General features: G+C 41.0%; 5 protein-coding genes across 10 annotated transcripts; 3 read left to right on the top strand and 2 right to left on the bottom strand.

The window, feature by feature from the left end:
• Positions 1-24,050: 24,050 nt before the first annotated feature.
• Positions 24,051-60,482, top strand: boc (BOC cell adhesion associated, oncogene regulated). Its single transcript, XM_047349758.1, has 18 exons — positions 24,051-24,274; positions 41,889-42,017; positions 43,614-43,886; positions 47,880-48,026; positions 50,917-51,060; positions 51,446-51,739; positions 52,791-53,063; positions 53,171-53,442; positions 53,526-53,691; positions 55,031-55,099; positions 55,339-55,548; positions 55,819-55,994; positions 56,462-56,684; positions 56,780-56,965; positions 57,048-57,244; positions 58,379-58,461; positions 58,634-58,776; positions 59,141-60,482. Exons 2-18 carry the CDS (start codon positions 41,906-41,908, stop codon positions 59,308-59,310), a joined length of 3,138 nt encoding a protein of 1,045 aa, XP_047205714.1. The 5' UTR covers positions 24,051-24,274; positions 41,889-41,905; the 3' UTR covers positions 59,311-60,482.
• A 995-nt stretch (positions 60,483-61,477) lies between these two features.
• Positions 61,478-74,402, bottom strand: LOC124858297 (basic helix-loop-helix domain-containing protein USF3). The gene is made up of 7 exons (XM_047350286.1): positions 74,260-74,402; positions 73,734-73,860; positions 72,370-72,401; positions 72,176-72,258; positions 71,979-72,075; positions 64,550-69,252; positions 61,478-63,782 (listed from the first exon to the last, which is right to left on the bottom strand). Exons 2-7 carry the CDS (start codon positions 73,775-73,777, stop codon positions 61,977-61,979), a joined length of 6,765 nt encoding a protein of 2,254 aa, XP_047206242.1. The 5' UTR covers positions 73,778-73,860; positions 74,260-74,402; the 3' UTR covers positions 61,478-61,976.
• A 1,141-nt stretch (positions 74,403-75,543) lies between these two features.
• Positions 75,544-81,493, bottom strand: naa50 (N-alpha-acetyltransferase 50, NatE catalytic subunit). Of its 2 annotated transcripts, none has more exons than XM_047348966.1 (5): positions 81,313-81,493; positions 80,013-80,146; positions 78,439-78,558; positions 78,288-78,354; positions 75,544-76,948 (listed from the first exon to the last, which is right to left on the bottom strand). In XM_047348966.1, exons 1-5 carry the CDS (start codon positions 81,318-81,320, stop codon positions 76,771-76,773), a joined length of 507 nt encoding a protein of 168 aa, XP_047204922.1. In that variant the 5' UTR covers positions 81,321-81,493; the 3' UTR covers positions 75,544-76,770. The 2 variants fall into 2 exon arrangements, with proteins under 2 accessions (XP_047204922.1, XP_047204921.1); XM_047348965.1 differs by having other exon boundaries at positions 80,013-80,149; positions 81,313-81,492.
• Positions 81,494-83,482: 1,989 nt separating this feature from the next.
• atp6v1ab (ATPase H+ transporting V1 subunit Ab) lies at positions 83,483-93,712 on the top strand. Of its 2 annotated transcripts, none has more exons than XM_047350396.1 (15): positions 83,483-83,638; positions 86,141-86,239; positions 87,100-87,228; positions 87,376-87,590; positions 87,662-87,799; positions 87,890-88,041; positions 88,124-88,286; positions 88,375-88,483; positions 89,702-89,824; positions 90,335-90,449; positions 92,039-92,102; positions 92,200-92,403; positions 92,496-92,590; positions 92,730-92,901; positions 93,064-93,712. In XM_047350396.1, the coding sequence occupies exons 2-15, from the start codon at positions 86,158-86,160 to the stop codon at positions 93,154-93,156; spliced, it is 1,854 nt and encodes a 617-aa protein (XP_047206352.1). In that variant the 5' UTR covers positions 83,483-83,638; positions 86,141-86,157; the 3' UTR covers positions 93,157-93,712. The 2 variants fall into 2 exon arrangements, with proteins under 2 accessions (XP_047206352.1, XP_047206353.1); XM_047350397.1 differs by lacking the exon at positions 83,483-83,638 and adding an exon at positions 85,691-85,720.
• Positions 93,713-94,129: 417 nt separating this feature from the next.
• gramd1c (GRAM domain containing 1c) lies at positions 94,130-131,971 on the top strand. 4 transcript variants are annotated; one of them, XM_047349020.1, is made up of 18 exons: positions 94,132-94,284; positions 102,529-102,640; positions 102,944-103,067; positions 103,229-103,329; positions 104,612-104,707; positions 104,818-104,898; positions 106,696-106,814; positions 108,344-108,521; positions 108,603-108,759; positions 108,848-108,988; positions 109,079-109,197; positions 109,283-109,425; positions 109,509-109,612; positions 115,670-115,837; positions 116,212-116,278; positions 121,546-121,665; positions 121,892-121,997; positions 130,967-131,971. In XM_047349020.1, exons 1-18 carry the CDS (start codon positions 94,163-94,165, stop codon positions 131,033-131,035), a joined length of 2,127 nt encoding a protein of 708 aa, XP_047204976.1. In that variant the 5' UTR covers positions 94,132-94,162; the 3' UTR covers positions 131,036-131,971. The 4 variants fall into 4 exon arrangements, with proteins under 4 accessions (XP_047204978.1, XP_047204976.1, XP_047204975.1 ...); XM_047349019.1 differs by having other exon boundaries at positions 94,133-94,284; positions 108,845-108,988; XM_047349021.1 differs by having other exon boundaries at positions 94,138-94,284; positions 102,532-102,640; positions 108,845-108,988.
• The last annotated feature ends 488 nt before the right edge of the window (positions 131,972-132,459 follow it).

Raw genomic sequence — 132,459 nt, 5'->3', positions numbered from 1 at the left:
GGTCTGAAGCGTGACTATATATACATTTAATAAGGGCCTGTGTGGTTAAGTAATAGGCGGTTGGGCTGAGTTACGGTGGAGAGAGGAAATGTCCGCAAGAGATAGAGAGCTATGAGCGCAAAGAGAAAACAAATCGATTCTTTAAAACTGCCACCTTGTTTGTTGTGATAGAGATTTATGGGAAAACAGTTGTCTTTAAGCTACACAGGTTCATTTTTTACCTTTTCTGTTTGCATTTTTACCACCATGTGAGACAGCCTGGGCAATTTCTGTTCTCCTTTGCACTCAGTTGTCCAAACTGACTACAGCTTCAAGACTAATATGAAGATATACCAGGGTTTTGGGGTCGTGCGTGGTGTAGATGTAGAGCATGCCCCATATCCGGAGGATATTAGTCCTCGACGAAGATGTCCAGGGTTCGATTCCCAACCATGGGGCCTTTGCTACATGCCTTTCCCCCAACTCTCTCTGCCCCTTTCCTGTCTGAATTATGCAAATAAAAGCTACTAGTGCTACAAAAACTAGAAAAAGAGTTAACAGGATTTTAAAGCATTCTGATTTAAAAATATTTTACATCATACCATTCATAATCTTTAAAGTCCTTTTAATGAGATGCCAGAGAAAGTTTTCTCTGCGCTATGTATTGCTGCACACTGCTGGTAAACTGGCTTAAAAATGGCTACGAGAATTTTAACTCACTTACAAAGACAGATGTAGCAGTTGGGAAATGTTTGTAGTTAAAAAGAACAGAGGCAACCATAGAGTGCAAACTACTCATTCTTTTTATTAAGGCCTCATTGTTTTAAAGCCGCATTTGTAAAACTCTGAGCTGCACTTCTGTTTGGCAGTCGACTGCTGGCTGGCTACGAGAGCAGATAGCCCAGCTACCTAAGGACCTAATATCAGTTTGATATTCTTTCAAGGAACTTTCAGACTGACTACGGCACCAGAAGTACTTCGCACTGAAACACATTCATGTGTGTCGCACGCCCCTCACAACAATAATTTGTTGTGAGGGGCGTGAAGTTTGTAGAAGTTGTAGTTTGCCGAATTTTGACCACATTGAACACTTATTAATGCAGCCAATGTACCCAGGATATTAAATTGCTGCGGACTGAGCTGAAAGCAGCCTGACAATGTGCCTTACTCTGTTCTCTTGATCACGGCGTTCATCATAATTTTCTCTCTTGTTTTTTTCTCTTCCACTCTGTTTCACCACAACAGATTTAAATGTAATGTTGGTTTTATCACAAGACAAAGGTTCTGCATCATAGCATTAGACAATTTTAAACATTATTTACTGATTTCGAAAACTGACTCTTTTGTGTCGAAATGATACGCAAAAAGAAATTCATTAACAAATTTTAATCTGAGACTTTAAAATTAATTAAAAAAAGTTAACATAACTGCTTTGAATACTCAAGATTATCGTATCATGAGAATACTGGCCCATGCATAGTAAAGTAATGGATAATATATTTAACGCAAATCCTTCACTGTGTTCCCCTGCCTATATTAATCATGACTGAAATAAAGTCCTAGAAATCAGAAGAATGACTTGCACACAAGATTAATTTTCATTTAAAGCCCAGAACATTTTTATCATGTGTTTCCCCCATTTGTATTTTACATGTCCTGTAATATCTGTTAGTGTTAATCACCACTCATATTGCATAATATTAGCTAGCTTTTATTTGTATCTTTCATATTTTACTGAAATTAGATAGGATTAACCAAACCTCATGTCAAGTAAATGGCCTGAAGTGTCTTGCTTTAGGACACAACGACTGAGAAAGACGGAGCGGGGGGATTTAAGCCCACAACCCACCGGTTAAAGTTACTCTCTAAAATGCATAATAACAAAAACTATTTTAATCAGGGCCCATGCATACTACAGGATAATATAGTTAATTCAAACCCTCTGGCTGTGTTTTGTTGCCTATATTAATAATGAGGGAAAGATTAGGTGAACTAAGGGGGGAATGGCACAAGAGGAAAAGGGAAATGGAACTGCGGCACGACTCCTCCTATTTCACATTTTCTGAAATTAAGTTTTAAAAATCTGAGGATTTCTTTTTCAAATTATTACGATGCCGAGGGGAGGTGCTCGGTGCTGTAAGGGGAATCAGAGCAGAGCTGCGGTAGGTATAGAGGGTCTAACCCAGGCCCGCCAGTGGAAAGCTCTCTCATTTTCCTCTGCCAGAATCTTTTTGGTTTTGTTATTCTGTTTTTTTTTAAACTCCTGCCAAGGGGGGGGTTAGTTATTAACAAGGTCCATCGTTTTTCTAATTAGTGCTATGGGGAATATTTTCTTAAGGATTGTTGACCCTCCCTGTGGAGTTTTTGCTGGAGGAAAGTGTCCTCTTATCTAAGTGTTTGCACATATGTGTGTAGTACATGCAAATGTGTGTTTTTTTAACATTTTTAAGTTTTGTGCACAAACTGATCCTGTTTTCACAGTGGAGTCATGTCATTAATACAATCACACACCCCTTTGTCTCATCCTGAAGGTGAGAATGGAAATAGGAACACTATCACACACTCTCTGTAGTCCAGATTCATTAAATCAAGATTCTTCAGATCCTTTTCCTGTATTCCCAGAACTCAAGACCATAAGAAATGTTTTCTCTTTTCTTCCTTCTCAAAACTTTCTTCTCTCTTTTCTTCACTCCTCTGCTGTTTCTTTTCAACGAGTCCACCACTCTCGTCCTTGCTTTGATCCCCCTCCTCCCTTTGCCCTCCTTCTTCTCCTATCCACCCTTCCTCCCCGCTCTCAGGGCCTCCAGCCAGCTCGCTGGAGTGGTTTCCTGAATCTGCCCAGATTAATGAGTGCAACTCGATGTGTATGTATGTGTGAGAAAGGAGAAGGGAGAAAGAATGCCTGAGTGTACCACAAATTGTGAGTGTGTGAGTTTGCATACTGTACATGTGTGTTTGTGTGTGCGTTTGATCTGTGGTCTCCAAACCAAACTTTATTTTGTGGAATTTTTTTTTCTTAGCATAGAATCATCAAAGTAAGTGATTCCGCAGAAGACTGGCTTGCTCCGAGCATCTGGACTGTTTTAAAGAAATCCCCGATCACAAAGCAAATGGTATAAGATTGCAATCAAGTGGCAGGGGCCTGAAGAGCCATCCAAAGTGGGCTTGAGTTTTACCAGCTTTGCTTTTGTAACTATGTTTGTGGGGGTGGGGGATTTTAAGACTTGTATATTACAATATACAAGTCTTAAAATCATCAAAACATTTGTTGGAAGAATGAACTCTGTACCTAACAGTTTAGTCAGTTCTTTATTACAAATGTATACATCTATACTGTATTTCTCAAATTAGGGTTATTCATCAGCAGTAATTGTTTAAACTTTGAGTCGGTGATTATACAAATAAATAAACACAGAGAATTGATAATGTGATCAAGAATTTTATTTTATTATTGATGAAACTAATGTCCTGTTTACACGAAAACAGTTTCACTAGAAAACATTATTGTGTAAATAAGGCCTAAAATCAATTGTCTAATTGATTATTTAATTAAAAAAGCAAAACAAAAGCAAACAAATACTACTTCTATTATGGGGAACAAGGGGAACTTTTCAATTGGCATCAAAACTGATCCCTCAGCTTGTCAAACCAGAACCACGACGATAGACTAGGAAAAGAAAGAACTTGCATTTCAGCTCCGGTTCTGTTGTTACAACCAGATTCTGTGACTGTTGCCTTTTGGGTCTTCAGAGGGCGTGGTGATAAGGCTAGATTGAAATACAATGGTTATATATTTTGATAGCTTTTACAAGAAAATGCAACTCTAATATAACTTAAAACATGTTAATAATCCAATTAAACTGTCCCATATGAGTTTCAAAAAAACATTAATGAACGGCTAAGTAGGGAGCTGGATTAAAATACAGATCAGTCTCATATTACGATAGTGGGGTCATATTTATAACTATTGAAATTTAATCAAAATAACGAATCATATTAGTACTGTCACATTTTTAAATACAACCACAAGAACATATGGCGACCAGTGTTTAGTCCTACATCAAATGTCAATGATATGTTTTTTTTTAATATAGTTCAGGCTATTTACTATTTACCATTTACTATTTACCATAACAGCTAACAAACTAACGGCTGGTCTATTGTGTGTATCAGAGCTGGTATTTTTCCAGGGAATGGAGTCGTCATGACAGTCTCATCAGCCAATCAGAAGTGGACTCTAGAAAATGTAAGGCCACTTTGGGCCAGACAGCTAATAAGATAAATGGATTCTACTATTTGTCCTGCCACATTATTTAGACTTAGGGAGAGACCAATAATGTAAATAAGTGGACCTTGCAGATAAAACAATCTCCAGGCTGAAGATGTTTAACATTTAAAGTTTCAAACATGTAATCATTCTACTGAATAAAAAGACAAACTTACATTGACCTCCTTGTATTGTCATAAATTAACTTCAAAACACTTCCACACATAATGCATTGCATGTGCCTGTTGATGCATATTTGATGCATACCAAGGATTATAATGACACATATGTTGTACTTCCTTTTCAAAGCGCCGTTTCAGCAGTAACAGTAATAATAAATAAAAATATTATAAATACCTGAGGCTGTCTAATTTGTTTAGTTACCATCATGCTTAATAATGCCTAATGTCACAGATTTGCACCATACCTAAATTTGTAGCAATTATATGTGCTATATTAAATTTTGCAGTCTCTACCTAATTTAGCATCTGCTTGATAGCAAAAATTAAAAAAAAGTTTAACTTGTAAATAAATTCAGTCATTAAGAGTTTAAATATTTACCATAAACAGTATTTAAAGCTAATTAATTGTGTATTATTTTAATGGTTTCTGAAAGTTATTACTTAGAAATAAGATAACTCATAAGAGATGCTTTGACTGATTTTCTCATACAGTCAGACTTTTTTTGAACACTTCAACATTTATATATTTTTTTAATATTCAGGATGCCATCTATTTGAGGTAAGAGGTTGCTGTAGCCAAATCTGAAAGCTCCATCAAGAGAATATTTTAAAGGGACTTTAAAGTTAACTGAGTTAAAAGTTCAGAACTCTGTGTTTGTACTCATTACATTATGGAGCAACAAGCCTCAGTGTACTAGTTTAAATAATCCCAATTACAAATTATTCCGATTTCTCCACGTGCACTAAAAATAGTCCTCTGATGGAAGCCATGTGCTGAATTTTGGGGTGGTGGGGCTGCGATTGTGTCTTTCTGTGAGTGTTTGTCTGAATGTGTGTGTGTGTGTGTGTGTGTGTGTGCTGTGGTGGGTCGCAGAGAGAAGAGGGAGGCAGCAGAGGGTGGTATGAATCAAACCAGAGTGAAAAAACTGTTTGTCTTTTCTCTGAGCTCTGATAATAACGCCACGTGAGTTCCCGCTGAACAGCGTTTATTTACTCTCACAACTCTCTCTGTGTACACACTTTCACTCTCACACATACACACTCATTGGCTTGTACATAAACCCTGTTGTCAGCACCACACTCATGAGCACAGTCACTTTGCTACGCACTTACAAATATGGATATAAACATGTAATCACAACCATGCGCTGTCCAGTGCAGCTCGCTGTTTCTCACATCTTCTCTCAGACAGACAGGCTGGAGGAGGCATGATGGAGAAGAAAATGTTGAGTAATAATAGCCAGGTGGTTTCAGTTAGGAGGACGTGCTGCACCTGAAAATGTACGCAAGGAGAGAGGAAGACAGTGAATTAGCCTTTTTGGCCCTTTAAGTTTCCAAGAAATTCAACTTGGGTGGTTCACAGGAGTTACTCCTAGAGATATTGTACTGTACTAACATAAAAATGCTTTTCAATCCCTTAAAAGGTTACACAGGCTATTTATTATTGTATGTACATGAATCTTAATGGCTTAAAAGGGAGAGATCTGAAAAAGAAAGGTCAAGGCTAAGGCAGCTAAAATGCAGAAAATGCAGAAAATCCATAAACCTAAAACACATTAAGTTTTTGTAAATGTATAGTCTTTACTTTAAGCTTTTAGTCAGTCTTAAAGGGACAGTACAGATTTTCTGAAGTGAGGTTCTGAGAAGATACTCTGTAACTCAGAACAAATTCACAAAACCTTAACAGGTATTATATCACAATGGGTTTGCGGAAAAGGTAAAGAAATGTGTTTAAATCCATAAGATGAAACACTATAATAGTGGATATTAAATGTCTGCACTTTCACCAGGGACAACATCTGTGTTAAAGTTGTGTTGGCAGAGGCTGAACTCTGTATCAATCTGGCTGATGAACTCATCAGTTCGCTGTAGATCCACCAAGAGTGGGGTAAACATTTGGAGGGGGATGGGGGGGTTATGAGGAAGTGGACACTTGTTCTTTACAGTGATTTGGCCCCTTGAATCAATGCAAGGACGCAAAGACCCGTCCTTCTTTCCTACAAAGAAAAACCCCGCCCCAAGAGGTGAGGAAGAGGGCCAAATAATACCTGCAGACAGTGACTCATTAATATAATTCTTCATGGATTTCTGTTCAGGTCGGGAGATGTTATAGAGTCTGCTTGAAGGTAGAAGAGCACCCAGAAGTAGGTCAATGGCGCAGTCATAGGGTCTGTGAGGTGGTAGAGATAGGGCTTTATTTTTACTAAAAACCCCTCTTAAATCGTGGTACTCAGTGGGAACGTGAGACAATCTGAGATCAGTACTCAAACTCCAGACCCCGACAGCTATTTTTTATTTTTTGTTGCTGCAGAAGTGTTACAGAATCAAAAACAACTTACAACTTAAGGACAAAATACAAATAAAATATCTAACAATATTTACAATTCTGCACTATTTCAAAATGGCAAGAGCATAACTTTACATTTTAACACAGTTGAGAAATCAGAGGCAAACTCGATAATGGACTCCTGCCAAGATGTAGACGTTTTATGTTGTATTCCAAAGATATAGATATTTCCCATTTGATTTGTTTTAAATCACTAAAATTTGTTCAAATAAATAGCACCCATCCAAACCAATTATTTTAAGAGTTTTTAATATCTTCACATGTTTTCTCCTTTGTCAAATACTGGCTTTTCAGGATACATCTGGTTTCAACATCTATGTATACAAAAGCCTTACAATAAATGGCTGTCATGGAGACCTGGTGACCTCAAGATCCCACTTTTTCCGCTGTTTAATTACTGCTCTGACTCCAGGCATGTTTAGACGACCGCTTATCTTGGAACCATTACCTAACTTATGAGGATCAACACACATGTGCTGAGCTTGATTGTTGTGTTCTACTGTCTTTCCCATTTTGGTGAGTTACCAAAACAAATGGGCCTCTGTCAAACTTGATATTTATGCCCGAGAAAAACAGGAAGTCATAGACTGCTAATTAAAAGTTGCTAGACACACTAATTAATTAAAAAAACCAAAAGTATGAATTAAAGAGACACAAAAAAACACATTTATTTTATAGAACCTGTTAGGTGCACCAGTGATTTTGTTAAAAAATATTTCTGAGCATAGGATGTTTTATCCACACTGAATAAAGGTACTCAAATAAAAGGTTGTGTTTTTCAAAATTTGTTTTGTTTAAGACCATGCTGCTCCAGCAAAGGATGAATTTATTTTAAGGTTCTTTGCTCATATTTACCACTTGTGCCAATAATTTGTGGAGGCCAAAGTCAAGCTCACAGCATCTGAGACAAAATGCTCTGCTGCCAAATTGATTCCTTGGTTGTGATTTTTGTTTTGAGTTTTTGAGAGGATATGCAGGCCATCTGTGTGTAAATTGGGTTTTTTATGCCCTATGAAACTCACCCAAACCTATAGAGCAATCACAGTCACCATGCCTGACAGTTTGTGTGAGGGGTTCATTTGACTTTCTCTCCACCATAAACAAACAGAGACTTCGCTGTATGATGGCCTGCAAGAAAAGAGGGTGGGATATCCGCCAGGAGCGCGTGGTTGGACAGCAGGCTCAGAGGCAGCGTCTGCTTATTTGATAAGAAGTCGTCCGTCAGGAAGGAAAATAAACAGCCGAGCGTGCTGCTACTGCAGAGCGAGAGGAAGAGCTGTTACTGGAGCACAACACAATATTTACACTGCCTGGGTGCACACATGATCCCACAGACTCTAACTCTGGCCAGTGCTCCTACCTGCTCAGATTAGGGTCTGAACAAACACTGGGACGTGTGTACATACAATGCAGGTGTCTGGATAGTGATTGTCCTAGTTGGAGTTGTTTGCCTTTATAAGCATACAAGGGATTGGTTTTATTTGCTCCACGCATTATCTAGTATAACTAAATGTTCTGCTAATGTGAAGCCCATTCACACTGCAAATGGTTTATGGTTCACTTAAACTAATTGCAAATTGTTTATTTCTGGTTATAAATATTGATTTATAGTCTTCATGTTTATTAAAGACTTTAATGCGAGGTAAATTAAACTCATTTTATACATAGTTTGTCATCTATAGAATCACATGTTATGCTAAGTTATTTTGTTAATAATCAGTCTTCCCTCCTTTCAACTCTTAAATGCATCTGGTGATATCACAAAAGGCACCAGAAAAGTGATCAGGATTCTTTTGAGTATTCTTTTGGTTGTTGTTGGTTGTCTTTTTTCATTCTTCTTGACATATTTTTGATCAAATTCCTTCTTCAGAGAAGTCTACTTGTTTTTATGTGGCTGCTGCAAGTCATTGGAGACGCATGTGAGAACACTTACTGGATTTCAGGAATATTTAGCTACAATAAAATACATCTAAACAATTCGTAAAGTCGACCAGGCCAAACTGGAATTGCTAGATTTCCTTCCTTATTTCAAAATAAGTTTTAAATGTAGATATAGGAGGGTGTTAGGCTTCTCCTTCATATAGAGGACCCACACAACTTAGATTTACTTCATAAGGCAAAGTTACAAGCTTACACCAACTGGATAGGACTTTACATTACAGACTTCCCTTTGCCAAGATATTCTTACATCTCTAAATCCAAGCTTTAATCTGAACAGTTGTTGGAAATGATTGGAAATAATTTCCGTAGGCAAACAAGTTCAGAAATTTGACCACTGTGGCTTTCGAGGTTTCAAGAGTTAACCAATCAGAAGAAAGAAAGCTTGTTTGATCTTAAACATGTGCGTGAAAATAAATGTAAGTATTAGATTTTATAAAATTAACAAGTTGTTTTTCTTCAAACTAGTTTTAGGTATTGTTAGACAGAATAAAACAGACGCAAAAATGTGTATAGCCGTTGGAGGTTTTCTTCAAAGGCTTTCACTGTTTATCTGGGGTGAAGTTCATAGATTTAATCTGCATTTCCTGAGATGTAAAATTTGAAAATGCTTGAGTCCACGAGTGGCTCTTTATCGATTAAACATTTAACATAAAAAATGTTCTCATATAAAATATAAAATTACTAAATTCATCACACCTACAAGACAAACTGTTTTGTATCCATGTTTGTTTGGATGACCTTTATTAAAAACATTTAATTTTAAAGGGGCTTGTCTACAGCTATTTTGGTGGAAATTCAAGTCAATAACACATTGCTGCAATTATTAAAGAATTTGTTGACTCTGATTTGCTTGTTTTAGCCTGCACGGTGCCATTTTTGTTGTTGTGTCCAAACCCTGCAGTCCCATAATCCATTACTGAGTGAAAGCATCTTGTTTGCTTGGATAAGGAAGCAGGGGGTAGAACCAAGGGACCACTGATAGTCCTGACCTCTTGGATCCAAGAACCGCCTTTCTGGCTCTGACTGACAGATAGCATCAGTGCGGACTCCTTATCAGTTCCCTGCCCTCTGAACTGGGATCTGCCTCCAGCGCTGGCGGAGGGTGGAGAGAGGCGGGAATGGGGATAGCATGCCAAAACAAGAGAGCACTGAAGCACATGCCATCATCTAAATATCTGATCCGGGTAGGATTGTGTAAAGACACACAAAAAACACTGGTTGAACACAGATTTGATCTACAACTTTCTCCTGTTCCTCATCAGAATTAGTCTGAGAAGGTGCCAGCAGATGGCTTGTGTAAATGTGTGTGAGGGTGTGTGTTATTGCTCTTGGATAGTAGACCAGTCCATGTTTGCAGCCTGTGTTTAGGAGTCTCTGTAAGTCATTTTGGTGTGTTTTTTGGAGGGGGTGAGATCATGTTTATACTGAACATAAAGGCGCTTTGAGTGGGACCATATAGGCCGAGCCGGGAGGTGCACTGGGAACAGTTCCCCTCTCTCTCTCACAGGGCAGCAAGTGGAGAGAGGGCTCCCAAGGGCCAAGGGGACTATCGTTTTCCTAGTTAATTATGACAGTCTGGCAGGCTGGAAAGCAGGAAGTCGAAGATGGAGAAATAGAAGGAAAGAGGGAGGGATGGGAGATAGATGATAGGAGGCAGAGGAAAGTACGGGAAGGGGTGAGGGAGGGAGGAAGGAGGGAGGGAATGAAAATAAGGGAGGAAAAGCGAAAGCCAAGATTGATGATGGGAGCAAGAAGAGACATCTGAGTGGTGATGGGGGAGTGATAGAGAAGCAGGTCCAAATAAAACCATATGCAGGGAGGATCTGGATGATGAAACCAGGTGTTTGATAAAAGCCGGAATGTTGGACTGTGGCATGACAGTTCTTTGGATGTTCTCTCCTCAATCCCCAAGTCCAGATACAACATGCATTCCCCGACCTCTGCTTTCATTTGACCTTTTGACCCTGTCAGCAACACCAACTTGAGTTCATAACTTAACTTTACTACTCATCTTTTTTAGGCCCTTCATCTACTCCTGATGGGTCATTCTTTACAGCAGTGCGCTGGATAGCATTTAAAACCAGAATAGGTGGAGTGACTTACAAAAGTATTTACACCCCTTGAACCTTTCCAAACTTTGTTGCATTATAAGCATATATTTTAATGTTATTATTGGCGTTTGATGTGAGAGACCAAAATAAACGGAACATTTTTAAACATTTTATTAAAATGAGGACAATGATGGAAGAATAAAATCAGGCCTATATAGGAGAGAGGTAAGAAGAAAGCAACTGTTCAATGAAAACCATAAAAAAATCCGTTTTGAATTTTGCCAAAACCATGTAGGCGACATAACAAAAATGTGGAAAAAAGGGGATCTGGTCAGATGTGACCAAAATTGAACTTTATGGTCTACAGGGAAATGTTGTGTGGTGAAAAACCAGCACTGACCTTGCAATAAACACGCCATCCCCATGGTCAACATAGTGGTGGGAGCATCATGCTGTGGGGATGTTTTTATTTAGCAAAGAGAAGAAAGCTAGTTAGAGTCATTGGAAAGATGGATGCAAATGCCTTAAGCTGGAAAACACCTTCAACATGCAGGGAGAGCTACAAAGAACTGGTTCTGATCAAAGTACGTTCATGTGCTAGAATCACCCAATTAAAGTTCAGACCTAACTCCCATTCAGAATTTGTGGTAAGACTTGGAAACTGATGTTCACAGATGCTCTTGATCTAATCTGATGGAACTATTTTACAAAAAAAAACAAAAAACAATGAGCATAAATGTTGGGATCCAGATGTGCTGGGCTTTTAGAGACTTACCCCAACAGACTGGCTGTAATTACAGCTAAAAGAGGTTCTACAGTCTTGACTCAAGCGGTCTGACCACAAACGCCCAACACACTTTTCTGATTTTTATTTCTTTTTATTTTATGTATTTAAAAAAATTCAAAACCATATATCATAATGATTCCAGTTCACAATTATTGTCGCGATCCCCTGGACTTAGTGTTTACTTTTATTTGAGTTCTATATTTTGGATTATTTCTGCACTGTATTTAAACTCTCTGGTTGTCATTGTTCATTACTGGTTTTGTTGGTCTTGTCATCGTAGATGCCATTTCCCGTGTTTCCTTCATCTTTTCTGTTAGTTGCTGATTATTAAATCCTTTGCTCCTTAACATGGCAATTATGTGCTACTTTGTATAGGTCTATCTAATAAAATTGCAACAAAATACATTGAGGTTTGTGGTTTTAATGTGACAAAAAGTAAAAAATGTTGGATGTGCATGAATGCCGTTCCAAGGCACTGTAATTTTGTGTGTAGTTTGGATAAAAGAAGCTCTGTAAGAGCAGTTTAGGCCAACCCAGAGGCTAAGCAGTTACACGAGCTAAGCAGAACGGGTCCAGGATTTAACTGGCTCCAGATCCAATTAGGACTGTCCACTGCATCTGGACACGGTTAGGAGCTTGAGTCAAAACTCACACTTCACTCCAGCGGGGACATAAAGTCACAGCTTTTAGACTGCCAGCCATTTAAGCTTTAGTACCACAAAGAGCATGGCGATATTTACTGCCTAACATGGCTACGGGGATAAAATCTGAAAGAGGAGAAGCCAGTGAGAGTGGGGGTGGTGGGCTGCTGTCAGATTGTCCCAGTAAGAGCATTTTTTCCATGTTGCAACACACCATTTCAAGGGTTTGCAGTCACTGGAAAAACAATGGGTTAAAGATCTTTGTTAGCCGGTTTTAGTTTCTTTTTTGGGTCTAATAAATGAGGCTGTTGGATGGATGCTGTTGAACTGTGCATCTACTTACTGCTTTCACCTCTTGCATTTTTGCTTTTACAGGTTTGTTTTACTCTGTAAAATTAAACTCCTTTGCACCGAAAATAAAAGTCACAGATGTAAAGTTTTTTTTTAAATGTTGCTTTGTAGATTTCTGTTCTGTGGAAACAATTAAACGTTTTTAAAATCTCTTGAGAAACCTTCTTCACTTATCATTGTTCACTGCTATTGCAGTACAGTGAGAAATTAATCACAGGACAAAATAATTACTGTCCTTTGTTATTTTTGGAGCCCTTCTGAGAGAAAAAAACAGCATCTAATCAGAGCAGTCGCGGAGCACATTCCTGAACATGACATGCACAGTTATTCAGCCTGAGGTCCGACCCCACCTGAGCCTAATGTCTGTCTCAACAGCACAATCCCGCTGGAATGAGAACCAATAACAGTCTATTACACCCCAGCCTCCCAACACACACACAGCCAGTAAGCTTTACATCACTAAGATAAGACAAGTACAATAAAATCTCCGGATATGAAGAGCTCCCGAGGCGACGATGCACAGCTAAAGCAAAGTATTCTCCCTTTCTGTATGCGTGTGTTCACATGTACATGGTGGGCACTTCTGAACAGGACATCTTAAAAGAAAAAAGAAGCCATAAATCTCTTTAGCTCTATTTGTTCTGAGAAAGTTTTCGGGGAGGTGGATGTGGGGGTAAAGCATAAGGCAGAGTTTAGCCTCATCATAACAGATATAATACATATAGTGTATGAAAAACAATTCCAAGCTAACATAGTGCCATTCAAACCTGTATCTGATGGATAAATACAAGGGAGCCCATAATTGTCGAGAAAAAAAAATAAAATCGGAACAGTGTAGCGTGCAAATGCATTAAACTCTTTGTAGAAACATCTTTCTCTGCAGTTACAGCTGTCTTTTTTTGTTTGTCTTGACCAGCATTGCTGTCTACATCTGTGGACATCATTTTTTAAAGTCTTGCCCCCTAATTCTATATTTATTGGGCTTTCACTAGGCCATTTAAAAAAAATGAATATATTTTGATCTAAACCATTCCTTTGTAACGACATAGCTACAATATTTAGGGTAGTCCTGTTGGAAAGTGAACCTCCACGGCAGTCCAGGTCTTTTCCAACTTCACGGTTTTCTTCTAATGTTGCCCTGTATTAAACTTCCTCCATGTTAGGATGGTGCATTCACTGATCATAAAAAGTTAGGCAACTTGGATTTAAATAAACAGTATTGTTTAAACTCCCAACATCTTTAAGAAAAATATGGAAATCTAGTTATTAAAGGATTTTTAATTATTTCTTGCTTTAAAGTGAGCTAAATTGAAGCAGTTTACTTATAGCTACAGAACAAACAACAATATTATACAGGTACATCACAAGAAATTACAATATTGCATAAATGTGCAATTTTTTTTGCCAGTCACTTCAGAAAGTGAAACTTATATATTATATAGAGTCATCATACATAGAGTGATACATTCCAAGTCTTTGTTTCTTGTAATTTTGATGATTATGGCTTACAGGTAAAGAAAATCCAAAATTCAGTGTCTCAGAACATTTCAATACTGTGAAAAAGATAAATATAGAAAACTCATGGTGTCACACCCTATTAAGCTAATTAACTCAAAACACCTGCAAAGGTTTCCTGAGCCTTTAAACAGTTTCGTACTCTGGGTCATAGGCTACACAATCATGAGAAGACTGCTGACTGGACAGATTTTGTGAAAGCAAGAACTGTGGTAAGAAAAGTGCACCAGCCTTGATTGAAGATTGTCAAGAGAAATCCATTCAAGAATCTGGGGGAGCTTCATAAGGCATGGATCGATGCTGGAGTCGGTGCATCAAGAGCCACCACACACAGACGTATAATAGCAGGACTTGTTACCTGCCCATACTGTCAAAGGTACCAAAAGCTGCTTCAATGACCAAGGTGTTCCTGTTTTCCTGCTTTTGACTGGCCTGATCTGAACCCCATAGCGAATCTATGGGCTGTTGTCAAGAGGAAGATGAGAGACACCAGACCCAACAAGGCCAATGATCCAAAGGCAGCTATCAAAGCAATCTGGGCTTCCAGTAGTACACCTACGCAGTGCCAGATGCTGGTCGCCTCTATGCCACGCCGAAATGATGCAGTAATTCAGGCAAGAAGAGGCCCGACCAAGTATTGAGTGCATAGAAATGGACGTACTTTTCAGAAGCCTGACATTTGTGCTTAAAACACCTTTTTTTAATATAATATTCTAATTTTCTGAGACACTGAATTTTGGGTTTTCTTAAGACACAATCATCAAAATTACCTGTACCTGTAATACTATGTATAAAGAGCTCTATAATCAATTGAAATTGAAGCCACATAGATTAAACCCAACCCAACCACTATATAGTTATATATGCTAACAACATTGCAATAATGTCCTGGAAACTACAGGTTATAATGTATAACTATGTTCAGTAAGAAAAATGAACACTCCATTTAAAGTTGCTCAAGATGCTCTGAAATCATCAATGATAGTTGTGCCTGCAAAATATATTGTACTTTTAATGCCTTGTATAAATTACTTTTTAGGGTTTTGTTTGTATTTTTACTTTCTCCTATAATTTGTTCTCCTTATTTTACAAAAAAGTTGCAGTCCAAATACCATCAGTTAATGTTTTTCCAACAGCTTCTACTGGATTATTTTATATTGATTGATTGATTTAAGAAAATCAGAGAAAGATGGAAAAACTGTCGAGGATCTGACATGACCTCTGTTAAGAAAACACCTCTAGTTCGCCTATTGTTAAAACATGAACCATGACAGACTTTGCAGTGACATCTGTGTTTACAACATCTGAAGCTTTTCTTATTTTTAGGAGGTTGTTATCTTGCCTGAAAGAAATATTTTTTTTCTTTTTAAAAACTTCAACTTTGATTTTTTTTGTCGTTGAAAACTTTGTTCGTACACATCTCTCATGATCAAATAATAAAATACCTTTCTGTTATCATTTCTCCTGTATTTACTGGCAGCTAACCTAAGACTTTGTGGAACATTTTAGATAATGTTGGACAAAACTTCATTCTAACTACCCCTATGCTCCTTGAGGGATGACAGCAATCTTACTGAATCTCTCCACTGTCAAGCACAAAATTATTTGCATGTAGAAACACATCTATAACCCGCATCTGCACCACTATCATATTCTAGAAATGCAGAAAACTGAAAAACAAGCCAAAAGGGGCCCCAGTACTACAGAGACACGTTTTAAGGTTGCCAGAATGTTCTGTAGCTGCAGCTCGTATGAGAGCTTTAAGACACTTGCTGTGCCTCACAAGAGTGTTCAAAACCAGTACATTTTCCAACGTTTGTCACTTTACAACCACAAACTAAATCGTATTTAAGTGCATCATTATGAGGTAGAAGAAAATGATAAAAGGTTTCAACATTTTCCTTAATAGAAATCTGACAAATGGGACATGTATTTGCATGTTCCCTCTTTGTTCTGCTACCCCTAAATCAAATCTACCTGTGTGTAATTGGAACTTAGTATATAACTTTAGCTTTTCTACGAAGGCCTCAAAGGTTTGTTAGAGAACATCAGTAAACAAACACCATCAGGAAGAACAAGGAACACGGTAGACCGGTCAGGGAGAACGTTGTGGAGACGTTTAAAGCAATGTTAGATTATAAAACACTATTCTCAAACTTTGAACATCTCCCTGACCTCTGCTCAATCCATCATCTGAGAATACAAAGAGAATAGAACAACTAGAAAGCTACCAAGGCTTGCTCAGAGGCAAAATACAGCATTGCAATAAAGAAGCATCCAAGAGGCCCATGGCAACGTTGGAGGAGCTGCAGTAGAGAACCACAGTTCAGGTGGGAGAAGCTGTTCACAGGACAGCTATGAGACCTGCACCCCACAAATGTGGTCTTTACAGAACAGTGACAAGAAAAAGATACCTTGTTTAAAGAATCCTGTAAAATGTCCCAGTTGTAGTTTACCACCAGCCATGCAGGGGATGCAGCAAACATGTGGGAGAAGGCGCTCTCTTCAGATGAGACTAAAACTGAACTTTTTGGTCTACATGCTCAACATTATTAGAGGTGGAAAAATAATTCTGCACATCGTCCTGAACACACTATTCCTATGGTGATGGCACCATCAAGCTGTGGTAAGGTTTTTTTTTTTTCATCAGGGACATGGACATTGATCAGAGCTAAGCGCAGGGTAATTCTGGAAGAAAACCTGATAGACACTGCAAAAGACTTAAAACTGGGGCTCAGCTTCCAGAAGGACAATGGATCTGAACCTTCAGCCAGAGCTATGATGGGTTGGAATGGTCCAGTCAAAGTCCAATCCAAAATCCAACTGACATTCTGTGGCAAGACTTAAAAATTTATGTTCACAGAGACTCTCCATTTAGACGTTTTGTAAAGAAGCATTGGCAACAATATCAGTCTAAATTCTGGTAAAGCCATCATCCAGACTTGAAGCTTTCATCACAGCAAAAGGTGGTTCTACAAAGTGTTAATTCGAGGGGGCAAAATACAAATACACACCATATTTTTTAGATTTTTGTGTTAAATAATAAAAAAAATGTCTACTTCACAATTATGCACCAGTTTGTGTTAGTCTATCACATAAACTCTCCAAAAAACACAATGAAAGATGTGGTTGTAATGAACCACACATTTTCATTGCAAAATTGTAGGTTAAAGCAACAGTACGTTTTATGTACTGTAACGTTGCATTTGTTCGCTTTTTTTGCATTCAGATAAATTTATGATTAAGGAACCCGAATATTACCTAAACAACAGAGGTGGTTTGCAGATGACATGAGCTCCTTTTGTTGCTCTAGCATGCAGCAAAAACTGAGTTCATGGAGAGTTTCTGACACCACCTAATCTGTCATATAGTTTCTGTTTTTTATATCCTTTTTATTGTGTTTGTATTTTACCTCAAATAGCTCAACTAGGGAATCTGACGTTTTTATCAAGTTTCAAACAGTTGGGGAAAAAAAGACAAACCCAAACATGCCTAACCTTTGTGTTCATTCAGGAAGAGTTGTGCTATGCAGTGACCACTGATGTGTTTGTGTTTATTTAACGATTTGCTTCCTCACTTCACAACCTTCAAGCTATTGCTGTTTCCTGGTTTTGTTAGGAGTGGATGCCTGTTAGTTTAGTGTCAATAAGTTGAATTTTAGTGGACCAGTGCAAGTGGATAATATTTAGGGCCTAATCAAGCATCAGCATGCTGGTTCATTTACAGAATAAAATAAAATAAGACAACACATTGCCTAGTTAGATTTAATGTTATGTCAGGTAAAGAGTGTGAGTAACCCTGAGATATTTTTAATGCACTAATTTGTGCTTTAAGATTTATATTTGTTTTATCCACTGCTGAGATGATTCTTGAGTAATTTATAGATTGTTTTGGGGTTTTTTTGTTTATTTTTTTTTACCAGAAAATATCTCTGGCAGTCCACCACAGAGGTGTGCTAGTTTAAAGATATGTTATTAAGTTTCATTTGTATTTTTCTTTAAGAAATTATGTAATTCTTTCATTTTGCAAATTACGTTTTGAATCTCAAAATTAAAGCAAGATCTGAAGACATCATTACCTGTAACAAAGCTAAAGCTGAGGTCATACCTGTTATTGAAACAATCTCAAAGAGGGCCAGAAGACTCAAAGTGGTCTTCTGACCCTCAGTTTTATCACGATTATTCTCTATGCTGTGCATAGTGTATAAATGTTTTCTTTAAGCTGTTCTTCTCCATTCTTGGGCCTTGTAATACCAAGCTTTGATAGTAAAAGCTTATATATGTTAAATAAATATGCAAATATTCCCAGTGTGTTTCCTTTCTTCTCAGAAAAGTCAGCTTTGGTCCTATCACAACAACATCCTCATGCTAAAATCACTTGTGACAAACACAGCGGTCAGTGTTGTACTACTTCACTCTTAAAATGAACTTTCAGTTTAGTTCATACAGATTAAAACTGTTCATGATCATTGTTTACCATCTAAACACCCAGAAATAAATTCATATTCATGTCCATTTATATTTTATTGTTAAGGTTTGCGAGATATAGGACCCCAGAATGCAGATGATCAGCCAGCATGATGGTAAGTGAAAATTTAATTAACAAAAATTCACTCTAAGAAGAGGCAGGAACAAAAACAACAAATGGGCAGGCAGAACATGCAAAAAACAGACTTGGCCAGGCTGGCGAGACAGGCGTGGCGTGACTACAGGACAAGAGCATTTTCTGAATAATGTTTCTGCGAAGAACAACTGAACAGGAGTGAATATATGGAAAGTAAACCAGGTGGAGCTAGGAGACAGATTAGTTTGAAGCAGGTGAACCAGATAAAGATAATTAACAGACAGAACAGAACGGGGCTGGAGCAAGAACAGAGACTTTTGAATACAAACAAAAACTAAAGCATGACCAGAACCAAACACCAAACTTGACAAAACATGAACAAGACTAAAACATGACCAGAAAAATAATAAACAGAAGCATGATTCAATAACTGTGAGGGAAATATAAGAAAAAACAGAAAGCAAAAACCAAACAACCCCAAATCGACAACATTTTATACGACTTTTTTCAATATGCTAAATGTTATATGATATAACTTCTTATTTTCCATTCTAAGCAATCATGCAGCATTTCTGGTTTTGCCCACGTTGTTTTACATCTGTTTCATGCTCTCTATTTTAATAAGGTGAAATTTATAATTTGGCTGCTCTAATCCAAATATATTTCTGATACTGTGCTCAAACAAATTGAATAGCAGTCTGTTATTCAGTTTTCTGATCTATGTCTCTTTAAAAGGAATATAATACTTATGCATTGACCCAGTGAAATCCTGATTTTTTTTAGGCATAGAGTCAGATAAAACAGGCTCCACTCAGGTAACTACCAGACAATATATGCGCTGTTGTTGCCGCTTGAGGGTTTATTATAATTTAATTAAACAATTAAATCCAATCACGAAGACAGATTCAAAGTCAAGTACATAACTTTGTTTAAGTTTATATATTTTCACCATCTGATACTATCTTTATCTAATTGCATCATCACTGACTTAGCAATAATTCCTCCTCTTGCAAAAGTATTTTGCGACCAAGTCACTGACTTTACAGCAACACCTCATATTGAGCATGCATGTGGCGACAGTGGAAATGAGAGTCCCCCTTAAACAGGAAGAAACTTCCAGCAAAACCTGGCTTAGTTTGAGGAGCCATCAAACCCTTGGTTTGAGAAGACAGAGCAGAAACACAACAACACAGAAGCAGTGGTCCAGGAGTACTTTCTACGATAAAGAAAAAGTAAAAGGTTATTGGCAGCATGAGCCCTTTAGCAACTTCATCTAGGAGATAAACACAGTTAAACAAATCAGCTCTGAGCTGGTAGTAAGACAGAATTAAAAAACAAAGTTAGTGACAGTAAATGATCTTCAGTACTTTTGCCTCAGGACAAGCAGGGTAAACACTCAAATACAGTGTCAGATGTATCATCTGTAGATAGAGAACATGAAGTTATTGGCAGCAATAGCTCAGCTGATTGCCACCTTTAGGAAGGTGTCACAGCTAAATAAAAACCAGGCCAGGTGTGAAAGCATTGTTTTCCTTTTTCTTCCACAAGGATGCACTACTTTGTGTTGCGCTTCACATAAAATCCTAATAAGCTGCTCTGATTCTGGTTGCGCAGTGAGAAAATGCAGAAAAATCTCAAGAGGGATGAATACTTTTTCAGGACACAGTATATATGGACATATAGGCTCTTCTGTTATGACATAATTTTATTTGTTTTGCCAGAACATTCTGTAGCTGCAGCTCTCACCTCTGCAGCTTTCCTATGTTCTCCATTTGAGTATCTAAAAGAAAATACCACAATTATTAACTGCAGAGCAAAGATGTTGTAAAGCGTCTTAATTTATGATCTTAGGAGTAAAAGTGTGCTGATTCTACACACTTTTGCACCACCGCGTTCTGGAGCGGCATGAGCATTCTGTTTTTGTCTCAGTGAGGAAGTTACACAGCTGCTGAGGTCAGCAGATACAGAGACCAAGGGAGAGAGCAGGCCGTTGTCATGGGGCCCAGTTAAACAATAGGGTGACGATGGTTGAAGAGGGGATAATGTTACGCATTGAAGACCCTGTAGGAGAGATCACTGCTACTACTCTCACACACACACACACACACACAATGATAAACAATGTACCTATTTAATGGAGGCAGAGTGGATGAATTCCCACCTGACAGAAAACTAACCTCACCCAGTGATCCTCACTCCATCTAAATCAGGGTCTTTGTTGGGAAGATGCACAAATCACACCACATGCTCACACTCTGCTGACACCCATCTCACTCTCTATCACTTTCATAACAGCATTTATAATCATCTACATGACAATCTGTGCAAGGCTCTTTAGTGCAGCTCTAGGGCAACAGAGTTTAGTGCTGAAGGGGAGCAGTGCATGCTGGGATTGCGGCCTGCTGAGAGAGAGGCATTCTGGGAGGCGGTGTCCTGCAGGCAGGGCCTCAGGGGGATGCAGTATGGTTAATGGCCCTTTCATGGCCAACCCACAAAGCCTTTTGTCCCTGGGTTAATTCATCCTGCCCAGCATGGATAGATTGGGGGGGTATGAGGTTTTCTTTTTTGTAAATCAGAGTGGGGAGTCCCCGCTTTTTTCACTCCTCTATACACTCCTTAGCCTGGTGCAAGGTGGCGCTAGTGTGAGGAACCCAGTCCTGCTTGAAAGCAACACCAAAACATTGGCAGAGCCTGTAGAGAGCTGGAAAACTGCAGCACAACAGTGGAAAAAGACCACAATCAGTCACTACTTGGTAATATGTTGACGCTGAAATTTTTAGAAGATACTTATCAGCTGAAAATAGCTTAAGAAACATAACTTCACACACAAATTATACTGTTGACACAGAAATGGGATGGTTTAAACCAAACATTGGGAACCAGTTTGTACGCACATATTTCCTATGGCTATAAAAGGTTGGACTACTTCTTGTTTTTTTTTACCCTAAAAAAAAAGTTGTAAATAGGACGTTTAAGCAAATAGATCCTATCCAAATTAGGCCTTACAGAGACGTTAAAAGTAACACTTGGTTTGCCCAATTGATTGCTGCCTCTTTTCAAATGTATTTTCATCAATAGTTAATTAAATGTGGACATGTCTTCATCTTTCACTCTTCAACCACAATTTCCCATTGTTTAGACAGAAGGCAACAACTTCTTTGCATGTCTACATGGTAAATGGTAAATGGCCTGCACTTGTATGGCGCTTTTATCAAGTCCACAGAGACACCAAAGTGCTTTACACTACAATCAGTCATCCACCCATTCACACACTGACAGAGGTAAGCTATAAGGTAGCCACAGCTGCCCTGAGGCAGACTGACAATAGTTAGGCTGCCACACAATCGGCGCCACCGGGCCCTACGACCACTATCAGCAGGCAAGGCAGGTGAAGTGTCTTTCCCAAGGACACGACTGAGACGGACAGAGCATGAACTAAAGTCATTAACACATATCTCTGACCAGGGGTTCAAACCAGCAACCTGCCAGTTATGGGACGAACTCCTACCACCTGAGCTACAGTTGCCTATACAGCAAAAAATTTGAGTGGTTGGTTGAAAGGGCCTCATCCTTCTCCACAAGCTTCTAATTAGAAAAGAAACGTGATCAGACATCACTGAAACTCTTCCTCAGGATGATATGAAAAATTATTAAATGGTAAAATTGTGCTGTAGAATAATAATATTAAGGTGTGTTCATGGCTTTAATTCAACCTAGAAAACAAGTTTGTTCACTTAAAATGACATTAGCCTTTTAACTGGTAAGTAGTAAGCACAAGCTAATGCTAGCTGTTTGTTCTGTTATTCTAAGAAGTTCCCAGTTGGAAATGCAAGAAGAATGCTAATTAATGTTTAAATTCTTACTGGGAAATGTAGAGCCCCGAGTTAAACATCCAAAATTGATTCTGTGCATATAAAACATAATGGAATTTATGTTGCAGGTATAAAACATTTATTAGCTCTTCTAGCAGTTTGTGATGCATTACAAACTGCTTTTTGAAAACATGTTTTGTGTTGGTGTTAAAATCGACAGAATTAAATCATTATATATAGGCTTTTTTTGACGAAAGTAGTTAGCACCACACTAATTCACAAATCCCACAAGTTTTCCGAATTGCAACTAGAATACACTCAGCTCAGATCCAAGCTCCAACTTCAAGACAAATCCAACACAGCATTTCTGTCAGTATTAGTTTCCTTACCTGCAGTAGAAAGATTTGTTGGTAGAAAAGTGAAGAAAAGCCCAGAATGCATGAACTGATTTAGTTGTTTGAAACAACTCATCCTGAAAACTGGTCATATCCATGGGATTCAACGCTATATTAGCATATATTAAACATTTACCATTTTACAAGACACCATTGTGAAGATTGTCACTCTTTTCCTAGCTGAACAACATCCATGTGACTATTTTAGGTTAGGTTGGTTGAGGCTACTAACTGTACCAACTGCCTAAACTAAATTTTGCATCAGGCTGTTATTTGCGCAGATGTATCAATCAATCATATTCAGCATGATATCCTGATTGTGCCAGCAAAGATAACTAATATTGACAAATAGCAACCATGTGCCTAGTTTAATGAAAATGTCACAAATGCTCTTAAATAGTTTATTTGCTGTAACATTCATTATATTTCATATACATAGCAGCTTTTTTGGATGCTGAGCGCAGGAGTGCTTGTCAAGGCTCAACTTTCCCAGTTGGAATTCTGAATTTAGGTTGGATTCCTGTTGTATTTCCAAAAAGAATCTTAGAAAATCTGATTTCTGGTTCCAAGGAGGATGCAAGGAGGTCAAGAATCCTCCATTCCTCCTACCAACACACCCCACTAGCAAACCCTGTGATCTATGAATACCCAGTTATTAATGAACTGAAGCATTCATTTAAAGCGTGCTGACTGAAGTGTGGAAGAGATCTCCAGTGTGAGCAGGGGTGGGGGTGGGGGGGGGGTTCAGGCTGTGATCAGTGTGCTGTGAGTGGTCCGGACCACAACAACACAACACCAGGACAGCACAGTACACAGCTGCGCCTGAGGGCCTGCAGGCCTCAATGGAAGGGGGTCAATGCAAACTCGGAGGGGATCATGGAATACCAAATCGGGGGAGAAACAGTGGGGAGAAGGGGGATGGGGGCGCTCTTCTCCCATCCAGAACTTACTAAACCACAAATTAAATTTTTAGAGTTTCATGTTTCTATGAATATACACAAGATTCTCTAGGTTCCAGTTCCAGGCATAGTCTTTTGAAAGCCTTCATGTATGGTGAAACTGCTGGAAAAACGACAGTGCGGTACCCAGCCCTGGGATTTTTAAAATTTTTTTTGTTTGAGAGCCAGTCCCCATTGTTCAGATCCCTCCTCCTTCCTTGGGAAGTGGGAGGACCCGAAAAGGCGTTCCTAAAGGGAGGAATTGTTTGAAAGCTCAGTCATCCAAAAACGGCCTTTCAATGTGAGAACTTGGGGAGCCGAAAGAAGAAAATGTCGGTGGCATCGCAGTAAATTACTAAAGCAGCGAAGCTTTAGAAAGGAAGAAAAAGAAAAGCGAAAAGTGTCTATATATATATATATATATTTTTTTTTTTTTGAGGGAGAGCTACAACTCAGAGAAGCCAGAAGAAGCATCGTGAGAACCGCAAAGTTACAACCAGATCTGGTGAGTTTATGCCTTCATGCGGTCCTCGCTGCAGTGGCGCAACGCTGCCTTGGAACATCTATTACTAATTTATCAATACATCCATCAACTTTAGTCCGTGTTTCCACTTGTTACAGTGCTTTCTGCTTCTATATGCACCGAGAAACGTTTACAGCTTTCTAGATCATAAAGTTCTGCTTTGATAGCCGCATTTGTTTTGTTTTGATCTGGTGTAAAATCACGTAAACCTTCCCTAAACTGTCTTTAATAACACTGTTGGTGTTTGGATCTTTGTGTACGATGTGTTCCTCTGTGTCAGATTTGATTATTATAAGTGGAATTAACTTTGTTGAAGGGCTTAGCTTGTTGTTGATTGGACGGATAAGCCTGCGCTGCAGTTATCCAAACTTTTCCTCGAAACTCCTGCCCGTATCCGCGATGTATTCCAGCACAATGCATGTTAAAGGAGAGCTATGATCCCGGTGTGACACGTAGCGGTGTTTTTAATACCCATTAGTGCTTTTTCTTGTTGGGGAAATGTGTGGAGGTTTGCAGGCCGCAGCCTATAGTCGTTCCCATAGGGTAAGGCAAAGCGAGACATGGGAGCTGAGCCGCAATTACCCCCATAACATCCAAAGGGAGCGGGGTGCTGAGCATGAAGGAGCTCGTTTTATAATGCCTACCTGTCGCAGAAAGCTCAGAAAATGAATGTCAGGGTTCCAAGAAGTCAGAAAAAGAGCAACATTTTGTGGATTTGGTTTGTTTTCAAGGTATGGATAAGTATGGAAAATGAAAAACATTTGTATTTACAAACATTTCTCCCTATCCAGCTGTCTATAACCTGTACTTATCTATTTGTTCATCCATCCATCCATCCCCTTCCTTACAGTTAACTTTTCAACCAGTATTTCCAGGTTCCATGTTTAAATCCAAACTATTTTACAAGTTTGTCCCATTACTCCAAAGGGGAACTATTGTATTTATGCTTTAAAATAGTCTGAAACAGTCCTGAGAGGACCGTGATTAATTTGAGTAAGGAAAAGAGTGGCATTTTGACATGAGAAATGCATAGCAGCCCTTTTTATAAACCTAGAAAACTTACGCATATTTGTCTTATAGGGTGTTTTTAGCAGTTTAGTCTCTATCGGTTGGTACCCTGCCCTTATACTAAAACAGGCCCACCTGAGTACACGTCCCCCCAACCACCATCCTAAAGTCCTGGTGTTAGAATGACCCCATTAAAAGCTCCTAATAAACTGGCAGCTGCTGGAGCTGTCTTACTGGAATGTAGGTGCTGTCAATAGAGTCTGTCCTGCTATCATCCTCTCATTCAGGTCTGATTTAATGAGAAAAATGTTTGTCAGTCCTCCAGGCTGCTAATGAGTCTTGGCCAGGATAAGCAGGAGGTGGAGAAGGCCTGCTGGAACAGCCGCAGGGGCTCAAGTTTCCAACCCCAGGTGTCGTTTTGTGATTTGGATTACATTGAGCCTCCGCCGCCTCTTTACATGGAGGGGACCTCTGTAATTCAGTGACGGACATGGCATCGGACAAGAGGGCCCGATTGTTCCCGCTGAATCAGTGTCACTTGGATTAAAAGTCGAAACGAATGGTCTGGCCTCCCCCAATTAGGCGCCGGGCCTATAAGCGAATTAATTGGTCTCAGTAAAAAGAAGGGGGCCTTGTTGTTCAGTCGTCGGGTTCTTGTTGTTTTTGCTGATCATCTTTGACAGGCGGGCGGATCAAAGTTGGAACTAAATAATTCCAGTCTGAATATCTGCCTGTTTTCTCACACTACTTCGGTCTTTTTGATTAAGTAGAAGGAGCGTCATGAGCTCCTAATCAACCCCAGCCCCATGGCACCTCCCAAGCCAATGCAAAAGTAGAGTTATTATGATGATTTAAAGGGTTTTTTGGTTACTAAAGCAACACGTGACTTATTAATGTTGACCAACTCAACAAAGGTTTGTTTTTTCCAGTTGTTCCAACCATTTCGAGCAATGCTGTCAAATATTTTCATAAATATATCCCCAATACGAGAATTAAATGCTGCTCTTCATGAGCCGTTTGTGACCTAATCATATCGAGTTCAGAGAATCTGTTCATTTTCCGTCTGTTTTTACTCAAGCAATGGTCGATGGCTATCAGGAAATGGAAAGTAGTAGTTTGGCATTGTAGTGAGCTTTTAACCCAGAATTTCCTACAATCCAGTCCAGGCTGGATGATAGGAATCTAACTCTTTAAATGTGGTTTCAAAAATGAGCTAAAGCAGCTCTAAATGGAAAGGGGCTGGTATGAGATTCTCATGGGTGTGATGATCTGAAGTAAAAATGTTATGGTCTCTCAGTTTTAGGTTCAAAATTAGCAATTGTAAAAGCATCTAACTGCTGTAAATAAAACAAGCAGATTGGCTTGGTAGTTAGACTGCTTTAGATCCATTTAGGCCCTGACTCCAAACTAAATAATACTTTATTTTTCAAGGGATACTTTATTTGATTTTCTGTATTAATGGGGAAATGCCAAACAAATGGCCCACTTAAAACCATAAAATGGGGTTTGCAGATCAATTGCGCACTGAATAAAACCCTGTTGTGGAAATTCAGTGGAGTTAATGCTTCAAAAATACATTGGAGTCGTTAAACCAGAGAATATTAATCTCAATTTCTATGTCATATTTGTTCAAAGTTATTAAGATTCTCAACTACCTGTGCCACTCCTGAAAGGATGGCGAGCCACAGCACCATATGTCGGCAGTTTGACACACTGCATAGTTTTCCTGCAGCAGTTGGTGCTCCTTTAATTTTAACACATTGACTGTCTGTGTTTTTCACCACAGGAAATCTTTAGCCAAATTTCTTTTTTGCTGTTGGCGGAAAATGGTAGGAAGCCTTCTTTCGGTCAGCTGGCCAGCAGTGTTCAGCAACAAACTGGGGTAGGACAAGTGTGATGTCACTCTGATCTGACAGTGCTCAAATTTGAGCAGTTCTTCAACTGCCTGAAACCTTGATCTACCTTGATCTCAGTAACTGACCCATTCCTCCTCTTAAATGGATACTAAAACATTGAAATCCCACATTAGGTTCAGGAATGAATATGAGCCAAAAACAGATGGGAGATTTGTGAAGATTGCGACGGTTCTGTTAATTAAAATAAGAGATGAATATTCCTGACCCTCAGAGCCATGAAACTAAATTTCATTGATCTTGAGCGGTGACAAAAGCTGCAAGTTGTCCACAATTTTATTGTTTCTTTCGAGGTAGTTTTCATTTGGAGGAGCAGAGTTTTCACATGGATCATAGATCTTGGAGTGAAGTAACCCACTTTACCTCACTAAAGAAACAAGTGGATTCAACTTGTCCTGTGTGCTTCCACATCTGGATGAAAATCAAAGTCTGTAATGTCTGTGTTTTAAGATTGTTTTTCAGATAAGAAACAGTCGGCGGGACCAGAAGGTCTGCTGTTAGTGCTTGGATCCCATGTTTGGCACGCAGCAGTTTGGACTCCGGTGCTGGAAAGCTGCGTTGTTATTCCTAGTGGGTGTGACATTGGCAATAATTGACAAAAGAAAGAGGGGGGAAAAAAATCCTTCCTGAGGGCATACTTTCATCTTTCTGACAACGAGTATGCTTATGCAGTCACAACAGCCTGCAGACAGAATCTGTGGGCCTTTGCTGCACATGTGTCAGCCAATCAAGGCCATCTCTTTGCATTGGAATGTATCACTTGCTGTTTTGATCCACAGCTGCCCTCACCTGTGTGGTTGCTTTGAGATTAAAACATTAAAAGAAGATCCCAAGACTTTGAGTGAGAATAGAAAACAATTTTAGCAACAGCTTCATTCTTTCTGAGTTGATGTGTTTTTCATGAACGCATCACCAAATAAGGCTACTTCATCCTCCGCTGATCACATTATTGGCCTGTTGACATACGGTGCATTAGTCCCTGCAGCGCTGACAGATTGGGGGGTCGGGCCCCCATGAAACCATTCCTGTGTCCAGTCGGACATCGGATAACCTAAGAGGGTAAGAGGGACACCTGGACTGGCAGGTGGCCGAGAGTCCACAACCCCCCCCCCCCCCGCATACCTCTCTTCTCTTGATCCTCACTGCCAGTCAGGGCAACAGAGGAGGAGATGGAGAAATGTGATGTGAAAAAGGAGGAAATGGTGACGGTGAAACTTTGAACACAGTTTGAGAGGTTAACTTTTTATGCTGTTGTCAACATAATTATCTAAGGTGGTCAGAGAATGAAGAGCATGTCATTAAAGAAGGTTAGGAATCAGTTATCCCTGCAGATTGGTCGACTGTGAGATGTCTAAAAAGTTTCCAGAACTCCACATATTGTTGCACAGATGGAAGATGACTTTTCTGAGCAGGTTTGCTATACAGTGTTCAGCTTCCTGTTATCTGATGAAATCTCACCCCCTGTTTAAAGATAGCCTAAATGAACAGAGGCAACTGTGGCTCAGTGGGGAGAGTAGTTGTCCTGCAGTCCGACATTTGTGGGTTCGATTCAAACTTCCTTCTGTCACATGTTGATGTCTTCCTGGGCAAGACACTTAACCTCAAGTTGTCTACCGATCTGGGTATCAGTTAATGAACGTGTGAGTTTGGCTGAATGAGGCTCTAGTGTAAACCGCTTAGAGTGGTCGATATGACTGGAAAACCGCTATATAAATTCAGTCCATGTTGCATTTCCATTTACCTAAAGAAAAATGTGAGCTCTGCCTGTTCTTTTTACTTAGGTTTAATCTATAAATGCTTCTCTCTACCTACAGGATTTTACTTTATTTATAGATTTCCTGTGAAGCAAAGGGAGACACAACTTTGGGCTACTTTTTAGAAAATCAAGGCTTCCTGTAAAAATATTACTGTTTGGATAGTTTTCAATCTATGTGTAAAATAGAAAAAACATTTTACTGTTATTTCTAGCTTTTAAAGAAAAATCTGAGCCAACTAAAATCAGTGTCAGCAGTTTAGAACTTTACAAAATGCTGTTCGGAAATCGACAATAAAACCTCGTTCGGTGCATCTCTAAATCGCCCGTGAATTAACATCTTAATGGAGCTTATCCAAAACCTTTAGAGCCAGTTAACTTGATTTGTTCCACTACCCAAAGCAAAACTTAAGGTGTTCTTGGTTGGATAATGAAGTTATTCCAGCCGTACTCCGGCCTCTCTCTACACACAAACAGGCAAACACACAGTTTCCAAGTGCTGTGTTTGCATCGTTAGATCATTGATCAACTCCAGACTCCACTAAGAAAGCTCTCTCTGTGTGTAGACAAATAATTCAGTGTGTGCAAAGCAGATATTTGGACAAAGATTGGAGGGGGGGGGTTATAATGAGCCAAAAGCAACCCAGACACTCTAATAGATCATTTGCACAGAGGCCTGAGGTTTGCACTCACACACTATAAGCCTTGCAGTTGCGTGCATTAGGGGAAATTTATCTCATTTTTAGTAGGTTGGCCTGTCTGACAGCAAGCAGTCCTGGAGGAATATGAACTGCACATTGTTTTCCTTTCTCCAGAAACAAAGAAAATAATTATAAAAAAACATGCAAGGGGGAATTTTGTTCATGTTCCAGGTCTTTAACCAGTAATCAGATTTATTGTGTTGCGAGAAAACTCATCATTGAAGAATGTCAGACTGGCAGGAGAAGACATGATTCAACAGAATAAATCACTGGGCACCAGATCACTTACTTATTGGGCCCCTGAGGTTATCAGAGCTGGAATTTTCCATCGACAGAGCGGCTCCGTCTGCTTGTAAAATGCTGTGCGTTGGTTAAAGTTTTTACTTTCTGATATTTCTGGAGGAGGATTGTCGACATCTGCGGGCGGCTCTGAGTGATGGGACAAGTGGTAGCTCTGCAGCATCTCACAGACCCAACTCTTGAAACTAAAGGCTCTCTTTTCTTTTTTTTTTGTTGCAAACTAGCCTCCTCCAGCTGTTTGTCCTCTCCAGTAAAACCCAACAGCTCTCACTTCAAAACCAGCAGCGTAACTCAGCTGCACCATGTCGGACATGGCTGACACTCCTCGGCCTTGCTTTCTCTTTAGCTTCCTGCTTCTTCTCTCTTTCCTTGTGTCTGCTGTTGCTATAATGTTCTCCTTCAGCTGTTCCATACAGCTCCACAGACTCGCTCTCTTTACCTTATCTCTCCTCCCTAATGCCTCCCCATATCTGTTTTTCATATAATTTTTCACCCGCTCTGCGTTTCTCTTCTTTCCCTCGTCTCCCACTGAGAGTTTTAGGGCCAGGCAAACTCGCTCTCCCCCCTTATTCTCTATGGTCCTGCTGAATAATGGAGAGAAATTGCTCTTGATTTATAATTGGTTCCATTCACTCTGATGCATGAGCTGCCAAAAGAGTTTGGGGGCCCCTTTCACCCATCCAATACCCACGCTCCCTCCCTCTCTCCCGATGATGCAGGAACACACAGGGAGCAGGCTGCGTGTACAGTATATGCATCTATGAAAGTCTACATTGGCATGAAGTACTTTATCTCTCTGGCTTGGGGATAAGTGGTAGCCTGTTTGTTCGCCTGTTGACATTTGGTGTTGGAAAAACGTCCTCAGGTCTCCATGTTTACGTGCCTCTGTGAGTATACTCTTACCATGTAATGGTGCGATTGCTTGCTCATGTGTCACAGAATGGTTGTGGTTGAATGAAATATGTGACTGTTAGGGGTATAGCATCACATCCAGCTCATGAGATGAGGACACACTCGATTTTGGGTTCATGAAATTGTGATGAGATTAGTCTTTGGCAATAGATTTGGGAAAACTAACAAACCTAATTTTTTGGTTTCAGAAATAGAGTAAAAGACTTCAATAACTGCATAAAAAAATCTGTAATCAGTGTTAAATGTTTTGTTGTGGGTTTGTCTCATCCATATATTTATTTTTTATTCTTGTCTTGATTCAGGTTCTGTTACTCCGAAAAATAGTTTTTTTTTTAAAAGAATAACGGTTTCGTAACTCTCCCAAACTGTTTTGTTAAGCGTTCAGGATTAATATTTGCTCTAGCTCGCAGTGCAAATCGGTGACTCTCCTCTTTTCACTACTTAATTGATGCCTTAAACACACATTTGACACACAGGAAATTATCTAAACTCTTTCGCAGGGTAATATGCATTGCAGACCCATGTGTGCAGTATAGTTAACTACCATTGTCTGCCTGGCAAAAAAAAGACAACCTGTTCAAGACCCATTTTACAGATGACAGGCTCTGGTGCTTGTGTGCCTCCCCTCCTATTGTTGCCCTGGGCGACTGCACATATTTAAAACCATGGCAACGTATTGGACGGGACGTGTCTAGCTGAAGTCCAGTGAGACAGAATAGATCTAATGGACTTCATCTGGGGAAAAAAGAAAATCATAGGAAGGGTTGATACTTCTGAATACAACAGGTTCAAAAAGTGGCTTTGGCTGCCCCTTCAGACACAACCAGTTTGGGATGCTTAACATAATATATTGGGCACATTTTTTGTTTTATGCGCATCTTGGCAATTAACAAGTATTCAACAGTAAACAGCAGATTTCAAGAACTGCTTTCCTTTTTTTTACTTCAAAATAAGAGTCTCAAACATGGATTCAACAGGATGTCGAGTCCAAGGCACACACCTTCATATCCAGGACTGATAACAAAAGCTTACACTTCACCAGAAAAGTCAAATGGTGACAGACACAACATGGCACTTTGCTAAACAGACTTCACTTTGGTTAGAAAAATTGTCGTTTTAATGTCTCATTTGTTTCTCCCCTTTTAGGTGTATAATTGTGTTTATGGCTGTGCAACAAGTGGTGTAAAATCCTTCATGTCAAGTTTGCTCTGGGGTGGCGAAAAACTCCAGCTATCATTCCAGCTATTGCTTTCTTCATTGTTGTCTGTCTTTTCTCCTTCCACCTTTCATCATCCTATTTCTCCTCTTCTTCACCTCCTCTCAAATCTGGGTGGCCATGATGGTCCCGTCCTGTTCCCATGGCCCCAATGGCCACATTGGCATCGCTATCTAAGCCTAGGAATGTGGGTGGATGTGCTCACCGTGGCATCATAATTAGCTCTGCACGGTTAATTCAGCCTCGTTATCTAAATTATGCAAATGCTTAATTGATTAGATCGCCGCCTCCCTCTACAGCGCGGTCCTGTCCAGATCCCTGTGCCTTAATCCTCGAGACGCTCGTTAGTGCCGGATTGGCTGCAGGGGTGGGAGTAAAGAAGTACTAGGACAGACAAACAGCTTGTTAATAATTTGTGAAGCATAGGCATAAATGTGTGTGTGTCTTTTAAGAGAGAGTATTTTGAAGAATGGGGGGTGTGCATTCTCAGCCTCATTAGGGATGCTTTTGATGTGTAATTTTATGGCATGAGAACTGGGGATGTTTTGTGCAGGTGGGGGTCTGGATTTGGACCAGTCCTCTCTCCACCTGTTGGCAGGATTTTCTTGCCAAATAAAACTCCTGGGGAGAGGAATGATAATCGATTTAGGATTTGTTCCCTGGCAAGTCTTTGCTTGTATAGAGTAGAAAACAAGAGCAGGGAGTGTCCACTTCAGCTTGCATTATCCACAGACACAGCAGCGCCCAACCACAATTTGACTCTGAAGCAAAGCTGTTGATTTGTGAAAGAATTATACCTGAAATTATATATTAGTTTTTATTAATTGAAACATGTATGTTCTGCAAGGTAGGAGATTAATAAGGCAAATATATGTGCACTATGAGTATGATATACTAATGCAATAAACTGATAATGAAGTAAACATATGCACTTTTGGCCAGATAATATTTGCCTTATCAGTGGCTACATTTTGGGTGACCAAAGATGCACCGATTAGGGTTTTCCTCACAGATACTGATTTCAGCCAGGTTCTTTGACAGGGGTAGAAGTTTTGAATCCAACAAAACTTTAAGGAATTTTATTTTATTTTATTAAGCACATTATTAGACCTGTCGATCACTAATCTGAGCTGATCAAACGAAAACCTTTTAATTCTAATAATAATCTTCTTATAAGATGTTAACTCTGTGTTAGCCAACATGTTTTCCAATCCAAATGTTAGAAACAGCCCATCCCACTGGCAAATACAACCCATACATGCATTTATTTATTTATTTATGCTCTAAAAGTCCAGTCTTGGGTTGATTTATTACAACAAGATTGGGTTATAGGTTTGACCCACCCTACTGAGTTAGGTATGTAACCGAAAAAGGCGTTAAAGTGAGTAATGTCTAATATTAAGGCTACTAAAATGGTTAAAAAGAACGAGCCAAAACCTGGAATACTGAATTGGTAGTATGTTGGTTCAAATGTTAAAAATGATATAGTTTCCTGTTAGGTTTAATTCAGCATTAAAAATTTTCATATTAAGGGGGAAAAAATACAACAACCTCATATTGTTATTTAAGACTTCTATTCACAAAATCCATAATGAACACACAACACTATAAAACATAGCCTGTCTATACCAACTTTATGGCAAATTCTTTAAGTGAGCTTTGTTATCTTAAGTGATCAAGCTTGTTTTCCAGTCCCAACAAAAGTTATTAACACAACCCACACACTTTTGCATTAATATACAGCATCATTTCACCATCTTATCATTTCTTATTTCACCCTGCTCACGCCGTTGCATAGTTCAAAATGGCCGTCTTTAAAAAATGACGGGACTTCTTTTTAGTCTAGTTTTAGTCTTTATAGTTTTACTTTCTCTTATTTTTTTGTAATGTTCAAGCATCTACAGCGATTATATTCAGAAAGAAAAAGACAAAGAGCTTTGTCAACGTTCACCACAGTGTACGCTGACCAGCTAAAGACTAAACCTCCATGTTTTATACGCTCTTTGTCATGAGGTCACTACATGTGGCTTACAGTTCCCTCAACAATTACTGGCAACCATGGCAATAATGTGTAAATAGCCCTAAAATAATTTTTTATTTTGTTGGAGTAGTATATTCTTGAAAGCACCTAAAACTTCTGAAAAATCCTAACTTTAATGTCAGGACACTTATTTAATGGGGAAAAATCCCACATTAAATATTCCAATATTTTTAGTTAAATCAACAGTGCTACAATTACTGGCAACCCTAATGGATACTACACGTTAATTATAATCCACATCTTCATGTTTCCATGAGCTATAAATATGATGTAACAAAAATGCCTATTTCTCTTAGCCGCTCTTCAAGATGGGAAAGATGAGAGAACCTTCCATTTAAGTAAGGCATAGATGTGTGGATCTTCCTAGTTTTGGAACTGGTTATAAAAACAGTAATTCACCTGATATTTTCCCATATCTACAACAGAGCAATAACTAGGAAGTTCGAAACAGGTGGAACTGTGAGAGAAACGAGGCTGAATGAGCAACCAAATGTATCCCACCACCACTGTGCTCGGTGGTGGGATACCTTAGTGGTTGGAGGCACACAGTCTAAATATACAAAGAGGGTGAGGGAGTTAAAAAGGATAATTTAAAGGGGTTATCATGTATGATGATGCATCTTGTTTTGTGGACAAATGGCAGGATACAGGCTTCTCGGTTGGGCTTTGCTTGTTTGGCCACCTACTGGACAGTGCAGTTTTCTTCACAACTTCCCCATATGTCATTGCAGTAATTTAAATACATTTTCCATAGCTGGTCAGAGCAGTGGAAACAGAAAGTACACGTTTATCCAAGATTCCTTTCATCCAGGTCCAAAAGAGGTATTTAAATCCCGGACTTGTTGGAAAAGTGGCTGAAGGCCTTTTTTTATTGGACTGCAGGACAGGCCAAGGCAATCAGTCCACAGTTAAGTTTGTCCACAGTTAAAGATTTATTGTAATATAGTTAGTGGCTGGTGTGACAGAACGGTAAAATAAAATGTTTCTCCACAGATCTTTTGAAAATGTGATGACTGATAGAAAACTCATGGGTGGTTATATTAACAAAAAAAAAAAGGCTTCTGTTGTTATATGAGTTATATGTCTATCTCCTGTTAATGAGCTTGATGGTAAACCAGGGGGGTGCTGATTTGGTAAGATACCCCAGCACTCATCTCTTCGCGTGCCACTGGGCAAAAATCCCAGGCGAGGACCAAGAGGCCAACAACCAGATTGACAGAATGAGGGGAAAATATGTTGGGACACTGGCAAACACTCCCTCTCATTGACGATGCCCTGCTCTCTCCTCCCGCTCGCCTGCCAGTTGACGTCCTCTATATTAATTTGAGTTGCTGTTCGGCTTTCCCAGTCACCGCCCCCACTACTGCTGCTTTTATAAACCTCTTTTAACCATCTCACATCAACTGATAAAGGCAGCAATCACCCCCTGCTCTTCCCTTCTGACTCCTCAAACTCTCCACTCTCGAACCTCTCTGCCACGGATCCCCCTCTTTTCTTCTGTTTGGTCATTGAGCAGAGCCCATCAGCTCTTCCCTGGGCCCTTCAGAGCAGCGTCTCCCTTTTCTCCAGGGGTCTGCGGGGTCTTTGTCTGTGCACCAGCTCACTGCTTTACAATGACTCTCCACTCTATTAAGGTGCGTTCTGCCTGTTAGCGTAGCCAGGGGCAACCGGCCTCCCGCATGGCAGCTATGTGGCTCAGCATTGTGGGGTTAGGGCTCGAGCGGAGCAGTTGAACCCACGGCACTCCTCACACTTGACACCGCATGTGTTTATCTAAAGGAGGGGGGCATTGTGGTGTTTGGAGAACCTCCAAAGTGAAAATGGGGGGGGGGGGGGGTGCATGGAGTGTAAGAAGACGTAAAACTGAAGGAAATAAAGGGGGGCAAATTTGGGGAGGTGATAAATATTCAATAGCTCAGCTCCTAAGGGTTTCTACCCTGCAAGCTCTTCACCACCTCCCTCCCTCCTGCATGTCTTCTCCATGCCAGAAAGCAGATGGAATGTGAGAGCTCACGGAGGAGGCTCCAGTCTGGTTTTATCCAATTAGCAGGGTTGTCAAAATGAATTTATCCACGAAGGCAGGGGGACAATGGGACCGGCAGTGGCCTGAGAGAACAGGGTCCCTTGGTGTCTTTACTTAGCACGCTCACAATGAACGTCTGTCATGTGACTCTCTTGCACATCATCATAAAAGGCACTTGCATAGCTATGGTCATGATGCATGCCTGCGCACCACAATTTTATTTTCTCTTGGATGTGCCTGTTTTTGGGGTTTGTCTCTCTGGGACATACACTCCCGTTAGTAATGTTTCATAAGGTTACGCCAACATGTGTAGATGCTGGTGTTCTGAGGTTTTTTTTGTAGAATTTTTGTACTTTTACCAGTCTGAGATTATTACCATTTTATAAATAGCCTTGAGTCAGTATGACATCCTCAACGTTTGAATACTTTTAGTCAAAACCACAATTTTCAAGGTAATAACTCAAATACCTAAAAATATTGATTATTAGTAATCAAGTGCTTATTGCACAAATTATTAATCCTGTTCTGCTTGGAGTATAATAAGCTGATATTGGTTAAATATGTAGTTGGGCTATCTGCCTCTTGTAGCTTAACAACTGTAGTTGTAAAAGATAATCTGGTAGCTCCTGAGTTAAAGTCCACTGACTACAGCACTCTCTATCGTCTGCCCACTTTTCCTCTTGGTTCCAAATGTATAACATTTTATTGAACTGTGTTTTCAAATGCCTAACCCTTATTTCAAGGTCGTTCTCTCTTCGTCTTTCGTTGTCGATTCCAGACCAGAGCTTGCCTGTTTATTTGCCGGTTTTGTCAGTTGAGATCTCTTGTGAATATCCTCTTCCACGGTCAGCTGGTTAGTTGTAAAACAGTGTTACCTTAAAAGGAAGGGTAGGTGACACTCTCTTTTTTTTCATACCGTGACTATTTGTTTTTTCAAGAGCGGAAACATTTCCAAACAGCTGAATTTGGCTTTCTTTAAAGCAAGGAGAAAGTCGAGTAGCCTTTTTTTCCTCCAACTGAATGGCAGATAAGGGAAGGAGGGATGCTGTGTTGCTCTGATCGTTTCTCTGACATCTCATTAAATGAATTTAAACCGTAGGAAGATAAAAAAAAAAACAGAAAACATTAGAGGTCCTGAAACTACAACTCTTTAAAACCTTGAGAAACCTTGATACCGGTAACCAGCCCATGCCTTTCTGTTAGTAATGTAGTTGGCGGTTATTTATAAACAACCTGATTATTTACACGTGAAATAAAGGTAGGCGTACAGTAAGCCACTAATGATCTTCTTATGTGAAACAAACTGAGAATGGGACATGTAAAGCATATAGGGTCAGAGTAAGTACCTGAAAGAAAAGTATAGTAAAGTAAAAATCTTTAAACCAGCAATTACTTGAACTGCTGTGATATTTTTGCTTCTTACACCCCTTTACTTTTCTACAAGTTATTCTGACCAGAAAGTGTTACATGTTCTGTTCTCAGTACATGCTTGACAGCGAAGATCATTGGGTGCGCACTGCCTCCTACTTTCACAATCAACCGCTTCTTCCTAAATAACCACCAAATATAAGGGTGACGATGGTTTAAAGGTTCATAAAATAGTGTTGGTATAAACCACTATGTTTTTGAGATACAGTTGTTTTCGGATGGTAGATGTCTGTTTTGCTTTGTGGTTGGTGTGAATGGATAAAAGTTAGTGGCCCAGATGCACCTAAAAACCCAACCACATTTAGCAGACATGACCTCACCAGAGCTGGTTTCTCAAATCAAAGCATTTTAATTTCAAAAATGTGAGTGCGCTCAATTCTTCTGACTAAATGGATAGATTTGTAATTTAAGGTTTTTATTTAACATGAAACAAGCTACCACCAAAATAAACTAACTGTGCCTGATGAAGATCTATGACTTAGTGTAATGTTAGGAATGTGTTTTCTTTCTGTCATATACTCTACAGCAGTCACAGCAGCTTTAAGAGACGTCGTTGTTAAAAAAAAAACAAAAAAAACTCTTGTTTTCTTGTTCTTTGTTATTTCTCATAAACCTCTTTAGGCCTGATGCGCTGTGTTTTATCAGTCACCCTGATGCGTAGGAGGCCCTTCTGCCTCTACGTCTGTGACCTCTCTGGGAGGGATGGATGGAAAAACTTGGACATAGATGTCAGGCCAACTTTTCATCTTGAGGCAAAGCAAACAGAGGACCCAGCTGACTAATGAATTAGACAGACAGGCTCAGAGGAACAGGGCTGCCTTTTAGGGACTGATGATATATGAGGGGTCTGCTCATACCACTGATATACAACTAAGCATTATCTCTATCTCTGCTTCTCCTCATGTCATCTTATCTTTTTGTCAATTTTGTAAAAAACCAGACAGGTAAAGAGGTTTCACAGCTGGACAGCATATCCCGTTGTGTGTCCACTTGGCTGGCGGTTCAGTGTGGTTTACAGTTATTGACTCTGACAGGTGCTCAATACACATGTACAGACAGCTGTCCTGAGTTGTGTCCATACTGCAAACAGCCACAGAAGCCACAGGCCTTCAGCTCTGCTGCCTCCTGGATCCAATCAGTTTGCTGTGTGTTTACAGAGTAAACCCGCTACTGATGAGCCTCTCTACGGACAAGAGTGAATTAGACAGAACAAATCTGCAAGGCTTTATCTAGAGGTTACTGAATGCATTATAATTGTTCAGGTCATGCTGGCATTGTATGAGTCAAAAATGATGAGGATTTAAAAAAAAAAAACTCTTGAAAATAACCTTTAAAATTTAAGAAGATTTAAACAAGATCATTGTCAAGTCACTTTAATGTGAATCGCATATTTATTTAAAATTAAAGAGTGAAATATCAGCTGAAGAATGAAAACTTAACCAGTAGAACATAGCCATTTTGTATATAAACGTGATGTACCAGGTTAGTCGTTATCAATACAATTTATTAATGCATTTTGCAATTTTCTTTGCTAATAAAAAAATGTTTTTTTTTGTTTATGAAAAACAACCTGACACCTAAATGGCTTTAATGACATTAACTGACCCAACTGCTCATAAAACGTTTGCACAGATAAGGCTTAAATGTTTACTGACCATGCTAGCAGTAAGTAGCAGTACAAGCTAGTAATGCATTTTGTACAGAAAACACTTCAGTAATGTTCTTACTGATAAAGAATTGATAATATGCAAGTGTGTTAATGATTTGATGAGGTGATTTTAACTGGCCGAAGATGCAAACTGACCAGTGATGACTAATAACACATTTTTGCTGTATTGTGCTAATAAAATACTATAGTTATTTTTTTATTGATACAGAATAGTAAGTGTAGTAATTATTTATTACGGTATTGACTGCCAGAACTATTAATAAACCTTTTATTTGGTGAGAAACGGTTCAATGCTAACTGACCATGTTAGCTGTAATTAGCAGTACAAGCTAATAATGCTATTGCTGTGTTTTGTCCATTGATCACTTTAGCTATGTGTTTACTGATATGTAATTGGAAGTACTGTATGTTGTAAGCGTGTTTTAATGATTTCTTATATTAACTAACAGAACAAGTAATAAATGGCTTAGCTATTTGTGCAAGAGGTCTAACTAACCAGGCTATTAGCCATATAAGCTATTAAAACATTTTGCTTTATTTTGCACATAAAAACACATTAACTATGTAGTAACTGATATAGGATTGGTAGTATTAAGTGTGTTAGTAATTTCAACTGTTTATTTGTGCAGGCACCTATCCGAATGCTAAATGACTAGGCTGGCCGTTTGTAGCAGTACAAGCTAATAACACAATTTGATGTGTGTTGCTTAAACAGTTTAAACCATAGGATTGGCATTACTATGCAAGTGTCTTAATGATTTAATACAATATTAACTGACCCAAAGTTTGTGTGGATGCAGTGCTTCATCTTTTATCCACCAAGCGGCCATGCTAGATATTGAAAGTTGGAAGACCAACCCTAGGGATTGTCAGACTACGCTTCTAAGAAAAAAATAAATAAAAAATACAAATGAACCCGCCATAAATTACCTCAAAAGAAGAAAAGCGGTGCTAAAATTGAGTCAAACTGAAAGCATGTGGGCTGCTTGTGAAGTCTGACGCACAGGATCTACTTCGTGTAAAAGCCTGTCTATTAATTGCTCATTTCAGGAGTCCTTGCCTCATATTTCTACACTCTGGACTCAGTAGCACACAAGTCTATTGTGATTGATTTCAAGAAATAAACACCAGTTCAGGAGTTTTTACCCCCCCCCCCCCCCCCCCCCCCCCCCCCCCCCCCCCCCCACCCCCACACCCCCCCCCCCCCCGTTTTTGTTTTTTTTTACACCAGAGGGCAAAAGTTAGGGTTGGGGACCTATTTCTACTTGCTAGTTACTTATCCACAGATTCTTAATGCTACATTCAGCCTGACATGAAAAAACATTATTTATTCCAATGCATGATTTTAAAAAAGTTGTTGAAAGTTACAGTAAATTGCAAGCACCCTACATTGTGTCTTCATGCGATTGGCTTGCTGTTGCTGTTAACCTCAGAATTCATCTGAAGTTGTTTACACATTCATAGTGAGCAGTTAAGTTTCTGCAGAGCAATGTGTGGTCTAGTTTAGCAGTTCCAGACATTAGGAGCCGTTTTTCCATTAGCCTCCCCCTTTGCTCATTTTCAATAAATGTGCCTGGCAGCAAAACGTTTTTTTACTGCTCCCATTAGATGATGAAGGTGCGCTGTAAGAGTTTCCACCAATTTTTACTTCTGCTTTGACCCCTCCTCCCAAAAAGGCCTATATATACATGTCTGTATTTGTGTCCAAGTAAGGTCCATTAATCATTCCTCCTGCTGTTGTAGGATAAATGTGAATGTTGTGTTCTGCTTCCACTATTACAGGACAGTTGAGCATGTTCAGTAACATGCTCTGTGTTTGGAAGAGTAAGAGAAATAGAGGTTCACTTTTGCAGGACCACCCTTATCATCCTGACGGGAAGTTGTTAGTTTAACCTGACAGGAAAGAATTCGGAAAACTTGGCTGCAACGACAAGGGAGAGAAAAGCTCTCCTCTGTCCAGTAACTGTTCATATACTGACAATTGCTCTCCCAGTATAGTCTGTTCTGGGGTATAAAAGAGTGCTCTTACCTTCAGTACTCTCATCACTGCTAGAATATACATTTCCCCCTATCACCAGCCCCCTTCTCCTGTTCTTCCTCTTATTAGTTGCTCTTTGTCCCTGCTCCTGAATGCAGCCTATGTTTTTGCCCCTTCTCCTCTTCCCTCCCTCCTTCCTCCTTCTAAGCCCCTCTACCTGTATCGGTTACACCTGAGCAGGAAGGGAAGGCAGAGGACTCAGATTACGGCCTGCTGAATGAGGGCGCCACTTTGATGAGTGCGGGCTGGAGTGCGGGTGCAGGCAGAGAAATGGGGGCTGAGAGAAAAGAAAGGCTTTTTTTGTGTCTGGAGTTTGGGCTGCTGAGGGTGCTGCAGGGTGCAACCACCTCACCTGGGTTGTGTTAATGGCCGGCTGTTTTTGTTCGTGCGTATACAAGATAGATCTGAGCTGACAGAGAGGTGCATGTATGAGTTCAGGGCTGCCTTTTTAGGTGAATGTTGTATGTTTCCCACTCGAATCATGTCTGGGTGTTGGTGTTTTTGTTTGAGCCGGTCAGATTAACTGTGCTTATGCTGTTTGTTTTCACTAAGTATGTAAATGACCCTCTAATCATTATCCGTTTTGTTTTTCAGGGCATAGCGCATGGAAGATGTCTGGAAAGCAAGACTGGACTCCTTGGATGAAAAAGAGAAAAGCTCCAGTGTTTTGTGCGCTGGGTGCAGTACTGCTGTGCTGCCTGCAGAGCAGCGCTTCAACCATTTGTGAGTACAAGTGCATTTCAGTACTTGGAATATCAACTGAAAGTTAATTTATTTCAGTACAGAAACAAAAACTAATTTTTTGTACTGAAATATTACACACTAAGTGATAACTTTACTCATTTATTGGTTTATTTTATGTTTATCTTATGGCTTATAGTTAATGAAATTCAGGTTCTAAGAAAACTACAATCAAAAGTTTCACTCATTTGCTTCACAGGTCTCTCAAAGTTGAGGCTGTCCATGTTGCTTGTTCACTTTATTTCTACCACACGTTCTCCTTCCGCTCAACTTTCCATTAATATGCTTGGATACAGTACACGGTAATTGTGTAGGCACATGGCTATTCTGTATTTAAAAATCATTTTTTTAAAATTGGTCTCATGCAATAGTGAAATTTTGTTAGCCGTGACCATCTAAATTAACAGGAATAATCACTTGAAAGCCAAGAAGTCTGTAACAAATCTGTGTTATTAATTTCCCTTTTTAAATTGCTTTACTTAAATAAATGACTTTTTCAGTAATATTCATTGAATGTGCTGTGAAATAACATAAAATTGTAAATTCCTTGCATATTTACAATTTCAACTCCAATGTTATTAAAGCTGTCTTCTTTTTTTCATTATTCTAAACAGGAATTCAGCATTATACCTCCCTCTGCTCTTAATGACCTGTTCTCACTGGAAAGCACTCCATATAACCTCACTTTCCAAGTGCCTTGTACATTTAGTTTTTCTAAACACCTGGTGCAGGATAACTCGTGCCAGGAAGAAAAGTTTTCTGGCTTCAACACAGGGAGGGAACTGTTTTATATGTTTGGCAGCAGCAGTTTGTTTGAAATAGATTTGAATAAAGAGGTAATTTGGATGGGCTTGGATAGCCACCATGGGCGAACTGAAAATGAAAAGATGCTTTGTATAGAGTGCTGGAATCGGTTCCTTACTAATCAACTGAATCAATGAAAGAAGTGAATTACGTCACTTAGTAGTACACCTGTTCACAACCTTCATAACATGTTACAGATCAGATAGAGAGATAGATAGATATAGTAGGAGGTGCAACTATTTTGTGTAATTAATCCATCTTTGAGTGATTTTAGTGACTCTGCTCAGCCAAGTTATCCTAATCATTAAGAGATGTACATGACGTCCAGAAAGCGAGCACTTCTTGGCCTTCGTGTGCTTTGATTTTTGTGACTTCTATACAATTGTTGTGTTTTACCTTTTCATTATTTTTCTAAGAACTGAAGAGACTCTGTTATCAGATGTGGGCAGGAATGAGCTGTGCATTCAAAAATATCATTCAATTCAGGCTACGTTACAATTTTTAAGAATGAATGGCAGCGATGCTACAATATATTCAATAAAATCATAATGCAAATGAAGCCTGAACACCCTTTTGTACATTCATTGAACTTTTTTTGTATTTATACTTAAAATGTGCACAAAGAGCTGAGAACATCACAGGAAAGTGTGTGGGAATCTTGTGTAAAAAAACCCATTTATTTTCTGAGAAACATCCTAAGCTGTTTTGTGGAATGAAATATTTTGCAAGAGGCTTTCAACTTTATCCTAAAGCTTTGTACATTCTTCCCTTCAGATGAGGTGCCGGTGTTCACAGAGGAGCCTGTGTCCATGGTGCAGAAGCTGGGAGGCAGCGTCATGTTGCGTTGCAGCGCCCAACCCGCTTCGGCCAAGCTCAGCTGGCGTCTTAACGGCGAGCAGCTGTCGAATGGTGATCTGGGCGTGGTGCTGGGGCCAGGCAGCCTGCTCATCCCTGCTTTGACCAACCTAACTCTGGGCAGATACCAGTGTGTGGCCAGCACCGGCGCTGGAGCTCTGGCGAGCGTGCCTGCTAACATCACCGCTGCCAGTGAGTAGCCACCCACACAAAACCGTGACCAATAAACACAAATGCACAGGCCTCTTTATGGTTTGTCTGAGTATCCAAAACACTCCCATAAGTTGATTTTCCTCAAGTGGAACAAAAACAGTAAGGAGGTGGTATTTGTTTGCCTTAAATCTGAATCAATACAACATTGTAGACTCTGTACTTTTCCAGTGGTTATAGCCAGTCTGATTCTCATCGCTATTGAGAACTAAAGCCATCTGAGGTTTTAGTCTAACAGCAAAAATCTGATGAGAATTACAACTCTGTCTGTGTAGATGGACAGAACAGCTGCTTTCATGCTGCATCATATTGATCTAATTGTTAAAAGAAATGATTCCTCGTGCTTTCAGTGCTTGGCTGCACCAAGTCTGCACTCTTATATTTGATATGCATCATGGGACTGAGTGAGTGCCTGAAACTGTGAAACATGAGCTTCAGGAATGAAGGGGACCCTGGGGCTGGGGGCTAGTCTGAGCAGAGGAAAAGAAGGGACTGGTGCTCACTGTGGGGGCCCTCCTCTACCTTGATTGGCTCCTCTTTTGCTCCCCACAACTCAACATTCCACTCCGGGGGGCCCGACAGCAGGCCTGGTCAGAAATTACGGCCTTATTGTCAGGAAGAGGGCTAGAGGGAGATAAGAAGTGTGTGTGTGTGTGTGTGTGTGTGTGTGTGTGTGTGTGTGTGTGTGTGTGTGTGTGTGTGTGTGTGTGTGTGTGTGTGTGTGTGTGTGTGTGTGTGTGTGTGTGTGTGTGTGTGTGTGTGTGTGTGTGTGTGTGTGTGTGTGTGTGGCGGGTTGACGAAGGATATGAGTTTAGGCAGGGCTGCTGTTAACAGTATTGTTTTACAGGCACAGATGTGATTGATGTGTGAAGTTGCCTCAACTTGGGAAGCTGGGGGTGTTTCAGGCCAGTCAAGACAAGATCCTGACAGGAGATGAGACGAGATGTCACACTCTCACACGACTCTCTCTGCACATTTTTCACTCTTTCTGTCACTTTCCCTTCTCTTACATGCTTTCATAGATTTTTCCCTTCCCTGTTCATCTGCAGCACTGATATCTTTACTTTTCCTCTTTTCCTCCTCCATCTTTAGTGCCTTGCAAAATGTTTTCACATTTAGTTGCCTCACAAACATAAACTTCAGTGTAGTTTATTGGGAGTTTATGTGGCAGACCAACAGAAAGTTGTGCATAATTAAGAAGCAGAAGGCAAAGGATACCCATTTTTCATGTCTTTTCACAAATCCAGATATGAAACGTGGTATGTTTTGTTTTCAACCCCCTTCGACTCAAGACTTTGTAGAACAACCGTTTTGCTGTAATTACAGCTGCAGATCTTTTGGGGCATTTCTCTACCAGTTTTGCACATCTAGAGTCTAGAGTTTCACCCTGCAAAACAGCTGAAGCTCAGTCAGTTGGATGGAGAGCATCTGTGAATCTTCTTCCCAGTTTCAATTCTTTTGGAGCTGTTTTTCTTCTGTATTTAGGTCCATTTAACTACCCATCAGCTTTGACCAGCTTCCCCATCCCTGCTTAAGAAAAGTATGCCCAGAGCTAATGCTGACACCACCATATTTTACCATAAGCGTTCAGGGGGATAGCATTTTCATGTACTATAGGCGTCCATATGTTTGCTGTGTTCCGTTCATGGCTTCTGATGTCTTATGTCCTTCAAGAATGGCTTTCTTCTGGTGTCTCCTTCAAAAAGGCCAGATTTTTGTAGTTCGTGGCTAATAGTTCTATCGACTGATTCTCCCACCTGAGCTGTGGATCCCTGCAGCTCCCCCACCTTTACCATGGGCTTCTTGGCTGTTTTTCTGATTAATGCTCTCCTTGCCCTGCCTGTCAGTTTAGGTGGGCTGCCATGTCTTGTTGGGTTTGCCATTGTTACCCACTCTTTCCATTCTGAGATGATGGACTGAACAGTTCTCTGAGAGATGTTCAAAGCTTGAGGTAAGGTTTTACAATCTAAAAGGTAAGGGAACATCCATACTTTTGCAAGGCACTGTAAAAAAGTCATCCACATTTGAATGCGTGTGAATTGCGCTGGAATAACCAGATGTGGAGCTGGCCTCTTTTAAAAAGAACTTCTCTAATTTAATAATGGTTTTCCTCAGCCACCCCCAGATTGCCTAAGGAATCCCTCTGTACGTGCTTTCCTTTCCTCTGGAGCCCTCTTAGCTGTACGCACATGTTTTTTGCGATCAGTGTAGGTCGATTCCAGACCCTCCGAGCTATCCAAATCTGACCCCCCCCCCCCCCCCCCCCCCCCTCTTTGGCACGACTTTAAAAGCTGCTCACTTCAATTCCTGCGTTGACAATCAACCCGGTCGTATATCTGCAAAACACGTTGCACAAACATGTTCAAATTCAGAGGCAAAAACACAGGCAGGCCTCCTGCTGCTGCGCATAATACACTGGCTCTTGAAATATTTTTTGTGGGCCCTGCCAAGCTGCTCTGGTGTGGGAGGTCTGCTTCACTTTATGCATACAATCAATCCTCTGTGCATGCAGGATGCTCGCACAAAAACATCACATACTCTAGCGTGCACCTGAGAGGTATTCAGGAGGGGTTGTTTCTGTGAGGTATGCGGGACAGGGGAGTGAAGCAAAGGGTTAAAAGTTGTAAATGGGGGAATTTTGGAGAGAGGGGAGGATGGTAGGATGCGTAGATATGAAGGCTGGGGCTGTAAAAACAGCACCTGATTGATTTAGCAAATGGAGTGCCACACACACCATTAAAGCTTTGCATTCTCCGGCTTGGATTGTCATCTTTCAGAATCAGCGCTGACAGTGTGTGTGTGTGTGTGTGTACCCTGATCTGCCTCCCTCCATTCCTCCCATTAAACCTCCTCCAGATGCAGGCAGGGGGTTCAGATCCAGCACGAATGGCAGATTAATCAGCCACTCTGCTGCAGACATGTTTGTGCCATTGATTTGACTACATCATGGTGGATACCTTAGCCTGGACTGAGATTTGCTTGTTGAGTCAGAGCTGTATTTAAGCCTGATCAGTTGGTGGTTTTTTTTTGTTTTGTTCTTTTTTCAGATTTTTCTCTTTTTATGCCAAAGTGTGAGGCCTGTCCAAGAAAAACACGGCAGTAATGGCACGTCTGGAAAGAACGGAGAGCCTGTGTTTGATAAGAATAAATCAACATAGACTGGTAGACGTTTAATTACGCTCCACAAGAAGTTTTATTTATCTTTCATTTCACTCTTGAACTACTTCTTGATGAATTTCTTCTGCTCTCCCTCCCACTTTAAGCTTCTCCCTGCCCTCTTTTTCTTCCCTCTGCTTTAACTTTCTGGGGTTATGTTTTGCTTCGGCATCTTAAGAGCAGAGCTTTGCCACTTCCTCTCGAACCCAAACTGGATATCTGGCTCTGTAACTCTAGTCTCTCACCTTTGACCCATCCTGCTCAGCCCTCTGGGCCGTTCAGTCAGAGGTTTATAAGGGCGGGGGGGGGGGTCAGGGGGTCGGATGAGGATCTAGGCCGTGCAGACTCTGTGTCTGCAGGAACACGGTCGCAGCACATGGCTCCAGTAATCCTGCTTCCAAGTTTCCCACAGACTCCGAATCAGTCCCAGTCCCGATCTGATGTCAGACGGGATTGATGAGACCTCCTAGAATGTTATAGAGACCTTTTTTTGGCTTTTGGGTGAAACTATTCGGATTACAGGAAAATAAAATGGAGCGATTTGATGAAATTCCAGTAAGTTTAACTGGATCTCACAGTGGGAAACAAGAGAGACAAACAATGTGGTTGCAACACAGCAGAGTGAGGCTGCTGTAACTGATGCGCAGCATGGAGACGGAGCAGTTATTGCTCAAAATATTGTGGTTTTTCTGATTCTAAAACTGAGGACAGACTGTGTACATGTGCAGTTTGATGATATTTACTTGGTGCATTAGACTGCTGAAAAAAAGCTGTTGTGTCGCTTTGTGACTGTTTTCTTGATTCTGTGTGCTTTTGCAGAGCTGCGGGACTTCGAGCCTGACATCCAACAGGAGATCGAAGTCGATGAAGGCAACACTGCCGTCATCGAGTGTCACCTCCCTGAGAGTCAGCCTAAAGCTCAGGTTCGCTACAGTGTCAAACAGGAATGGCTGGAAACATCCAAAGGTACTTCTCCTCATTCTAACCCTACATCCTTCTTGATTCCTAAACTGTTTCTATTATTTACAGGAATGCTGTTATCCTCCCCTCTGACTGCCTCAAAAAGCCTGCGATAAGGCCGTTATCTGGGGATTGTTGCAACATGGGAATGCAGTTGTTTATTTTTCAAACTGTTTTACTTCTAAGTCTCCTGGAAAAGAAGAAAAAACTCCAGCGCTTTGTCACTTGTATGCTGATGATGCCTGGAGCTGTAGGTACTGATACAGTGCCTTGCGAAAGTATTTGGCCCCCTTGAACTTTTCAACCTCTTGCCACATTTCAAGCTTCAAACATAAAGATATAAAATTCAAATTTTTTGTGAAGAATCAACAACAAGTTGGACACAATCTTGAAGAGGAATGACATTTATTGGATGTGTCAAACTTTTTTAACAAATAAAAAACTGAAAAGTGGGGCGTGCAATATTATTCGGCCCCTTTACTTTCAGTGCAGCAAACTCACTCCAGAGGTTCAGTGAGGATCTCTGAATGATCCAATGTTGTCCCAAATGACTGATGATGATAAATATAATCCACCTGTGTGTAATCAAGTCTCCGTATAAATGCACCTGCTCTGTGATAGTCTCAGGGTTCTGTTCAAAGCGCAGAGAGCATCATGAAGACCAAGGAACACACCAGGCAGGTCCGAGATACTGTTGTGGAGAAGTTTAAAGCCGGATTTGGATACAAAAAGATTTCCCAAGCTTTAAACATTATCCTAAGGAGCACTGTACAAGCAATCATATTGAAATGGAAGGAGTATCAGACCACTGCAAATCTACCAAGACCCGGCCGTCCCTCTAAACTTTCATCTCGAACAAGGAGAAGACTGATCAGAGATGCAGCCAAGAGGCCCATGATCACTCTGGATGAACTGCAGAGATCTACAGCTGAGGTGGGAGAGTCTGTCCATAGGACAACAATCAGTCGTACACTGCACAAATCTGGCCTTTATGGAAGAGTGGCAAGAAGAAAGCCATTTCTCAAAGATATCCATAAAAAGTTTAATTTAAAGTTTGCCACAAGCCACCTGGGAGACACATCAAACATGTGGAAGAAGGTGCTCTGGTCAGATGAAACCAAAATCAAACTGTTTGGCCACAATGCAAAATGATATGTTTGGTGTAAAAGCAACACAGCTCATCACCCTGAACACTGAATACTTTCGCAAGTCACTGTATCTGCCTCTTATCTAGGAGGAAATGTATGCTGCATTGTCAAAAGTTTGTTCTGGTTCAGATTCGAGGGCGCCACTCTGTGGCCTTTTTTGACAGTACAGCCATGTAATGTAATGGCTCTGAGGGTTCATGTTACAAACCAAGTTTTGCAACGTGGACTGTTTTCTTTTTTTTTATTGTTTTGCTTTTCTTCTTTGTCATCCTCTTATTCCAAAATGTCCTAATGTATTTTCAGCTGCCTTTGTGCTTTAATGGCTGGAGAAGCCAAGTAAACAAACTCTAACCGCAGAGTAAATTAACTATACCAAACACCTCCATAAATCAAACTGCAGCTAAAGATGGTCGCTAGTCGCACGTTTTGGTCATAACTGTTGCAAGAGATAAAGTACAGTAGTCATAGGGGAATAAAAATACTTTACAGTGTTCGAAGTTGCCAAGTTTTGAGTTGAAAGCAACATTCATTGATGGATAGATTACATTGTAACTGAACAATAATAAATCAATAATAATAAAAAAGACCGTCCAAACTTTGAAAAACCTATTCAGACATAATAAGAACGGTTAAATTGCTGTAAAATTGCAACAAAAGGTAGATTTTTTTTTTTTTTTTTTTTTTTCAAAACGGTTACCTATTTTAGATTGTTTAATAATCTTTTGAGAGATTCCCACCCCATTTCCTATCAGAATGAAACTTCTTGGTTGAATGAAAATTTTAAATGTAAATCTGCCAGTGGTTTGAATAATTTCCTACAATGTTTTGATTCATGGGGCTGAATAGAAGGGCATGCCACACATTTCAGATTTTCATTTGCAAAAACTAAATAAATCATTTTCCTTCCACATCACAATTATGCACTACTCTGTGTTGGTCTATTACATGAAATTCCAATATGTTTCTTCAGCCCTTCCACAGTTTTTGTGCTCACACTTTTACATTTGGGACGCAATCTGGAGCTGCCGGGACTCCTCTTGGCTTCCTGGGGACGGTATAAATCCAGAATGGCTTGTTTTACTATCGAGACGTACATATCTGAATTACCTAAGTACTATTATCTGCGCATCAAGTGAATGCATTGTATGCATGTTTTGGATTATTTTATACAAACAAAATGACAGAAAGAGGGAAAAAAAGCAAGAAAAAAAACTGTCTGAACAATAAAATCTGTGACGTTTCTGAACCACTTTGACAACCAATAATTAAGTGATTTTGTTTTTATAATCTGCTCATAACCTGTGAGGAAATGTGGTTACAGGACTCCAGTAATCAGTTATTTCAGCTTGATTGGGATTTCTTACGTCAAATGGCCCAAATGAGGAGGAAAAACAAAATTAATACAAATGAGGGACTTAATGCCAGGATTTCAGAAAATATGATTTAAACATTTTTGCGTTTTATGTCTGTTTGGTGTGCCTTCTTGGTCAGGTGTCTCTAAACAAATATATTATTGGCAATAGACAGCCTGGTTAAATAAAGGTTCAATAAAATAAAGAGATAAATATAACCATTAACTCCAACAACATTGATATGCATTGGCTTAAGAACTGAAGTACAACGAGATCGGAAGCCATTTTGGGTTTTGAACCTAAAAGGTTTTGGATTCATTTATCTAGATGTAACCCCATTCATTTCTCGGTTTGTTGAGCTCCTCGAATTCCAGCATGCATTTTCTCTTCTTTTAGGGAACTACCTCATCATGCCATCAGGGAACCTGCAGATAGCCAATGCTACCCAGGACGACGAAGGGTCGTACAAGTGTGCCGCTTACAATCCCGTCACTCAGGAGGTCAAAACGTCCAGATCCACTGATCGTCTGCGCATTCGCCGTGAGTCTTGGTTTCAAACACCGACACCAAGGCAGAACAGTGAGATTTGATCTTTGCATAATTTGTTTGGTTAAAAAGATATAAACTTGCAGGCATAAGATCACAGTACCATCTGCGAAGCATGGCAGTGGTAGCATCATGGTGAGGGTCAGTTTTTGCAGTCAGATGAGTTTGCAGCTGTTGAGACACACGTGTTCCAGATGTGTTAGCAGGAGGTTTATCATTTGATCTTATCAGCACACATTCAGTCACTCATCCTGACATGCACAGTTCATGCTTTATATTCAAAGATGAAAATGTGAAGTCATTTTGCTTAAACATCTTTGTCATCAGTCTCTAAATTTAGCATTCTTATCTCGATTCTCCTCATCTCTCGCTCTCTAAGGTTCCACGTCCGAAGCGGCTCGCATCATCTACCCGCCGGCGCCCCGATCCATCATGGTGACCAAAGGCCAGCGACTGGTCCTGGAGTGCGTGGCCAGTGGAATCCCCACTCCGCATGTCACATGGGCAAAAGATGGCCTGGAGCTGCGCTCTCACAACAACACGCGCTTTCTGCTGAGCAACCTGCTGATCGACGCTGTGAGCGAGGGTGACTCGGGCACGTACGTCTGCCGAGCGGACAACGGCAGGGGCTCAGACAGAGCTGCCACCGTGCTCTACGATGTTCAAGTGTTTGGTGAGCAAATGATTTATTACATTCTGAGCCTTGCTAATTTGGCTTTATTTTGTCTGAGTCATGAATTTGGGAATTATTTTGTCTCCTGTTTGGCGAGCTGGGAAGACAAAGTTCTGTCTGTATGTGTGCAGAGGCGTAGAAGACACGCTGGAGACAGGGCTCTTTATTCTATAGCTGCATTTGATTGAACGTGTCTAGGTTATGGATGACTGTTTTTACAGTGATTTAGTGTGCGTTTGTGTGCGTGCATGTTTGTGTTAATGTGTTGTGTGCTTGTCTCTCTGCAGCTGGCTCTAATTAAAGTCAAGAGTGCTGCTGTAGCTGTAATGAGTTCTGTCTTTACCCCCCATTCACAAGCAGCCAACCATCAACTAGCTGGCTTGGCTCACTCTACACACACACACGCACACACACACACACACACACACACACACACACACACACACACACACTTTTTCTATGTACATTGACTTTCACAACTGTTCACACCCTTGAACCTTTTCATGTTTTGTTACTTTATAACCTCCAACTTCTTAGTATTTTCATGTTATGGACCACCACAAAGTGGCACTTATTTGTGAATTGGAAGGAGAATAATACATTGTTTTTACATTTTTGCTAAATAAAATAAAAAGTGTAGAACCACATTTTGCTGCAACAGCCTTTTGGGGTGTGTCTCTACCAGTTTTCCACAAATAAAGACTGAAATTTGAACCCATGTTTTTTTTTTTTTTTTTTTGGCAAGATGTCTAAACCCAGCCAGATTAGATGGAGAGCATCTGTGAACATCACTTTTTTTCAATCTCTATTGGACTTTGGTCTGGGTTTTGACTGGGCCATTCTAACATACATGTGCTTTGATCTAAACCATTTCATTGCACCTCTGGCTGTATGTTGTATGGGTCTTTGTTGTACAAGGCAACGAACCTCTGCCCCAGTCTAATAATTATTTACACAATGCTATGTGTGGGTCTGTGTGGCATGAACTAATTTAATAAGACACTGTACAAACACAAACTCTTAACCCTGATGTGTCCCGTTCCTCCTGCAGAGCCTCCTCTGGTGACTGTAGAGCTGCAGCAGCTGGAGGTCGCATACGGGGAAACTGTGCGCATCATCTGCCAAGCCCGAGGTAAGCCCACACCCTCTGTGATGTGGCTCCACAATGCCCGACCCCTCGCTCCGTCGTCCCGCCACCGTCTCACTTCACGGGCACTGCGCATCTCCAACGTGAGCACTCAGGATGATGGCCTGTACCAGTGCATGGCAGAGAATGGGCTGGGCAGCTCGCAGGCCTCAGCTCGCCTCATCACTCTATCAACTGGTAAGCTGTTATAGATCGGTGTTCTGAAGTGCGGCTTATTCCCATGTTTGAAAGCCTTCAGGTTTGATAGGGTTTGTTTTTATTTAAATTTTTTTTTTTCTTTGTAGGGATTTCATCTAGAGGAAGGCTGCCCCCCAATTTTCGCCCACTCAGCCCTGATAAAGTGCTGAAGGAGCAGCCTCCTGTAAGGTCTGGGGCTGCTGGTGCCATGCTGCCTCTGGACTGCTCCGCATTACCAGGGCAAATATTACTACTTGCAGACGCCCCTATTATTCTCAGTCAGCCTCGAACAGGCAAAGCCGACTATTATGAGCTCACCTGGCGACCTCGGCATGAACGAGGGACCCCTGTACTGGAGTATGTGATAAAATACAGAAAGGTAAGAAAGACCTCTTATTGTCTAATTAAACTTACATGGCACCTTTTCCTTCCTCTCTGACCAAGTTCTGTGTTCCTGCCTAGGAGGGAGACCCTCTTGCAGAGTGGACCACTCGAAGTATTTCAGGCTCCCTTCATAAGCTGATTCTAACCAAACTGCAGCCGGACAGCCTCTATGAAGTAGAGATGGCTGCTAAGAACTGTGCAGGTTTGGGACAGCCAGCCATGATGACCTTCAGAACTGGCAGAGGTATGGCAGACACATGTGCATCTGTTGTCCCTTTAATTATAATGATGACCTTTATGTCACGATTTACTGATTGGTCTTTTTATCATATTTTCAATCCCATGTCTTACATTTTTTGGGTAAAAGCCAGTTTAAAGAAAGAGACTATCCCAGTCAAATTCAGAACTGCACAACATTTGCTTAAACTTTCTAAGCTGCTGTATAACAGAAGTATTCATATCCTGTGAACTTTTCCACATTTTGTCAGAGTACAGCAACAAATTCTAAATTGTATTTAGATCTAGACTTCTAGACTGGGCCAATCCTAAACATGAATGGTCTTTGTTCTAAACCTTTGCATTGTAGCTCTGGCTGTATGTAAAGTGTTGTTGTCCTGCTGGAAGGTGAACCTCCCTTTCCTTAGTGTTTGGCAACCTTTTCTTCCAGTATTGCCCTATATTTGGCTCCATCCATCTTCCTGACAAGCTTTTCTGTCTCTGCTGAAGAAGAGCATCACCGCTACATGATGCTGCCACCACCATGTTTTACCATGCGGATGGCAGTATGAATTTTATTCCAGACATTGTGTTTTGTGTTTTGCATGTAGGTCAAAACGTTTAATTTTGGTCTCCTCTGACAGAGCCCCTCTTTCTACATGTTTCCTGTGTTCATGCTTGGCTTATGGTAAAAATGTAGCTTTTTTTCTTGTTACTTTTCTGTAAACCTGAGATTTGTGGAGCACACGCCCATAAGTTAGCTGAGGATCTCTACAGCTTCTCCAGAGTTACTATGGACCTCTTGGCTGCTCCTCTGACAGGCCAGGGTCTCTGCACCCAGCCTGTCAGTTTAGATAATCAGAGATCTCTTGGTTTGCAGCTGTGCCATATGCTCTGTAAGATGTTCAAATCTTGTTTTTAACCTATTCTGCGCCAAATCTCTCCACAACCTTACTCCTGACCTGCCTGCTGTGCTTCCTGGTCTCCATGATGATTTGTTCTCTAATGTTCTCTAATAAACCATTGAGGCCTTCACATAACAGCTGGATATATACTGAGATTAAATTACACACAGGTCTTTTTTATGGGGGGGTTGAATTTATATGTAGATTTCTGTTTGTAAAAAATGGTAAACCGTGTATAATTTTCTTTCCACATAACTATTATGTGCTGCTTTGTGTGGTTTGTGGTTGTAATGTGACAAACGGTGAGAAAGTTCAAGGGGTATGAATACTTTTGCGAGGCACTATAATTGATTTGACCTTTTTAAACTCAGTTTACAATACAAAAAGAAGATGGCATTATTTCTTTAGATGCCTCAAAGAAACTTTCTGCAGCACTAAACCATTTTGCTTTTCTGTCTGCAGGGCGTAAAGGTCTAGGAGCTCCCAATGATCCACCAAAAACTCCAGCCGTCCCTTCGCCAAGCCTCTCTCGTAAGCTTTCAACCTGCGAATGCAGCAAACACTCTGATTAACAGCACTAATGACATCAGAGGCCAAGGCTAAGACTAACATCAGCTACTAACCCTCTCCTCTAACAGTTCTCTCTCTTGCATTTCTGTCTCTGAAGGATGAGTTCTCAGTAAGTTTGCCACACTGAGGCTGCATTGTTGTTCTCTGGGATTTATTTCTATATTGTCACTGCGTATCTGACCCCACCCTCCCTTCCGCAGCCCCCGAAGCTCCCGATAAGCCCACCGTCTCCACGGCTACAGAGACATCGGCGTACGTGACTTGGATTCCTCGCGGTAACCGCGGCTTCCCCATCCAGTCGTTCAGGGTGGAGTACAAGAAGGTGAAGAGGCCCGGGGAGGAATGGGTGATGGCGGTGGAGAACATTCCCCCTTCCAGGCTGTCTGTGGAAATCACGGGCCTGGAGAAAGGTTGGTTTGGAGGAGGGGAGTTATCGGATGTCGCTCCATGTAATTACAGCGATGATGCCCTGCATAATTAAAGTCCCACGCTCTGTAAATTTATCACCATAATGAGAGTAGTTAAAGCCATTTCAGTGATTACTACCATTAATCAAAACTTAACTAGGTTACAATTAACATAACATTTGCTCTGAGAAAGAAAACATAAAACTGTGTAAAGTTTTTAGAGTGGTTTGGATCCCGCTGAGACTGACTAAATGATCACTCCTCTTCCTGTAGGAACATCTTATAAGTTTCGTGTGGTGGCTGTGAATGTTATCGGTTCCAGTCCCCCCAGTGCCCCCTCGAAGGCCTACACGGTGGTGGGAGGGAAAACCCACGAGCGTCCCGTTGATGGACCATACATCACCTACAATGAGGCCATCAATGAGACCACCATCATCCTGAAGTGGACGGTATGTGTCCAGGAGGACAGAAAAGTAGAGCATGAAAATATTTGTTTTTCCAGACTTTATTCTAGATTCCATTGTGTCCTACTTTCTGCCCTTGCTCTTTTGTGTTCTTCCTTCCAGCCAACTTTTTCCATTCCTTCCTTCCTTGTCTCTTTCCTTATTTCCCTCCTTTTTTCCTTCCATCATCCTTCCCCTTTGTTCCTTCCCTTTCTTTCCATTGTCCTAGCTTCTGTCCCCTTTTCTTCCTCCCGTCCTTCCTTCCTCCCCACCATCCCTTCCCTTTCTTTTGTGTTTTCCTTGTTCTATATGAACCCTGAACACCAGAAATATCTGGAATAAATTCAATGTGAATTTTTGAATTTTACATATTGAATGTTTGCCTAAAGGACTGAAAACAGCAAATCTGAGTCTGCTACACTATGGAATTTTGTTTGAAATGAAGCTCATGGTGACTGTAACCTCCTCCCCAGTACACTCCCGTGAACAACACGCCAATTTATGGTTTCTACATCTACTATCGGCCGACGGACAGCGATAATGACAGCGACTACAAGAAAGATGTGGTGGAGGGTGACCGGTACTGGCATTCGATCACTGACCTGCAGCCAGAAACGGCCTATGACATCAAGATGCAGAGCTTCAACGAGAAGGGCGAGAGCGAATTTGGCAATGTAGTGATCCTTGAAACTAAAGGTGAGGGGATTTGCAGAGGATGTTTGTCTGGTTTATAGTACATGTAGTTTTCTCACAGTAATCTTAAAAGCCATTTCTATCTATTTTTTCCTCAGCTCGTCCTAATAACCCGCGACCTGTGGATCCTGAGCCCCCAGACTCAGGTACTGGAACCCCTGGCGTATTGGTGCCACGGCCTGGCGACCTCCCCTACCTGATTGTTGGTATTGTCCTTGGAGCCTTTGTTTTCATCATTGTCGCCTTCATCCCCTTCTGTCTCTGGAGAGCTTGGGCCAAGCAGAGTGAGTGTTTCCCAGAGTTCCTCAAGGTTACAAGTTCTTGCCTCTGGACATATGTCTTAATTCATTTTTATGCTAACTGCAGAGCAAGCATCAGACTTATGCTTCCCCACTGTGGCTGCTCCAGTGTCAACGTGTCAGTACACCATGGTTCCTCTGCAGGGACTCGCCCTGGTTGGACACTGCCCCCTGGATTCACACATGATGCCTCCACGCAGCGTCTATCCAGCCAACGGAGAGTACAACGGAAAAGCTCAGCAGTGCCTTGCAGGACTGCAGCAGGTGAAAACACATCCTGACTGGGGTGGCATGTCTGGAAACTTTAGTTTAATTTCAGGAGCCTTGCAATTAAAACTGTGTATATTACTGCATACAAAGGCCAGCATCAATATATCGGTGATAACAGCTAAACAATGTTCAACAAATATATTTTTAGGCTCTAGACTGGTTATAATCAGCTTGACTCAGTTCTGAAATCTCAACTCTAAAAGCAACAGAAAAGGAAAATCTACCAAAGAAATCTAAACCTGGACAATCCCAACTATAGATGCATAGAGAAACCACCTGTTAAACGGAAATCGATTTTTTGATTTTTCAGCTTTATAGCCCTGGACCGGTGATCGGCCGGGGTATGTTCTAGACCCATCAAAGGCCGCCACCAGTCCAGTCATTTTTATTTATTTAACGCACCAGATGAAATTATTGCCATGTCACCCTGATAACACTCTTAGGTGTAGATGCTATCATTGAGTAAAGAAAGAATAAAAGATAGATCTTTGCTGTATTGGTAAGGTATTTAAAAATAAAGTCAGCAGATGTAAGAAGCAATTTAAAATAAAATGTCATGATAGAGGTCCAGGAGTTTTATTTGTTGCATGGCAGAAATTTGTCCACTTTATGATAGAGAAACTTGATTCGTTTTAAGCTTTTTAAAAAGATTTTTATCAACCAGTAGTTTTGTTTGTGCGTTAAAGTCCCTAAATACGGAGTCATATGATTTGTTATGTTAGCACTTGCTTTTATAGCACTCACAAAATTTTGTGTACATGATTTTAACTAAAAACTCACATTTTTTATCCAAATATGTGATCCTGGTTTCCTTCAGATATTAAGTATAGTTATTTAAATAAATGTTGCATCTCAGTTCGAACAATAAACTCAAAGGTTTTCCTTCTTTTAAATTCTGGGTGGGGTAGGTCAACTGGGTGGGGCCGAAAGATACGGGTTTTTATCACAGTATTTGAGTACATATGACCATATGTGGCAATTCTTGTTGTTTTTGTGTTGCTGAGCAACAAACTTTATAATACTTCTATGGGTACTACTACTATGACTACAACTAATAATATTAATATTTATAATGCTTTTGTTCTTTTATTGTCGAATAAATAACCTTTATGTATTTTTGCTTTGCAGGATGAAGTGGATTGTGACTTGGAGTGCGACACCCTTCTGCCACAGACAAATGGACATCTGCCTCTATACCAATACTCCAGCAGGTATGTCTTAGTAAAAAAAAACTATCCGATAATTCTGTTATAGTTCAATTATGCTAAATCCTTCCCTTTTCTAGTATTAGAAATGTAATTTTTTTTTCTTCATTACACTTTTTTTTGTTAAGAACAATAACATTGTCCTCTCATTAAAAATATGTTTGTTCATTTTTCTCAGGGAGACTGATCATCAAGAACAGAACCACTGTTCTCCTGACCACTACACTCATCAGCTCCTGCCGTCTTCCCTTCAATTTGTCAGCTCACAGGAAGTGGGAGGCAAAGTTGGGTTCGATGATGTAGCGCCGGAAATCAGTCAAAGTAAGCGTGGATTCTTCTAATATGGAAGAGGAAATGTGCCAATTAAGTGTGGAAAAATGTTACGAGATTTTCATTATGATGCTGAAATTATCTTTTGGGGATATCTAATCTAGAAAGATAGATGTATAATGATAATAATGAAAAGGTGTGTTTTAAAATCCTTTCCTTCTTGTCAGACCCACATGAAGTGTTTGTTGCCAAAAAGCTCAATCCTTAGTCTTATCTTGGTGATGCAAACAACTCCAGTCAATGTCTTAGTAGTCCAAAGTTTTCTGAAATAACTTTTAAGCTGAAGATGAGGCTTTTGTTTCAGTTAAGGTAGAAATCTTAAAAATGTTTTATCTGCCCTCTTTCATTCCTGCAGAACGAGAACCTCTCCATCTGTCGTCACTTGAGGATGAGGGAGTTTTTAACTCCCCGTATTCCACAGCCACAATGCAACAATCCCAAGATACGATACAGGAAGTAAACATCCTCCCGAAAGTGTCCACTGAGAACGCAGGGACGACAGGCACCACAGATGCAGACTCTTAGTGAACAGAGGAAATCAAGAGAATATATTTATTTTTGTATTAGAGATATTTATATATTTATGCTTTTGTACATATAATTGTTATTACACTGTATATATGGGTATTTTCTTATAAAACCCCCCCGATTTATTCATATATCAGACACTATGTCCTTAACAAAGGGAGTCTGCATTTCTAGAGGAGTGACTTCCCTTTTATTCAGCACTTCCATATCCAGACCTCAACCCTCCAGTCCTCACTTCATAGCCATCTTATCCATCCATCTGTACCTGCTTATCCTTGCAGGGCCACTGGTGGGCTGATGCCTATTGCCAGTGGTCATTGGGCCACAGGCAGGGTACACCGTGGACAGTTCAGTCTATCACAGGACAACATAGAGACAGATCAAACAGCCATGCACACACATACACACACACACACACAAACCTAGGGACAATTTAGAGAGACCAATTAAACTAACAGTCATGTTTTAGACTGTAGGAGGAAGCCGGAGTACTCAGAAAGACCCCAAAAACACACACAGGGAGAACTTGCACTCCATACAGAAAGACCACAGGCCAGGATTTGAACCCAGGACCTTCTTGCTGCAAGGCAACAGTTCTAACTGTGCCACTGTGCAGCTGTCGTAGACATCTGCCCTCTCCCAAATGTTCAGACCTTATGAACTTAGCTTTTTGCAGAACAGAAACAAAGGGACCATTTTTCCAATCTAATGCTGTTATAAGGTGCTGCCGACAGTTTCAAGAACTGAAAACTGCCATTGTGTATAGCTGTAAGGTAATATACTTTGCTCTTCATTAACAAACTATTAACTATGTACATGAGATTATATATTGTGTAAAGGTATTTATGTTGGAGTTTTTTTTTTTTTTTTTTTTTTTTTCAATCACTGAATGGGAGAGATTCTGGAAAATAACTCAGTCATCGATAAGCTGAACTTCACTCTGCAGCCACTTCTGTTTACTTGTTCGCTGGTTACCAAATGACTGCCAGGTGAGAAAGTTGTGACAGGTGCGTTAGTATTATTCTTTCCACATAGGTAAGTGGAAAAAAGTGTTAGGTAAAATTAATCAAAATGAAGGAGATCCTGAATCTACAATCCCTAAAGAATGCAGGCTGTTTTCTGCACATGCTGGAGCACTATTGCATGTAAATAAAAAGCTTATGAAATTATTGTTGTGGGTGTTGGTTTTTTGTAACCAGTTTTGAGTCAATCTGCTGATGTTCCAACCACTTGGTGTGTAATGCCCAGCAGCATAACTACCAGTTTTATAGCTTGCTTAAGTCTAAATAACAATCTTTAGGAAAAATGTATTAGTAAAATGCAAAAAAACATGCATTATCATGTTGCTCTTAGGATTAAACATCTACTACAGAAAATGATGGGTATTATTAAAAATAGTAATAAAACAAAGTAGTTACAAATGGTAAATACAAAAGATTAAATGCTTTAATAAATAGAAATGTGCTAACATTAGCATGTTGGTTATCAAAAAACCTAAGCTACTAAATGCTAGCATTTTGCACAATGATGCTAACACTATGCTAGCTAAAATTAGTTGACACCATAGTCAGTGGTTAAAACACCACCATTAGATTATGTCATGATTTTATTGTGCGTTAATATGATTTCCTTGTACAGTACTTTGTGTCTGTGAAAGGCGGTATATAAATAAACTTACTAAAGTGCTAAAATTAGCATGTAAACCATACTAACGTTAGTCTTAAATGTTAGCTTATTACCCGAGTGTCCTAGATTTAGGAGGGGCTGCAACTAACGATTATTTGCTAATTGATTAATCTGTCGACTATTTTTTCGATTAATAATATAGCAAATAAAGCTTAATAGGAGACTTAACAGAATTTGAACCAGGTGAAGCTAAAATTATGCTGCTTGAGTTTCTGGATAGAGTATATTTACAAAGGATTTTCATCTTAAATACAAAAGGTATATTTTCTATACAATTTTGGGATAATTAGTGCTTTGAGTGTGTTGTTCTTTAAGAAAATTTGATTACTAAATTAGTAGATTTTTCCAATAATCAATTAATCACAATTAATCCAATTGTTTCAGCCTTAATTTGGGGGTATCAGAGCAAAGGGGATTAATATTCATTATTTTAGTAAAAAAAACTGGGTGTTGAAAACAGAGGCAAGGGTCCAGGAAGTTATCCTTATAAATTTTATTTATCAATTTTGTATTTACAAATACATAATCTAGCAACTTTGATATGAAATACTGGTATTTACAAAATAGCTCTTGGAAAAAAATCTGTACATTACAACCTGATAAGTTAGTAAATTAAATTAGTAACTGTGCAGAAGGTTTCCTTTTGACCAAAAAACAAAACAAAAAAAATCATGTTCTCAACTTTTTCTTCAGCACCAGTCAGTTTAACTAGCATTTCAAAAAGGAGCATTCAGGGCTTACGTTTCCATAAATTCCAAAAGCCTTACAAAAATTTTAAAAGATTACCCTGACATTAAATATGTGAAAAATAAGACTTTTAAACTGAAATTGAGAGAACATGTAAACAACAAAATCCCCTCACATCAAGTACTTCATCACTGCTTTCTTTAACATTGAAAGAGATTACAAGTTGCAAGTCAAAATGTCATCTTTTACTCCTGAACAACAGTCCAAACAGACATTCAAACTGCAACTTGTCACACAGCCGAGCTGCCATCGTGGCCCAGGATGTGGCTGATGTTGTGGGCGGGACGGTTGGGTTGCTTGCCAGAGTCAGCGGATGACGAGTTGGTGAGGGACAGCAGTGGGGACATCGGCATGGCTGAGCCGTCTGTAGGCATGCCAGTAGCGATTTCGGGGAACAGGGAGGTGAGGCTGAAGTTAGAGATGTGAGGGGTGATTCCAGATGATGGCATGGGAGGCATATCTGGAAGCAGAGGGAAGCTGGCCTGACCAAATGCCACTGGGCGCGGCGGGGAAAGGATGGAGCCGAATCTGTTGTTGAGGGGAGGGGCGCTGGCCTTTTCAGCACTTGGGCTTGTAAACATTTGATTGGGAAAGTACTGGATTGTGACATCACTGGGGAGGCTTGGGTGAGCAGCAGGGGAGTAAGAGGGGTAAAAGGACGGTAAAGTGTTCTGGGCCTCCACGGGGAGGAGGGAGGGTGTGCGGGAGGTGCTCGGTTGGCTCACTGGAGGGATAAATGTAGAGTTTGCATTGATGGGGGGAGGAGGATTCATCCCTCCCTCTGAAATAAAGGGGAACCCAAAGTTCTGCGCTAGGTGTTGGTCAGCAACAAGATTGTTGTCACTGGGTACCTGTCCACTGTCTGCCATGAAGCGCACAATGGTGCTGCGGCGGTTCTCTCCACCAGACTGAGCCCGGCCCAGCAGCACCCCTCCCCCTGAGGACAGAGGTAAGTGGCCCTCATGCTCAAAAGGGTTGGTGGATCTCAGAGCTGCTGATCGAGGCCTGTCGCTGGGTCTCAGTTTGGCAGGATGAGCATCTCTAGGAAGATGCCGGGAATGCTGGCTAACAGCAGTAGGAGGTCTGGAGATGGCAGAGGAGCGGCCTGGCTCAGAGCTGCTGTGCGGGGTTGGAGGGTGGGGGAGACCTGCTCGAACACCGGGGCCTGCATGCATATTACTGCTGACCTGAGAAATGTGGCCCTTGTTGCCCTCTGCGGGTCGCATAACTGGGGCCTTCTGAGACTGAGGCACGCTCGGACTGGAGGCCTTGGCCTGAATATCTCCTGAGGAACTTCCAGGCACGCAGCTGTACTCCATGCTGACAGGGGGGCAGCACTGAACCGCTCGCTGGTGGTTGCTCTGCTCAGGAAGGTGAGGAGAATGGAGGCTCTGCATGAAACTCTGGTGGCAGCCTTCCTGTTCCCGGGGCAGCGCAGGGCCAACTTGTACTCCCTGAGGGCCAGGATGAGGTCCACTGTAGCTGCCACGATTTCTTGCGTCTGCTGTGGGACCAACATTCATCCTAAATCCTCCCTGCTGCTGCCCCTGAGGACCCCGCTGAGAGGGAGGCACCGACTTGGGGGTCATGTCACTCCCACGAGAGACCTGAGCCTCAAAACCGCTGAGCTGATGCGTTCCACCTCCACCACCCATTGCCTTGAAGGACTGACACTCAGAGATGCGCTGATCACCGGATGTAGAATGGTCTGACGAAAGGCGGTTCTGTGGGTTGTGAATGTTGCCGGCCTTGCCTCGTGATGAATCCAGGTAGCTGCGGAGGTCTGGTTGCTCCTGGGTGGCACCATGGCCAGGTTGAAGATGGAGAGCCATGCGTTGCTGCTGTTCACCGCTGGTGGAGCTTTTCCCGATAAGCGCCTCTGCGGAGTAGTTCGACACGCGGTGTCGCTCCTGGCGAGACGGAGCACAGGCCAGCTCGGATGAACGAGACACTGTGTTGGTGGGAGGAGCAATGAGCTGCTGCTCCAAGCTTCTGGAGCTCATCATCCTCTGCATAGCATTATGGTCCTGACCAGGCTGCAGGGTGAGAAGTCAAAGACACAAAAGTCTTTACCATACAAGAAGAAGAACAATAATGTGCCGTAAATCTCAATCACACATCGGTAATTGTAAAAGTTCCCCATTTCTTCAGACTCAACTTAGTTATCAGTCCTTTAGGTTTATTTCAAAATATAAAATAGTAAAGATCTATATGAATGTATGCAGTACTGAGGCTTTAAATATGGATCCTGGAAAAACCAGAAGGAAGGACATAAGGGCACAAGGAAGGAATGAAAAAAGGAATTACACTAAGGAGGACAGAGAGAGGGAAGGAATTATACAAGAAAGGAAAGTAAGTAAAGAGGAGAGGTAAGGCCAGGATGGAGGGCACACAGCGAGCGAGGAAGGAAAGAAAAGGGAAAGGTGTAGGAAGGACAACTTTTACACAATGGGATAAGGAATAAAGTGGAAAAACAGACATTTTGTCATGCTCTTATTTTCCTTTTTCATACGTGTCCAGATGTGGAAAATACTCAAATTAAACTTCATACTTTTCCAGACTTCTTAGGAAGCCTGCAAGGTGGACCTCTTTAAGGACAGGATTAACAAAGAAAGGCAACAATGTGGCAAACGGATAAACTTAGTTCCTTCAATAAATCACATGGGCTTAAAATTAGCAGGTACTACTAATCAAAATTAAGGTCTGCAATATAGAGGATGAACTCCCTAACAGTATTTCTTATTCAAAGTCTAACAAGTCATCGTAAACCATATCAACACCTTGCATATATTATGCTACCCACCTTGAGGTGGTCCTGCTGGGACAAGTGGCTGTTGTGGTGGGCCCTGGATCCCACTGACTGGGCCTCACATGTCTTCTCCTGATGCCGAAAGTGCTGCTGTTGCTGTTGGATCTGTTGCTGTAAATGCTGAGGATGTCTGGGATGGGAGTTCTGCTGCTGCTGCTGCTGTAACTGCTGCTGTTGATGCTGAGGCTGCTGGTGCGTCTGCTGTTGGTGTTGTTGTGGATGAGAAGCTTGGTGCTGTGTTGGCTGTTGATGCTGTTGGTGTGACTGCTGAGGATGCTGCTGCTGCTGCTGCTGTTGTTGTTGTTGATGTGAATGCTGATGAATTCCAGACTTTTCCAGGTGATGCGGCTTCTGCTGCAGGCCAGCAGGTGAGCCAGTTTGATTCCCTCTGACGATTCCCCGCTTCTTCTGGACATGCTGCTGCTGTTGCTCCTGCTGCTGCTGCAGCGCCCTCTGGTGTAGTGAGTGGCGCTGTGCAGGGTCAGACTGGGTCAGGTGGTGCTGCAGATGATACAGATGGTGTCTCTGTTGCTCTTGTTGCTGCTGTTTCATGTAAAGGTTCGCTCCCAGATGCTGACTGGGCTGGCTAACAGAATGCTGTGGGTGACCCTGGGGCAGATGAAGCCCGCCTGCCTGGTTCTGCTCAGGAGGCCCTTGAGCAGGGCAGTGACCATCTGCAGGGCGCACAACTGGGATCATGTAGGAGTTTGTTGAAAAGAGCGGGCCTCCACCATCTGAATTAATCCTATTCATTACAGCTGCAGAGGTGGATGGCAGCTGTCCCACCATCATCTGACTATGGTCTGTTGCCTTCACATCCATATGACTCACTGCGTTACCCGGTGGAGGGCAAGGTTTGGGTCGTTTTCCTGTTAACATCACTTCTTCCTGGGCTTGCCTTTTGGAGGTTATTTTCGCATGTCGCTCACCTACAACATTTCCAGGAGGACCTCTTATTGTAGTTTTTATGCCGGTGTACTCTACTACTTGGAGAGTGCCTGAACAGGGTGAGATGGCATTGTTTGAGGGTTGGGACATATGAGTAGACGTCCCTGCTGGAGAAGGAACCGACCCCTGCTGGGCTGTCACACTGGGGGAGCTGGGATATGGTTGGTGACTGGAGCTGGGCCTGATCAGGTTGTTAACACTGAGGCTAGCAGCTGTCCCACCTTGGGTTGAACTCTGAGACTGTCCTGTTGGGAGAGGTTGAGCTTTCGAGTAAGCAATATTTTGCGCATGTCTGTTTGGCCCACTGACAGACACCTCAACATGTTTAGCTGCACCTTGGTCCATCAGTTTGGTTATTTTGCCTTGCTGCCCAGTGGAGCCTCGGTCTCTGCTGGCAGACACTGGCGGGGTTTTAGAGGAGTCCCACGTAGCTGTAGCAGTGTTGTCCCCCGAGCATCCTCCACTTCTTCTCTCGGGACCTTCTTGTTCTAGCATTGCCAACGCGAGCATCTCTGCCTGTTCAGATGTAAACGCAAACGATCCAAAGGAGCCTGACGATGCACTAATGCTGTGGCCTTGAGGAAGCATTGATGCTACGGAGAATCCTCTGCCTCCAGCTCCTCCTGTAGTCAATGGAGAATCAGTCTGCCTGCTGGATGTCATATTCTGCTCCATTGCTTGGTCATCTAGGTTGGTGTAAACCTGCTGAGACACAGTGAAGTCCTTTTTTAGGGGAGCTTCAGATGTCACCGCCACCACACCTTCTTTTCTTGATGCTGTTGAAGGCCTCTCCTCCAGAGCATCCCTGTCATTTCTTGTTGTCTGAGTTAGTTTGACTTCTGTAGAATGGCATAAGGAGGGTCGGGGGAAGCTCACTTCAGTCTGCTGTGAGGGAGCTCTGGAAGTATTGGCCTTTTTCTTAATTTCCAAAGTTGATGTGGAGACTAGAACAGAGCTGTCTGGAGCCGAATCAGTGGGTGTAGATGATGATAGGACAAGAGGGGTAGATGCAGAGGATGAAGTTATGGGCCGAGACTCTGGTTTAGCAGAAGATACTTGATCTTGGAACTGTGGTTTTTGGGGAACAGCAGGCTGCACTGTGTTGGTATTCGGATTTAGAGACACTGATGCAGTAGTCTGAGTGCAGACTGGAGGCAAACTCAGACTAGAGTCAGCAGCAGAAGTTACCAGAGTGTCTGCAGTAACTGCAGAGGTGACTGTGGATTTATTTTGTTTGGAAACAGAAGCAGTGGCAGCTGGTGCGCTTTGCATTATGATAGTTGTGGTGCTAACAGTTAACTGTTTAACCTCTGAGACCAACGGTTTGGTTACAGTCGAGCTACTGCCAGAAACTGAAGTTGTTTTAGTCTCGATTGTGAAAGCTGAGCCACTTGATGGCTTCATGGCTGTTTCACTGACAACTTTTGGTGCAGCTGAGTCACTCTGAGATGCACAGACAGAGCTTTTATCCTGCATCGGACTAAATTCAACAGTGTTGCTGGATGAACTGCATACAACCATTTGCTGTGTGTTCTGACCTGACGTTACACAGCTTATGGCATCTCGGGTCTCTGAAATTGTGGTGCATGTTGGGTGAATGGTTGTCGAGGACTGTAAAACTAGAGATGGTGTATCTTGAACTGTCTGGCTCTCTCCTCCTCCATCAGGAGCAGTGTTAGCAGTGGATTTGGCAGGAAAAACAAGTTGCGCAGTCCTGAGCTCTTTCTTTTTGGCAGTTTTAGTCCTTTTAGATGATGCTCTCTTGGTGTTCACAACTGAGTGGGGCTTTTTTCCTGAAGGCTTAGAGACAGTGGCAGCCATCCCTGTTGGAGCTTGTAGCTGCTGAGCAGGTAGTGCAGGTGCAGCTCCAGATACAGGCGGCATAACACCAACTGATGATGAAGGGGGAAGCTGACAACTGCTCTGGGTAGACAGTGGGAGGCCTTGAGATATGCTCTGGTTCAGACTGCTAAGGGCCCCTAAACTGTTGAGGGCCACATTAGTAATGGGCTCCTCAGAGGTGGTTGGCTGGACTAGTTGGAGGGTGCTCTGGCCAATCTGGGAGCCAACTTTATCAGAGGTTTTTACTGGCTTAAGAGCAAACACCTGGCCATTCACAGTGATCGTTTGTGGGGTTGTGGAGACTGGTGAAGAAGAGCATCCTTGGCTGACCTGCAGTGGATGGGTTACCTCTGGCTGGGTGGGGCGAGGCAGGATGTGCACAAGCTGTTTCCCCCCAACACTTTGTAAAGGAGGGACAGCTACTGAACTAGTCGTGGTTGGTGTTTGAGTGGAGACGGCAGGGAGAGAAGGAGGACCAATGCTCAGCTGAGAGCTCTGAGGAGCAGGTGCAGCCTGACTGGGTGCTTGGATGATCACTATATGCTGACAAGGTGTTGCATTAGAAATATCCTCTCTCACAACCTGCTGAGTGGGACAGGCACTGGCCTGCTGCAGGATGACAACACTTGGATTGTTTGTGCTCTGAGGTGCTGTTACACCTGATGCAGCAGCAGCTGAGTTCACCTGCACCACTTGCATGGTCTGCAGGAGGGGCAGTACAGCAGCCTGGTGCTGGGGTACCAGCGTTTGCTGAGGCTGTGGAATAAGGGCAGTAGGAGGATGAGGAACCAATGAAGCTGCCTGCAAAACTGCAGGCTGGGGCTGTGACACGATAGCTGGATGAGCCATCACAGCTGGTTGCGGCACTATGGCAGACTGGGGTAAACCCGCACACTGAGGCTGGGGGTTTAAAACTGGCTGTGTGCGGTTTAGAATTGCAGGTTGTAACTGAGGGGTAGTTTTAAACGGATTAGCTGGGATATGAGTTTTGATAGGTGCCTGCTGTACAGGCCCGTGTGGTTGCAGCTGTATTTGAACAGGATTAACAGAGGATCTGGTGCCCACAGGACATACTGCAACCTGCTGGATCGCCTGTGTGGTACTGCTGACCTCTGGAGTGGAGAGACTGTGGCAAACTGGTTGCACTGTGTTTCCTGCCATCTGCAATGTTGTCCATGTGGTCTGTGTGCTGCCTGCAGCTCCAGCCCTAAGAGCAGTTTGATTGGCAGGAACTGCAGTGTAACTTACAGTCCTGATGGCAGTGTCATGTGTCACCAAAGAGCAACCCCCCAATGATGTTGAGGTTGTAGTTTGGGTGGATGTCGTGCGTGTGGACACAGATTGAGGATTGCTTTCAGATTGCTGTGAGACTGAAGTAGCTACTAAGGGAATGGTCTGAGGTGGGGGATCGGGTTGTGCTTGCGGCAGCAGGGATGTGGTGCCTGCAGGAATCTGGAGGGTGATGTACGACACAGAAGGTGGCAAAGAAGGGGTTTCAACCACACACTGCTCTAACATCCTCAGACCTGATGTAGACTGAGCGGGTGTGGCGGATGAGCCTGGGAGAAGTGCAGGGGTGGTGGTAGAAGTATTAACTTGCAGCAGAGCTCCATTAACTTGTAATCTGGTATCGGGTGGTGGCTGAATTGTTTCAGAGGGCTTCTTTCCTGGGCTTGCCTGTTTCCCTACAGGGCCAATCACACTACCGTTGGAATAAACAACAATGCTCTTTGGGGGCTGATGGGTAGGGGTCACTTTTGCCACTTTGGCACAGTGGTGCTTTCCCTTCCAGTGAATAGTTGGATCCACCAAAAGGTTGATATCATGAGCTTTGAGGAGCTCGATGTAGTGAGCGCACTCCTTCCTTAATTCATCCAACTGATGCTGCAGCCGTCGGATCTCCTCAGCTGCATAGAGACAAAGCACGCATTTAAACCATTAGGAACACACAGTGCCTTGCGAAGGTATTCATACCCCTTACATTGTTCTTAAAATTTATTTTATCACTTTACAACCACATACTTTTTTACAGATGTTTAATGAAGTGACCAACAAAGAAGTGCATAACTGTGCAGTGGTTTCCAATCTTTTTTTATAGATAAAAATCTTAGGGGCAGGACTGGATAAGTCACTGCTTCTTCCTGCTCTCTTTCAAACCTGTTGTGTTTTTGTTTTACAGATCATTTCCTTGGAAAGTTTTATTAATTTTTTTATTCATGTGATGCGGTAGCATCATGTTGTGGGGATCATTTTCTTTAGCAGAGACAGTGAAGCTGCTCAGAGTTGTGTGAAGATGTATGCAGCTAAATACAGCACAAAGCTGGATGAAAACCTGTTTCAGGTTGCAAAAGCCTTAAGAGTGTTGGAGGTTCACCTTCTAGCAGGACAGCATCTCTGAACATACAGCCGGCGCTACAATGGGATGGTTTCGGTCAAAGCATGTGTGTCAAGTGCTAGAAATCCAACTCCAGAGCTAAACCCTACTGAGAAACTATGGCAAGACTTGAGAATTGATGTTCACAGTTACTCTCGATCCAATCTAACTGCATTTCTGTAATTTTGCTGAAATATAGGCATAAGTCTATAGTTAATCTATAGCTGGGCAAAGGTTATTTCCATAAGAGATGGTTCTGCAAACAATTGACGGGGGGGTGAAGACGAATGCACCTAACGCTTTTCCAATTATTGTTAAAAAAATAAAACAAGTATCATATTCCTTTTATTTCACAATAATGTTCTGGTTTGTTTTAGTCTATCACATAAATCCCAGTACATTACATTGAGATTTTTTGTTATAACATTACAAAATGTGAAAAAGGCTCACCCTTTGCCAGGCACCTTACATACTCACTGGTATCCTGCTTTCAAAAACATAGCCGAATAGGATTTCTATTGTGGTTTTAAAAAAAATGCAGTATTCACAATTCTGACCATTTTCTTCAAGGAAAAATAAGTGGAGCTGAGCTGAATAAATAGACTAGGAGACCCTGAGTAACTTGGGGTCTGTTCTAAGCATTTATTACCTGAATGAGCAAAATGAATCCTAGAAGTGGGAATCTCCAAAAATCCAATCAACCAAGCGGCTTGTGCACATTTAAGATCAAACACACTTGTACATGCCTTGCAATAGTGGAACCATGATATAAATAACATTTTCGTTTAGTGTTCAATGTGAACATAATGTCCTATATATCCTGAAAAGATGGTTAATGCTTCAAATACTTACAGGGGTTGGACAATGAAACTGAAACACCTGGTTTTAGACCACAATAATTTATTAGTATGGTGTTGGGTCTCCTTTTGCGGCCAATACAGCATCAATTCATCTTGGGAATGACATATACAAGTCCTGCACAGTGGTCAGAGGGATTTTAAGCCATTCTTCTTGCAGGATAGTGGCCAGGTCACTACGTGATACTGGTGGAGGAAAACGTTTCCTGACTCGTTCCTCCAAAACACCCCAAAGTGGCTCAATAATATTTAGATCTGGTGACTGTGCAGGCCATGGGAGATGTTCAACTTCACTTTCATGTTCATCAAACCAATCTTTCACCAGTCTTGCTGTGTATATTGGTGCATTGTCATCCTGATACACGGCACCGCCTTCAGGATACAATGTTTGAACCATTGGATGCACATGGTCCTCAAGAATGGTTCGGTAGTCCTTGGCAGTGACGCGCAAGTATTGGGCCAAGGGAATGCCATGATGTGGCAGCTCAAACCATCACTGATCCACCCCATGCTTCACTCTGGGCATGCAACAGTCTGGGTGGTACGCTTCTTTGGGGCTTCTCCACACCGTAACTCTCCCGGATGTGGGAAAAACAGTAAAGGTGGACTCATCAGAGAACAATACATGTTTCACATTGTCCACAGCCCAAGATTTGCGCTCCTTGCACCATTGAAACCGACGTTTGGCATTGGCATGAGTGACCAAAGGTTTGGCTATAGCAGCCCGGCCGTGTATATTGACCCTGTGGAGCTCCTGACGGACAGTTCTGGTGGAAACAGGAGAGTTGAGGTGCACATTTAATTCTGCCGTGATTTGGGCAGCCGTGGTTTTATGTTTTTTGGATACAATCCGGGTTAGCACCCGAACATCCCTTTCAGACAGCTTCCTCTTACGTCCACAGTTAATCCTGTTGGATGTGGTTCGTCCTTCTTGGTGGTATGCTGACATTACCCTGGCTCTTGATACATCTCAAAGACTTGCTGTCTTGGTCACAGATGCGCCAGCAAGACGTGCACCAACAATTTGTCCTCTTTTGAACTCTGGTATGTCACCCATAATGTTGTGTGCATTTCAATATTTTGAGCAAAACTGTGCTCTTACCCTGCTAATTGAACCTTCACACTCTGCTCTTACTGGTGCAATGTGCAATCAATGAAGACTGGTCACCAGGCTGGTCCAATTTAGCCATGAAACCTCCCACACTAAAATGACAGGTGTTTCAGTTTCATTGTCCAACCCCTGTATATTCCTCCTTGATAACTTCAAGAACAGTTCAAGTTTTATGTGCATCTGTGTGCTTTCCATTCTCCTCACTTTGCTGCTGATATTAATTTCCTCACTGAGGAACAAATAGGGGATTATTTTAAAGTACAAAAAGAAAAGGCACAATAAAAACCTCACCTTGGACTTTATCTCCACCTTCCAGGAGCAATGTATCATTTTGTTTCTTCAGCTCAGTGATGTAGCTAAAAGCTTGGTCCAATATCATATTCTTACTCTATAAAGAGAACATTGGCTTTAAATAAGAGCAAATACACATTGCACTATATAAACATATAGGATGATTGTGATTCAATAAAGAGCAGCTACTTCCTTACCTGTTTAAGTGCCTGAGAACACGGCAGAAGATTCCCAATGCGATTAATCCCCGCATTAATTTTCTCTTTTCTGTGTCTTTCGACTAAATGCGGACACGAGCCAAAATTAATTTTAGGTCAAACAACCGACATCAACTCTATTGTCATAAATCAGCAGATTTTAAACAGAAGCATCGTAGCAGATATTATGTTACCTGCATTATGGGATTCTTTGTTTTTCTTCTTTCTGCAAAAGGTGGACAATTCACAATCCGTTAAAACTATTTTAAAAGTTAGCATCATATAAGCGGGGAATGCGATTTTTTGGATTTATTTACAGAATAGACTAATATAAACGAGTTTGATGTAAAATTTCCCAAGTTACACAAAAAGATAATGTCATCGATCATCAAGATGAATATCAACTAGGCGTGTAACCGTACACACACACACACACACACAAAAATAAAAATCACGGTTCAGTACTGCAACAGGAATAAATAAATTCAATGAACATTATATGCAATCTTTCTGGGAGCCATTGTACAATCTCCTCTTGTTAAGATTATTTTCTAAAACCTTTAGAAAACTGCTTGCAGGATGCTTGTATTGAGTTGAGACAACCTGTATTTTCTCCCCCGAAGATGGTCAATGTCTGCACTTTAACCAAATTGAACTTGTAGGCATGGACTGGTTACCAGTATTCAGGCATACGAGGTATTAAAAAGCTACAGTCTTAAAACCACTTTCCATCATACTGCTTCTACAGCTTAAAGCCTTTTCAATGAGATGCCAGATAAGGTGCTGGAGTGACTTGAGTTTTCTCCGGTTCTATGGAGCATAAAGTAACAGTGATGCCCTCTCCCACCTGTTGCTGCACACTGCCTGTCACATGGCTGAAAGAAGGCAGCTGGATACTTAAGCAGATGGCACGACTAACAGCAAATATCAGCTTGCTATGTTGTGCAAATCTACACAAAGCAGAATAGCCAGAAACTTTAATATTCTGTGTAATAAGGACGATGACTACAAATAAATTTAGCAGGTGTTTATTCTATACATTTTCTCAAGCCTATGTATAAAAATCAAAATACCAAATAGATTATTATAGATGTCATAGAATTGTAATATCTGTATAATTTAATGTCACATTATTTTAGTGGCAATGGGAATAATTGTTCCTTTTATGTTTAAAATGAAAGCAGTTATATAATGTTTTGATTTTTGTGTAAATTTTGTGTTAGAGTGAATTCTGGTAGTTTTACTTGGGATTATCATACTGTGAACCTCAGTATGAGGACAGAAAAAGTGCAACCCAATTACACATGTGTACACACCCCAAACCAAAACCCCAGTAAAGCATTTCTTGACTTAACGTCAGCATTCAGTATTCCCCATATAGGCTCATGCCTTTGGTTTTACCCTGGGTACAAGATCATACCAATACAAACAGAATAGGGCCCAATTTGGAGCCCTGCTGGAGCTGATTCCTATAAACAAAGCAGTGTCCATGCTGTAAACATCCGTGTCTCTTTAATCTTTGACTAATCATATCATATGTGTATATAAACATACTCACTTGGGTTTTCGACCAGGTGTCTGGGTTTCAGTCATCTCTGGCATCCTGTTTTAACAGTTGCCTGAATGGTGAAAGGTACCAGTTAACGCATTCAACAACTGGACCTTATATCCTGTCTGTGCCCGTCCTGCAAACAGAACAGAACGCTGTAATCATCAGCTACGCTACGCTTTAAAAACTGTTGTTACCTTTGGGCTTCCCCCAGAACAGCTAGACGCTAACATGCTAGTGAAAGGTAACCTAGCCTTAATGCAAACCTAAATTCAGTAACACTTAAACTTCAGCATAAAAACAGCTTACTTGACAAACTGTTCAAGCAAATGTTCTACTTTTACGTTGTCATATCGATAATAAGCGATAATAATGTCTGTTCTGTCACTTAATGGCAGAAAGCTAACAACCTGAGCAATTAAACTAGCTAGTTAGCCAACAGCTATCTTAGCTTACCGTTACCTACAAAATTAAGCAAAATAAAGACGAAATAATTCGCGTTCCTTGTTACAAAACGGACGTTAATTTCACCAACCTCTAACTTCGGCATTTTTGTGAATATATGTTCCAGGAACAACTTAGACATTGGGAGCTAAACTAGCAGAGCATTCAGCTCATCTCTCAAAACAATCTAGATACACCTAAATCCGTGCAGAACGGGGCAGTCCCTTTGGAAGACAACAGCCAATGGGATAGCAAGTATAAGGTCTCAACCAATCACGAAACGGCAAGCTTGTTTGTAGGAGTTTCGGCTAAATGGGGCTCCTTTAGTTTTTTAAATGTATATCTCCTCCTTGATCAAGGTTAAAAAATTAATTTTTTGGTTGTTTGAAATATTCTTAAAAAACACAATTATAAAATAAGTATTAAGAAAAAGGCATTAATAAAAGAACATGTATGGGGGACGGGCTGACATTCTCACATTGCTGTGAAAGTATATTATACATCCCTTTAACTTCTGAGAGCCATGTAAAATCATTCCGTACCTAGTGGTGCAAAATTGTTTTTCATCTCTATGCAAATTTCAAACATATTAGAAATGTACATTTTAAATGGTTGAAATCAGTGTATATTGATGAAATAATCATTGAAATTCAGATTATATCTGATTCTAACCCATTTGATTTTTAAAGAAGTATCAGTGAAATCATACATATGTAAAAACTCAACACCTCTCATTTCAGAATTCATACAGGGCACATAAAAGGTGAAAACCAACAGGGTGTAATGAGAAGGCTGTACAATGCTTTGCAAAATTATTTACATCGCTTGAAAATGTTTACATTTTGTCCCATTGCACCCAGAAACAACATAATTTATGGGGATTTTATAATGACAGACCACGACAAAACAGAATTGTAAAGTTGAATAAAAAGACGCTGATTTTTAAAAAAATGAAAATCCAAAAGGTTTCCTGATTGAATACTTTTTGGAACCAGTTTTCACTGTGACTTCAGCTTCAAGTCACACTCTGTAAAATATCTCAAGCTTCATCTGATTAAATAGAGGACATCTCAATTGGATTTAGGTCTGGACCATTCTAACACATGTGAATACACCTTGAAATAAGCCATTCTATAGCAGCTCTAGCTATATGTTTAGTTAGGGTCCAAACCCCCCTCTGAAAACCATGTGACATTTTCCTTTTACTCTAAAATTTTGCATTACTTTGTGTTGGTCTATCTATAAAATGTTAGTTTGTTGTCTTTACGTGACAAAATGTGTAAAAGTTCAAGGGGTATAGAAACTTCTGATCTGATTATACATCCGTGTGAGTTGCAAATAATTTGCAAAGTAAAATCAAAATTGAAAAAAAACCTTTACTGCAAATAGTAATTCCTTTATTTAGGCATTAAAAAGTCTTACAATATAGAGCTCCAGAAAAGATAAAATTCTTCAAAGAAAGCAAAAACATGCGTATACTACAGTAGAGAGAACGACTCTCCTTGCATGCAGAGGGAACAGAGCTTCTCCTGGTTTAAACATCAAAACCTGACCAAAACGTCCAAACCGTCAGAACGGCATAAAATCCTCATGAGGGTGCGATAACAAAAGCTTCCTGATGGAGAAAGTTTGAAATCATTATTTGTAAGGCCGCTACATGGGGAGATAAAGGTGTTTAATACTCACCCACCTTAAACAAATCAATTTGCTAATAATGCCCAAATCAAATCCATTTAGCCAATCTATTGTCATTACAACCCCTACCAGTCAATGTGAGGGGATGCACTTATCAGAACTACTCCTATACTGTTAATTCTTGTTTGGTTTCCCCACATCTAAGCATTTGTACTTTTCCGTCATAAACCCAGGGGAACCTCTGAGCCATTTGCTGTGTAAGTGTGAAAAATAAAAACAGTTTAGGGGAATTAAATTAAAAAGCAAAAGAATAAAGTTCTCTGGAGTGGTGACATCATATTCCCACCCACCATTCAGCCTCCCCTGTGTCCGTATCAAGGGGAAACATATCTGCTCCTCCCATCTGCAGGCATGAACAAACTGGTCTCACTCACTTTCCATGAATCACAAGGTTCAGGTAGCGAGAGAACAGTCTTGTCTGTTCAATGGATCAGTTCCACCTCAAACTCCAAATCGACCAGTCAAGTGATGGTCTTTCAAACACTTTTACTGATTCCTTTTACTCAAAACATAGATATGTCCCCCATTAGGTTTGATAACCGCATAAAAGCAACTCAAACAGTGTGTTTTGAAAACAGAACACCATTCTCCATCACCATGTCTACTACTGCTCAGTGTTAGCATTTCATCATTAGAAACCAATTTTTGGATACAAAGCTTTCGGTCATTTCTCAATTAACCGCATGTAATAAAGGAAACAATAAAATATGCTAAAAAAAAAAAAAATCACCTTTGCAAAACAAATGCAGCAATTTTTATATCGGGAAACTGTTTTCTCTCTCTAGTGTCCTTTTGAAGAAACTGTTGAATGTGTTGACCGTGGGGCATCTGTCACAGTTCTGTTTCTGTGTCGATGGGCACACATACTTTTCTTCCCCCCTCCCCCCCCCAAAAAAGCTGTGTGCCCCTACTCTGCTTTCTGAAGCTCCCCACTAGGTGGCGCACATGGACTGCGCAGACTCTTCTGCAACACATGGGCATCTGCAGGTTCTATCCTCTTGTAGTAATTCTTTTTTGTCTCGATGATCTCAAAGCCAAACTTCTGGTAAAAGTCAATGGCGGACTCATTGCTGATCTGCACATGACTGTGAAATGAAAAAGAAGTGATTAGCACATTTGGTTTAATAGCCAAAAAGCTAAGTATGTTTTTAAAATTATGCTGGCACCACCAACTAAGACCAAATTAAAAAATGGAAAAATACAACAGACGTGCTAAAAAAAGAGGAGCACGGCAAGCAGTTTTGGTAAGCCATTAACACACCTACAGAACAAACAAAAGTGTAATAGAATAAAAAGAAATAATTAATTCTACAAGCGCTCAACTTAAAATAGCCTGCAGAAGTCTCCGCTATACCATTTTAAAGGCTAGCTTTAACTAGCTTTAAAAGTTAGTTGCAGCAGCAACTTAATTGTTTTCTCAGTGTCTGATCCAAATGAATGATAGATTGTGTATCAGTGTTTTAACCTCCCTACCACATTAACTTAATATGACTTTTAGGGCCAAATGACAACAAACTAAACTGTACAAGGACTTAAAAGAGTTTGATTGGCATGACAGGCAAGGTTTTCTGAAAACATTTTCACAACTACATTACTATAGTAAGTTAACCACTCAAAAGTAAAGTGTGGAAATTTGGGATTTTCAGCTGCTTCCATATAATGACTAAATCTGACACAACCACTGCAAGGCTGGTGTAACATAAAATAATGTCGTGACACAGTTGTTGAAAGGAAATTGTAGTGCAGCTCCCAGCCAGTGGGCAGCACTTTAACAAATCGGGTCAGAAGCAAAGTAGAAATGATGTTTAGGTGAATACTGGCAGAATTATGTTTCTGATTCAAAATTTTGTCACAAACTGTCACAGAGCACTTTTAAATCCCCATGTAATGTGCTGGTTGGCTAGGTCTCCTAACTACTGCTTTCAGACAACATTTCTACTGACTTCCTGCTCTTACTGGACAAATCAGGATATAAATCCTTATCAAAATAACTCACGTTTGAGGTGAAGAATCTGCTTTTCCTATTGTCGTGATGAGTGGGGTTTGTTTTACTAATTGATGCCCAATTTAAGATGGGAAATCTATTTGTTTATTTTACATATTGTTCAATTTCAGACATTAAAATGCAAAATTAATACAGCAATCAGTTGCTACAAGTCTGAATGCAAAACAACAAAGGTTTAAAACCCATATAATATGCCCTTTTAGCACCTTAAAGTTTATAAGTAGCTAATTTTATGACTGATTAACAATGTCCGCAATTAAAACGTGATGCCAGCCTTGGGTGGACTTACTTATATGGAAGGGAAAAAAAGGATTTAACATTCCCAATTAGCTGCCTAAAACATTCATCCCAATCCCTTGTATAGCAATCCGAATTCAAAAAATGTCATACATGAAAATACCCTGTATTAAGACACTCACAGATAAATGTTGTCAAAAGTGCCGTCCTTCTCGCAGATGTTTAGCACATGATTGAGCATCTTTGTACCTGGTATAAATGCATAAATTCAAATATTATACAGAAAATCCAAAAGTGCCCCTACAGCATTTTCACATGAATGGAGCTCCTTACCAATTCCGAGTCTACGATAGGGAGCTAGACAGCCGAGTGTCATGATATACAGCCTCTTCTGGTTCTGAGAGTGATCCACTCTGCAGCACACAGCCCCCACTGCAATATCATTGAAGTATGCTGCAAGGCAAAATTTAACTAATGCTGAAACCATATAGACAAGCAGGGAAATACATTGATGAATACAAAAAAAACCAAGGGTTACTACATTAAAGTAGACATCAAAGAGTCTAAGGTCCATGAAATACTTTGCTGCCTCAAGTATGGACACTTAACAGTTGGTATTTAGGAATTTATAGAAATAAAGGTACATCTCAAAAATCAAGACTACTGTGAAAAAGTTAATTTTTTCCCCCCAGTCATTACAGAAGGTGAAACTCATATACAGATTCCTTACACAGAAAACAATATGACGATTCTGGCTCACAGATAATAAAAATCAAAACATTCTGTGTCTCAGAAAATGTGAATATTGTGAAAACGTTAAATATTATTGAAGTCTCATGGTGCCACACCCTAATCTGCTAATTAACTCAAAACACCTGCAAATGTCTATTTAGCCTCTAAATGGTCTCTCATTCTGGGTCAGTAGGCTACACAATCATGGGGAAGACTGCTGACTAGACAGATGTACAGAAGACAGCCATGGACACCCTCCACAAGAAGAGTAAGCCATCAAGTATATTCATAGAAAGTTGAGTGAAAGGAAAAAAATGTGGTAGGAAGAAGTGCATCAGAAACAACTGCAGCCTTGAGAGGATTGTCAACCAAAAACATGCTCAAGAATTTGGTGGATCTGATTCAATGACCGTGGTGTCATGGCCAGCTAATTCATCTGACCTGAATGCGGAGGGAATCTATGGAGTATTTTCAGGAGGAAGATGAGAGACACCAGACTCAACAATGCAGATGACCTGAAGGCTGCTATCAAAGCAACCTGGGCTTCCATTCACCTCCATACCATTCTGCATGGACACAGGAATTCATTTTTCTTCATTTTAATAATATTCCAATTTTCTGAGGCACTGAATTTTTGGTTTTCATAATGTGTAAACCATATTCATCGCAATTACAGTAATAAAGGCTTGAAATATTTTTCTCTGTTTAATGAATCTATATGATTTCCATTTTCTAGAATGAGTGACAAAATTTCTTGAACTTTTTTTTTTTTTTTTACAATATTCCATTTGTTTTTTTGTTTTTTAGATGTATCTGTTTTGTACAGTGCAAACGTTTTCAACAATCCTCAATTTCTCCATCTTTTTCCAAGAAGCCACACCTTTTGGTAATCTTATAAGGTTATAATTATAGGTTTTCTTAGGACTCTGGCAGCTTCTTTGTTTTTTTCATTTTCTCTCACCTCCTTGTTCATGGCTATGACACAATATGATGTTCTGCTTTAAAAAAAGAAAACCGTAAAAGAAGAAATGGACAAAGAAAGAAGAGTCAGTCCTAAAAGCTGACCACAGCAACACAACAGTTACTGAAAATCATGTTTTCCATAGATTTATCATCCATTGTATGCAATATTTTCAGCTACCAGCAATTTGAGAATCTCCTGAAGCTTATCTCACCTAGCTTTGCGAGCTCTCCAACTTCCAGCACATCTTTGTAAAATTTGTCGTTGTAGCTGACCGGGAAGATGACTTGGTTCAGGCGTTTCAGTTGCTTAATGTTGTGAGGCGTAACGTCCCCCAGCTCAATCCGGCTACTGGAACAAGAGCAAAACGGTCAAATAGCTGACAGAGGTGCAAAAATGTAGCAAGGTTGTGTCTTACTTTTCTGCCTTACAGATTACTTCTACAAGAGATACCTTCACAAGAAGATGATTGAGTAACTCAATATTTTTCATAATTGCTGGGTACCTAAAATATTCTCTTAACCCTCTCTGGCTGGATGGAATAGAATTAATTATAAAATACAAATGTGTTAATACATCTTTTATGTAGAATTTGATTTAAAAGGTGCTTATAAAAGGGGTGGAAAAAAGAGTTTACAAAATGGACAAATATGTGTTGAGTTACAGGTGACAAACTACATCTAAAGTGAGTTTAACTTATTTTACAGAAAGGTCTGACTGGTAGCTTCAGATTAAACCACATGGCAAGTATCCTAGGTTTGCTTTATGAGCAGGATACACTAAACTAGAACTCCACTGTCTCTGTAAGGGTTCTACTGTAGTATTTATAGGACCTCTGCACACCCAGAAAGGGCTCCTGGTCACGTGTGTATTCCCAGGAATGTACATTAGCATTTCTTAAATCCCACCTGCTTAATTAACAAAGATCGGTGTTACTTATCATTGTGTCATTTGAGAATTTGGCCACAAATAGCATAATTAAGAGCACCACAGTAAACGAATCCAAACTTCAAGCCTCTGTTACTTTGACAGATCAAGTTACACTTAGAAAGCTGAAGTTGGGCTAACGAACTGGTGACTTTCCAACTAAAATACGCAGACTGTACAAACTGTTTTAATATTTAGTTCAGTGATTTGGCTGCTTTTGTTAAGAAGTTTGCAGCAAACACAGAAATGATCAGAGATCCAGGTCCAGCCTTTTTAGCTTAGCTTCGCTGTTGAGGCTTTACTGACTCAGCCTCCCACTAGTAGCACCTAACTGGTTAGCTTAGCATGTTAGCGATAGAAACGAACCGAAAAGCGGCTTAAGATAAAGACAACCGCAGCAGAGCTGTTTCACTGATAGTGTTGTCGTTCGTATCCCCCCTAAAACGCGTACAGAGTCTGTTCAGCGGGCTAGTTTGCGTCGTCGTCCCCCATGCCCGCCTCCCTTTTAAGAAAAAAAAAAAAAAAAATACAGGCATGAAAAACTTTAGTCGTGCTATATATTCGTGACTCAAAAAGCTTAGACTCACCCTTTCATTTTACACAGATATTATCCCTTTTTCAGATTAGCCTGGACTTGAGCGTTGCGTTGGGTAAAAGTTAAGAAATGTAACTGTGAGGGTCAGGGATGCCTCCCGTTCTACCCTCCACATGTAGCAAAGGTTTCAGTTAGCTTAGCCGCCACACTACCTCGGCAGAATGTCAACCCTGAACCCCTTACGTCACTAGATATATTATGTCCTGAATCTAGCCTGTTAGGCTGTGTTCCGTTCTGACTGAGATATTATATTTAAATAGTAATAAGCCAGACTATACAAATAAAAACATACGTCACTATTCATTTATGGCAAAGATTAAATTTAAAGTGGTCTTTTATGTAAGTTTTCGATATGCAACTAAAACCAGCCTACGAGTTTTAAATCAGGGTAAAATAGTCAACGTTACATGGAAACCGCTTTTTTTGGGCGGTAGTAGTTTAGTAAAATATCGTAAAATCTTAATTTAAAAAGCCGAAAAGCATTGAAAATCTGTTTGTGATTCTGTAATGCAATTAATTTTGATATAATTAACATAACATAAAGCCAAGTCCACATAAAAAAAAAAAAACTTTTTTTGCTAGAACATTTATTTAAACCTGCACAGACTGATATCTACTTAGAATAAATGACATCTGTTTAGTGGAATACACAGAAACTTGTACCAATTCGGTTTGGTCCAAGAATATTCCATAAGTGAGAGTCTTTAATTATATCTGGAGAATTTTTCTTTTTTTAAATTTACCACCCAAACTAAATCAGAAGGCAGTTATTAAATGTGCCAAATTTATTTTTATGCATTTAAGTTAATTTGGAGTTGTTTTTTTTCTTTATAAATTTGAAATTCAGAATTATGAATCATAGTCTCAATCAAGATTTGGAACATGATTGTTTGTTTCTCCTAATCATTATTTTATAGAATATCATGAACTCATAAATTGAAATTTTCAGTTTAAATCCTATGACTTTTACAGTCGAAATTATTCAAACGCCAAACCAGCATTTACTTAGAATGTCAAAATTACAACTTTTAATTTAATATTTTTTACATATTTGTCTATGTGTGTGGTCTTCACACATAGACACTGTTCAAAAGAAGGCCCAGCAGAGACTGTACTTCCTGAGGTAACTCCAGAAGTTCAACCTTCCACAGGAGCTGCTGGTCATCTTCTACACTGCCATCATTCAATCTGTCCTGTCTTCATCCATCTCAGTGTGGTTTGGCTCATCCACAAAACAGGACAGGTCCAGACTGCAACAAATAATCAGGTCTGCAGAGAGAATAATCGGGGCTGACCTTCCCTCCATCCAGGACTTATACAGGTCTAGGGTCAGGAAAAGAGCTGCTAAAATCTATGCAGACCCCACACACCCTGCACATAAACTGTTCAGAGTTTTACCTTCAGGCCGTCGCTACAGAGCACTGTTCACTAAAACCAGCCGCCACACAGACAGTTTCTTCCCCCAGGCTGTTTCTCTGTTGAACATTCAATAGAGTACAAAACAACAGCATACAGATGTTGCAAATGCACCTTTTTATTTATATATGTGTATATTGTACATTGTAAATATGTATATTCTGTAATACAAAAACAAAACCAAAGAGCAAAGTGTACCGGAGTCAAATTCCTTGTTTGTATGTACGAACTTGGCAATAAAGTTGATTCTGATATTTCATGATTCTGAAAGTAAAACATAAAAATTGCGAATTTAAAAATTGATGGTATGCTATTTATTGATGTTGTGTCTCTTAGTTATGTTTTTGAATCTCATAAGTGTGACTTTAAAACTCGTAACTATAAAATAATGTGCATTTTTTTCTTTATTTAAATGGCATAAATGGACTTCCACAGTCGCTCGCTCCTTGAAGCGCTGCATTGGTCCCTGTGCCGTTCATGACAGAGTCGGCTTCGTGTTTCGGTTCATTACATAAACAATGGAAGCCAGCTCCTCACTAAAGAAGCTAGGTTTTGCCTTAGTAATGGATGTTTTTGTGCAAAAATAGTAATCAAACATATGAATATGGGCAATTATAACATCTAAAAAGCAGTACTAAACAAAAAGGCACGTGGAAACCAAAATATCCGAACATTGTTGGTGAGTTGAGCCAAATAATCCGAATCCTAAAAAAGGACAGTTAATTCCCATCGCTTGTACGGGGGTGGATCCAAGATGGCGGCAGTTGACAGGGCTTTGCAGTTAAAAAAAACGAACGGGCGAGTGAATGAAGTCAGCTGACCTCAGCCTGCTGTCACGCACCGCAGTCGCGAGCTTTTCTCTTTCGAGGCAAGACACAAAACGACCGCTTCACGACCAGACGGTAAAAATATATTTATTTATCTTGATTTCAGGGGTTTTGTTATTTGAAACAGAGGGTATTTGCTATGCGAGGGTATTAAAATGAAACTCCTTTGCTTTGCTTTAGCGACAAACGGTAGAGGCAGCAAATTTTCTGTAACAGGCCGACAGAGGCGTCCTGCTATTATTTTGTATGATACCGAAATACAGTTACAGACTAACTAACATGGGTTTTACTGAGACGAATCAAGTTCAGTTCCGATATATTCTTATTTTTGATGTCACGGTCGGATTACAGACTCTCCCTGCAGTGTAAATAAATCTAGATAGTCATAATTTCGAGAAAACCTGTCCGACAGCGCTGAAGTCACAGCTCAGATCCAAGCTGGAGATATATGCTTTCTTTTTAGCATTCAAATATCTGCTGTTTACTCAGGGGTCTGCTTTGATAAAACAAAATAAATGACTGATTATGGGTATTACCTGTTTTCCAGTGCTTTGCAGTTAACATCAACATGTTCAAATGTTCTATGTGACTGTCTCACCTATGTAACATCTATGAGCCTATTTCTGCCTGGTCCCTTGCCTACAGCATACCAGACCTAAAAAAAAACAAACTATACTCATCCCTACCTGGTAAACAACTTTTCCTAATATGCAAAATTGGACAGCAGGAGATATTTTTCCCTTTTTTCAAACAATTATTGATTATTCAACTCATTGTGGATAATGATCATTTTCTGTGGATCAACTATTGTCGGGTGGCCTCTCCAGAGTTTCCACACAGCTAAAATGTGTATTTCCCAGTCTATGATCATTTTCCACTTCCTTAAAACAGTGTGGAAGGCCAGTCATGTGCCAGAATCATGTGACCCAGTGAAGGTCGAAGTCTTGTTTCATAGATCATACATCTAGTTTATGAGAAAATGGCTTTATTTGAACGGCCTTATCAGAATTTACATTTTATTTGTAAAGACTGGCGAGGTGCTATAGAAAGCTTATTACCAGGTTTGCAACAAGGCTATACCATGTAATGGAGCCTAACAGGACTTTGAAAAGAGACTTCTAGACTAGTTTATGTAGATCTGGAGCACATGATGATATGAGATGTCTTGTAGTGATACTTAAGCTGAGTTTAAAAAAGGAATTAAGTTTGAAAATAGTTTATCGTGCAAAAAGTCGTCCCAAAGACAAACTATGATTGACAATCCGACTGTGGAGGCCACTGAAGTACAGTTAACTCATTTTCATGTTCAAGGAATCGGTTTGAGATGATTTGAACTTTGTGACCAGGTGCATTATCTTGCTGGAAGTAACCATCAGGAGATGAACATGGTCAGCAACATTACTCCGGTGGGTTATGACGATTAACCGATGCTTAGTTGCACAAAATCGTGAAAAAAAAACATGAAAAATAATTTGTTTAGCACATCGGCAGTTTATCAAATACTCACCTGGCACCTACAGTCATGTTATTTTTAAAGTTAAATCCCCTTTCTTCCCCATTCTGATGCTCCATTTGAACTTTATCACTGCCATGTCATTCTTCGATTTGAATATTGTTGTCCTTCCAGTTTTGTTTTTTCTTCTTTTGTGCTCCAAACCATATGATTAAGGAAATAAATGAAGAGATGAAATGATGTAATATTGGATGTTTGCATAATTGTATTTCTATTTAAGCAGATGGATTTTGTCCTCTTGTGCAGGCATTGATGAAGCAACGTACCTTTTCATCTAACTGTATGCTGGGAGACATTTTCACAACCCATTTAGACAGATTCTGATACATATCCATGGGGTTTATCCAGGTTTATTCATATCCATGAGCTCAGTTTATCCTTAAGCTAGACAAAATACAATATTCTGTTGATTAGTTTCTTTACATTTAAGTTTAGCTTTTTTGTGGAGTTTATTTCAGGCTAATAGACATCAGAGAAGCACAGTGACTCCCTAGCTTTGATCGTTGCAGTTCTCCTGCTGGTCTTTTGGTGGCGCTGCTTTACTCATGCCCAGATGGTTGGAGCAGCCAGGCAGGAAGGTAGATGTGTGCATCAGTAAGAATAAGAAGGGCACAAAAGGACACAGGGAGAGCAAGAAACAGCGGGTGCAAAGAACTGAACAATCTCAACATGTTTACTTGTTTAAGGCAGACTCATTCATGCATTTGGTTGTTGTAAAGCAGAAGTTAACTGTGTGGAGTCGGCTGCATTGGGGGATGGGTTTGTCACGACTGCTGACAGCTTGGGCTGCTGCTGCCTGTGCTCTACAGCAAAGGATTTAACCATAAATGTTGTAAATGGAGTTAAGGAAAATGACAGAAAAGCTGCCAAGACAGGGAGATGCTATATTGTTTTATATATATTTGTCTTTGATTGCTGTTATTTTCAGAAGATGGGTGATTTTCGTAATTCAGTCAGAATCTGTTTTTCTTTTGTTTTTTTGACAGAATAAATTTAATCAACAGATCTGTAATTCATTTTAACGTAGTTTTTAATGTTTTCCCCACTCTTCTTATTCTATTCAGGATACTAACCAGTGAAGATGGACATTTCCAAGCTGCCTAAGATCAGGGATGAGGAGCGAGAGAGTCAGTTTGGATATGTTCACGGTGTCTCTGGACCAGGTCGGCCACCATGGGCTCACATGTGCACAGCCCTGTTTATAAACTAAGATTTATCTACGTTTGAGCTGAAATACAAGCTATCATTCTGTCAACCATCAATCTGAAGCAGAGAGTACATACATAACAGTGATAACAAAGCTTTTGACAATTTTGTACACTTTTATTTTGGGGCTATATATGTGGCAATGTTAATATTAAATAAAGACTGTTTAACTACAGTACCTTGCAAATGCATTCATACTCCTTGAACATTTTCACAGTTTTACTTGTTACAACCTTCAATGTATTTCACCTGACACACCAACACAAAGCAGTGCGTAATTATGATGAGGAAGGAAAGTAATATGTAGGTTTCAATGATTTTTTTTAACAATAAAAAATTAAATGTTGTGGGTATTTGTTTTCCCACTCCCTGTCAAGCCTTTCTAGAGCTACATTTTGCTGTAATTAAACCTGCATGTCTACCAGAGACCAAATCATATACCCTTTCTTCTTCTGCAAAATGTTTCAGGTCTTTGATGAATGTACAGATGGTTTAATACTGCAACTCATAAAGAAACTTCAGTCTCCTTCTGATCTTGGCTGTTCTCATGTGTTTTTTGGCTTTCTGTTTAGAAATACATAAATACATATTCTGTGCAGATGCAATAGATCAACTTCACCAGATAACTCAACCTGTTGCATGTTTGCTTTTCTGACTTTCAAGCATTATTTGTTTCAGCTAGATTAAAGCTGGTTGAAGCTAACTTTGTCCTGTAGTTGGTTGATCCAAGGCCATGTGTCTTGTCATTTTGCACTCTTATCTAATTCAGTTTAGACATTTAAGCAAAGATGTTATCTTATGTCGATTGTGTTTTCAGTGGTGACGGCCACGGCCATGGCAGGAGCCGCCATGTATGAGCTGGTTCGTGTCGGTCACAGTGAGCTAGTTGGGGAGATCATCAGGCTGGAGGGAGACATGGCCACCATCCAGGTCTACGAGGAGACGTGTATCCTTGCTCTTCAAATATGTCCATCTAGTTTAGGGGTGCACATAAAATAAAAGTAGGGTGGTTGTGTTAACACCTAGATGGATTTTGCTGTCATAGCAACCACTTGTTCTTACTACAGGTGTATTTTTCTGAGTGTAAATTCAGCTGGTGTGTCGGTGGGAGACCCTGTGCTGCGGACAGGTAAGCCTCTCTCTGTCGAGCTGGGTCCAGGGATCATGGGGTCCATCTTTGACGGTATCCAGCGACCCTTAAAGGACATCAATGACCTCACAAACAGCATCTACATCCCCAGAGGAGTCAACATTGGCGCCCTCAACCGAGACCTGAAGTGGGAGTTTTCTCCCTGCAAGAGCCTGCGAGTACGAGTTTGCTCTTAAGTCTTGAAATCAGTTTTGTATTTTGTATTGATCTTCCTTTTTCCTAACATTAGGTTGGGAGTCATATCACAGGAGGAGACATCTATGCCATGGTCTATGAAAACTCCCTTATCAAGCACAAAATCATGCTCCCTCCGAAGAACAGAGGCACTGTGACCTACGTGGCTCCACCTGGAAACTATGACATCTCTGTAAGATCAGCAAATCCACTCCTATGGAAATTCTTACCAAACATCCGTAGGGCTTTGCCCTTGTGTTAACTTTCTATCCCTTTGAACCAGGATGTGGTGATGGAGCTGGAGTTTGAGGGTGTGAAAGAGAAGTTTACCATGGTGCAGGTGTGGCCCGTCAGACAGGTGAGACCTGTCACGGAGAAGCTACCTGCCAATCACCCACTGCTGACCGGACAGAGGGTGCTGGACGCCCTTTTCCCGTAAGCTTCACATCCTTTCTCAGCTTTCGATTTCAGATGTTCTGAAAAGGTTCTCAACCCCAGTCTTTTTGTCTGTGTGAAGATGTGTTCAAGGAGGAACCACAGCCATCCCAGGAGCCTTTGGCTGTGGGAAAACCGTCATCTCTCAGTCGCTGTCCAAGTACTCCAACAGCGACGTCATCATCTACGTAGGCTGCGGGGAGCGTGGTAATGAGATGTCAGAAGTGCTGCGAGACTTCCCTGAGGTGAGGATGGGTGTTTGATCATGTATCTATTTTGAAATGAAGGTTGCATCAATGCTCGATGTAACTGACAGCATTTTCTGATCATCAGCTGACGATGGAGGTGGATGGAAAGACGGAGAGCATCATGAAGAGAACAGGGCTGGTGGCTAACACCTCCAACATGCCTGTCGCTGCCAGAGAGGCCTCCATCTACACAGGTGAAGCCAGCAGCACCAACCACACAAACTCATACTGTGTGCTGCAAAAGTATTCATACCCCTGTGAACTTGTTTTAGAGTTTGTCATATTGCAACCACAAACTCGTGTTTTATGTGATAGACTAACTGTGCATAAATGCAGAGTGGGCAGGAAATGATACGTGATTTTTCAAACTTTGTTCATGAATTAAAAAACAGAAAAATGTGGCCTGCGTTCATATTCAGCCCCCTTTACTCTGACACCACTAAACATCCAGTGCCACCAAATGCCTTCAGAAGGGGCCTGATTGGTTAGTAGAGTAATCTCAGCTGGATTCAGAAGGACTCAGATGTTTGTCGGGAACATTAATGGACAAGCTGCAACACAAAGATCAAGGAATATAGCAGACAGGTCAGAGATAAAGTTGTGCAGAAGTCTAACATCACAGTTAGGCTATCAAACAACATCCTGAGCTTTGAACATCTCACAGAGCACTGTTCATCATCTGAGTAAGACACAACAGCAAACCGAATGGGACATGGCCGTCGACCTCACAGGCCAACCAAGGAGAGCCAAGAGACCCAGGATTACTGTGGAGGAGCTGCAGAGGTCCAGAGCCTAGGTGCAAGTATCAAGTAGTGTACTCCATAAGTCTGGCCTTGATGGAAGCGCGGCAAGAAGTTATTGTTAAAAGAAAGCCATAATAAGTCCAGTTTAATAGGTTTGCCACAAGCTACATAGGGGGCACAGGAAACATGTGGCAGAAGGTGCTCTGCTCAGACGAGACCAAAATTGAACTTTTTGACCAACATACAAACACCTTTGTGTGCTGGAAAATTAATACTGTTCAGCACCCTGAACACACCATCCCCATGGTGAAATATGGTGGTGTACTATTATCTGCTGAAATGCTTTTCCTTAGTAGGGACAGGGAAGCTGGTCAGAGATGATGAGAAGATTGGCTGAACTAAACAAAGGGCAATCCTTGAAGAAAGCCTGACGTACTGCCAGAGCTACAATGGAATGGTTTGGCTAACAGCATATTCGTGTTGGAAACTATTGTGTTGTTTTTTTTCTCCCACTTTAAAATTATGAACTAGTTTCTGTTGGTCCCATTAAAATACACCAACATAACGTGTTTGAAAACTTTTGCAAGGCACTCTAACCACTGGGAACAATTGCACCATGACTATCTTTTTATTGCAACTTTTGAGCACAGAATGAATTTGTTTCTGCAGGAATCACATTGTCCGAGTACTTCAGAGACATGGGATACAACGTGAGCATGATGGCTGACTCCACTTCACGTTGGGCCGAGGCTCTTAGGGAGATTTCAGGACGTTTGGCAGAAATGCCTGCTGGTAAGTTTGGGGAAAAGGGAAGACTCTGCTCTGTTTATGTGGCTAGACACAAATAATCCACACAAACCTTCAAAAGTAGCACAAACGCAAAGAGTCAGGGCAGAACTACACTCGATTCTGGATGTTAGAGAACTAAACAGACCACCAGCTAAAATCGTGTGTCAATGTGAAACTGGTCTGTGGCTATTTCAATGAAATTATGAAATTGTAGTTTTTACTTCCTCATATTTAACCTCTCAACTAAAACATGTGATGATTTGACAAGGATGTGTCCCTACAGATGGTACATTTATCACCAGAAGTGCAGCTGTTGCAGTTTTGGTCTATTGTGTTTACACAGTTTTAATTCTGACACATCTTGCTTTTGATTCATGAGTAGTTTATCAGCTATGCTAGGAGCAGAACATTTCCCCTTTTTATTCAACCTTTACACTATTTGAGTCTGAATAAAAGAAGGCGAAAGAAAAGCAGGATAACACTGTTAGTTGTAATCCCCGTTGATGCCCTCAGACAGCGGATATCCGGCCTACCTGGGAGCCCGACTCGCCTCCTTCTACGAGCGTGCAGGAAGAGTGAAGTGTCTCGGCAACCCTGAGAGGGAGGGCAGCGTCAGTATTGTTGGAGCGTGAGTACAGCTTTTTGCCACTAGAGGGAGCCATGGTCTGGAAAAGTGAGAAATTTTAATTACCGTATTTTCCGCACTATAAGGCGCACTTAAAAACCATTAATTTTTTCAAAAAATGACAGTGCGCCTTGTAATCCAGAGCGCCTTATATATGGATCAATTGGTTAATTGGTTGATCCATACTGGTTGTACACGGCGCTCTGTCAAAATGTTTCAGTACGACTGGTAAACTACAAAGCCGCACTGCTTGCAGCATTACGGCTACCGTAGTCAGGGGTGTCGCCGAAGTAATAGCGGTAAACACCTGTACTGTGCTTACTCCTAGTCCAACACCACTTGTGTGTGTATAACGACCCCAAAATTGCACCTTTCAAGAGACACGCTTACGATGCTGAGTTCAAACTCAAGGCTGTCAGCTACGCAGTCGAACATGGGAATAGAACAGCAGCGAGAAAATTCAACAGTTAACGCTACTATATTGTGAATGTACTAACGTTTGATTTAGTGCATCAAACTGTTTCTTTTACGTGTTTACTGAATCAGGGAAACGTTCCCTTTCACGTTTTAACTAACGTTTGATTTCAACTTCAACTTCATAGACTCCAATGCATTCCTAACGTGCGGTTGGTTCTATTCAATAGATTTCTATGTAGAGGAGACCTTACCATGAGAGTGAATGGAGTTATCAGAACGCTGGTTTGTAGTGTATTAATAAAGTTTGACTGACTGACTTATCTGACTGTTTTGTTGACATTCTCTTTAGCACAGCTCCATCTAGTGGATGCATAACGCAACCCCAGTCAAACGTTTGACCGCAGTAGCTTCTATTCTATGCGCCTTATAATCCGGTGCGCCCTATATATGAAAAAGTTCTAAAATAGGCCATTCATTGAAGGTGCGCCTTATAGTGCGGAAAATACGGTAGTCCAAAAAAAAAATATTATGAAAATATATTTGGATTTCCACATTTTATTCCCCATCAGATTGTCTAAATGTTGTGACCTTCCTTCTGTACCTCCTTCGTCATGTCCTTTCTGCCCTTCTTCATTCCTGGTCTCCTTCCGTCCGTCCTCACTCTCTCATGCCCTTGCTTCAATGCTTCCCTTTGATCTTGTGTTCTTACCCCTAATACTCTTGTTATCTTCCTTCCTTCTGTCCATCCATCTTTCTGCCTCCTTTCCTTTGTTTTGGCCATCTGTCCTTCCTTCCTTCCCTCTTTCCTCCTTTATTCCTTCCTTTCTTGTGTCCTATCTCCCTTTCCTGTATCCTTGCTACGTTCATTGTGTCCTGCTTCCATTTTCTCATTCTTCCTTCTTTCCTAGTGTCATTGTTTCTTTTTTTTGCCCTTCCTTTCACCCCTGTTGTGTCCTGCCTTCGTTTCTTCTGTATTTCCTACTTTCTTCGTGCCCTGCTTCCATTCCTTCCATCCTTCCTTGTGTCATTACTTCTTTCCTCATGATGAATGTTTTTATTTTATATTTTGAAATGAGCATAAAAGACTGGGAACAATGGAGGGTTGAGTATAAAGTGTGTAGAAACATTTTGATGTTGGACATTGTGTTTTAATGAACCGTTTCCTCTGTCCTCAGTGTATCACCTCCTGGTGGCGACTTCTCTGATCCTGTTACTTCAGCCACACTTGGTATTGTACAGGTAAGCCATTAAACTCTCATTCAACTATCGTCTGATGAAACAACCCTTCTATCAGTTGTAGATGCTTCACTAAGTACTTGGGACATCCCCTCCTCAGGTGTTCTGGGGTCTGGACAAGAAGCTGGCTCAGAGGAAGCACTTCCCTTCTGTCAACTGGCTGATCAGCTACAGCAAATACACTCGCGCTCTGGATGAATATTACGACAAGCACTACCCGGAGTTTGTGCCACTGCGTACCAAATCAAAGGAAATCCTGCAAGAGGAAGAAGACCTGGCTGAGATCGTGCAGCTTGTCGGAAAGGTAAGTCACACGATATATTCTGTTTTTGCTTCTTCAGGCAAAGACATCATTTGACATTCAGTGTGAGTAAAAGAGTAATTTCCCATTGATAGGCCTCATTGGCAGAAACCGATAAAATCACACTGGAAGTGGCCAAACTGATTAAAGATGACTTCCTGCAGCAGAACGGTTACACTCCTTATGACAGGTAACTTATAACCTGGAGGCATCATGTACTTGGCACTGTTTTATGTTTCTTTTTGGAAAAAAACCTTCCAGTAAACAACTTGATCTGAACACCCTTACAGAACCTCCTAACTTGTTACTGAATAATCTTATCTCCTCAGGTTCTGCCCCTTCTACAAGACAGTGGGCATTCTGTCCAACATGATAGCTTTCTATGACATGGCCCGGCATGCGGTGGAGACCACAGCCCAGAGCGACAACAAGATCACCTGGGCCATGATCAAGGAGCACATGGGAGAAGTTCTCTACAGGATTAGCTCCATGAAGTTCAAGGTGAATGGGCAGGTTTATGGTTCTTGCAGGATTTTAAAGTGAACATTTTTATTTTAAAGTGAATGTAAAGGGCTGAGAGTATGGAACTACTATATGAATGATTGTATAGGATCCCTGATTCCCACTGTTGGACTGGATTTCTGTGTGTGTGTGTGTTTGCAGGACCCGGTTAAAGACGGCGAGGCCAAGATCAAGGCCGAGTACGCACAGCTCCTGGAGGACATGCAGAACGCCTTCCGCACGTTGGAAGAATAGGCTCACACCGCCCCTTCCAGTCTTTCCATCTCTCCACCGCCGAGCACATTCCACCTCCGTGTATTCTCAGACATTGTGTGTTTTCCTCCCTGTGATCCTTTGTGGGTGAACCTGCAAGTGTGCGAGTGTGTGTGAAACTTATTGTGGAGGTAAAAAGAGAAAGATGTACTGTATTCATTATTTGGCGCCTCATATAGGCTCACTCTGGATCCTCTGAAATGGTCACTGACGGTGTGCGTGTATATATGAAAGTTAATGTGTGTGTTACTTCCTTTTTCTGTTTACATGATTTCTGTGTAGGTGTGTTGCTTTTCCTGAAAATTGTTCGTCAATGTATTGTAATTCAGACCCACTGTACAGAAGAGTATTGAATATAAATTTAAGAAGATCAGTCTATTTATTTATTTTTTTGTTTTCGCTGCTGTTTTTTTTTTTTTTTGTTGATGTTTTTATGGTTGTATTTCAGGTTGTGTAGTGCTGTGTATTTTGCTGTGTGAAAGTCCAACTGTGTAATCATAACAATCTTAAAGTATTAAATCATGACAAGGAAAAAAAACAAGGTGTTGAGTGTTTTGTTGAACCTCCTTGATTGTTAATATGCTGCTAGACTGGTATTTCTGCATGATGCTACCACACCAGAATACAAACCCTTTGGTAGCAACGCAGTGAAAACACTTTTTTCTTTAAATGTAGAGCTGATTCTGTGATTATTATTAAATTTGTTTAACCTAAATATGCCAATTGTAAGTGTTTAGATATATATATTCCTACATAAGCTCAGTGTGATATAAACATACTAATGAAAAAAATCACTTACTCAACTGATTTCCTTTTAAAACTGGGCATAACTTTGCAAGCCACAACCAATGGGTTATAGGAACCAGCCCGCCCTCCTAGAGGACTGGTTAATGAGAAGTAAAGGGTAGTTTGGAGGCTTTAACTAGCTGTCTTAAAGCGTCATCAGTGAGGTGTTACCTCCCTGGAGGTGTTTCCCCCTGTCGGCTGGATGAGACGCACCTGCTGCGGAAGGAGAACATTTAACTCATCTAAGAAGCTTCAGAACCAAACAAACCTACCTTTTAAACCTCGGTCAGACAGAACAGGGACACTGGGTCCTCTCCGCGTTAGGTAAGTGACCGATCTCTGCGGTTTGGGCTTGGAATAACCCACATGTGGACGCTTACAGGTGTAGGATAACACCGCGGAGCTCCGTCTGACTCACATAGCTACAGATCAGCTGATGGATCTGCTTGGAGAAAACTGCTGTTTTGTATTTGAACTCGGATCGGATGGTTTTAAGTTTGAATTTCATCGCAGTTTTGTGGAAAAGTGATCGCGGCTGAGGGAAGGTTTTTGTTCACAAGCAGGATTAAACCCATCCTAAGTATAGATCTGACAAACCAGTTTTTGTTTCACTGATACTGACTTCTGTAGTGCCTCTGGATGACGCTTTATTATTATTATTTTTAACCCTTAATTTTAGATTTTTGGTCCATTTTTCCACTTTTAAGACATATTTGTCCAGTATTAAAAACGTAAGCTCAGCACTTTAGAAGCAGGGTTTATGATTGGTAGGCCGTACCACATTTCTGAATTGAAAGTCAATTTTTTTTATAGCTGACTGGATAATGAAGACATATGAAGAACATATTTATGCCATTTGCACCCTGAATACGTTTTGTATTGCTTTCATGCATATGCAGTTAATGGAGATTTGGGATTCCTTTATGTAGTTTGCTGCTTTTTTTACGTAGTGTCTTTTTAGGCTTAGCCCAAAAGGACAATTAGCTGAAATTACGATTTAACAAACTGGACTGTAGTGGGTTTTGGGGGCTTGCCCGGGATCCTATTCATGCAAAAACCTCCTGTGACGTCTTCCAGTCAGGTGTCAGTGCTTACCACAGTACTGAGATGGCCATTTTCAAGGTGTTCAATGACAGCCGCATAAACACAGACAGTGGAAGACCTGAAGTGCTGGTATTATTAGACCTCTGCACAGCATTCAAGCGTTGGGTAGATGCATAGAACAAATAAATGCGTGGATGTGTCATCATTTTCTTCACAAAACTGGAGTGATTGTTTTTGGACGAAAGGAGGAGCAATTAAGAGTCAGCTCACAACTTCAGTTACCGCAGCCAGAAACCAATGAGCAGCCCTGAAATCTGGGTGCAGTGATAGACTCAGACCTGAACCTTCAGAGGCACATAAAGACAGTCACTAAGTCGGCCTTCTATCAACTGAAGAACATTTCCAGGATTAAATGACTGATTATGTGTTTTTATATGAATGTATCTCATAAATTTATGATCAACTGAACAGGGTTTGTATTGTTGGATCATATAATATTTTTTCATACTATTTGGGTGGAGGCTTTATCAAAGCCTGCTGTGGGCCTTTTGCCTCTTCCTGTGCTGTTAACATTATTGTTTTTCTGTATTTAAATTGTACAAATAAAACAAATGTCCCGGCTGGATCTTGAAAAACTCATCTATGCCTTTATCTTTAGTGGGATTGATTACTGCAAGGGTGTTTTCACAGGTCTTCCTAAAACATCAGACAGCTGCAGCTGATCCAGAACGCTGCTGCCCGCGTCCTCACTAAAACTAAGACAGTGGAGCACATCACCCCATGTCTAAAGTCCTAACACTGTATCTCAAAGAAAAGTCTTTAAAATACTTCTGTCAGTTTATAAGTCACTCAGTGGTGTAGCACCAATAATTTATTGCTGTTGTATCATCCTTCCAGACCAAACAGGTCTTCTGGTTCAAGACTTTTCTGCATCTCCAGAACCAAACATGGAGAAGCAGCATTCTGTTCTTAAGCTCTACTAAACTGGAACAAAGATCCTGAAAACTGAAAAATGCTGAATCCCTGAGTTATTTTAAATCAAGCTTATTAAAACTATTAACTGAAAAATCATTCATTTCAGCATGTATCCAACTTTTTTTTTAACTTTCTTTCATCATGCCACCACAATGTTCTATTTTTACATGTTTTTTGTCACTGCAACGCACTTTTTTTCACCATGTAAAGCACTTTTTGCTGAAATGTGCTAAACAAATAAGATTGTGTTGGCACCTAGGGTCCAGTTTTCAGCCCATTTCATTCCCCTACGGGCCCCAGATAATATAACTGTTGGCTGGGTAATGAATTTTATTTATTTGATACTTTTCTAATTTATTAAGAAACATCTCTTACAGGGGGAATAATAATGTACCATGAATACTGAAATATCACAATTTTATTCCCAATAATATCAATAGCATTTTGGATTTTACTTGAAATTATCAAAACAATTTACCTTCACTGAACCAATTCACTTAATCTACTTTTTGTGCAAGTTTTTTTAAAGTTTCACTTGTCAGCCGGTCAATGTTTACAACTAATCTTTCATTAGAGGTAAATTACCTCCAACCCTATCTGAAGCTAATATTTCTCTTATTTTTTTTTTAAATTGAATGCAGCAGTTATAAGCCTATTTCATTTTTAAATTTGGACCAGAACACTCTTGTTCTCGTGGTTATATTAGTTGCCCAGACTGGCTTCCTGCCTGGAGGGAGCTAATTTAATAGATGATTTTTCTGTGTTATTGTGTCACCTAACCCTATTGTACCGGAAGTGATAACTTCCTTGAATGTGCAGAAAACATGTGACAGGGTTGGGTGGAAATATCTGTGTTTTTATATGCTGTCAAAATTTGGTCTTGGCCCTTTTTTTTTTTTGCATGGATTTAAACTATTCTATGTGTCTCACTGTCCTGATTTGCTGCTATATGCATCAAACCCAGTTTCATCCATTCCTGTTATTAGACATTCTAACATGATTTGGCAAATACTCTGATCATATACAGTGCCTTGTGAAAGTATTCGACCCCCTTGAACTTTTCAACCTCTTGCCACATTTCAGGCTTCAAACATAAAGATATAAAATTTAAATTTTTTGTGAAGAATCAACAAGTGGGACACAATCTTGAAGAGGAATGAAATTTATTGGATGTGTCAAACTTTTTTAACAAACAAAAAACTGAAAATGGGGCGTGCAATATTATTCGGCCCCTTTACTTTCAGTGCAGCAAACTCACTCCAGAAGTTCAGTGAGGATCTCTGAATGATCCAATGTTGTCCCAAATGACTGATGATGATAAATAGAATCCACCTGTGTGTAATCAAGTCTCCGTATAAATGCACCTGCTCTGTGATAGTCTCAGGGTTCTGTTCAAAGCGCAGAGAGCATCATGAAGACCAAGGAACACACCTAGCAGGTCCGAGATACTGTTGTGGAGAAGTTTAAAGCCGGATTTGGATACAAAAAGATTTCCCAAGCTTTAAACATCCCAAGGAGCACTGTGCAAGCAATCATATTGAAATGGAAGGAGTATCAGACCACTGCAAATCTACCAAGACCCGGCCGTCCCTCTAAACTTTCATCTCGAACAAGGAGAAGACTGATCAGAGATGCAGCCAAGAGGCCCATGATCACTCTGGATGAACTGCAGAGATCTACAGCTGAGGTGGGAGAGTCTGTCCATAGGACAACAATCAGTCGTACACTGCACAAATCTGGCCTTTATGGAAGAGTGGCAAGAAGAAAGCCATTTCTCAAAGAAATCCATAAAAAGTCTCGTTTAAAGTTTGCCACAAGCCACCTGGGAGACACACCAAACATGTGGAAGAAGGTGCTCTGGTCAGATGAAACCAAAATCAAACTGTTTGACCACAATGCAAAATGATATGTTTGGCGTAAAAGCAACACAGCTCATCACCCTGAACACACCATCCCCACTGTCAAACATGGTGGTGGCAGCATCATGGTTTGGGCCTGCTTTTCATCAGGAGGGACAGGGAAGATGGTCAAAATTGATGGGAAGATGGATGGGGCCAAATACAGGACCATTCTGGAAGAAAACCTGTTGGAGTCTGCAAGAGACCTGAGACTGGGATGGAGATTTATCTTCCAACAAGACAATGATCTAAAACATAAAACCAAATCTACAATGAAATGGTTTACAAATAAACGTATCCAGGTGTTGGAATGGCCAAGTCAAAGTCCAGACCTGAATCCGATCGAGAATCTGTGGAAAGACCTGAAGACTGCTGTTCATGAACGCTCTCCATCCAACCTCACTGAGCTCCAGTTGTTTTGCAAAGAAGAATGGGCAAGAATTTCAGTCTCTCGATGTACAAAACTGATAGAGACATACCCCAAGCGACTTGCAGCTGTAATTGCAGCAAAGGGTGGCGCTACAAAGTATTAATGCAAGGGGGCCGAATAATATTGCACGCCCCACTTTTCATGTTTTTTATTTGTTAAACAAGTTTGACACATCCAATAAATTTTATTCCTCTTCAAGATTGTGTCCCACTTGTTGTTGATTCTTCACAATAAATTTAAATTTTATATCTTTATGTTTGAAGCCTGAAATGTGGCAAGAGGTTGAAAAGTTCAAGGGGGTCGAATACTTTCGCAAGGCACTGTATCAGATTTTGGTAAACATGAGCTTCTCCTGGTTGGAGGTTGTCACTGTCCTCGTTGAGAAGTGTAAGCAGGACATGACTTGCTCGTCCTCTCTCCCTCCTTCAATAACTGACTGAATTAATATTAGTAAAAATTTTGATTCTCCTGAAATGTTTCTATCTGTTCCAAAAAAATTCCAATTTTCATGAGAGGATATTTTTTCTGCCAGCTGGATCAGATGGTATCTTTCTGGCTGGCCTTCCATATTAAGGATGCTGTTTTTCAACTCCCTAAAAAGCTGGGGGTCAATACTATAAGACAGGTAATATTAACAAGCTCTGCTAATGGCTCAACAGCAGAGCTGTCAAAGGCCCCTCTTGGGCCCAAATAGAGCTGAGATCCTCAATGTTCTTGCTACAATCTCTTTTCGATGCACACCATCCTCTCAATATCCATAACAACATTTTACAAAATCCTGTGATCACCAACTCCTTGAAAATCTGGACTCAATTTTTTTAAAGACTAAAGTTTGCTTGAAACTTTTTTTTTACTGTAGCTTCAATTCTTCAAAATATTTTTCCTCCTTCACAAAGAAAACCCTTTTACTGGTTTCATAGAGCAGTTGAATGTTGGTTCACTCATCCTCCATATGTGCTATGGCCAAATATTTTACACTGTTAAATTATCTAAACTCTCATCAATAAACTGTTGCCTTTACAAACCCCCTTTCAGCTAGGCGTCCCATCCTAATTAAATGGAAACATGCTCAACTTTCACATAATAGTTGGCTCAGGAAAGTTTTGACCCACATGAGACTTTATTCTTGCAAGACATTTACCAAGATCTGGCAGCCCTTCTTTGAATAATTAGGTAAGTAATCATCCATTCAGAAAGTGATCAGACAAAACTAACAAAGGTTACTCTTATCTACAAAAGTGGGGATGAGCATTCATTTTCAATTCATAGATCAACTTGCCTATACAAGTAAAACAAATTGTTGAATGAATGTCATCATAGCTTTAGAAGGAATAAATCAGCAGCAATGGCATTAATTCAGAAAGAGTTTTGACAACCTATTTAACAAAATCTTTAAGAAATGAAATCAATGCATGAAAAATTACATGTTGGGTTCCACAAGGTTCTATACTGGAGCCAAGGTTGTTTACATTGTACAGCAATAGCATCTGAAATCTATCTTATTTTATAATGCTGTTAAAATGGTTTTTTCAGGAACAAATTTGCATCAGCTGACAGTAAAAACTAAGTAAAAAGAAAAAAAAAAACTTGGTTTGATTCAGATTAAAACTTAATTTTAACAAAAAACTACTATGTGGTGCTCAAATATTCATATTTATTAGTAATACTTGCTATTAAAATAAAGTGAACTGCAAAGCCTTTTCAGAACAATGAAAATGTATTTATAACATCATGACATTTGAGACTTTGAAAAACCTCCTGGAAGCTCTTATTAAATGTATACAAGGTATATAAAAAGTATTCGACCTCTTTTGGATGTTCTACTTAGTGCTTTCGTAAACAAAACCTTGATCAATATAATTTGACATTGTTGACAAGAATCAATGTCAACTGAGCACTAAAAGATCACTGAAAATTGTAGGTGTGGAGACAACTACAAACAAAAGTTCAACACATTGGGCCTCCCATGGAGTTTATAGTTAAATTCATAGTTAAGAAAAGGACAATAGCACACTTCTAAATCTACCTAGAGCTGGGTGTCCTCACAACCTGAGTGACTGAACGAGAGGAAGACTGGTGAGGAAGACCTTAAAGATGCCTACAACCACTCTGAAGGAGTAAAAAAAATCTTCAGTGACTCTGATGAGTCTGAGGTTGTCAAAGCTGTATGTTATAGGGGCTAAAAGGCTATTTTAAAACTGTGCCTGGAATTCACACAAATACATGTTAGAAAGTATGAAAAGAAGCTGCTGTAGTCTGAAGAGACAAGGATCGACCTTTTTCATCTTTTAGACTATATTGCCGAAACCCACCATCTTCACTATGAAGCATGGCTTGTTTTGTTTCGTCGTCTTCCGCTTTATCCGGGACCGGGTCGCGGGGGCAGCAGACTCAGCAGAGACGCCCAGACGTCCCTCTCCCCAGACGCCTCCTCCAGCTCCTCCAGGGGGAGCCCAAGACGTTCCCAGGCCAGCCGAGAGACATAGTCCCTCCAGCGTGTCCTGGGCCGTCCCCTGGGCCTCCTCCTGGTGGGACGTGCCTGGAACACCTCCCGAGGAAGGCGTCCAGGAGGCATCCCCGTATAGATGCCCGAGCCACCTCAACTGGCTCCTCTCGATGTGGAGGAGCAGCGGCTCTACTCCGAGCTCCTCCTGGATGGCCGAGCTCCTCACCCTATCTCTAAGGGAGTGCCCGGCCACCCTATGGAGGAAGCTCATTTCAGCCGCTTGTATCTGGGATCTCGTTCTTTCGGTCATGACCCAAAGTTCATGGCCATAGGTGAGGGTAGGAACGTAGACCGACCGGTAAATCAAGAGCTTTGCTTTTCGGCTCAGCTCTCTCTTCACCACAATGGACCGGCACAGCGCCCCCATTACTGCAGCAGCCGCACCGATCCGTCTGTCAATGTCCCGCTCCATACTTCACTCACTCGGGAACAAGAACCCGAAATACTTGAACTCCTTCACTTGAGGCAGGAACTCCCCTTCAACCTGAAGAGGACAAGCCATGCTTTTCCGGTCGAGAACCATGGCCTTGGACTTGGAGGAGCTGATCTTCATCCCAGCCGATTCACGCTTGGCTCCCGTCCGCCTCCCAATCCTCTTTGGACCAGTCCCTCACGGTTCCCCCTGCAGGTGGTGGGCCCACTGGGGGATGGCCTCGCGTCTCTCATTCGGGCTTGGCCCGGCCGGTCCCGCGAGGAGCAACCCAGCCACCAGGCGCTCTCCGACGGGTCCTGACCCCAGGCCTGGCTCCAGGGTGGGACCCTGGTTCCGCCATACCGGACGACGTCACGTGCCTCGTTTGGGTCATCCTCGTGAGGATGTCTTGAACCACTCTTTGTCTGACCCATGACCTAGAGCCTGTTTGCCATGGCAGACCCTACCAGGGCCATTTAAACCCCAGATAACAGAGCCTCTAGGATCATTCGGGCACTCCTTGAACCGCTACCTTAATGTGGTGGAGGGGTTTTAGTGCCCAAATGAAGCATGGCAGTGGCAGCATTGTGGTCTTGGGATACTTCTCATCAGCAGGTCTTGGATCGCTTGTAAGGGGAAAGGGGAAAATAAATGCAAAAAAAAAAAAAACTCACCACAGAATCCTGGAGGATGTTCTGCTTTTTGCCTCCAGCAAAAGTCACACAGAAATGGTTTCTGGACCAAAAGGCAAATGTTCCAGAGAGACCAAGATAAAGCCCAGATCTCGAATTGGGGCTGATCTTGAAACCCCAAGCAACCCCTGGAGTTGTTTTGCGGGGCTCAGACATAATTGGTGCTGTGGTTGCAGCCAAAGGTGCATTCACTAATTCCTGACCTGAATGGGTTGAATATTTATGCAACCATTTAATTTACTTACTCAGATTTTTTGTTATTTGACATTGTCTTATAAAAAATCTGCTTTCACTTCAGTATTAGGCTTCATTTTATGCTTGTCTCATAAAGCCAAATCACATTGGTCATGTTTTTATTTTTAAAAGCAATCAAGGGGTGAAAACATCCAGGGAATGGGGGGAATGTATTTCAGAGACATTGTAATTTTGCGTAGTGCAAACATGTTAACCATTCAGAGTGAAAACTGAATTGAAATTAAGATGCAAATAGTTTTGTCTTACATGATGCATTGAGAGATCCTAATATTTAAATGATTTAATCTCAAAAACCTTTACAGCTTTCTATTCTTTTGTCTTTCATTAAATTTAAACCAGAATATTTTTGCTCCAAGCAGCCCAGCAGAGCCCATGGACCAGCTATCCAACCGGTCAGGAGTGGGTAGCGATGATGTTACGGATGAAACAGGATCCCTGGTGGACGTCGGGCTGAGCTCGGAGGACGATGTAAGGAAAAATTAAAGCAAACCTGACTACCAAGAACCTGCTGCATGAGAATCTTCATATATTAGACTAACATTAAGGCTAACATTTTCCTCTGATTGGCTCCCGTCATGAAGCCACGGTTGTTTAGAATAAACTAAAACTTTGACACACAAAACAAGTTTCTTTCACTGCCTTCTAGTGGTTTAGACGCAGTACTGCTTGTTTTTCATGCATAATTATTTCAAACACAAATTCAAAGAGATTTGCTGTAATTTTCAGTTTTAAATGTCTGTGAACCTGTAATCTTCCCATCTCCTGCAACAGAGCTCCGATGCTCTAGCTCCATGTCTTGCTGTGCCTCAGTCTCCTCTGCCGAGCTACAAACAGAGGATGGAGGAGTTTAAGAGGCTGTTTAAGGAGCTGCCTGATTCAGAAATGCTCATATTGGGTAAGTTCAGGATGGGAAAAAATAAATGTATGCATTTTCTTTATCATTAAGAATTTAGTGAGCATTTTGTTTCATAAACAAATAATCTTAAAGGCCTAAAATGAAACTTCAGGTGTTTTCATTTCTCCGTATGAGATATCCGTCTTGTGTTTTCTCCTCAGATTATCCTTGTGCCCTCCAGCGGGACATTCTCCTTCAGGGACGCCTGTACCTCTCCGAGAACTGGATCTGTTTCTACAGCAATGTGTTTCGTAGTACAAAGGTAATGAGACTGTGGGGCAAAGGGACGAGGAGGCAGAAATAAAACTTCTTTTTGATGTTTTATGATTTTCATTTACCATAAAATAAAAATGCTATGGATAAAAATGCATCTTTTTAAAATTTGTGCACCAACATGATTCATTTATATTTTACTTTCTGTAAAATTTGTGATAAATTCCAAAACAATATGTGTAGGCAGGAAAAGCCAGCTTGGTTTATTTATTTAATAACATCAAGTCAAAGGCATTTTCTTTGTCAGTGTTACAGCCAAGAATACCCGCCACAGAGATAATCTGTTTGTACATATTCAAACAGTTACATTTGCTTATCAACACAGTTTGTCAGAGCAATGACATCAGTTTACGTAATAAGACTGTAGACATCTGGTGTCCAACCTTGACTTACATACTGTGCTGGACATCAGATCTTATTTTCCATCACACCAGACCTGCATTAGTTGTGCTTCCTCAAAAGGTCTCCTAAGTGATTTACAGACCCTGGAAAACAGAGCCATCACTCATGGATGTTTTCATTTGGAGCAAATAAAACCTAAATCACATGTATGACAAAACTATTTTATATACTGAACATTCTGCTTTTTAATAACATACCTGGGGGGAAAAATGTACATAATTTTATTTTAATAAATGACCCATTTATTTTCTGATAAATGGGGAATGTTCAGGAAAATACTGGGCATCTTATTGTGCTTAGGGAAGACATTAACTCCATGTTGAGGGTAAAGTTATAGAGTCAGTTACTGTTGTAAAAAAATTATGGAGTTGTTGTGGAATCAGTTATTTAACTTGAGTTGGTATTAAGGGGGGGGGGAGGGGGTTGACCCAATTGATTTTCAGGGAGGTATGGTGCTGTTGTAAATAAAAGGCAACTCATGCAAATAAAATAACAGTTTTATTGTGGAACATCTGGTTTTGTGAAATGTACCTTGTGAAAATATGGAATATTGTTTTTTGCTAATGAGAGCCAAAAACAAAAGGTACAAAAAAGTTTGACTTTGATTCATGATGTTTTTGTTTGTTTTAGTTAATAATTAGTCAACATTTCCAGCTAGTAAATAAAATAGGTTTGTCTTATGTTTTCTGGTCATACAGCAAGAGTGGCAAGTCCAGCATTTTTCCAAGGTTCTGTTGAATCACAAGCAGGAAGTGATAGCACTGCACTCGTGGACAATATTATAACTCCAAAATGGGTCAAGTTCCTCCTCACTTATCATGGCACTCCTCGGTCTTGATAAAATCTCTTTATTTAAAATGTATTTACAGATTGTCCTGTCTCTCAGAGATATCACCACAATGTCTAGAGAGAAAATGGCTCGATTGATCCCCAATGCCATCCAGATCTGCACAAATACTGAGAAGGTATTTGAGTTTAAAAGCTGTGATTTATAGTTTTATAGTTTTTTTATTTCATAAAGGATAAATACATAATCCCAAATATAATATTAAGATTTGTCTTCATTCATTCACAGTATTTTTTTGCTTCCTTCTCGGCAAGAGAGAAAAGCTTTCTGAGTGTTTTCCGCATGTGGCAGAACACACTGCTGGACAAGGTAAGGCCCTTCATGCATCAGGGTAACAACCCTGCTCCTTGCAGAAATGCCTGGTGCTCATTTGCAATCAAGTTCCTACTGTCCAAAATCTTTCCTGAGGACCAGTATGTCCAGGTTAAAAGCACTTATCTGAAAATAGATACAAAAATGCCAGAGACAGATGCTGCCTTTGAGGTTATCATTGAGGAGCTGCTAAGTTCAACAGACAGTTTTTGTTTACTGTTCAAAAGGCTGAGGTAACGTATGGTGAAGTTTACCCACGTGTGTCGTGGATATGGTTACAAACAAACCCACGGGATCTAGGCTTTCACCTTTGGCTCAGTTATTGATAGAACTAAGCTTACTCTTGAAAAATACACTCTTACATTTACTCTTTTGAAAAATACAATTTGTACAAGAATTATAGCTGTGAGTTGAAGTATTTTTCCTGAAAAAGGGGTTCAGGTAAAACCTTTTCAAATGAGTTAAAGGGCAATGATGGGAAAACTTTAAAAATGCAGGGGATGCAGGATGCATGCTCCCCTTCCAGCAGGACCACAATTTTAAATACACAGCCAGAGCCACAGTAGAATTGTTTAGATTAAAGCACATTTATGTTAGAATAACCCAGATTTGAAAATTGATGTTCAGATGATCCCTGTTCAATGACCGAGCTTGAGTTGTTTAGCAAAGAATAGCTAAAAAAAAAAATTCAACTTCTATGTATTTTTGTTAAAAACAATAATAACAATAAAATAATATTAAATAAAAATGTCCTTCTTTGTCACAAGTATCTATGTTGTGGCCTATCGGATAAAATCCCAACTACGCACAATGAAGTTTATGCTTTTCCAAGGCACTACAAAATGCAATTAAAGTGTCAGGATCAGAACTGAACTGTCAGAAGCAAAGGCTGGGATATAAAAACAATAAATAAACAGCAAATACAAACACAGCACAGAGGAGAGACCATGCACTCAGGTGACCTCCTCCTCTGATAGATCATGACCTATCAGTCTGAGTGGACTTTAGCCCCCACACACACGCTCACAGAGGGGAGTGTGGGTCTCGGCGCAGGTAAACACCTGTGTAACAACCTGAGTTCATTGACCCCATCTGGGTGTGGCCAGGAGGACTGTTTGCATCGACAACCTGGCTACAACTAAACGGACTTTGCCGCCCCACTTGTATCGGTCCGAGCGGCTCGACAACAGGAACCTGCAGCCCAGATATGGTGGCTTCTAGCTGTTCGGGAGCGCAGGGTTCCTTTTAAATATCTGTCCGGGTAGATTTGGGCGGCGCGTCTTTGCGGACTTCCTGAATGCGGTGTGGTGCGTTCAGGTTACACGGCGTATTAGTGTTCCAGAGCCCGGTCGGAGCGCACAGCGGCGGGGGGTTATGTCCTCTGACAGGTAAGAGAATCTTGGGAGAACCGGTTTACTGAAACTTTCTGGTTTTCACAACCGACGCCAAAATAAAACATTTTTTAAATTTATTTCTCGATCTGATTAAACAGATCTGTTTCTATTTATACCGCCTCACGTAAAGGTTTGTTCTTGGCTGTTTCCCCCCAACAGATATTGGGTAATCTGAGCTTCTTTTGCAGTGAGAACATAATGCAACTTGTCTGACCTAGTTGACGGACGATCATGTTTTTAGGTTGTCACCCATGGAGACTCAATTATTCCTTATGGAGTTCTCCAGGCCACACTGCATAATTTTTTGTTTTTGTGTTTGCCTTCTGGTACCTAGAGAATGCAGGAGGAGGAGACCTCTACATGCTTCTAATTTTCATTTATTTATTTGATGTTATTTTAGACTCTGACGTGCCCAGAGCTGTGGCAGATGGTTAAGCAGCATTATGGCTATGATCTGGGCCTGAATAATGAGGAGATGGCGAATTTACAGGTGTCACCAGAATCGAGCGGGCAGACCAGGTAACTCGCTATTAGACCTTGGCAACTTGAATGTGTTTTTCTACCTGATGTTAAAGATGGTGTACAGGGTTTCTTTTTTGGTCAACTAACAAATTTGGAATTAAAACACAGCCTGGTCATGAGGTCTAGATTTTCACTGCAGTATTTCACAAAACACCCTCCATCTTAAAAAAACAATAAAACATACTAAATAAGCAAATTCGGCATTGTGTATATTTGGGTTGATGACATCATAAGAGGCACATAAATCGAGCTGATCAGTTGTCATTAGTTATAATTATTGTGACTTTTGCCAGATTTCTGCATAGATGCTGAAGGATTCAAGTTCTGTCTCAGTAACTTGGCGTTTGACGTTTCATGCTTGACACATGAAGTCATCAAGGCAAAGCTGAAACAAAAGTTAAAGATGACAATGAGCGGCTTCAAAACTTTAACTGTTACAAATGTTTTTATATTCCTATTTCAGTCTTTCCATGTGTGCATATTTCACCCCTCCTGAAGATCTTAAAACTGGGGAAGACATTTTTTTTGTATTTTGAAGCTCTACTTACAACCTGGTTCGATACACCAGCATAAAATGCAAATACAATAATATTCGATAAATTTGAATATAGGTTCAGACGAGGCTCGTTTGTCGAATTAAAAGCACCCTTTGAAAATGACAGCCATTATGCAGGTATTATACATTATCATCATTTAGCCCATGTTTTTGTATTAAAAATTAGTTTTTTTACTGGTCTGATCTAATATTCTAATCTTGTTGTTGTGTTTTTATTAGCTGCAAGCAGAAAAGCAATATAATTAACAAAAAATAAAGGCTTGAAAACATCAGTTTATGAGGAATGAATCTGTATAATGTGTTTCACTTAGATAATTCAGTTACTAAAAATAATGACCCTTTTAATAATGTTCTTATTTATTGAATATGACTGTACTTTCTTTGTCCGTCTTAAGACTTTGAACAGGCGAGTACCACTCCGCCCGTCCTTCATAAACCTTCAGTGTGTTTTATTGTTTCCAGATGTTCCTGATATCCATGGAGTAATCCCACCAAGAGCTCAAACATTTTTCTGCAGAATTACAGAATATAAGGAAACACTTTGAATCAGTAATGAAATGGAAGAAGGGGACAAAATGGCAAACTAGGCTTCAAATCTGTGAAGGACTTAATTTTAAAGTATTTACAGATTACACTTTGTAGGTTAATATTTTTAATGACTTGTGGAAATAAATAGTCTTGAAAATTGTCGAATCGTGCATATTTCTTCTTATTTTAGTTCCCATCCCCAAATTAAGATAGGACATAGAACTCTGATATGAATTTGCCTTATATGATGTCATCAGAGGCTTGTGCGAGTGAAAACTTTCTTTAGGGAGAGGTACATTTTATCTCTATCAAATAACAATTTACAACAAAGTATCAAAACAAATAGAAGACCTGACCATGGCATGTTGTTTAGGGGAAGAGCTAAAGTGAGTTTGATTCTACAGGAAAGTTTGGCGCAAAGCTTTAATCAGTTTGTCTTTAGCCTGCAGCAGAAGCTCAGCGGTGGCAGTAGTAGTGGTGGTGGTGATGATGGTCTCAGAAGACTGGAGCGGCCCAACAGCCTCCGCCTCCCGGTGGTGGAGCATGGTCCGTTGCAGAGCTCCACACCTCAAGGCGAGGACTTCCCCTCACCCATCAGCTCACCAAAGACTACCAACACGGTATCATCTTCTTCTCTTACATTATTAAGCTTTTTCTTTCTTTGAAATCATCTTCTTAATAATGCTGTCCTTTTCCTGCAGGATGAGTCTCGCAACACCCCATCTCTGCAGCAAAATCCAGGTCTTTTATTGGACCGACGCATCCCAGAGCGTCTCTCCAAGCGTTCCGCACAGCCTTTTGACCTCAATGCTAACGAGAACATGTCGGACCAAAGTGGCTCGGAAAGCTTTGAAGAAGGTAGAACAGGCGAGCAAGGATGCGAGTCATTTCTCTTTGTTGTCGTTTCTTTTCATTATGTGACTCTCCTTTTTGCCTCCACCAGTAGAGGACCGAATTGGCAGGTCCGAGAAGCTGGGGCGACTGTTTGTCAACCGTGTTTTCCACATAAGTGCCAACAAAATGTTTGAGTTGCTCTTTACAGACTCCAGCTTCACTCGTAGGTTTATGGACATCCGCAGGATTTCAAGTAGGGCTTTAAATCCATTTCTCTCATAATAAAACTAACTTATTCATGAAAACGTTTCTTTAATAAAAGTTGCCCTTTTTGTGTCTTTAGATCCAAGCTTTACTGCTTGGGAGAAGGACAACTCAGGAAACGAGAAGCGGATCCTGAACTATGCTATAACCATCAATAACCCCCTGATTGGGAAGTTCTCCACTGCTACAGAGAACCAGGTGCGGTTCTGTCCGTGTTAATGGTTGAGCAGATGTGTAAACATGGTTTTTGTTCAGCTTATTTGAGCATCATTTACTTCGCCAGACTCTGTACAAAGAATCCAAGGAGGGTCAGCATTACAGGGTGGATGCTGAGGTGTACACTCATGACGTTCCCTACCATGATTACTTCTACACACAAAACCGCTACTACATCATAAGCATCTCCAAGCGGAAGTGTCGACTAAGGTGATGAAGTGATTCATTAATTTGCAGACTTTTTATTGAAATGTTAATGGATTTGAACTAAAAACTTCCTCTTGTGCTGTTAGGGTATACTCTGACGTGAAGTACAGGAAGCCAACATGGGGTCTAGTCAAATCTTTTATTACCAAAAACTCCCAGAGTGGCATTGAAGATTACTTTAGACAGCTGGGTGAGTTTTTTTCCTTTTGTTTGGACAATGCAAAGGCAAAAAGGGCTAGTCCTTTACTTGTCCTCCAGTCGGTGATTTATTTTATCTTTTTATCTGTAAGGAACCGCTTTCTTCATCACTGCGCTGCTGAATCATATTACTGCTGTGTTTGCAGGAAGGGCAAAGAATATAAAGGCTGATATTGCAGTCACTCTTATCAGACGCTTTCAATGACCATCCCACAAAGCTGCAGCTGCAAACCTTCCTTATCGTTTATTGTGTGTGGGTTAGTCATATCACTATGGAGAACTTAACTCTACTGCTATCTGGCAGTTGGTACCTGACAGTGCCATGCTACCTAAACTTCAAATGTGTTTTATTGGGGTTTTATCTGACAGACCGACATCAAGTAGAGCATGATTGGGAATTGGGGTAAAAAAAAAAAGATAAAACATGGTTTTTGCATGTTACAGTCAGTTAAGTCTTTCGATGTATGTCTGCCAGCTTCGTACACCCAGGGACTACATTTTTTGGTAATTCTTTGCAAAATAACTCAAGCTGAGCCTATTCAGTATGTGGTAGAACAGTTTACTTCTGAAGGCCTTTGGTTGCAATGAATTTTATTTCTCTGTATCAGAGTAAACGGGGAGAAATAAAATTCATTGCCACCAAAGGCCTTCAGAAGTAAACTGTTCTACCACATACTGAATAGGCCCCTCCTTGAACCGCTACCTTAACGTGGTGGAGAGGTTTGAGTGCTCGAATGATCCTAGAGGCTATGTTATCTGGGGCTTAAATGCCCCTGGTAGGGTCTCCCATGGCAAACAGGCTCTAGGTGACGGGTCAGACAAAGAGCGGTTAAAGAACCCCTCATGACGACTACAAAATCGAGGCATGTGACGTTGCCCGGTACGGCGGAGCCGGGGTCCCACCCTGGAGCCAGGCCTGGGGTCGGGGACTCGTCGGAGAGTGCCTGGTGGCTGGGTTGCTCCTCGCGGGACCTGGCCGGGCCAAGCCCGAACGAGAGACGCGAGACCATCCCCCAGTAGGCCCACCACCTGCAGGGGGAACCGTGAGGGACCGGAGCAAAGAGGATTGGGCACCGGACGAAGGTGGAGACCTCGGCGGCCCGATCCCCGGATGCTTAGGCTGGCTCTAGGGACGTGGAATGTCACCTCGCTGGGGGGGAAGGAGCCTGAGCTTGTGCGGGAGGTCGAGAGATATCGACTAGAAATAGTCGGGCTCGCCTCCACGCACAGCGTGGGCTCTGGAACCCATCTCCTCGAGAGGGGCTGGACTCTCTTCTACTCTGGAGTGGCCTGCGGGGAGAGGCGGCGGGCTGGGGTGGGTTTGCTTGTCGCCCCCCAGCTCAGCCGTCTCTTGTTGGGGTTTACCCCAGTGGATGAGAGGGTCGCATCCCTGCGCCTTCGGGTTGGGGAGAGGTCTCTGACTATCATTTCAGCCTACGGGCCGAGTGGTAGTGCGGAGTACCCGGCCTTCTTGGCATCCCTGTCGGGGGTGCTGGATAGTGCCCCTCCTGGGGACCCCATTATTCTGCGGGGGGACTTCAACGCCCACGTGGGAAACGACATTGACACCTGGAGAGGCGTGATCGGGAGGAATGGCCTCCCCAATCTGAATCCGAGCGGTGTTTTGTTATTGGACTTCTGTGCTAGTCACGGATTGTCCATAATGAACACCATGTTCAAACATAAGGGTGTCCATCAGTGCACTTGGCACCAAGATACCCTAGGCAGGAGGTCAATGATCGATTTTGTTGTCATATCAGACCTTTGGCCGCATGTTTTGGACACTCGGGTGAAGAGAGGGGCTGAGCTATCCACTGATCACCACCTGGTGGTGAGTTGGATCCGCTGGGGGAGGAGAAAGCCGGACAGACTTAGCAGGCCCAAGCGCATAGTGAGGGTCTGCTGGGAACGTCTGGCAGACCCCTTGGCCAGGGATGTATTCAACTCTCACCTCCGGGAGAGCTTTGACCAGATGCAGAGGGATGTTGGAGACATAGAGTCTGAGTGGACCATGTTCTCCGTATCTATTGTCGATGCTGCTGCCCGTAGCTGCGGCCGTAAGGTCTGCGGTGCCTGTCACGGCGGCAATCTCCGAACCCGGTGGTGGACACCGGCAGTAAGGGACGCTGTCAAGCTGAAGAAGGAGTCTTATCGGCTGTGGTTGGCTTGTGGGACTCCTGAGGCAGCTGACGGGTACCGTGGGGCAGAGCGTGCCGCGGCCGGGCTGTGGCAGAGGCAAAAACTTGGACCTGGGAGGAGTTCGGTGAGGCCATGTTTAAGGACTACCGGTTGGCCCCGAAGCGATTCTGGCAAACCGTCCGGCGCCTCAGGCCTACACCAGGGTATTGGAGAGGAGAGTCCGGCCGATAGTCGAAACCCGGCTTCAGGAGGAGTAGTGTGGTTTTCGTCCCGGCCGTGGAACACTGGACCAGCTCTATACCCTCTACAGGGTACTCGAGGGTTCATGGGAGTTTGCCCAACCGGTCCACATGTGTTTTGTGGACCTGGAGAAAGCATTCGACTGTGTCCCTCGTGATGCCCTGTGGGCGGTGCTCCAGGAGTATGGAATCGGGGGCCCTTTACTAGGGGCCATCCGATCTCTGTACAAGCGGAGCAGGAGTTTGGTTCCCGGTCGGACTTGTTCCCGGTGCATGTTGGACTCCGGCAGGGCTGCCCTTTGTCACCGGTCCTGTTCATAACTTTTATGGACAGGATTTCTAGGCGCAGCCAAGGGCCGGAGGGTGTCTGGTTTGGGGACTAGAGGATTTCGTCTCTTCTTTTTGCAGATGACGTGGTCCTGCTGGCCCCCTCTAGCCAAGACCTACAGCATGCGCTGGGGCGGTTCGCAGCCGAGTGTGAAGCGGCTGGGATGAAGATCAGCTCCTCCAAGTCCGAGGCTATGGTTCTCGACCGGAAAAGGGTGGCTTGTCCTCTTCAGGTTGGAGGGGAGTTCCTGCCTCAAGTGGAGGAGTTTAAGTACCTCGGGGTCTTGTTCACGAGTGAGGGAAGAATGGAGCGAGAGATCGACAGATGGATCGGTGCAGCTGCCACAGTAATGGGGGCGCTGTGCCGGTCCGTTGTGGTGAAGAGAGAGCTGAGCCGAAAAGCGAAGCTCTCGATTTACTCATCGGTCTACGTTCCTACCCTCACCTATGGCCATGAACTTTGGGTCATGACCGAAAGAACGAGATCCCGGATACAAGCGGCGGAAATGAGCTTCCTCCGTAGGGTGGCCGGGCACTCCCTTAGAGATAGGGTGCGGAGCTCGGCCATCTGGGAGGGGCTCGGAGTAGAGCCGCTACTCCTCCACATCGAGAGGAGCCAGTTGAGGTGGCTCGGGCATCTATACCGGATGCCTCCTGGACGCCTTCCTCGGGAGGTGTTCCAGGCACGTCCCACCGGAAGGAGGCCCAGGGGACGGACCAGGACACGCTGGATGGACTATGCTTCTTGGCTGGCCTGGGAACACCTTGGGCTCCCCCCGGAGGAGCTGGAGGAGGTGTCTGGGGAGAGGGATGTCTGGGGGTCTCTACTGAGTCTGTTGCCCCCGCAACCCGGTCCCGGATAAAGCGGAAGACGATGAGTACGAGAGTAAACGGGGATGAATACAAATGCATGTCACACTTTAGAGATTTTTATTACATCTCCATTACCCAACAATTTATGTTGGTCTTTCACATAAAATCTTTATTCTATTCATTTCAAAACTACTTTATTAATACCAAAGGGAAATATAAATGTTGTTGTAGCTCATATTATGGTTTCTTCAAAGAGCCGTTGTAGATGCTGATGGCTGTGGGGAGGAAGGACCTCCTGTAGAGTTCTGTCTTAAAACAGATCAGAAGAAGCCTCTAAATGAAGACACTGTTGTTGTACGACAGTCTGGGGAGGATGGTCAGGGTTTTCCATAATGTTCTTCATTTTATGAAGAATCCTTCTTTGTCCAATGATCTCCAGAGGTTCCAGAGGAGTCCCCAGAACACAGCCAGCCTTCTTTATCAGCTTGTTGAGCTTTTTTAAGTCCCTGGCTCTGATGCTGCTACCTCAGCAGATGATTGCAGAAGAGATCACACTCTCCACAACAGACTTATAGAAAATATGCAGCATCTTGATGGAAACACTGAAGGACCTAAGCTTCCTCAAGAAATACAGTCTGCTCTGTTCCTTCTTGTAGATGGCTTCACAGTTAAATCTCCACTCCAGTCTGTTGTTCAGGTGAACACCGAGGTATTCATACTCCTCCACCACCTCCACTTCTTCTCCCATAATGGAAATAGTGTTTGTAGATTTTAGGGGAAACAGGCATAGGTCAGTCTACTTTTTTGTTCACATTCACATATTTTGTTCTGACTGCACTATTCAATGGTTAGGATTAATTGGAATGTATGTACCTGACTTTTGTGAAGTGCCTTGAGACAACATGTGTTGTGAATTGGCGCTATATAAATAAACTGAATTGAATTGAGTTCAAGATGAGATGATTGTTTTCACAAAGCGGTACACCACCTTCCTGTACTCATCTTCTTCTCCATTTCTGATCCACCCCAGAATCATCCGAGTATTTCTGCAGATGACAGGAGTCTGTCTTGTACTGGAAGTCTGAGGTGTACAGAGTGAAAAGGAATGGTGAGAGTACTGTCCCCTGTGGTGCTCCTGTGCTGCTGACTACCTGGTTAGACTCACAACCCTTCAGTCTCACAAACTGTGGTCTGTTTGTCAGGTAGTCTTTGATCCAGGAAATTGTTGAGGCCTCCACCTGAGTCTTCTGGAGTTTCTGACGAAGTAAATCAGGTTGGATTGTATTAAATGCACTGGAGAAATCAAAGAACATGATCCTCACAGTGCTGCTGGCTTTGTCCAGATGACAGTGGGTTTGTTGAAGCAGGTGTATGATGGCATCTTCAACTCCAACTCCACAGCGATAAGTAAACTGAAGGGGGTCCTAATGGTTTACTGTTGCTTACTCAGGTGGGCCAATAGGAGTCTCTCTATGACCTTCATGATGTGGGATGTCAGGGCAACGGGTCTATAGTCATTGAGTACTGATGAGTGAGTTTTCTTTGGAACAAGGCAGGGAGTATTCCACAACACTGGAACCTTCTCCTGGGTCAGGCTAAGGTTGAAGAGGTGCTGCAGAATCCCTCAGAGCTGCTCTGCACAGGCCTAAATAACACCATCTGGACCGGAACCCTTCTTTTGTTTCAGTCATTCCAGCTCCCTATTCACCTAACTTCTAGAAACACACAGAAGGGGGAGGCAAAGGGAGCTTCTGATCTGGTTGAAGACAAACATGTAGAAGCAGAAAGGGTCCATGGCTGAAGAAGATAAAACATTTGAGGTTTAACAGGAAATCTTTGGGCCAAAGGAGGGTAGGATGTTTTCTTGGTTGTTGGCAGGAGATAAGGATGCTGAGCTTGTTCCTGAACTGAACCTATTGAAGAATGTGTTCAATTCATTGGTTCTGTCCAGACTTCTATCTGTCCAATCCTCCATCTTGAAGCCTGTGATCTTCTTCATCCCTGACCACATATCTCTGATATAGTTTTTCTGAACTTGCTATCGAGCTTCATCCTGTACACCTCTTTGCTGTCTCTTATCTACAATAATATACAATTAAGTTTGTGATTGTAATGTGACAAGATGCGGAAAACTCAAAACTATAGTTTTAAGTTATGAATAAGAGTGTAATGAACTGTGAAATCCATGCAAAAGCTGGATGTAGCTGCTGATTCTGAACATCTTGCATTACTTGCAGTAATGCTGAGTTAACTTCTTTGCTCAGAAAACCTTAATAGTGCTTTTTTATTCTGGGTTTGGAAAATGTAGCAGTTTGTTTCAGATAAAATCAAGTTTATGAATCTTGTAATGTTTCGGAGAAATGGATACAGTTGTCATCCAAAGTAGTTTAACAGAAAGTTCGGCTGCTGTTAATCCCCCCTCTCAGAGGCACCAGGATACCCTAGGCAGGAGACATAGAGTCATTTTTCAATAAATGACTGCTTAGCCCACCTGTCCTTGTCTACATGTTTGTTTCCCTGTGTTGTCATAGAAACTGAACTGCTGGAGGAGGAGGCGGAGATGACCCAAGCAGCTGGAGAGGCGGGAAAGCTGGGAGGGCTTCGCAGGAGGAGGCGAACGTTAAGCCGGACCCTAGCAGATCACGGAAAGCCCAGCAAGCGGTACGGACAGGATCCTGAGCACAGAGACAGAAGCTTGGGTACTGACTTGTTTATCAAAGACTTAAAATAAAATAAAAATTGTAGTTTTTTTGAAAAAATGTCCTAAATGTACTTTACCAACCTATATAGAGAAGGAAGTTAATTAAAGTGGTGGTTTGCAATATTAGTTACAGTTTGATGCCATTTGCATACATTTGCTGAAGTGGGAATGCAGTTTGAAAAAATGTAAAAGGAATTGCATCATTACAGCTAAAGACTGTGGCAACATTAATCTCAAGCTTCTGTTACAAAATGTTTCCTGTCCCTGGAAGAGAATATCCTGTTTCAGTAAACCAGTGCAAAGTGTTCTCATTGATTTAAAATTCAGTTTTTCTGCATATTAAAAAAAATTAAATGTGGTGCTGTGTTTTAGGCGCCGCGGATACGACGGGCCCACACAGATGGAGCACTACCGCAATAGTTGCTAGCATGAGTGTAATGTAAGTTGAGAAAACAAAGATGCAACTGAATATGATGATTTTTATATTTGGGAGGATGTGTGTCTTTCCAGCTCATTGCAACCTTTCGTCCCTGCGTCGTTCATCTGATGCTGCTGCCTTTTCTTGTTGTTCAATTCAATTCAGTTTTATTTATATAGCGCCAATTCACAACACATGTTGTCTCAAGGCACTTCACAACAGTAAGGTACATACATTCCAATTAATCCTAACAATTGAACAGTGCAGTCGGAGTTAGCTTTTTATTCAAATTGGATAAAAAGTTTTTCTATCTAAGGAAACCCAGCAGATTGCATCCAGTCAGTGACTTGCAGGATTCACTCCTCCCGGATGAGCATGTAGAGACAGTGGACTGTCACTGGTGTTGACTTTGCAGCAATCCCTCATACTGAGCATGCATGTAGCAACAGTGGAGAGGAAAAACTCCCTTTTAACAGGAAGAAACCTCCAGCAGAACCAGGCTCAGTGTGAGCAGCCATCTGCCACAACCGAGTGGGTGTTTGAGAGAACAGAGCAGAGACACAAAGAGAACAAAGAAGCACTGATCCAGGAGTACTTTCTATGGAAAGGAAAAGTAAATGTTAATGGATGTAGCTCCTTTAGTCGTTTCACCTAGAAAGAAAGAACAGATAAACTCTGAGCCAGTTTTCAAGGTTAGGGCCTGAAAGAGAGCGCATATAATTAGTTACAGTAAAAGCTCAGTCAATCGCCATGTCTAGGAGAGAGAAAGGGTTAAACACTAAAAGACAGGGCTATGTGGATCATCGGTAGAGGGTGAGCATTAAGTTGTTGCTAGCAGAAGCTCGGACGATTCCCCTCTCCAGAAAGGTGTCGCAGGTAGACACAGAGCCAGGCCAGGTGTAGCTTCTAGGAAGAGAAAAGAGAGAACAAGGTTAAAAGCTGAAATAACAGCAAATAATGCAAAATTGGAGAGTAGTGTGAGAATGTAGCGAAGAAGGTGAAAGTGGTCATTATGTCCTCCAGCAGCCTAAGCCTATAGCAGCATAACTACACAGATAGTTTCAGTTCAGATTATTTAGTTAAACGGCGCATATTTACAACAATATCGTCTCAAGGCACCTCACAAAGGGTCCCTCTGATGGTCATTGTTATACTAAAAACCACAAGGATTGGGATACCTCCCTCTGTCAGACTGATCACAACCATTGGAAAAGAGAAGGGGTCACACAGGTAGCAGAAATGGAGGGTGTGTTTGCACCTCAACCATAACTAAGCCGGTTTAGGCTAAACCTGACTCCCCCTTACTACTCCATCCAACAGGGAGGGAGGAAGGCTCCCTCCCTGATAAACTAAGCCACTCTAACTAAAAGCTTTATCAAAAAGGAAAGTTTTAAGCCTAGCCTTAAAAGTAGACCGAGTGTCTGCCTCACGGACTAAAGTTGGAAGCTGGTTCCACAGGAGAGGAGCCTGATAACTAAAGGATCTGCCTCCCATTCTACTTCTAGAGACTCTAGGAACCACCAGTAAACCTGCAGTCTGAGAATGAAGTGCTCTGTTAGGAACATATGGAACAATCAGATCTCTGATGTATGATGGAGCTAGATCATTAAGGGCTTTATATGTGAGGAGGAGAATTTTAAATTATATTCTGGATTTAACAGGGAGCCAATGAAGGGAAGCTAAAATAGGAGAAATATGATCTCTCTTTTTAATTGTCATCAGAACTCTTGCTGCAGCATTTTGAATCAGCTGAAGGCTTTTAACTGCATTTTGTGGACATCCTGATAGTAAAGAATTACAATAGTCCAGCCTTGAAGTAAATGCATGGACTACTTTTTCAACGTCACTCCTGGACAGGATATTTCTAATTTTGGCAATGTTCCGGAGATGAAAGAAGGAAATCCTAGAAACCTGTTTAATATGGGATTTAAATGACATGTCCTGGTCAAAAATAACACCAAGGGTTTTTACTTTATTATCGGAGGTCAATTTAGTGCCATCCAGGTTAAGTGATTGACTAAGCAGTTTCTATTTTAAACACTCCGGTCCAAAGACAAAAAATTTAACGTCATCCAAGTTTTTATATCTTCAAGACCTGCTTGTAGTCTATCAAACTGGTTGGGCTCATCAGGATTTATGGATAAGTAAAGCTGAGTATCATCAGCGTAACAGTGAAAATTTATCCCATGCTGCCTGATAATTTGACCTATTGGAAGCATATATACAGGTCCTTCTCAAAATATTAGCATATTGTGATAAAGTCCATTATTTTCCATAATGTCATGATGAAAATTTAACATTCATATATTTTAGATTCATTGCACACTAACTGAAATATTTCAGGTCTTTTATTGTCTTAAAATGGATGATTTTGGCATACAGCTCATGAAAACCCAAAATTTCTATCTCACAAAATTTGCATATTTCATCCGACCAATAAAAGAAAAGTGTTTTTAATACAAAAAACGTCAACCTTCAAATAATCATGTACAGTTATGCACTCAATACTTGGTCGGGCATCCTTTTGCAGAAATGACTGCTTCAATGCGGCGTGGCATGGAGGCAATCAGCCTGTGGCACTGCTGAGGTCTTATGGAGGCCCAGGATGCTTCGATAGCGGCCTTTAGCTCATCCAGAGTGTTGGGTCTTGAGTCTCTCAACGTTCTCTTCACAATATTCCACAGATTCTCTATGGGGTTCAGGTCAGGAGAGTTGGCAGGCCAATTGAGCACAGTGATACCATGGTCAGTAAACCATTTACCAGTGGTTTTGGCACTGTGAGCAGGTGCCAGGTCGTGCTGAAAAATGAAATCTTCATCTCCATAAAACTTTTCAGCAGATGGAAGCATGAAGTGCTCCAAAATCTCCTGATAGCTAGCTGCATTGACCCTGCCCTTGATAAAACACAGTGGACCAACACCAGCAGCTGACGCAGCACCCCAGACCATCACTGACTGTGGGTACTTGATACTGGACTTCTGGCATTTTGGCATTTCCTTCTCCCCAGTCTTCCTCCAGACTCTGGCACCATGATTTCCGAATGACATGCAGAATTTGCTTTCATCCGAAAAAAGTACTTTGGACCACTGAGCAACAGTCCAGTGCTGCTTCTCTGTAGCCCAGGTCAGGCTCTTCTGCCGCTGTTTCTGGTTCAAAAGTGGCTTGACCTGGGGATTGCGGCACCTGTAGCCCATTTCCTGCACACGCCTGTGCACGGTGGCTCTGGATGTTTCTACTCCAGACTCAGTCCACTGCTTCCGCAGGTCCCCCAAGGTCTGGAATCGGCCCTTCTCCACAATCTTCCTCAGGGTCCGGTCACCTCTTCTCGTTGTGCAGCGTTTTCTGCCACACCTTTTCCTTCCCACAGACTTCCCACTGAGGTGCCTTGATACAGCACTCTGGGAACAGCCTATTCGTTCAGAAATTTCTTTCTCTGTCTTACCCTTTTGCTTGAGGGTGTCAATAGTGGCCTTCTGGACAGCAGTCAGGTCGGCAGTCTTACCCATGATTGGGGTTTTGAGTGATGAACCAGGCTGAGAGTTTTAAAGGCCTCAGGAATCTTTTGCAGGTGTTTAGAGTTAACTCGTTGATTCAGATGATTAGGTTCATAGCTCGTTTAGAGACCCTTTTAATGATATGCTAATTTTGTGAGATAGGAATTTTGGGTTTTCATGAGCTGTATGCCAAAATCATCCGTATTAAGACAATAAAAGACCTGAAATATTTCAGTTAGTGTGCAATGAATCTAAAATATATGAATGTTAAATTTTCATCATGACATTATGGAAAATAATTAACTTTATCACAATATGCTAATATTTTGAGAAGGACCTGTATAGTAAAGAGAATTGGCCCAAGTACTGAACCCTGTGGTACTCCACAATTAACCCTGGAGTTTAAAGATGATTTATCATTTACATGAATAAACTGGAATCTGTCAGACAGATAAGATTTAAACCAGCATAGCGCTGTTCCCCTGATCCCTACAGCATATTCCAGCCTTTCTAAGAGAATTTTGTGATCGACTGTATCAAATGCAGCACTGAGATCTAACAGAACCAGAACAGACACAAGTCCATTATCTGAGGCCATAAGAATATCATTAGTGACTTTCAGCAGAGCTGTTTCAGTGCTATGATGAGCTCTGAAACCTGACTGAAACTCTTCAAACAGGTCATTGATGTGTAAATGCTCACACATTTGATTAGCAACAATTTTTTCCAGAATTTTAGATAAGAATGGAAGATTGGATATAGGTCTGTAATTTTTCAAGTCATCTCAATCAAGCAAAGGTTTCTTAAGTAAAGGTTTAATTACAGCTAACTTAAAAGCCTGTGGTACATCTCCATTTACCAAGGATAGGTTAATCGTGCCTAAAATGGGGCTGGTAATCAGAGGGAACACTTCCTTAAATAATTTGGTTGGGATTGGGTCTAACATACAAGTTGAAGGTTTAGATGAAGCTAATATTTCTGATAACTCAGGAAGCTCCACAGGATCAAAACAGTCTAAACACAGATCAGGTTATACAGTTATTTCCAATGTTGTCTCACTTGCTGAGGATGAAGTAATCATCTTCGGGAGTATGTCAAAAATTTTCTTTTTAATAGAATCAATTTTATTTAAGAAGAATCCCATAAAGTCATAACTGCTGAGAGCTAAGGGAATGGATGGCTCAACAGAGCTATGACTGTGAGTTTAGCAACTGTACTAAAGAGAAACCTAGGATTATTCTTGTTCTCTTCTATTAATGATGAGAAATAAGCTGTTCTAGCTTGGCGAAGTGTCTTTTTATACAACAGTAGACTATTTTTCCAGATTAAGTAGGAATACTCTAGGTGTGTAGAGCGCCATTTTCTCTCCAATTTTCTAACATTGTGCTTTAAAGTACACAGCTCTGAATTAAACCAAGGAGCTAGCCTCCTATTAATGATTACCTTCTTTTTAAAGGGGGCTGCATTGTCTAATGCATCACGCAATGATGAAGAAACACTATGAACAAGATAATTAATTTGTGAAGGGGAAGAAACAAAATTATTGCCCTCCACTGTGCTTTTCAGTGATAATGAGGAAATTAAAAGTGGAACAGATTCTTTAAAGGTTGTTACAGCATCTCCTGATAATGATCTACTATAATGAAATTTTCTTTCAGGTGTGGAGTACTCGGTTAAATTAAACTCAAAGGTTATTAAGAAATGGTCAGACAGGACAGGATTATGAGAGAATATTGTTATTGTTATGTCTTTACATTGTTGTGACATAAACTCTGTGTTTTCTCCTTGTTTCAGTCTGTTGATCCTGATAGTGCTGAATCTGGGCTTGTTTTTTAAGCTGTGGGCGATGGAGAACGTGGCTCAACGCATGTACCTGACGACGAAACATCGGCTGAGGGAGAGGATGGAGAGCAGGTTGGATAAACTGTCTTCTTTTAACCAGCATATTAATGTGGATAGTCTATCAGGACAATCATTTGTTGAAAAGAGCTACTTCAACCCAGAAGCATTGAAGGTGATGACATGGTTTTTCTCATGTAAGAAGTGTGGCATCAGCCGAAGCCTAAAGTTACTTGCTTTTCTGCTTGCATGCAGCATAAGTGTACCTTTTTATTGAAAAATAATGGTCTCTTTCTGACAGCTTTGGACCACAGTATGGTTCCAAACCAGGGCCAGTTGTCCGGACCAATGAGGACTTGCACCTACTAAAAACTGTCCTGCAGGACTCCATTAATCTTCTAGAACAAGTGAGATATGTGAACTGCTAACTAACATGCACTAATCATTCATTTTATTGGGATTTTATGTGATAGACCAACACAGAGAAGTGCATAATTGAAAGCAGAAAAAAAATGATGCATGGTTTTTACCACTTAATGTTAGAGGTAAAAAGCTGATAAATACAGACAAGTGTAATTAAAGACACAAATGAACCAAGTAACTTTGACTTGCAAGGGAGAGACAGTCCTCTGCCGAACAGCGACTTCCTTCTCACAAACGAAGAAGTCCTTGCACCAGCCTTTTATTTACAACTCACATTCTTACAAGTAAAAAGTGGGAATTGGTTCAGCCAATTCTTACAGAGATTTCAACATAAAAAGTAGTCATTCCCATATATGGCATAAGCATGTCATGTCCAGAGAGTGATCCACTCCAGACCACATTAACTTTCCACAAACCCTTTGTCCACACTAAAACCAATCACAGGAATCATCTTCACTAGAGTAAAACTTAAAACATAAACCTTGTTTGAACTGAACAATGATAATTTTTATACTTTTTTTTCCAACAATTCCCTCCAGTTTATTATTGATTAGTTTAATAACACATCCATGTATTCACTTCCAAAAAGCTTTATGTATACACCTCATTAAACATTAAACTATTGTTAAGTTTAGTGACTTCTCCAAAGTGTCATCATAGTCTTGGTTCTTGTCCAGAAGCCGATAATCCTGGGACAACATTGTATCAAAAATTCCTCCAACCATCCTTAATATCATTGCTCTGATACAGGGAATAACACACAGAGTAAAAAGGCAAACAACAATAACACAGCGATGACAGGGGTCATGATTTTCAAAAGCAGTTGCCACCACGGTCCAGAAGTAAGCTACGAAGAAAGGCTTCCTCGGCCGGGATGGACCTCCTGCTGCATACCCCTTTTAATTTCATTTAATTGGCGTATAGCATCGCTCACTGTGTGTCCATCTTTGGCGTTGGTCTCATCAGGGATGTAAGTGCAGCAGGTCTCGTTCAGGAGAGCACAACCCCCCCCCCCCCAACCGAGGCCGTCAGCAGGTCGAAAACCATCCTGTTCTGCAACACCATGGTTCGAAGAGCTGTGACTTCTGTTGATAGTCTTGTAAGAGCGATTCTGGTTGCATTAACAAAGCGTCCCAGTCGATAATCTATAGTTTCTAATCTAAGCATGTTCTTTCCTAAACTTAGCAAAATCTTATTTCTTGTTGATCTATGCTTGAATTCCTCATTGTGCTTCACACGGATGAGTTCCCTCTTTAGGGAAGGTTAAACTGAAATGACATAAATGTGATCAGTGACATAAACAGGTGCACAAACACCACTCCAACTTGGAGGCAACTGCAAATAAATGGCATTTCCACACACCCAGTGAAATCCATCTATTGCATAAGTGCCCTTTAGATCATGGACCTTTCCCCCTGGTCCAGCTTGGTGTAAAGAATAATAGTAAGTCATGTTACACATACGCATTGGAATAGTCCCCACTGGGATGGAACCGGTGCCCACGACACAATGAGAAAAATAGGAACCTGCAAGAAGCTCCACATAGTTGGATACAGGAGTTGTAACATTAAATTGTTTAAACTCTGTAAAGATCGTTGGTTTCTTCACTGACATTGAGACGAAGCCTCCACTAGATGGCGACAACCCCTTTGTAGTCAGGCTTTATCATTTCCAGCCTGAGTGGAAAGACTGACAGGCTCACCTCTTACAGTGTACTTTGTATAAGTAGCCCCCTCTTGGATTTTCACAGCAGTGGGAGTTGTCAATAACATTTGGAATGGACCCTCCCACTTTGGATCAGACCACATTTTCTTCTTAATGGTCTTAATCAGCACCCAGTAACCTTCTTTCACGTCACCAGGAACCTGTAGGGCTTCAAAAACATCATTTGGCAGATTATTAGCATTTTGTATGTCTCTAAGCTGTAATGCCTTCATCATGTAATCTGTTAACGTTGCCTCTTGTTGTGGATCTTTGAGATCAGGAATTTAATAAGGTCTGCCATGTATTATTTCAAAAGGTGTTAATTCACCCTGAGCTGATGGGGTTATCCTTATATTAAGTTTTAATATATCTAAACATTCAACACAATTTCTTTTTGTTTCTTCCATTGACTTCTTAAGCTTACTTTTAATTGTCCCATTTGTTCTTTCTACCAACCCTGCACTTTGGGGGTGATAGCTACAGTGTGTTTTCAGGTCAATCTTGAAACATTTACCCTCAGCTAATTTAGCTGGTAAGAGCACAGCATCTAATAATTTCAGTAATAACTCTGCATTTTTCCATTGTGCTTCCAATTATACCTTTATTTTATTTCTTTCCATACATAATATGTGCTGTCCAAGATGTTGATAAAACCCTGTATGGTGTCACGATAGACAAGGTTAAATAATATTTACCGGTAATTAGATCTTTCCTGCAAATGTTTCTCTTTGGCCAGGATAACGTTGCTCTCTTTTAATCATCTGGTTCCATAACAAATTTTTTTTGCTATTCATCAGCAAGATTATAACAGCTCTGAATAATCTATTCTAATTTAGTTTTATTTAGATGCATCTATTCTAATCTATTTTGTATTAAATGCAGTAAGTCCTCATTATATTTAAAAATGAGGTTACTATTTCTGTTAGCTGCTATTACTTTAATAATGCTTGGTTTAGTTTAGGTTTCATTAGTTCTAAAAACAAAACTCACTCCTCATCAGTTTAGAAGGCTTAATAAAATTGATGAACACAAAAATAAAGAGCATGTTATGTCTTATGATCTTAGTTTAGGAAATTACCCAGTTTTTACCCAGTTTTATAAACACACCTGTACTGTTTCAGTCATCTATAGCTCTTCCCTTTTTAATCACACTTTGTATTTATTTCAAGTAACTAAAGTTTTCTCAATTTCAGGAATAGTAATTCTGTCCAGTAATTTTGTTAAGGAGGAATTTTTTTTATCTAATTTGATCATTCTGAACCTGACTGGAAAAAGTCCAAACATCTGTTAAAATCCTTTTGTTTCACCATAAAAATTGACCTAATATTATTGTACTGTTGAAGATCAGACTTGCACTTATAGGCTTTAATTATTATCATGCACATATACCCTAAGTTTTACATAACATAAAACAAACATTTCACAAAAATAGACAGACAAAATGGACAAACATTGGCCACACAATACATTTAATTACTCTCTTTGTAAAAGAATTTCAGGAAAATTAAAGACAGGTCTATGAGCTTTCTTATGTTTATCAGTATTTCAGTTCCGGTAGAACCTTTACTATCTTTATATGATTTTGGAAAAATTCTGGAAACCTTATAGAGGTAAAGGTTTGGCAATGATCATTAGAACGTCAGACCTTTATTAGTGCTTTTAAAGTCCCCCAAAGATGCTCTTTAATGAAATCAGTCATTCCCATTCACACACACGCTGTCATGAACATCCACTTGATGGTTTTTAGGATTTTGTATTTTTATAATTTAAAGCACTTTGAATTGCCCTGCCTGCAATGTGCTGGCAGGTGTTGTCTTTTGGGTCCGTCCAGTCTGGAAAAGTGTCAGGTTATCATTGTCAGGTCAGTGAGGTTCATAAGTCAGTCAGAACCTTGGTCATTTGGTCTTGGGTCGTTTTTGGTCATTTGGTCTGTGCACATAATGTCTCGTGGATCCAACCAATGATGAGTCAACAAAACTTCCACACAGTGTGATGTTATTTCTCCAGCTTCCACCTGTTGAAGAAAAATTTGTTGTTAATAAATGAACTACATTTCCCAGGAACACTGCATTCCTCCTGGATGATCATCACCTGTTGAAAAACTTCATTATTATGTTAGTCAGTTGTTTCACATATTCAATCAGATCATTAAACATCCAGTAGGTGAAGTTATTAGTATCTCATCATCAGCATAGAAGTTATCAGTAGGGGGTTGTTTTTTCTTTCCACTGACCACCTTTTCAGCATGCATTGCCCAATTCTGCCAACTGCTAACTGAGCAGGTGGGTAGATCAATATTATGTTTTGTGACCCAGTTACGAATCTCAGGTAAAGCATTTGCCTGGAGGGCATTTTTAACTGCTGTTTATAGGGAGTGTAATCAGCAGTGTCATTGAGGCCATCCAGTTTAATTGCCTGTTTTCTCCGCCTGGTATTTTTGCTACTGGGAAGCTGGTTTTTAAATTTGGGGATCCCTCTCTCATAGTTTGTGAAGTCGGAAAAACTGATGGTGAATATGGTGGTGCCTCTTCAGTTATTTGTCCCACTGGCGCTGAGGGTTCAGGCACAATCGCAGCTGCAGCAGCAGGGTGGGGCTGTGGCTGCCTGCGCCTCCCCCTTACTACACAAGTGTCATTATCTTATTCTCAGGGAACGATAAAAAGAGCAAGGAGGTTTATATAGCAGTTGCCAGCCTTTCTTTTATGAGCTTCAGCAAGCCAATTTTTTGCCCTTATTAATTATTGGCTGGTTTTTTTTTCCTTTTCCTAAGTTTGTCTTTCTGTTTTAATCTCTGTACCAAATGGGTACAATCAGGGACCGAAAGATGTCCTTTAAAATCCCAATCTTTCTGCCATTTAGCAAGATTTTTTTTTACTGTATCTGGATCTTTTGAGTGCATGAACTTTGTATCTCCTTCTAACGAGGGCTGCTTCCGGACGCAGTTCCCCATTTTAAGAGTTGTTTTTTTTATTTTTTTTATTTTAATTGTAAATGGGTTTTTTTTATCTATTAAAAACTATTGTTTAGAACTGAGTTCTACTTCTATTAATTTATATTAGCACTATTTATTTGATAATCTTTCCTTTATTATATATGCTTTTATCCTATTTACGCTAGTTTATTATTATTCAGACTCTGCTCTTTTATATATATATATATATATATATATATATATATATATATATATATATATATATATATATATATAAAACAGAGGTGCATTTATTATACATATCTTGTACCATCAAATCAAAACAGAAATCCTCCACGGGCCCCCAACATCTCCTAGAAAACAGGCTTCTAGATCAAAACCTAGTTTTGATCCAGTTTTCTGCTTTGAGTTCTAATCTCGGAGAATGCAGGAGTTTTAGACTGAGATTTGATGGCACCTAATATCCAAATCAGAATTCCTTACGACACCTCTCAGCTGTCAACAACTTTATGTTAATACCAGCAAGGTTTCGGGTTGTCTCGCTGAGAGTGTCGTATGATTCTACCAACACACAATCACTTATAGGCCTAAATCACCTAGACTAGGTTTTCTATTTTTTACACGCTTTTCTTTTTAAACTCAGAATTTTTCCATGGAGTTGGTTGCTTTTGAATCTCCTTAAGGGAAATTACGAGTACCTCTAAACTCAAAAACTCCTATTTATTTTTTATTTTTTTAATATACTTAGTTGGTTCCGTCTTACCTGTGCGTTCGTTCACACTGTCTGTCGAAACGCGTTGATCCACCTTCCCGGTGTCCCTCGGCCGATTCGGCGGTTACCAACACAGAATTCACTGTGCAGGATTTTTGTTCTCCAGACGTTCTGGAGCCTGCGCAGACTGGAACCCCACACTCACTGCTGGGTCCCGGGCGGGAGATTTCTAGCAATCCGGCTCGAAGGACCAAAAGAATTGTTTGAGTTAAAAAGCTGATAAATACAGACAAGTGTACAGGTCCTTCTCAAAATATTAGCATATTGTGATAAAGTTCATTATTTTCCATAATGTCATGATGAAAATTTAACATTCATATATTTTAGATTCATTGCACACTAACTGAAATATTTCAGGTCTTTTATTGTCTTAATACGGATGATTTTGGCATACAGCTCATGAAAACCCAAAATTCCTATCTCACAAAATTAGCATATTTCATCCGACCAATAAAAGAAAAGTGTTTTTAATACAAAAAACGTCAACCTTCAAATAATCATGTACAGTTATGCACTCAATACTTGGTCGGGAATCCTTTGGCAGAAATGACTGCTTCAATGCGGCGTGGCATGGAGGCAATCAGCCTGTGGCACTGCTGAGGTCTTATGGAGACCCAGGATGCTTCGATAGCGGCCTTTAGCTCATCCAGAGTGTTGGGTCTTGAGTCTCTCAACGTTCTCTTCACAATATCCCACAGATTCTCTATGGGGTTCAGGTCAGGAGAGTTGGCAGGCCAATTGAGCACAGTGATACCATGGTCAGTAAACCATTTACCAGTGGTTTTGGCACTGTGAGCAGGTGCCAGGTCGTGCTGAAAAATGAAATCTTCATCTCCATAAAGCTTTTCAGCAGATGGAAGCATGAAGTGCTCCAAAATCTCCTGATAGCTAGCTGCATTGACCCTGCCCTTGATAAAACACAGTGGACCAACACCAGCAGCTGACACGGCACCTCAGACCATCACTGACTGTGGGTACTTGACACTGGACTTCTGGCATTTTGGCATTTCCTTCTCCCCAGTCTTCCTCCAGACTCTGGCACCTTGATTTCCGAATGACATGCAGAATTTGCTTTCATCCAAAAAAAGTACTTTGGACCACTGAGCAACAGTCCAGTGCTGCTTCTCTGTAGCCCAGGTCTGGGGAATGCGGCACCTGTAGCCCATTTCCTGCACACGCCTGTGCACGGTGGCTCTGGATGTTTCTACTCCAGACTCAGTCCACTGCTTCCGCAGGTCCCCCAAGGTCTGGAATTGGCCCTTCTCCACAATCTTCCTCAGGGTCCAGTCACCTCTTCTCGTTGTGCAGCGTTTTCTGCCACACTTTTTCCTTCCCACAGACTTCCCACTGAGGTGCCTTGATAAAGCACTCTGGGAACAGCCTATTCGTTCAGAAATGTCTTTCTGTGTCTTACCCTCTTGCTTGAGGGTGTCAATAGTGGCCTTCTGGACAGCAGTCAGGTCGGCAGTCTTACCCATGATTGGGGTTTTGAGTGATGAACCAGGCTGGGAGTTTTAAAGGCCTCAGGAATCTTTTGCAGTTGTTTAGAGTTAACTCGTTGATTCAGATGATTAGGTTCATAGCTCGTTTAGAGACCCTTTTAATGATATGCTAATTTTGTGAGATAGGAATTTTGGGTTTTCATGAGCTGTATGCCAAAATCATCCGTATTAAGACAATAAAAGACCTGAAATATTTCAGTTAGTGTGCAATGAATCTAAAATATATGAATGTTAAATTTTCATCATGACATTATGGAAAATAATGAACTTTATCACAATATGCTAATATTTTGAGAAGGACCTGTAATTAAAGACACAAATGAACCAAGTAACTTTGACTTGCAAGGGAGAGACAGTCCTCTGCAGAACAGTGACTTCCTTCTCACAAACGAGGAAGTCCTTGCACCAGCCTTTTATTTTCAACTCAGATTCTTACAAGTAAAAAGCGGGAATTGGTTCGGCCAATTCTTACAGAGATTTCAACATAAAAAGTAGTCATTCGCATATATGGTATGAGCATGTCATGTCCAGAGAGTGATCCACTCCAGACCACATTCCTTAACTTTCCACAAACCCTTTGTCCACACTAAAACCAATCACAGGAATCATCTTCACTAGAGTAGAACTTAAAACATAAACCTTCTTTAAACTAAACAATGATAATTGTTATACATTTTTCCAACACTTAAGATAAAATTAGAAAAATGTGGTGTTCTTTTGTATTCAGCTCCCCTGAGCCAACGCTCTCATTGCAAATCTCCATTTAGAATGTCTTTACCAGCGTTTCACTCAAATTTACTATTTTTGCCGTTTTTTGCTTACATTTGCTTAATTTGTCTTTCTTTCTCAAGCTTAGTCAAATTTAATGGAGAGGATCTGTAAACATCTATTTATATATCCAATTCTTGCCAAAGACTGATGTGTTTGATTTTAGGTTCGGACTTCAACTAGGCCAATCTACTAAATGAATGTGCTTTGATCTAAACCATTGTAGTTCAGGCTGTACATTTAGTGTTGTTGTCCTGCTGGAAGGTAAACCTTGGTATCAGTCAAATATTTTGCACGTTTTCTTCTAGAATTGCCCTGTATTTAGCTCTGTCTTTTCATCACAACGACCAGCTTTCCTGTCCCTGCTTAAGAATTGCATCTCAACAGCATGATGTGACTCTGTTGTACGGTAGAGCAGTTGTGTCCAGGGTAATGTTTAGTGTTGGGTTTCTACTACACACATTGTTTTCCCTCTAGTTCCAAAAGTTCATTTTTAGTCTGTTTTGACCAGAACACCTTCCACATGTTTGCTATGTCCCCAACATGTTATGGGAACTCACAAGCAGGACTTCTAATAGCAGATTCTTCCACCTGAGCTGTGAATCTCTGCAGCTTCTCCAGAGTTACCATGGGCATCTTGACTACTTGTCTGAATAATGCTCTTTGTTTGGGTGGATGTCCATGTCTCGGTAGATTTGTAGTTGTACCAAACGGTTTCCAATTTTTAGATGGATTGAACAGATATTGTCAGGGCTTTAGATATTGTTTCATCACCTAAACCTGTTTTAAACTCTCCAACATTGTCCCTGATCTGTCCGCTGTGTTCCTTGGCCTCCATGATGCTGTTTGTTCACTGATGTTCTCTAACAAACTTCTGAGGCCTTCATAGATGAGCTGCATTTATACTGTTAAAAAATTGCTTGCAGGTGGACACAAAATGCAGGTTATTTCTAAACATTCGGCTGCACTGGATTTTATCTAGGGGTACCAGAGTAAATGGGGCCAAGTACAAATGCACCACACTTTTCAGACTTTTAATTATAAAAAATCTTCAAAACTATGTTCGGTGTCATGATTTAACACTTGTCTCCTTCCACTTCACAAATATCACATGACATTCCAATAAAACACGTTGAGAGTTGTGGTTTTAATGTGACAAAATGTAGGATGGCTTAATGGGTGTGAACACTTTTTGCAAGGCAGGGTATGTAGCTGTTTGATTTTAAACCCTGAAGCACATTCCTTACTAACTTAGTCTGATGTTCTTCTCCGCAGCTCCGTACCTCTCTGATTGTGCTCCAGCAGAGCTTTGCTATGGCCAATCGAACAGCAACACAGCAGTGACCTTATCCACAACCCAGGGCACACCATGAAGCTGTGTTCACATCCGTGCCTAACAGCCTGCTGCAGCAGACTCCCTCAGAGCAGACCTGGTATCCACAGCTTTGTTGCTCCGCTGGCGTCTCCAGACTCCAGAGATGCTACATGTTGCCAGGGTTGCAAGCCAGCATCTAGTGAACATCGAGCAGCAGGTGTAAATTTATTCAGGTTTCTGTTTTTTAAACAGTGGCATGTGCAAATATTTATACTTTGGTTTTTAGCATTGGTAAGTGCATTAATATTTAAATATTTTAACTTTTGCACAAGTCTTGTGAGTATCTCTCAATCTTGTTTTAATTCTAATAAAAACTGTGTTATCAGTGACTCAAACCTGAATGTCTACTTGTTCTTCAGCAATCATAAATCATGTTAATGACTGTTTTGGTTTAGGTGTTTGTGCACATTTAATTTATTTTTCTATTGATTACATGTTTGTGATTATCACATGCCTGGCCTATGTCACTGTGTATTTTTAAGATCAATGTTTTTGTATGTTCTCATTTTGAATTATAAAGGGGGAAACACTTTTTCTTTTATCTGTTGGTGATGCACAATAAAGTTGAGCCAGGTTTATTGTTTACAGTGTTCTGGATGTTAAAAGGAGAGCAGAGTTTCATTCAGTTCTACACAGGCTTTTATAGGTGTTTATATGCTTACTACATTAAAAAAGGTTCACATTTATTTTTTCCTGTACAATGTGTCGCACCCTTTTTCTACTAATTGGGGGATTTCTGCATATGTTCACTCCTTTGCGTTTGTCCTTGCAGATGTTAGGTCCTTAAAGTTAAAGCAAGCTGGTTGCAAGTATTTTTAGTTTGAACACTAGGGTGTTTTTAAAGACTAGCTGGACTTAATATCCTTCTTGAAAGGGGAAAGAATAAATGATTAATGAAACTAAAACCAAATGTCTTATTTCCCTGTCTCACAGAACCAAAACAACACCCTGAGAGTATTAAATTATTGATTAGAACCCTGTGTCCTCTTTGCTAAAATACATATTGCTCTTTGTGTTAGTCTTTGTGAAAAATTGTAGAGTACAATACAGATACAGCAGGATTGCATTACAGAGTATTTGCACCAGTTAAATATGTACGATCCTTACTAGAATGAAAATTAAGATTTATTTGAATACTGAGTGCCATAAACTAGACACATTTGATTTGAGAGTTTGGATATTTTACCATCATAAAGAGGGCTTACAAACAGTAGTAAAATTTAATATATTCCTCAAAAAGCAGACGATGCCAAACTTTTTGGAGTAGCAAAAGCAAAAAACATTTGGTTTATTTTACATTCTTTTTGCTCAGCCAATGGTGCTTAGCTTAGTTTAGCTTCAGTTTAGCTTAGCTGACACTGATTCTAACAAAAGGTGTAATAATGGCTGACTA

The sequence above is a fragment of the Girardinichthys multiradiatus genome, chromosome 21, assembly GCF_021462225.1.
Source record: "Girardinichthys multiradiatus isolate DD_20200921_A chromosome 21, DD_fGirMul_XY1, whole genome shotgun sequence".
NCBI lineage: Eukaryota > Metazoa > Chordata > Actinopteri > Cyprinodontiformes > Goodeidae > Girardinichthys > Girardinichthys multiradiatus.
Note: the sequence above shows the minus strand (reverse complement) of the source record. Positions and strands in the feature narration are given on the sequence as shown.

Coding starts and splice junctions, on each gene's coding strand:
- boc (XM_047349758.1), top strand. CDS start 41,906: ATGTCTGGAAAGCAAGACTGGACTCCTTGGATGAAAAAGAGAAAAGCT. Junction 55,549..55,818: donor AATCACGGGCCTGGAGAAAG/GTTGGTTTGGAG, acceptor CTCTTCCTGTAG/GAACATCTTATAAGTTTCGT. Junction 56,966..57,047: donor GAGAGCTTGGGCCAAGCAGA/GTGAGTGTTTCC, acceptor TGCTAACTGCAG/AGCAAGCATCAGACTTATGC.
- LOC124858297 (XM_047350286.1), bottom strand. CDS start 73,777: ATGCCAGAGATGACTGAAACCCAGACACCTGGTCGAAAACCCAA. Junction 72,402..73,733: donor ACACCTGGTCGAAAACCCAA/GTGAGTATGTTT, acceptor CACCTTTTGCAG/AAAGAAGAAAAACAAAGAAT. Junction 69,253..71,978: donor AGGTGGAGATAAAGTCCAAG/GTGAGGTTTTTA, acceptor GTCTCTATGCAG/CTGAGGAGATCCGACGGCTG.
- naa50 (XM_047348965.1), bottom strand. Junction 78,559..80,012: donor TGGAGAGCTCGCAAAGCTAG/GTGAGATAAGCT, acceptor TTTGCCTTGCAG/CATACTTCAATGATATTGCA. Junction 78,355..78,438: donor CTATCGTAGACTCGGAATTG/GTAAGGAGCTCC, acceptor CATTTATACCAG/GTACAAAGATGCTCAATCAT.
- atp6v1ab (XM_047350396.1), top strand. CDS start 86,158: ATGGACATTTCCAAGCTGCCTAAGATCAGGGATGAGGAGCGAGAGAGT. Junction 89,825..90,334: donor TTTGGCAGAAATGCCTGCTG/GTAAGTTTGGGG, acceptor TGATGCCCTCAG/ACAGCGGATATCCGGCCTAC. Junction 90,450..92,038: donor AGCGTCAGTATTGTTGGAGC/GTGAGTACAGCT, acceptor CTCTGTCCTCAG/TGTATCACCTCCTGGTGGCG.
- gramd1c (XM_047349019.1), top strand. CDS start 94,163: ATGAGACGCACCTGCTGCGGAAGGAGAACATTTAACTCATCTAAGAAG. Junction 102,641..102,943: donor GGCTGAGCTCGGAGGACGAT/GTAAGGAAAAAT, acceptor CTCCTGCAACAG/AGCTCCGATGCTCTAGCTCC. Junction 109,426..109,508: donor AAGCGGAAGTGTCGACTAAG/GTGATGAAGTGA, acceptor TTGTGCTGTTAG/GGTATACTCTGACGTGAAGT.